The 144179-nt window shown below is 37.1% G+C and overlaps 4 protein-coding genes across 7 annotated transcripts in view; 3 read left to right on the forward strand and 1 right to left on the reverse strand.

Annotated features, from left to right (window-relative positions):
• Cubn (Cubilin) overlaps positions 1-3365 on the reverse strand; it is a 173617-nt gene extending 170252 nt beyond the window's left edge. The window contains exon 1 of the mRNA XM_071587204.1: positions 3329-3365. The gene's annotated coding sequence lies outside the window, so the exon portion shown is untranslated. The remainder of the gene's footprint in view (positions 1-3328) is intronic.
• An 11301-nt stretch (positions 3366-14666) lies between these two features.
• LOC139690509 (zinc finger protein OZF-like) lies at positions 14667-23808 on the forward strand. The gene is made up of 7 exons (XM_071587969.1): positions 14667-14896; positions 15919-16068; positions 16171-16341; positions 16448-16531; positions 19836-20003; positions 21292-21459; positions 23057-23808. Exons 1-7 carry the CDS (start codon positions 14755-14757, stop codon positions 23227-23229), a joined length of 1056 nt encoding a protein of 351 aa, XP_071444070.1. The 5' UTR covers positions 14667-14754; the 3' UTR covers positions 23230-23808.
• Positions 23809-24136: 328 nt separating this feature from the next.
• LOC139690185 (uncharacterized) lies at positions 24137-85811 on the forward strand. 4 transcript variants are annotated; one of them, XM_071587470.1, is made up of 14 exons: positions 24137-24222; positions 54129-54191; positions 55049-55204; positions 55452-55643; positions 57043-57162; positions 58278-58328; positions 61851-61962; positions 64509-64632; positions 64756-64891; positions 73589-73714; positions 77263-77389; positions 78319-78442; positions 79301-79491; positions 81179-85811. In XM_071587470.1, exons 2-14 carry the CDS (start codon positions 54173-54175, stop codon positions 81477-81479), a joined length of 1779 nt encoding a protein of 592 aa, XP_071443571.1. In that variant the 5' UTR covers positions 24137-24222; positions 54129-54172; the 3' UTR covers positions 81480-85811. The 4 variants fall into 4 exon arrangements, with proteins under 4 accessions (XP_071443571.1, XP_071443570.1, XP_071443569.1 ...); XM_071587469.1 differs by lacking the exon at positions 24137-24222 and adding an exon at positions 24851-25073; XM_071587468.1 differs by lacking the exon at positions 24137-24222 and adding an exon at positions 50282-50391.
• Positions 85812-131187: 45376 nt separating this feature from the next.
• LOC139690978 (uncharacterized) lies at positions 131188-140214 on the forward strand. The gene is made up of 5 exons (XM_071588669.1): positions 131188-131576; positions 131688-131849; positions 131955-132162; positions 132414-132609; positions 132690-140214. The coding sequence occupies exons 1-5, from the start codon at positions 131403-131405 to the stop codon at positions 132874-132876; spliced, it is 927 nt and encodes a 308-aa protein (XP_071444770.1). The 5' UTR covers positions 131188-131402; the 3' UTR covers positions 132877-140214.
• The last annotated feature ends 3965 nt before the right edge of the window (positions 140215-144179 follow it).

Here is a 144179-nt window from a genome sequence, read left to right on the forward strand (position 1 = left end):
TTTCCTTTCAGTCCCGCTAATCTTCTCCATCCTTCTCCACACCCACATTTCAAAAGCCTCCAATCTACGTCTATCCTCCAGCTTCAGTGGCCACGTTTCCGCGCCGTACATAGCTACGCTCCATATAAAAGTTTTAACGAGTATTTTCTGAACATCCTCACTCAATGTCACTGTCAACTCCCTCCTTTTGTGAAAGCCTCTTTGCCTGGCGTAATTCTTTTCCTTACGTACCAACTACTTTGACCATGTTGGTCCAAAACACTGCCCAGGTGCCTAAACTGTTCCACCTGCATTATTTTTTGCCCTCCAATCTTAACGTGTACCTTAGTCTTTCTCTTTCAGGAAAAATACATAGCCTTTGTTCAATTAATATCGAATATCATCCCATTTCTATGACAGTGAATTTCCAATTCACTCCGCAATGCTTGTAAACCCTTGGTTGACTGACACACTAGCTTTATCATCAGCAAACCTGACTTAACAGATTACCCGCCGACTTTCATTCCTATCTCAAGCTCTTCCTATGCCTCTTTAATCATTTCCTCCACATATACATTGAAGAGCACCGGTGATAATGGACAACCCTGCCTTACTCCTCTTCCTTACACTGACCATCCGTACTCTCAATCCCTCAATCCCTTCTCACCTGAGCATTCTGTGACATGTATATATATATATATATATATATATATATATATATATATACATATATATATATACATATATATATATACATATATATATATATATATATATATATATATATATATATATATATATATATGCGCGCGCAAATATGCCCAAATATGTAAAGGTAGCATACATGCACAACGTATGTAAAGCAAACCTAGCAGCAGCAGCGCAGAAGACGCTGAAGAAGACCAAATCAGTTAGAATAGGAACTTGGAATGATAGTACAACGTTGAGGGCAGGAACGTTAGAGAATATAAAGCGAGAGATGAAAAGAGGAAATGTAGACATTTTAGGTCTATGCGAGGTGCAATGGAAGCATTGCGGAGATTACTGGAGTGATGGTTATAGAGTATTATTCAGTGGAAGGGACGAGAGCCAGCAAGGGTTGCCATAATACTGCATATAAAAGAAGGAAGAAGCGCAGTCAACATAGAGCAAGCAACGGATAGAATATTACTGGTTGAGGTAAAAGCAAAACCGACGAACTCGGTCATTATTCAGGCTCACAAGCAATCACAAGGAGGAAGAAGTCTATAGGGTATAAGACCAGTTATACCAGTTAACAAATGAGGAAGTGGTGTGGTGAGGGAGGAGAGAGGATTGTTGGGAGAAATCCTAAGGAGGCAGGAAAAATGGATGCAAAGGATATTGATTGGCAATAGCATATTGAATACAATGATAGAAGCGAGAATGTTAGGAAAAAGAGGAGGGGGCAGAAATACAAGGATAGGGATGTTGGACGGGGTGAAGAGGGGAAGGAAGGGTACGGAGATGAAGAAGGACTTCGTTGTAGAGTAGGATGTTGGGTCGTGTTCTGTTAGAAGTGACAAGAATATTTATTTGCTAGTTTTGTCCATCCAAAACCTACCTTAACTGGTAGATTACCTAATAATAATTCGATCGAGCTGAAATTATTGGGATTACTGTTACGCCTAATCTTTTTGATGGTGTAAAAAAATCGGAGGTCGATAGATGAAGACCAGCCTAACAGCAATTATCGTTCCTAATCATGTTTCCTAAGAAATGGTGTTGCCATTTTTCACCGTCCAGGCAATTCAACAGATAAATATATTCCAAACACAAAATCAATGTACTTGAAAGAGACGATAGGGCGTTAAACATTGCCTTTATCCAGTTTCAACTGGAAAATATTCCTCTAAGGAATAGGGATGACCTGCTCCCATTGTTAAATAACACTCCCAACCTCGGCTCCTCTAGTTTAATACTAATTGTATTAACCCAATTGCTATACTATTAAACCCTCAAAGCTAAATATTAATGGTATTGTAGAAAATAGTGAAAGGCAGGATTTATTTTTTATGATTAGCTGAAATTAAAAAAATTGCAGGATAGTGGCATATTGTTCAGAATAAATTATTAGAAGCGAATACAGGAGATATTAAAAATGAAGCAATTCAAATCATACAACGATGCGAAGTAAATTGACGAGGGGAAGTTGTGGAAAGGGATGAAAATTATTGTTCACAGAGTCGACGAATACACGGACTTGGACGTACAAATAGCGCCCATTGTATTTGATGCTTCAAACACGCAAAAAACAATATTTGTAGAATATTTCTTTACCTCCACTCAATGAGTGAGACTGGAGTGGTAAGAGATTAGCCGGAAATATAATCAACGCATGGTGGAGAGATCATTCTAAACAAAATAATCCACCATACTTAACACCATCTCGCGTCACGGAGGTTCGGTAATTCCCACCTCTGAAAGTATGCCGACGACCCAAATTGACCTCATGCGTATTCTGTAACTATCCATTTAATAGGCTGCATATGCTACGCAATATCGAATCTAAGGACTGACAAAACGGTAGCCCTGTCAGATTTATCACTAACGTTCGGACTTTCACGCAATACCATTTGATGTAAAGGACCGTAAAGGTAGCCGCTACCTAATAATGGGAAAGGTATAACGCTGGTAAAAACTAAATAAATTGGTACTAGATGAGATATTATTTTAGATATATTTTCTGTTTAAAAAAAATAAGAGTTCGGATGAGGTGGAGACTTCTAGCCAGACCCTTTCTGCATTAAATATTTGATTATAACATTATTTATCAAGCATATCTGCTACAAATCATTCTGAAAAGAAGAATATCTATGATTCCCAAACGGTCGCAAGCCAAATAATAGAAAGAGTGCATTACAATTTCCAGAGGCCATATTCAGGTTTGTTAGCATAAGAACTGTTTTTTTTTAAGGAGCACATGCTATCCGTCGGCGGAGAAAGGGAAAGCAGACGTTTTTGGCAGGCTTCGTATTGAATAAACAAGGTAAAGCACAACATTCTCCGTCCACCATGGAAAACGTATTTTTTCAGAAGCTATTACGTAAGTATTTGTTAGGAGAGAAGTGGGTGTGCTCCTCACAAGGTGGATCTGCTGTCTTCACAGGCACAAGTCAATACTTAAAAGGATTTTCAAGTCGCGATCAAGAGAATATCCGGTGCATTCGTCAGTTTCAACGAGTGGTTCGTATTCAAGTATCAGCTTACTATTTCCTCACACCCATTCACGGCACCTGCAGACAGTCGTGTCGTGTGATTCGCCCTTCGCTTGGACGTAAGAAGATTTTACATGCACGTCGTTAAACTTAAACGAAGAATTGTTACTCACTGATAGTCGTACGATGATGTGGCTGCAGCACAGGAGAAAAAAGAGAGCGCGATCCAAGCAAGCAGCCGGAAGGAAGAACACACAGTATTCCCCTCCATACTGCTAACAGACGAAAATGCCTCCTGCAAGGGCTCGCTATGCTGAAAGTTTTTCGTTTGAACTAATGCAAAATCTCAACTACTCCTCTCCTCTCGGGTGTGCCTTTGCCGTCTGGAGTAGGAGGAGGTTTAGGGAGGCAAGCTTCTGGCTTATCACCCCATGAAAAGGGGTGTATACGTCCAGCGCATGGCACCGGTAATACTATATGCTCTTGGTCGTTTCAAATGGGGCCATGTGGCTCAGGAAGATGGATACAAAGCCTCCCTATCTCAAATGATGATAGACAAATCGCACTGTATCGGTACTAGTACGAATGCATGCTTGGGGAAAAGTGATGCCCATAGAGCTGAAAATTTAAAGATAGCAAAAAAACGTGATCCGCTCCATCTTCCTTATTCGCAAAAATGGCTCGATGAAGAACGAGATTCTCTTCTCTAACGCTCGTAATACTCAAAAGGCACTTATTATCTAAAATACTAATTAAGAACTATATCTAAAATTCTTTCAGAATAATCAACGTAGGCCGGTCGTTATGATATGGTGGATAAATAACCAAGAGGATAAATATCTGAATCACGTAAGCTAGCGAACGTTGGTATCATCAACTGATTCCGCAAACGTGGATATTTTAAACGTAGTATGAAGAAAAATGTGTACCACTGATAGAGGTGACAATCTGAATACATCTGCAGGAGGCACAATACTTCAGTCCATTCCTTAGATCGGCCTTTAAAATCGGCCTACTACCTAGGCCAACTATCTCGAAGCTCAAAAATAAACCTCTACCCGCAATCTACGCAATAACTGTGGCACATAAAAAGCTTCTGTAAGAAAATTATATTCGTAAATATTTCCAATACGCCCTCACGAGTCCAATATAAAAAAGTACGAGGAAAGTGCTCTCAAGATAGTCCCAGTAATTGTTCCAAACCGTCTTGCAAGGGAACCTCGCGATACAACAAACTATGGGTCTAAAAGTAACACAATATCGAAACCGACTGCCGTACCTTTTTACGCGCGTGAAATATTTCAAGCGTCAAAAAATATTTGGGGAGTGAAAAGCACCCTCAAACAGATAGATGCTGTTAACCAGAGCATTGCTAAAAAAACCGGAAATGTAGGAGGAGATACTAATTTGTGCTTTTTGGATTTTAAACTGCTAGCGAAAAGTATTCAAAATTCTAATAAAATAGCACATCGCACACGAGAAACCCTCTTTTCTACGGTGCATACCCACATTAAAAAACTAAAAATTCTGCTTTAATTTAGTAGCATCGATCCGGATATCGCTATCGTACACTCGGCAAAATTTCCATTTCTTTTATTTCAAAGTCAAAGCGATGTTTCACCAAATCAGTGGAAGGCCAAAAATCATATTAATAGGAGTAATCTCAGAGGCAAATTTACATAAAAATTGGTTACTTTTGAAAAGGAAGTCCCTGGACGGTAGGAATGATCTCAGGAAGAAATCTTAGAGAAACAAACATCGTGTTTCTTTGTGTGAATGTGTGACTGTGCACGACTGTTGCGTATCAAATACAAGTACGTTACTTTGTCCTATGTGTTTTTATTACAATTAGTAATTTGTTGACATTTTTACCTTAGCATTTGAAAACAAACAGGATGCTAGGTGGTAATTTACAGGACGAAAAAAGACAATACTGATTTCATAAAATAAGATGACACCTTCGTATTTTCGAAAATCTTTCAGCAAATTGTTTGGCAAATGTACTGGATATCTCGTTTGTCCCACTGGATCCACTAATGATGACAGCATTAAGGTTTCTCCACAACGCCAACGTAAAGGTTTGTCGTCTACATAAGAGTGTTCGATAAATGACGTCAATATAGAGGGGGAGTGAGTAAAGGGAGTTTTGCAGGGAAGCTGCGGTCACTTAACGGTGGCATATCGCTCGCCTTAAACACGAATGAAGGAGATAAATTGGACAGCCGCAAGGAAACTGCGGAAATTTTGTATGGCCGTTCCCTTTTCCTCTCCGAAAAACGTATCTCAGACGCCGCATATGCAAGAAATGGAGCAGAATTTACAACTTAGTGCGTTTGTTCCTGTTTACATATGAAAAGAAACTGGAATAAAAACTATGGGATCGGGTTAGTGTGAAGCTCGTGCAGTGGTTTTCCACCCCGGGGACCCTATTTTGAATTCCAGCGGCAGCAGAATTTTTCAGAGGTCTCCCGAGCGTTACTTGCATCGGAGTCAGATGGGACGTTAAGCGGTTGACCGTTTGGAGCCTTTTTAGGCTGACTGCTGTCGATGCCATTTTTCTCACCATTAATTCTACTCCATGAAAACCCCAACCTCGACCAAATTATGCCCACCTATCCTTCGTGGCGCTAATGACGATCACTTCCCCTTATAAATTCTACTATAAAAAATAGACGAGAAAGATGCGGGGAATGTCCTAAATATAAGTAGAATTAAACCGGGGAATTTTTTTTTAAAACAACTTATTACAATTTTTCAAAATAGCACCCTTGTGCATCGACACACCGATGCAAGCGCCTATGCTAGTCGCGGTACGTTTCCTGGAAGGCGTCGACGGGCACCTCGTTCAAACCCCTCGTTACGCTTCTTTGACGCTATCCAGCGTCCCAAAAAGGCTGCCTTTCATGCTTCTTTTTATTTTTAGGAAAAAATACCGGCGGTGCCACATCGGGGCTGTAGGTCAATTTCACAGCGGTCCAAGAGATCACGCAAGATTGCCAAAAGAGCAGACATACTCCGATAGCACCTTGGGGACCATCTTGGTACACACCATCTTTCTTATGATTAAATCTTTTATAATAATGCGATGCTCCATGGTTTTCGGAATATTGCAATCTTCTGCTAACATTTTGACACTGACGTCGATCGGAATCGAGCAGGTCTCTCACTTTTTGCCCATTTTCATCGCACTGAGTCGTCCACGGACATCCAGTGCGTTCCTCGTCGTCAACCTCCTCTCTACCCTTCCGGAACATCTCGTGCCAGCGGAAAACCATTCCTTGGGACATTGCTTAATCTTCGTAAGCATTTATACCCATAGTCATGGTCTCCGAATCCGATTTTCCGAGCTCAACATAACATTTCATCGCGTATCGTTGCTCCATGGAACGAGATATCGTGAATTTGTGACACGACTTTCGTACATGGGTCCAGTCTAGGATCAGTCCACTGTAACGGCCCGCAGACAACTGAAGCGAGTCGTGTTACTTTCCTAAGACCTACCACCACCTTTCCGGTCAGAAATCGCCCCACACCAGCCATCCTCGTCGGCTGGAAAAATTCATTTTCTTATTTTTTGGGAAAATCCTGCATGATGATATAATTAAATCATTCACAATTTCAAGTGCTAATTTTCAATTTTTCATATTATTTAATTTTCCGTGACTAAACTTACTTCTGAGGAGCTATATTAAATCCTGAAAATCATTTCAATCATCCGATATATTTTTCAATTCTATGAACGCTAACTCATACATAAATTCCTCCCTGCTTTTAAAAGATAAGACGAATGATATACCAAGTCCAGGATGAATGGATGGACGGCATTTCTCTAAGCTTTGTATTCACCCAGGAATTACACAGAAAGGCTTTCCAGTCCTTTAACGAGAAAAATGGAACTATTTTAGAAATGCTTCACTTATTTGGATGGAACTAGAATAGTGGTGGTGTCCTAAACCCCAATTGAAACATTTTTGGCAAGAAATAATATCCGTCCGGATGTTTTGTAAGCCTTATCTGCCCAGTGAGCGGCTTCTGTTTCTTCTCTACAAGATTTGTACATAAAGTATCGGGAAAATTTTATATATTGCTACACTGTCTCAAAATTCTTCAAAGCACATCCCTTGGGCGTCGACACACTCTTGTCAGCGGCTTTTCCACGAATCGAAGGCTCCCTGGTAGGCGGATTCCGAAAGGTCGTCAGGGGAACGCGTGCAAGCTTATTTGACGGCACTTAGGGTCCCATGGTGGTGTCCTTTGGGGGAGGATTTCAATTTTGAGAATAGGAGGTCTGCTGGTACCTAGTCGGGACTTTCCAAAACTTCGGGGTCTTCTTCAAGGCGTTGCAGAAGGTCTTCGCGAGAAGACACTCGACCCTGCTTTTAGTCATCCGTCAACATCTTCGGGACGAGTTTAGCGCAGATATCTCGCATCGCTAAATTTTTAGTGATAATGGTGTGCACTGTCATCTTATCAATACCAATCGGATCTCCGATCATGTGCACACTTAACCGTCCGTCTAAATTCAGCAATTCACGCACACGTTGTCGTCGGTTCTTAACGTCGACGGCCGTCCAGCGCAGGGCTCGTCCACCAAACTCTCTTAGCCATCTTTGAAGAGCTTGCGCCACTTGAAAACTGCAGTTTGTGAGATTCTTTCATCCTCGAACACTTGGCGAATCATGTCCAACGGCTTAGTACCCGATTTCCCCAGTGCAACACAAAATTTGATGACGAGCAGCTGTTCAACCGTTCGCTGCATTTGCGTGTGCTCCAAATCCCTCGACAGAGACCCACTAAAAACACGATCTAGCCTGAACGAACGCTCGCAGGCGATTGGCGCGTGTTGACAGCCAGATCCCCCACCCCGAGCCTGCACGGTGCGAGCGCGCTGCGACGTACATTCACCTCACGAAAAAATTGTTCCCGATACTTTTTATCCCATGCAGGCGGCCGAGTTCTCGGCGCTCGAGAGTCCTGTCCGAAACAATTCAATTTTCCACCATGCGCCTTTATCCTAATGGTGTGTCCTTTATTTGGCTATCGAAAAAGTATATTTGTAATGTAAAATTTGTTGATTTCTAACGCAATGGGTGGTATCAATTGCGTTGGATTAACATTTATGTTAAAATTACGAAAAACAATTTATTTGACGATTTCCAATTTTAACCAGTCAATATCCATAATGAAATCTTGTTCAGTGAAAAGATATCACATGAAGAATACAACATGAATAATTAGCTTCAACCTTCGTAATCATATTTAAGAGTTTGGATAGAACATCGCCAGGTATTGTCAGCTGTACGTGCTTTGCTAGTGAAACGGCAGCAATGTGAATATTATCATATTTCAAACCACTATAATTTCGATAACTGAATGAAGGGATTTTGTTGATTCATGGAGACGTGAGAATAACATCCCAGACGGTGGAAGGCTTTTAAAGTGGTAGGTAGAATGTATTAGATCACCAAAATGGATAATAAGGCTGAGAAAATTACTCAAATAATTCGCCGTATAAACTGAGTAATTAATTGCAAATTAGCAAAACACAAGTTTTATATTATTAATATTAAGTAATCTACCCGGTAAGGTAGGTTTTGGATGGTCAAAACTACCAAATAAATACTATTTTGATACTCCTCACAAAACACAATCCAGCAACCTACTCTACATCAAGTCCTTCTTCATCTCTATATACGTCCTTCCTCCCTTTATCCCTTCCAGCATCCCTATCCTGTTCTTGCCCTTTCCTCGTTTGCCAAACTTCTCCCGTCTATTAAATTCTCCAACATCCCACTGCCGATCAATATGCCCGCCATCCATTTTCCCGCCTCCTTAGGATTTCTCCCAAGAATCCTATCTCCTACCCCACCATACCTAGTACTTCCTCATTTGATTTCCTTTCGGTCCACCTAATCTTCTCCATCTTTCTACACACCCACATTTCAAAAGCCTCCAATATACGTCTATCCTCCTGCTTCAGTGACCACATTTCCGCGCCGTACATAGCTACGCTCCATATCAAAGTTTTACCGAGTATTTTCTGAACATCCTTACTCAACGTCCCTACCAACTCCCTCCTCTTGAGAAAGCCTCTTTGCCTGGCGTAATTCTTCTCCTTATGTCCCTACAACTTTGACCATGTTGGTCCAAAACACTTCCGAGATACGTAAACTGTTCTACCTGCTCTATTTTTTGCCCTCCTATTTAAATGTTTAGCTTAGCCTTTTTCTCTCTGGAAAATCGTATAACCTTTGTTTTATTAATATTGATTCATATTCTATATCTATCGCTTTGAATTTCCAAATCACTCATGCTTGCAACCCCTTCGCTGACTGGCAAACTAGAGCTTGGTAATCAGCAAACCTAACTGATTTTACGAATTTCACTCCAACTTTCATTCCTATCTCCAGTTCTTCCCATGTCTCTTTGATCATTTCCTCCACATATACATGAACATCACGGGTGTTTATGGATAACCCAACCTTACCCATTCCAAACACTTCCTTTTCTAACACTGGAAATTCGGACTCGCCTTCCCCCACTCGCACATTAGCAGTCTGATACATGCACAGGTTGCAGATTAGTCTCCAATTTCTTCCTTTAATTCCCTTTCTTCTGCAAAACATCTCTCATGCATCCAAATATGAAAATAATGCGCATTATTTTATTGAGACGCGACTATCCATGGCAGCGCGGTAAAACCGGTCGGGAAATGTGGTTAGGGGTCTGCCCTTCCAACGCAGCCGGACGTTAGTTTGCCCCGAGCAGTAGGAACGGAAAGACGTGCCTCCGCGTGAAGTGTTTTTCAACTTTGTAACTAGGTGCGATGGAGCGTTCGCTTGAACAGTGATACACCATCATGTTTTGCGCACAGCTTGGAAGGAATGGAATCGAAACATTCCAGATGCTTCAAGGGACCTTCAATGACGACTGCATATCAAGGCCACAGTTCGGTAGGTGGCACAAGGCATTCAAGGATGGCCGGGAGGAGGTCACTGACGATCCCTGTTCTGGACGCCCAACAACGGCCAGAACCGACGAAAACGTGAATCGTGGGGGCGAAGTTCTGCGTTCCGACCGTCTACCTCCCAAATTTTCCTAAACCTTAGTAGTTCCGCAGGAATATTGTCTGCCCCTGCGACCTTATTTGATTTCATAACTGTTATTGCCCTTTCTATCTCACCGTCGTGTAAACCTGGACCTAAGCTATCTTCATCTACGTCATATTCTCTTTCTATATCCAGCCTTGCTGGCCTAAATTTTCTAACATACGGTTCTTCTATATATTTCTTCCCTCTCTCTTGCATCTTTTCTGATTCAACTAGCATTTTCTCCGACTCATCTATAACTGTTTACATACGTTTTCCCATATTACATCCCAATAGTGTTTTAAATTCCTGGCATAGCTCTCCAATGTCACCCTTCCTCCATAAATGTTCTATACCCTAGCACTACGTCTTCCACCAATTTTGTTTTGCTCTATTTGCTACCACTCTCAATTTATTATTTAACCCTTTGTACTTCCATAATGTGTACCTGAACAATGACCAAGTTCGTCGGTTCTGCTTTTTCTACTAATAGCGATATTCTATCCGAGCGATATATTGCTTGCGCTTTGTTAAATACTCTTCTTCGTACATTTTTATTCAATATTATGGCGATCCCTCGTTGGTTCTCGTTCCCTCCGCTGTACATTACTCTACAATTACAAGGGCTCTCCCAAAAGTAGTCGGACTTGTTTCTTCCCGGATAGACGGACGGATGAGTGGTGGGGTCTCGGGCTGGGTTCTAGGGAGGTGAGTCTCAGGAAAGCCTGGAGGACGATGGCAGTTGCCTTCCAGCCTCTGCGGAGTGCGTATCGTTCGTTTTCGAAACCTCTTTAACGTGACCTCGTTACGCTCCCTCATGAATCGGTTATTGGAAAAGCGCTACGCCATCAAATTTTGCATAAAACTGGGACAAACGGGAAAGAGACTCGTGGAATGCACAAGGTAGCTTGGATATTGCGCCATGGGTTGTTTCGGTAGGGTAGAGAAGTGATGACACCGAACGTTCAAATTACCCTTCGCCTTCAAAAAGTGATGAAAATCTTGCAAAAGTGAAGGTTTTGTTGGATAGGGATCGTAGATGAAGTTTTGTGTGTTCTTCTGCGTCCTCTGTGCTGCTGCTGTCAGTTTTGCTTCGCATGGGTTTCGTGAGATAACGACCCCGGAAGCCTTGCCTCTACCGCAGCCGGGTACGACACACGGCCGATTGGGCCGAGTCCCGCAGTTGCTAGGGATCATATTCTCCATCGTGCCCATTTTATTCTTGAGAATGATGGTTAAGGTTATTTCCCGCTGCCTTCCTCAATAAGTGTTTTTAACATGATATCATCACTCAATGGCCGCCCCACTGGGGATAGACGCCTTTGCAGCCGCCTCACTGAGGAAAAGGCACTACGCGGACTACATTTCGTCTGGCTCTTAACTTTCGACCTATCTCGCATGGGTGACCCTACCAGGAGCAATTATCATTGCTCCCACCAGCAGAGCTCTAGGGGTCATCTGAACGTCAGCGCCATCCCTTCCACCGCATCAAGGTTGTAGTCCATGGGAGGGCATATGCCAATAATCATTACTAATTTAATGCCTTGTATGTATTGCTTTTGTAGATGTTGAACAAATCTTTAACAGTGTTAAATTGAAACATTTATTTGATCTACTGAAGAAAGTAGGGTAAAATATAACGATGGAAAGATCATATGGACCCTCTATGCTAATGAAAAAGTGATTATATGTTTAGGGAAAAAGTTGGAGGAAGAATATGTTGGCCCTAAAAGTTATGAGAAATGATTGCACCCAGTCACTCATTCTTTTCTACTTGTATTTTCAAGATGCGATTTAAAAGGTACAAGGAAGGATAAGTTTAGGAGAAAATATTGAGGGGACTTAAGTCAACATATTAATATTTGTAGATGATAAAGTTGGAACAGAGTTATTATTGATATGAGATCAGTTTTAGTTCCCATCCTACAAAAGTGAAAAGTGATTGTAAGAACCATATAAAAATAAGTTTGGTTTCACATGCAGCTAATGTGGTATTTAAAATCATCAATAAAAAGGATGTAGAGGGAGGACATTGAGTACTTGGGGATGTTCAGTTTGGCTTGAAGAAGGGGAGTATACAGGATGGAATAGCTGTAATGATGCCACTAATAGAAAGGAGCGTAAAATACAACCAAGAAGTAATCGTTTATTCCATAGATTTTGAGAAAGGGCTAGATAGAGTACATTGGTTAGAAATAATGAATGTATTACAGAAGATAGGAGTGGACAGGAGGGATAAGCAACTCATCCAAAATCTGTATATGTCACAGCCTGCTCAGATGCATATGGAAGATGTTATTTTGAATTTGAATTTAATGCAGGAAAAATTCAGGACAATGAGTCAAGGATGCTGACTAAAAACTGCTCTTTTTCAATATACATGCAGAGATAAAGGTAAGAGAGGCATGAGAAGTGCTAGAAGCAGGAGTGAAAGTATGTGGAGAATCCACACTTCATTTAGGTTTACAGATGATTAAGCTTTAATTGGCTAGTCATTCAAGGTGATACAGCCATTAATGGGCACATTAGAAAATATTGTATAGGATTGGATATTGGTATTAGATAGAATGGTATAGGATGAGAAATGATGGAAACAAAGCAAAGGTATTAAGGTTTTTGAGAAAGAAGAAGGCTAAGTTAAACATTAAAATTAGAGGGCAAATACAGAGCAAAAGTAGAACAGTTTACCTCTCTTGGAAGCGCTTTGGTCCTAGATGGTCAAAGAGTACGGACACCAGAAAAAGAATTGTTATAAGCAAAGAAACTTTCATGAGGAGAGAGTTGATGACAGGGACACTGAAATAGGTTATTATAAAACGATTGGTGAAAAACTTGATATAGAGTGTAGTTGAAATGAAATGAAATAATTTACTTTGTAATTTCACACTTTATTTAATAAACATGACCCAGGTTTCGACTTTAAATGTCATCATCAGGTGGTCCTCATTGAAGCAAACTTGCTATATATACCTTCTGATCAAAGGAGGGGGGTTGGTCAGAGAGGGAGGTTGGAGGGGTAAAAAGGTTACAATATAGCCGGGAAGAAAAGAGAATTACATATTTTGACTTAGAAGAGTGGTTGGTCTAGAAGTGGGGAGTGGGAGGGATACAAAAAATACCCTACTTTGATCAGAAGGTATATGTAGCGAGTTTGCTTCAATGAGGACCACCTGATGACGACATTCAACGCCGAAACCTGGGTTGTGTTTTTTTTTAATAAAGTGAGTGGAATTATAAAGTAAATTATTTCATTTCATTTCAATATGTTATGCAAATTCCATAAAGTTACGCCTGAGACAACAATTTTTTTTTATAGAGTGTAGTTTTTGCAATTGTAAGGCATGGAAATTTGGTCTTTGAAACAATATGATAGGTGTAGATTAGAGGTTTTTGAGATATGGGAGTGGAGAAAGCTGGAATTAGTATGATGGATCAAAAGGAAAACAAAAGAGGAAGTGATAAGCATTTGGGGATGAGAGGTGATTGTTAGAAGAAGCTCTGGTGAAGCTGAGGGTACCCACTTGTGAAAACGGTCTAAAAAGTAATAAAATTCTCTCAAGTATGAATAACATTTTGATAAAGGCAAATAACAAATGCTGCAACATTTATTGCCTGCAGTGGAATCGACGTGTAAATTTAAGAATGATAATGTCTTCCATGCAGGATGCTCAAAGCCTCCAAATAGGACTTGTATGCATCATCAATGAAGCCCCATAAAGTCTTCAGAAGAGTTTTCAAAGTAAATTAAGAAAAAGATACATATGAAAAATAATAAAAAAGAAAAAATATAAGAAATTCTTACAAAAGAAAAATACATTTGCAATTTAGGTGAAATATCTTCCTGAAATGTTATTTTTCTATAAGTCACCCGAAGACTGCAAAAAAATCAGAATAAGGTACATCGACAATTTGACATAAGGTACCTCCGCAGTTAGCAGGCCTAAGTTTTAAGGAAAATCCAGTTTGAGGAAATTCTCTTAATTTATTTTAAAATTGTGTTTTTATAATATGGCTGTTGTATATAAACAAAGATATATACAACATATACGATATAAAACAATGAGTTTTTGGCGTAAAACCAGGTGAGAATAACCGTTAAAAAATTTTGAAAATTTATGAAGATAATGAAATATCTGAAATAATAATAAAAGCATGCATTCGTACTTATCCGCCACACTCAAGTGGATGTAATCCTGATTCCGCCATGAGAGTTAACTTCATCCAATATTCAGATAATAAAATTGTCCTCGACCTCCTGTGACAGTATTTTAGAAACCTTACTAAAAATCTTTGTATCTCCTAGAGCCTTAACAAAGACTTTTACCTTGTTCACAAACAAGCAATATTCCCGGAAAAAATACATCACTGTACAGTTGGCTAAATGTATATTCGTGGTTGGCTGCCTCTATTAGTGAACTTTAGGACTTAGAGCAGCTGTGTTAAGTTTGTTTGGTACATTTCCGATGTAAACATCAGAATCCTTTGTTTTGAATTGTTGTTTTATTAATTTAATGGATGTGTGTTGTCAATGCAATGGAGAGGCGAATGAGGCCTCGAGCCGTATTGTGCAGGATGCCTGTGGTCACCGTAAATGCCGAAAATGCCTTTTAGAAGAAGAAAATGGTTGTAAACAGTGTGACAGGGGTCAAAGTGGTAAAAATCATTGTTTATTCGTTTAACTGTACGTTTTTCACTGTGACATTCCTAAAATAATTTGCAACTGTCCATGTTATTCTGTACGCATTTTAATGTTTAGTTCAAAGGAACCCATCGATATTGTTCATTTTTTTACCTCTGCTGTAGAAAAGACAATTTATCAGATCTAGGGCATGCACCCGAAGAGCTTGACCTTTAATTAATAGCAATTATGATAACCAATTCAGGCAATACATACATTTTGTTTCGCGAGTAACAGTTTTGGTAGAATTGAATATCTATTTTGGTGCTATGAATTATCAATGACATAAAGGCCTCGGCCGTTCTAAAATTTTCGCCAATAACCTGATAGATAGATAATCTTAATTATTAGCGGCTTATTACCCGTTTTAGTAAAAGCAAATTGTGATGCGATGATGGCGATATGCATAGTTTCTTTGACAAATTTCCATATATTCTTTTGAATTCTGATTAAGAACTGCACTTTCTGATTAATAAAAATTACATGTGGCTTAAATTTCAGTTTACGCATAACATAAACTCATTAATGCAGCAGCAATGATACAGACCACACCACTGCTGTTGTCTTGTTTGGGTGTACCACTTTAGTAAATAATGTCCCCATTGTTTTTTTCAGAATTTTGCTTTCCTTCCCAGGGAACAGTGATTCCCTAAGAGAGGTTGCACTGTCAATAATTGTGATTCCAATAGAATTAATGATCAGGATGATATACTTACTTGATATTCTTCATGTGTTTGAGTACTTCTGGCATACAGCTGGGAATTATTTTGCACACGTGATATCACAATAAGACAACTCCTTGTCGGGTGTTTTGGTAGTGAGTCCTGTTCCAAGGGTCATGGGTTTCATTCGTGCAAGGTTCTTTTTTTATTACATCTAATATAGTATTTGACACTTATTTAACTTTGAACCCATACTCCGTTTTTAAACTGGGATGTAAAAAATACATTTTTGTACTCAAGAAAATTTTTAAATGTATAAATGCATTTCATTTCAGACAAAACCAATGTATCATCTAATGCACTGCATGCAGATTCATCAGGAGACACGAAAATAGAATCACCAAAAGCCTCAGAGTCATGCATTACCGAGAAAAAAGTGAAGAAGGAGCCAGTTGTGCTAAAGAATCATATCAAAGTAATAGCAGGTATGTATAAAAATATTTTATTTCTTCCATATGTCCATTCAGAGTAGAATTCTGCTTTAGTAATTTTATCGTAAGTGGTAATATTTCTAATATTTCCCTTAGGAAATCCTCCAATTTATAAATGTGATATTTGCAAGAAATCTTTCAAAACGAAGGCACATGTTCGTTACCATGATTTTTGCTCAGGGAAAGATCGCCCACTGCAGTGTGATGTATGCGGATCAAGCTTTATATCTAAATCTCACCTTAAATATCACCTATCAACACACTCAGGTGAGGTGGCACCAATATTCAAGTTGTCAGGCTCTATCAATTGGGCATATGTTATTTGTTTATAATGAAATCCTTCCAAAGTAATGTGCACTGACATAAAATTCAGGAGATCGTCCATTTGTATGCAGTGAATGTGGTAAAGGATTCAGCCAGAAAGGAAAGATGACTAGGCATATGACCTGTCATTCAGGTTAGTAAACCTTTATTTTTTACTTCTATGCCTAAGAGGAAAGGATTAACACGATTCCATAGTCTATAAGAGATAATAAAAATATCAGATGCATGAGAATACTAAAACATTAGAGAATATACTCTTACAATATATGGAATTGTTCCCATTAATTCATGACTTGCAAATTGTGAGTTATATCTGTTTTAGTTTCACGTTATTTATGTTAGGTACATAGTTTTAGATGAAGTTATTCAGCAATTTTATTTTGCGCCTGTTTGTGATTTCACCCTGTTAAATGACTCAATTCTGTTAAATCTCCAGTAGGTAAGACCATAGGTTACAGAAAAAGGAAAGTAAGCCTACTTATGCTGTAATAAATGGATATGGATTTAAGTCCAAAGTGGTTGGAGACAGTTGACTGGTGGTTTCAGGCATAACTTTATGGAATTGATTAATATTTTGATGAAAAATTATAACTTTGTGATTCCACAGTATTTTATTGAGATACCACCTGGGTTTTAAACATTCAACCTGATGATGATGTTAAACATTTAAACTCAGGTCATAGCCAAATAAAGTTTGTGGAATCACAAAATTCTTATTATTTTTCATTATAATAGGAACGTACATTGTCTGTCCCAAATGAAGCGGGATTAATCTGGGAAAAAATGTATTTCAGATTGCCAAGTATAAATTACTGAAGTGTTTTAAAATAGAACCCTTGTACAACGATACCAGCAACTCAGCCAGTCATGGTACACTTCCTGGAAAGCATTTATTGGAACCTCATTCAGGCAACTCATCATGACTTTTTGATGCTATCCATCATTTCAAATTAGTTGCCTTTCAAGCACTTTTATATTTTTGGGAAGCAAAAATATAGTCTGGCAGTGCCACCTCAGGCTCTTTTGTGGCTGGGGTCGTGTTGCCACCTTGTGCTCGACCAGGTACTTGGTCATGAGGAAGGCAGTGTGGGATGAAGTGTTGTCGTGTTCCAGCCTTCAATTGGCAAAGAAAGAATGAATTCACTTTGATTCCAACCATTAGTGTTGTTGTGAAGGTAGTCTAATAAACTATGGCACCCTACTGGCAGGAGGTAAATTTGTACACGTTTATTATTTAACCCATATTTCTTTTATTTAATCTATTATTGACATTTATCAGGTATACATTTAATGGTTTACATTTCATACATTTGAGGGATTTTGGATTCTGGGGATCAGTATTATAATTATTGCAGTGGTCAAAGTTTTCCATCCATCATAGAATATCCCTCTTGTAAAGACTTATTTCTAACTCTTAATAATTACTCTCCACAGCCATATTTGTTTTGAAATCAGGGTATTCATTTCATCTGGACATGATTGTACATTCTTTACTTTTGGGCCCTCTGAATCATTACCCGAAGTCACCCAAGTGTTCTTCCTTAGATCCAGGTAAAATATTTAATTCTGTCTCTTCTTCTTTGGTATTTGCTACTTCTATGCTTTTCTCAAAATTTGAATACACACAGTACAATAAATATGTAGGTATTTCGGATGTAAGTAATTTGCCAAACGTTGATAAATATATGTATATTCCTTTTGTTTCTCATGTGTTTCTAGTTCACCTTATTGCCAAGTCCAATCAATAACTTCATTGACTCCATATTGTTTGTTAGTATCCTTTATATTATCATTAGCATGCCTCAATTTATTTACTTAAAGACTTTCCATATCTTGGAAAAGATGATATACTAAATGATGAATGTATAGATAATGTCATAATAAAATTGGCATAGCCATATTGAAGCAAAGGACTCAATGCAACACCAGGTAATTATTTTATTTCTCTAATTTGTCCTAAGATAGAGGAACCTGAATGGAAGAACTTAGACATAACCAGTATGAGAACTGTGGATTGAGCCTATAGAGAGGTATTTTTTGAGGCAGAAGAGATGAAGCAGCCTAAGTTTTGCTAGTTCAACAAATAAAAATTTTAATAAATGACTCCCTCTGCCTATATTTGACATCTTGAGTACTGAGGACCCCCTCAAATTGTTCATTTTTATAACAGTGCTAAACACACTAATTATAATTGGCATGAAAGTTCAAAAGCATCTAACAGAGATAAATAAGTAAATATAGGCTGGATTTTACATTCCTTCAACAGTATTTTGACTTTATTCAAAATCAGTAGTCATGTGATGGATAAAGCTGTATGAGGGAGTATGGCATCAAGAGGGGAATATTTGATGAACATTTTTCATGATTTGGCCATCAGCTACATGATGTCAACTGCTGCAATATTGTGTTTGAAGGAATTACCTTTGGATTCTTAAGATATTATGATCTTTAAAAAATTGCCAGATCCAAACAAAATGGAAATAAATCACTGTAGGTAAATACAAGGAATGCAGAAACCAAAATATTCCTAAGAAAATTATAATATATTTATTTAAGAGTTGTGTTTAGGTTCTCAGATGTTATTGTAGATATATTATTGTGAAGATAAAATTTAAGTTCTACTCTATTATGTTGCCATTAATAAAGATTTTTCTTTGCCTTTGTGATAGTTTACTAACATTTTAGGCATTTAAACTCATGGTATTTGTGCAAGGTACTGAAGGAGCAGTACTTAGTTGGTAAATGTATTGCAGGAAATAATCATCCAAACAAAATTCATATAAAACATTAAAAAAAACTTTGACATCTCTCGATAAACCAAGGTATACCAAAATGGTGGATACAGACAGTGGAATGATTCCATTAGGCTGGGTATCCTCTTGTCAATGATCAACTTATTCACAATCAAGTCCTTTCCCTTAGTGCAGTGACTAGCCTTGAAGCACCACAATTTTTGGACAGATGAGTTGTCATATGTAATGTCTTTTGTGTATTTACCTGTAACATTAGGCCATTCCTGTCTGTGTTCTTTGACTTTCTCTTATTAAATCAACAATGAAGGTCTTGGTTTGTTCACAACACCATTTTCTCAAAATCCAAATAAAATACTGAGTTAATGACATAATGAAAGTTTCAATTCGACATAATGTATATACTTTGTTCTTGTCTAATATTTTAGTAATGTGATAATATTTCTTTACTTATCCAAAATTTTATTAATTTAAGATGACACTATTGATTATGTTTGAAAAGATAATGATTGTTTCCCAATTCCATTTACAGTGAGCTATAAAAATTCCGGTTAATAGTTCGTTCTAAATCATTTACAGGATTTTGGTTTCTTGGGTTCAAATATGGTCATAAATGTAGTTCTTCTAGTTAAAACGTTTCAATATTTGAGCATAACATATTGTCTTCTTTCATATAATTTCTTACAGACAAAAAACCTTTCAAATGTCCTGAGTGTAACAAACAGTTTGCTAGCCGTCAAGGTCTTGTTTCTCACTGCATTACGCATTCAGGAGAGCGTCCACATGTATGCACACAGTGTGGACACAGCTTTAATCAACTCACCAATCTTAAAAAGCACTTAATTGTTCATTCTGGTAAGTTTACTATAAACATGGATGACTTTTCACAATGAATGTTATGCATTGAGTATAAACGCATTTGATTATCATTTTAAAATTATTAGTTCTCTGCCAGTAGAGCCTATTTGGACCTGTAAAAGGCAAATTTTAATTTTTTTAGTGGTAACAACTTAATATGGGAAGTGCGTTGAAAGATTGGCTTGCAATGTGTTGGATTTCTTGCACTGTATTTGCAATCTATATTTGGATGGTTTGCTCCATCAAGGCCTATTTTCCGTGAATTAAATTTGCTACCACTCCCATGCATCTACATATGTTTTTAATTCTATATATAAAAAATAACATCGGCAACTATTCTCTTAACTCTGCCTATCATCATCATTACACCAGAGGCAGGAATGACTTCCATTATGGGAATATAAGAACTAAAGCATTGAAATTAGGACCCAATGAAATGGGCATCAGATTATATAACAAACTACCCAAAAGTATCAAGGATACAAAGGGAACTGCTGCATTCAGGCATAAATCAAAAAGATATCTACAGCGCAATATGTTTTACTCGGTTGATGAATATCTCAACAATATTCCCAACCAGTAAGTTCATACTTTTAGTTTCTAGCAATGGTCATGATCTGATTCATGTTGGTGATCAATGATTTTTCTGAATTTGATATTGTATGTGCATGTAACAGCCAATGCTCATGGGTTTGTACCAAACATTTATGTAACTATGAGCATCATTTCTTTTCTGTATTTTAACTGAGCCTGTGTCTTTGCTCCTCATTGACGTGCCTTATATCATGTACATACACCACCCACCTGGTATTTTTGTATTGTGATCTCTGGGCAAATAAAAAGTAATAATAATAATAATACCTAATTTTCCTAGCTTACTAAATTTGGCATGAATGATGCCTTAGATCTGATAGCCATGAAACAACATGTACCAGGTCTGCCCAGAAATAAGGAAATCTTATTATAAAGTAAGATGATGAACCAGCACAGCCCAATTACAGCTGTGGCCAAATAATTGGAAAAAGTAGGGTTGGTGCCACAGCCTGGTGGGATTTTGCTCCTGAACCAGTTTTTCTGGGATTATTAATTATTAAACTATAAGTGAACATTATCATGTGCCCTAAATATTTTTGAAAGATAACATTCTCATCAATGTAAAACAGCTAAAACTTCCTATGTTGAACTCAAACTTGTATATTTACTCTTATATATGATCAGTAATAAGTAGCATTTCATCATATTGACTTAGTTTATATATTATATATGATCATTTTGTTTCTTTCAGGGATCAGATCATTTGTTTGTGAAGGATGTGGCAAAAAATTTTCATCAAAGTGGTCGCTTGATAACCATAGACGGATACATTCATCTGCTCGACTGTTCAGCTGTCCCACCTGTAAGCTTGCTTTTAGGAACCTGAAGGATATGAAGAGACATTGCCATGTACATTCTGGTGAGCTAAGATTAATGTGTCATTTTCTTGACAATTAATTAACATAACATAGATGAATTACAGTCAGTAGGTAATGACATAATTCATTTACTTTTAAAAGTCAAAGACATTATTATGAATGATTTTTTTCACCAAAAGAATCACTACTTTTCTTTATCTCTTTTTCACTACTTTCAGAAAAAGTCAGTTCAAACCTTTTATAAAAATGAAACCAAATCAAAAAAGAAATTATATTGATTTTTCAGTGGTAAGGTGGTTTAATGAGGGCAGTTAACACTAGAAGTTTGGCAGGCTTACAGTTGGTAATTTTTTTATAACCCTTTGGTATTTCTTCAGCTAATTATCTGGTTGTCTTTACTTTCTTGACTGTTAATTTTGTCATAGAGGCAGCTTGTAGTATATTTTTAGGAATAATAAATTTAATACAACATTTATTATCTCTCATTAGTAACAGAAGTATGAATAAGTAACAATTTAAACTGTATTATTTAATGACTTAATCCCCATTCAAAAAGGCACTTCACTGTTATTTAATTCTTTAGATAAAAAAATTACTTTTACTTAAATACAGACAAGGAAATTTCTTATTCCTACGTGTGGAAAACTGCCACGAGAAGGTAAAATGTGTAGTCGCTTGCACCCAGTCTATGTACTGAAATTAAAAAGAACCCAATCAATAAATTAATTTCTTAGTTCAAGCTAGTAGTTAGTAATTGATTAAGCCTTATTATTAAGAATTTAAAACTCAAACTGTTTCTCCAATCCCGATCTCTCTTTCTAACAGAACAGCATTTAGCATTAAGGTTTGTAGCAAATCACCAAGAGTTGTCAAATAAAATGGTTTGCAGTGGCAATCAACTAGTGAATGGCGATTATCTTTTTTGGACACCATAGGACGTCACTGTGTAAAGTACAATGAAAAGAATTGTCAGAAATACATTCTGACTTAGAAAGCCCTGAACTTTTCTTGTGAAAATTTGGAGGATACTAGAGTAAACCACTTTAAAAATCTCCATCAAATAAGGATTTCACAGATGAATTTTTTAAGAGACAGCAATACAAGGTCTGTCCAAAAAGTATAGCGAATTTTGAATTTCCACAGTTTACGTTTATTTGATTTTTGATATTTTGTGGTGTTATGTATGGTACTTGTCTCTCCTTGGAAGTGGATGCAAACATGCAGCTTCTCTTGCTCTGTACCAAAGCAAGAGATACCCTCAGACTAAGTTAGAGAGGCAACATTAGCATCAGAAAAGGAAAGCAAAGCGTGTTGTCAGGTGGATTGCAGTCTCAACACAGCCCATATCAATGAATTTTCTGTCTGATCCCTTGTGATCCCCTCTGAGCCCTTGTGATCTTACTTTTCGTGTCTCTATTTCCCAACTGCCTCACTTATTAATTACTCAGCTATATAAGTGAATGCAAAAAAAGAAATGTTTATAATTTGCAAATGGTGGTAATGCCTGACAGCTTTTTAGTATTACATTGAGTTGTAAATATGTTGATGGTAATAGGAGATTGAATCAAACCATTACCATAGCTTTAAGAATGCAATAAGTAGATATGAACTTAATGAATAATTTGTGCATTTTTTCAGATGTTAAACCATTTACCTGTTCTCTCTGCAATACCAAATTCCGAAGAAAAGACAACTTTGAAAGGCACATGAAGAATACTCATCTTGAAACAGATGAAGGTTTAGAAATGAGTAGTGTCAATCAGTCTTCTGCAAACCCAAGTTCTGCAAGTAGTAATATTAAAGCTAATTAATAAAGAGCAGTGTGTAAGTTTTGGTTAATCCTTTGGCTGATATGATTATTATTCAAAAGACATGAGTATCAAAATAAGAATAAACTTTCAGAGTTTAAAACTGTATATATTGCTCTTATATTTTAAACTTTTTAAAAAAAGTGTAATGTTTTAATGGCAGAAAAGGGTTTACTGAACGAAGTTTTATAAACCCTTGGTTATAAACACAAATATGATGGCATTTCTTGGTTCGTATTCAGGAAAATTAATATTTTCAGTGGATTTTTGGGTAACTTAGTAATTGAACTGAACAAAAATTTAAAATGTATTGAAATGATATTCCTTGCTGAAAGGAAAGAATCGAAGTGTATAAAAATATAAAGGTGGCCTGCTATGTAGTGAGTATCCTTCGTTCCAATATAAGTAAATTGGATTGGCTCATCAATATGCAAGGTGTTTCTTTCTGTGTACATTAGGTGCATAATATATGCCTTACTTGGTGTGAGCTAACTGGGTGGATACTATTCAGAATTTTGAATCATTGTGCTATTGTAACATATAATCATCTACTAATAAAATAATCCGATTATTTTGCTTTCATTAATAGTTACCACTAATGTGTGAAACTTAACAAATTAGCAAACAAAAATCACTTATCACTCATTATTTGAGATTAGTAATCAAATTATAAATTATATTGTGATAACCTCCTTGATATGGAACAGCAATTGACCATATTGTGCACAGATTTGCTGAGTTACATGGAATTTGAGCTACTGTCTGTTTCAAAATGATAGAACTGTGAAATTTGAAAATGTGTTACCCTGGTCACTTCTGTCTTCATCATCATCATAGATGATGTAAGTCAATCTGATGATTAGCTTGCAGCATTACTCCAAACTCTCTTTTCCTGCCAAACTCTTCATTACTTCATTCTCTTAGGTACTTAGCGAATGACTCCATTTTAAGTTACTGTTGAGGCATCTCCTGCAGTTTCTTGGAATTTGTCAAAACGTAAGTGGTTAATGTAGCCCAGAGCTGGTCCCTGGTGAGGGAAGAACTTCCCCAAAAACCACTTTAGGCTAACCATTGTGACTGAGTGTGTATTTATTAGTTCCCGACTATCGTCCCTTGTAATAGGATTTTAATTTCCTTGCAAACCTTTTTGGGAAATAAACCCCCCTGTGTAAATGTGAATTCCTTATTGTTTTGAATGTGTCTGAATACTAGTAAGGGATTAACTTTCCCTGTAAATTACCACACCAATCACATTATTTCCCTCCTTTTTTACTTTTACAGTGGTGTATAAAATCCTTCACGGCTTAAGGAAGTATATTTAATATAGACAGTCTAAGTATACATATCCTGAAAAGCTTCATGTGTATCCTAAACACATGGAACAAATTCATTGCCATGCATTAGAATTTAATGGCTTTTAACTGGAAAAAAACACGCATGAGGCCGAAAAAATTGGGTGCAACGTATGCTTGGTCAATTTTTTATTACTATCCATGATAACCCGTTTTGTTTGGGCCAAGGAAATTTTAACAACTTTATATGAGAGGTCGATCTGCCCTTAAAATCTTTATCGGAGCATTAATAATTTTTGTCATGGAACTTCACATTCAGGTAAAAACATAAATTCATTGTAATTAAGTTTTCGAGGAAGCGTAGGAAATTTGAAACACGCGGTTTTAGGACTTCCGATTTCGATACAATCGTGCTTGGATACGAGCGCGGCTTGGCGCATCAGTAGTCATTTGTGTCGCCGGAAGATCTCCATCGAAAAAGTAGTAAACAGTAGTTCACCGGGTCTTATTTTTCTCTTATTTATATTTTTGGCATCAATTAGACAGCGGTGTAAGGTAAGCTGCCTGTTTATACACACCCTTTTTTTGCGGTTGGTGTTAAATCGTTATAAAATATGGGGTCATAATTACGAACTGTTGTTTTTTGCACAAATAATTTATATATGCTGATTTTTGCATTTTTTCTGGAATCTTATGACAGAGATGGTGCTTTTTCGCATAATAAATATTGACTGCATCACGTTGCAGTGCTTGTAAGAGAAATCTTTTCATTTTGTGAAAATGGGCGTTACCTTCAGTTCTATTTTTGTTACCCTATTTTTATGGCGGTTTTTTGGTATAGTGTTAAAGTCCTTTTTTGTTGTTAAAGAGTGATAGCCTTATTTAGGAAAAGCGTTGCTAATAGGTCTTATGTTTCCTAGAAGTTTAGAATATCAATTGGCGTTGAACCGTAAAATTATAATAAAATTTATGTATAAGGGCGAGCATCGTTGGACTCGAGAGACTGATAAAATTTGATGTTAAATCTATTAATTTTCTGGCGAAGTGACTTCATTAAGTTGTTTCCTCCACAGTTTATTAAAGGTGTTCACTCTGTCTAATCTGAACGTGACCCATAATGTATGGAAGGATGCGAGGGAAATTGAGTGATCGAAGTAGTCGACAACCGTGATTTTTTTGGACGATATTACTCTGAGATATAGTTGGGAGTATAAATTGATGTCTGAAGCGGAGCTTTAGCTGTATTCCGTTCAACATTGTCGTAAAAAGTGTTGTCAACAAACATATGGGTCTGCTCTAGCAGGTAGCTGTGGACAAATAGGTGACGTAACTTGGTTTCAGGACAAGTTTACCCAACCTGCCGAATTTAATATATTATTTTCCGTAAATACGAATTGAATTCGCTTGTTCGATCCTTGTGTATTGCAGAAAGTTCATTATTTGTGTAACTTTCCCGCTATAAGAAAATGGTTGGATGATTAATTATTATTGCTCAAATTTATCAACGAACCTGGGTCCTAAATTTATCGTAGATTAGGATTTAGCTAAAGGTATTAATACCATAATTATCTGCATTTTTTCCACTTAGACTCTTTGGCATTGTTTATAATCTTAGCACCTTATAAATTCTTCTCAATTGGAATTAGTTGGATGCCGAATTTATTATGTTCCATTTCATTTTCACTGCAGACTTGAAGTATTGTAGTAAGTTTGCCTCATTCCTGTTATTTATTTTCCTGTAGTTTTCAGTTAACATTTCATTAGGTTGCTGTTAACTTTTTAAATGCCTTGATTGCCAATTAGAACGAATGCGATATTATTTAAATTGGTTAAATATTTTTGTCCATACTGATGTGCTATTTAAACTTTGCTACATATTCATCCGATTCAATTTTGTGGTGGTTAGATACCCTCTCCATCTGCCTTTTCGATCTCGGTTATTAAACAACTCCTAAGGTATCGGCTCCTTTCGTTTTGAATTGGTTATGTTTTCTATAATTATTATAATTATTTACTTTATAATCTAGCTTATGTAAGTAATTCAAAATATGCCTTCATTGGAAAATGCCTTGGTTCTTTATTTTATTACAAAAGTCACAAGATCTTTTTTATACGAATACTTATTTTTCCTGCAAAGTTCTCTATTTCATCGCATTTAATGATCTTTTATGAGTGTTTTCAATGTCGCAAATTGTCAATATTTGTTTCCTTACAATCTGAAGCAGTTCCATTACGTTCCGTGGGTAATTGGAAGAAATTCCACAATGCAGGGGAAGTTGTGAATATCCATCTTAAATTTTTATTAAAACTTTCGTTGGTGTATAATGTTGACTTTAATTTGACTTAGAAATTGCTATTACATCATCGTTACTAATGTACTTATAGGTCTGCATGTCAAGCTTGAATCAATTGATAGGGTACCAAAGTGCTGTAAATGTGAGGAAATTGTTAAAATATGGAATACACGAGGATTGGGAACGAAAGTAGATATGCAAGGGCACACCAGTTCAGTTAAAATGATCGCTGGCCAAGAACCCTCAAGATCAAGCTTTTATGGGTAAATGAGAAAATGAAATCGATGATAAATCTAAATGAATGCAGTATATACTTTACACTTTCAGGCTTCACTTTGTGGAATTGTTTGATGTTCATATTTAATGAGTTTGTAATTTCCCACAGACTTAAAGTTACAAACTCATTTGTTATGGAATGTAGTAATGGTTAATAAGGAGAGTGAGAAGAATGATTGCACAGTGGGGGTGAACAAAATTTTTATTAATGCACAATTTTGAATGTCTTGTAGAAGAATACTTTTAAAAAAGGTGGAATAGATAAAGAGATCAAAATTTACATTTGTAAACTCTGGGAGAAAGGTTGTGAGTATTGTGTGAATTTGTACTCTTTGTTGTAGCGAAGGTGAAGGGTGTCCAATGTGGTATTTGCCAATGAAATGCACATCTACTGCTTGAGTTAAATGTATGCTGTGAACTGCGTTATGTTATGTTGGCACCAACAGTATTGTAATATTGCAGAAAAGTGGTCTTCAAAACTTCACTTCATAACTCCAAAACTGATTGCGGCAGATGTTACTACATGTAGGTCAGTTGGGCAATAATGAGCATGCCAATTGTTAAAGATTGTGAAAAAAACATGGGCTTCCTTGAACCACTATCCTTGATATTCCAAGAAAAAATTGTTTGTAAGCAAAGTGTCATAGAAACCAGACCACTCTGACTTGCAGAGGACTCTCACCATGGTGTTGTATTTTATCCTGGAAACTTTGTTGATTATTTTTGTTGATCTATGAATACAAGTTTACCTAAAAGATTTCCACACTATTGTGGCAGTCTTGAAGTCATTGCTGAGTCTAATGAAATGTATTGTCACCACTTCAATATCCTTGTCAGCAAAACATACTCCCACCATTAAATCCTTTAAATATCCAGAAGTAAAATCCTGTTTTTCCTTGAAGAAAGAAAATACTCCCTTTTTCGATGGCATAGTGCTCAATGGATCCCTGCTGAAAGTTTGCAGGCATTTGTGAAAGCATCATTGGCAATAACAGTCAAAGGCACACAGTTTATCTTAAATATGTGTCTGGACTTATCGTTAATGACCTCTGTCAATTGTTTGCTCTAAATATGAGTTTGGAACCTTAGGTAGTTATTGAGGAATATGTATTTTGTGTAGATTATTTGCACCATTTGGAACCAGTAGAAGAGAATTAGGAAGAATTTCAATGAGGGAAAAATGTACAATTGAGTAAACCCAAGTAATGGCACTGCATGCTTCTTCCGGCAAAGGAGTAAAGAGAAAATGTATGAAACCCAAGAATGTAGAGGTTCAGGTCATTTCATTTTTTAAATTTGTTTCTTGGATGTTTTAATTGAACAATTTGGGTATTAAAAAGTAAAGTATAAAATGTGTAATTTCCATCAATATTATTTTAATAAATTCCATCTGCATGGAAATCAATGAATAATATATTAATTATAAATGTGTCTGGCATTAGGATTTTTAAACTGAATTAATGCAATTTTATGACAGCAGCTGCTGCAGCAAACTTTGATGTAGATCATGATTTTGTGCAAAGCTGAAACATTGTCATTGAAGCAAGATTGGGCATAGATTGGAAGCTTCTAAGATGTGGGTATGGTGAAGGGTGGGAAGGAAAATAAACGAAGAATTAATAGGCATGATGTGGGAGGAGAAAGGATTTTCGGGAGAAATGTGGAGGCAGGAAATGTGTATGCAGAGCATCATAATTTAGGGTATGCTGTTGAAGACTTTTAGAGGGGAGAATGTAGAAAAGTGTATTGGGGGAGGAAAAGGATGTGCATGTTGGATGGAATGAAGGGAGGTAGTATGTGGTGTTGAAGGATAGTTTAATGAAGTTTGGGTTGTCATGTTGTGTCTTGTTTGATGAAGCTATGAAATGTTGCCATGTTCAGTCTGTATCCATATAAAACCTATCTGAAACAGTAGACTACCATTGATAATATGAACTGCTTTTATCAATATTGGTAATTTTAACTACTTACTGAACCAAGCAGGATATGCCATTATTGAAAGTCCACATGGAAGCAACTATATCAGTAGAATATTTTGTTGTTATTGTTTCAAAGGGAAAAAAATCATGTTTTGAGTTTGCAAAATTAAATGAATTTTTAGTTAAGTTTCAGTTCTTTTGTTGTATCTCACAGTAAATTTTATCAAATTTACATAAGCAGAGACTGTTGCACGGTCTTGGTTTGGAAAGGTGCTGAACTAGCTACGCGTATGTGACCCCCGACTGGAACTTGATGAAAGCTACATTGGCTTTGTTACCTTCTCCTGTGGTGCAGAGGTGCATTATGCACACACACACATATAACTCATGTATTTCCTCCCTGGGCCGGATAATAGTATTGGGAAAGCAGGGACAGGGAAGAATTAAAAGAATGGGGACTGGGGAAATTAAAAAAGCGGTACAATTCCCAGAAAAGGAATCAAGACACATGATTCGTTTGGAGACTCAACAAAAGTATGGTGTTTAGAGCCTTTGTACAGCTTGAACAACTCATAAAGTTGTAAACAACTGCAGGAAACATTCGTTGTGACATAATTCTCCTTGTTATTTCGTATTATTGATAGCATATTCCTTAGGAAAACCAATTGGAGAATCAATTTTTTACTTTCTTTAGGAGACGATAAATTTCAAGATTTTTATTGCGTTTTGATTTGGACGCGAAAGTTGTAGGCTCGCGACATTACCGGGGCAAGTAGCTACGTGCGAACGCGTCTACAACGTCTCTCTAATTAGTTGCTAGCGACTTTACAAAAACTTGCCCAGATTAATGGAAAACGTTCTTTATTCACCATAAAATGACTTCTCCTTTGACTCACGGACTTGCGTTGCTCATTATCTCTCTTAGCCTTTCTCCGATTTCTCTATCTTCTGATTGCTCTGCCAAGTAATCTTTTGCCGGGTGGATGTGACATCAGCCTTTGAAATGGCTGCTAATATTTATCAATCGGCAATGACAGCTTAAGTCATTGTTTTGCCTTATCGAAGCGGTTTTATTTGAAATTTTCGCAATGATGTCATTTGCCTGCGAAGTTTATGTCACACTTTATTTTAAAGTAAATATTCGTCCTATCTATTCGGTATTGATTCTAAGGTCGGCGGTTAAATACGGGCACAGCCTCTTGTGGATAATGAAGAAAGCACGTTAATGGTAAATCTACGGAAAGGATTTTGTGAATTTACTAAATCGCTTGTGCAGTCTCGGGCATTATCATATTTCTCTGCCCATTTCTAGGTTTGTCCTTCTATGTTATGAAATAAGAAAACGGAAAATTTGCGATTGCATTTTGTGAAGATTTTTTTTAGTATGTTTGCAAAATAGTATTCTAGGGCCCTCGTTTGGTTGGGCCAGTTCACCTGCTGCACCCTCAGTTATGATTCGTGTTGACAATTTTGCTTACATTGTTTAATTTAATTGCATTTAAAGTTTATTTATTAAAGGTAGGTTTTATTTGTTAAAGCGATCGAATTTGGTGCATTTTGAGAATTTGTTTGGCATGATTTGCGAATCATCCGTTTATTCTGCTTTTATAAGATTTCTTAATTTTTACCTGACGTTAGCGCTTAAAAAATACTCTAATTTTTCTTCATATATTTTATTTCACCAATTTAGTGAACGTTTTTTCATAATTAACTTCCATTGTTCATGTTTTGCGATTACTAAAGTAAAAGGTACCTTTGGATCCGAGAACAGGCCAAAATATGAGGCGGCTCGAAAATACGTCGCTTGGTAGGGAGGAATGTGAGGATAGCGGGGAGAAAGGATTTCCCTTTTCTCCTCTCCTCCGCTGCCTGGGAATATTATTCGGCTGCAGTTTTCGGGAAGGTATCGTTTTTTCTCGTCCCATATTCACTTTTAAATGAGCGTGAAAGAATATATAAGTATAGATTGCAGAAAGTACAGGTACATAACAACGTCTCATGCTGTGTGCCAGTTCCGCGTAAATACTGAAGGCGGAAATGTGAGGTAGCGGTTTATAAATTTGAAAAATCCCCTCCATCATTAGGATTGAATTATTCTCATGCATTCGATGGTTTGAGCCTCTACTTCGTGAAAATTCATCATCACTGAATAAATCAACAAAGTATACCTGATGATGTCGCCTATGCATCGAAACGCGTATTAGTATAATAAGGTTTTTTTGTGTGAAAAAAATACTAAGTTTATTTAGTCAATTCTCATGCAAATCAAGAGCAGGCAGTACGTCGTATAATCGAGAAAGGCTCTTCCAGCAAAATTCACCGTCGCTCCAAACGCTTTACAAATCTTCGCTGATACTTCCGAGCCCCCTCAGTCGGCTTTATTTCCGTTAACCAGAAATGGTTTTAATAAAGAGACCTGGACTAATTGCTTTACTCGGTGTTCATTTTTCTTTTCCAAGGGAACATTGAAATGAGACAAGCATGTGCAAACAACAAAACATTGGTTTCGAGGTCCACCAGTCCGCGATTTTGGAGAGTCATTTAGGCAGCCTGCCAAATACCCTTTTCTTAATGATTTCCTCACACTGTGTACGTACAACTAACTGGACGTCGGGTGCTCAGATGGATTAATAGTTTTTCTCTTATGCAGCGTGTAAGTTTTCCTATTGAAATTAGGCCGTTTGCTGTCTTCCACGTTCCCATATCTACTGATGATTGACGGCTACTAAATTATTAGTTCTCGAAAAGATAATTTTAAAAGTCAAAGCTAACAGAAATGCATATATGTATAACCAACTCCGAAAATCTGATCTAATTAGAAATGTGGGTCTCAATGTAAAAGTTGGCTTTGCATTGAACGTCACGAATGGCCATTTTAGTCATTGTATCTCTGCCTCGTCTCTCAAGTGATAAATTGAGGGATAATTTTCGTAAATGTTGTGCACTCGAGATTTGTTTAAAAAAAACTACGGTTTACGTTCTTCGTAAGTTTTCCGAATTAAAATAGTGACACAATGGCGTCATATAAAATAATATAGCGCATAGTAGAGAAATTATGCGAAGAAATTACGATTAAATAATTTTTACCAGAAGAACGCCCGGACTTCATAGACCTAAAGATGATGCAGTTTATCGAAACCGGTGGTGTAATAAATCAATATCTAGCAGGAAAGTGTTATCATTTGGTCATTATTGTGTTCTAAATCCACCATATCACGCCTGAAATAGCGCAATTCGTCACTACCAGTAATTAGTGCTAATGAATTCCATGTACCGTCGCGCGATTAAGTGGAAACAGTGAGTAAAGATAAAGGAGTCAATGATATTATCCTCACCCCTGTTATACCGCTACTGTGCCACGTTGACAATAGCCATGAAGTTTCTGAAATCTGAGTGAAGCATATAAAAGGACGCTGATTCTATTGGAACTGAAAGCAGTTAAACCTTTTCTTTTAATTGAACCAGTAACTTATTTACATCCAAAATAATATTCGTGACCTTGAAAAGCCTGCATATTTATCTGAGAGCCTCGAGTGCCCTTGCCATTAACTAGAGTGGCTGAACCTTACCTCAGTTCTACACGCGAGAGCATTTGTGACACGGCTACGATTCCTTCGGAAAGGTAACTAGTAATACTCCTTTGATTTTCGATTAAGAAGAGGAACTATGGTCTAAGCTTACTTTATACTTACTAGCCTTTTGATATTTTCCACTCTGTAATCTGACAAATGAATCGCTATTTTAACTGGACGAAATCGTGGAGAGGGCAATAATATTTTTTGTGATTTCCCTAGAGTAATTGCGGAGGAAATATAAATATGCCATTTCGTTTCCTAATTCGAAATTGCTTTACAATCCCTCTCGCTCATTATTATTCCCCCCGTTCGTCACCAACGAGTTTATTATGTATGCATTTCTGTACACCTTTGTTCATACAGTTCACACCCACTTCAGCCTTCCGCCGCTTCTTTTACCGCTCGACTTAACCCAAAGTCGTCGCTACCGCCTCAAGTTGAGTGGGCGAGGTCATTATTTCGACTTCCAATGATTATATATTTCCGTTTTGCTGCTTGGGGAGTTGTCATCCATTCCATATTATCAATATGCAATGGTTTCATTCACAATTATCATCACCCCATACCCATGAGAAAAAATATCCGACTTGCATTCCCCGCCTTTATCTCCCTTGATATTGTCGATATCCTGTGCGATAGGGGCGATATTGCCGATTCGCAAGTTTCGCAATATCGCTTTCTTGATCCAATGTGGATACTGGGTGGAATAACACGAAAACCCCCACATTGGACCTCCCCTTGGGGTGAAAGAATTTGGCGATGAGGTGCGAAAAAATAGGATTAAAAACATCTGCGTTGTCAAAAAAATGAAGGCCAATTATGCAGTACCGGCATGAATGAGAATAAGCTTCCAAAAGCCGTCACCACGTCTGCTTCACGGGTGTAACTGTGTAATTGCAAAAGGCGTATTCTATTTACTCCTCTCTTATCAGCTCGAGGTGCCCTGAAGACCACTTCTGATCGCGGAAGATGTCCAAGAAATGAAATGGTGAGAGTACTTGTTAATAGCAATTGTGTCTTAAGTACATGATTTCACTGTTTACTGGGTGGGTTTCTGTATCCATTTGGGTTAAAAAAATATAGGATCTGAATTCGAACGTGCATGTGTTCTTTCCCCAGCCTAAAGGGAAGGGCAACCGAGTATTTGGCGTGCGTTCAATTTACCAGCCATGGGAGACGGTGGGAAAATACAGCACCTGTTTGCTTAATCGTTTCTTTGTCGAGATTACGAAGTTTACGGACTTGGACAGAGATGCTTATTGTGTACTGCGGATACGAGACAGGCAATTGGAGACTTTTAGGTTAACTGTTATGCTATTGCACATTGGGTCAGCATGACTCATTGCTGCGTTTTAGCGATTATTCGACTATAAGAAGAGCATTCGCTAGGGTATTGGGCGTGTCTTGGGAGCGGCTCTCGAAATTCAGGTGTATTTGGTAGCGCTTTAGGGCAGTTATCGAATATTGATTCCTTTTAACGTTGATTTTCGTATTTTAACCTGCTAGAATGAGGACATGAGGCCCTGAAAATCTAAATTGTCCTTAAGCACGGCCCCAAATATTATTCACCATTATTAAATATATTTTCGTGACAAAAACTGATCCCTAAATAATGTTGGAAGTAATGTGTCGTTGTATAAAGTTAGAAAAACCGATGATAGGAAAAGGATTACTCATTCTAGTTATCCTTCCGTAAATTTCTGTTTGGACTACTGCCACTGTTTTGATAATAATGAGCTCGCAAATAGCATTGCAAGAAATTCCAAAGAAACTGCTGGAGATGCCGCAACAATGACTTTTAACGAATTCATCCGCTAATATGCATTTCAATGCAACAATTTTCAGAGTGTAAAAATGATTTTTACAGTCTGAAATTGTAGCATTGCAAGAATTATATTTATTTTACTGCTCTTGGACAAATCTAGGATACGATAGTTTGGTTATTTTCCAAATTGTTAGCGGGTGGTAATTGTTACTTGGAAAATGAGGAGCTATCCCTAACCAAACATAATCTGTGTTGACAATTAAGTACCATGGTGCAGTTTTTGATAAAAATGAGCAATCATCGTTGATTTTTTTCAACTCTCCTGAAAACGTAAGCTCAAGGTCTATATTGCTCTATCTTCAAACCTTCAAGGCAAGAAAAATAGAGAATGACTAAAGACGATAAATGGGTTCAAGAGTTCAAACGGATGTCTTCATTCGTATGTGACCACTTCCGATGCACTGTTTAGTAGGCGCTCCGGGTATTCAATGCTGTGAGGTGAAGTGACTGAAAGAGTAGTTCTGATTTACTTTATTTTTGCATAGTTTGAAGTCTACCCAGGGCAGTCAAGTGCGGAGGTGTCTGTCTTGGGTCACAACTGTTTTGCACTTTCTGACATCCACCCCTTAATTTCGAAATTTGTAAGGGAAAATTCCAACCCGTTGCTGTATTTGATGAAATGTGTCTAGCAACCGGGAATATATTGAGACCTGCAGGATTGTGAAGAACGTGGAAAAATCGAGAAATGACTGCGAGAAAACCAATTTCTGATGCAAGTACGTACATGTAGTATATCGTTGAAGCTATGTTTGAAATCCCCTTTCATCCTCGCAATTATCAATATTGATTCAAGGGCTGCATTTTCTTGTAATGTTCGCCATCTATCGTACCGCGAGAAAAAGTTGTGAAGTCTTTCATATGCGGATTTTTAGTGTTCTTTCGACCTTTTTTATTATGGTCACATGGAATAACTCATCGTGTCCGCAGCCTGATTTAGCGTAATCAGGCGAATGCCGACTGCATTTTTCCCAAAAAGAGTTAAAAAACTACGATTACACTGCGAGAGGAGATGATATCGTTACTGTTCCTATATTTCTTATTGTAGAAGCACAAGGAAAAATTTGAATAGAACTGATGCTTGAAATATGTTGTACGTTCTTTTTTTGTACTGGCCGTATCTTTGGCAATGGAAAAGAAATCCGCGCGAAAATATCAATATGCCGGGACTGCATTAGGTGTTTTCTTCTGATTATTGTTTCGTAAATAGTGCATCAAGTCCCTTATGGTTACACAGAATTAGCCCCTTCTGTATATGCTAATTTTTACAGTTACCGACTTAATTTTTCGAACCAGACTTCTAATCAGAGCGATTAAAATCACTCGTGATTTTCCTTTGTGACCATGAGGTTAGGGTAAGAGTGTAAACCTAAATTCTTGTCCAGCTGTTAACATGGAGTAGCTTTTCCTTTTCTCTTCTCAAAATATCTTATAATTCGAGCTATTTAGGACTTTTTTAGATCAGTGTAGTTGGGCAAATTAGTGGGTCCCTAGCCCTCATTGCCAAAAAATGATTTAAATTAAGTGAGAGTCGGTGCTAGTGTTGTATACAATAGGTCATGAAACGTAAAGCACATTGCGCCGAACGGAAAGTTTCATAATAATAAGAAAAATACCCCCGTTAAATATTCATGCGCCGGAATGTCAAGGAATTATTATTTGCATTAGTAGTATCTGTGGAAGTAAAAAAATAAAGTCGCTGAATATCATCACATTAATCAAAGCATAAGCTCAGTTTTAATTATTGAACTGAAAGCTGGTTATCTACTGAAATCCCTGACAGCGAAAATTTGCCGAAATCATTTTCTGTTTGCAGGAATGGCTGAGTAAATAGAATTGGGCGGTGTCTTTTTTGCTGTTAATGCACGTAACTCTTGCGTAGGCAGGGCTGAGATAATCCAGATAACGTTTTGGAAAGTGTTTCGTTTTCAATAAAAGTCCGCAATACAAAAGAATCTATATATGCGCATTTTACATGCCGCCGGATTATAGAGATAATTTAATACTAGAACTAGAAAAGCAAATAAAAAGTTTCTCATCCCAAAACAATGATCGAGATAAAGTAATCGGTGGATATTTCAATGTCCCAGCTATTGATTGTAGCGCATATAGTTTTAAAACAGAGGGTAAAGACAAATATACCTGCAAATCTCTATTAGATTCTTTACGTGGAGTTCCATACATCAACTTGTTACTTCGCCAAACAGGGACGATAATATTTTCGATTTCTTAGCAACGAACGTGCCCGAAAAGTCATTAATATAGACATTTTTTAAGGAATTAGCGATCACAGAGCAGTGAATGCTAATTTTTCCTTTTATGGGGCTCGAAAAAGGAAGCTCAAAAGAAAAATAAACTTTTAAAAAGGGGACTACTATATAATGGCTTAATTCGCGTGTTACAGAGTTAATTTGCAAATTTAAAAGAAATATAATAATCGTAGTAACCGAAATACTGAGAAAACGTGAAATCCTGCACTCAGTAAGCAACAGGTCCATTCCAAGTAAATTAATGAAAGATAACATGGAAAATAGATGACACATCGCAGTGCACATTTTGGGTAAAATACCTATTTTAAGAAACGGTTTTGAATAAAGGTACGCAATGTCAAGACATTAAATAATATTTATATACTTGATTTAGCGAAAAATGCTACACATACTTTTCATTTTAATCAATCTATGACCATTTTGAGGAGGGGAGGGCAGTTCTAAAACTCGCGGCTTAAAGGGAGGCTTTCGTAGAAAACTATTCCCTTTAATCCGGTCTTTTTGCACGTTTTATTTACTATAATTTGCTGAAAAATAGTAGTTTTTTAGACATCTCACCTGGAGTTTTAACGAGATTATATACTCAAAAAATTCGACGTCTTCAAATGCTGAAGTTAATCCTTGCACCGTACATCTCCTAGCAAAAAACATGTTGCCCTTTGTCGATGCAACCAACCCCGCGGCGCAGATAAGTGGATGTTCGGAACAGCTGTATCCAACTCGCAGCAGGGCCAGACCTGCTGGTGAAACCTCCCTCTACAGGCGAGACGGAGAATAAACTCTCTGTGTATTGACGACATACCTCAGGGATCTCATTCCCGGCAGCACAATTCCTTCCCTCTTGCCTAATGAAATACCATATATACGTGGCGACCTTTTAATAGTCATCTCTTCGTCACTGATGAAAAGAACTGAAGAACGGTCGACTTGAGCGCGCTAGTCTTTCAATACGTATACCGCATTTACAACGCAGGAGGATACGCCGAGTGGCAGAAATTCTGATGCAAACTACGTCGATTCGAGATATTGTGTAGATTAATCGAAAGAATTCTATGTAGCCCACATAAACTAGGGAATGTAGAACAATGAAGTAGTATGTAACGTATATTGTTGGGAAACTTTTGCAAACCACAGTAAATTACTAAGTTACACGACCCGGGTTTCAATGCATTAGCATCATCCTCAGTTGAGGCAAATGAAATAACTCCGTCGTACTCTGTGAAATATTTATGGGTCATCTTGAAACTATAGTTTTCAATTTGAGAAACAATTTGTTAAACCATCATTTATTGATTTAGATATGTAGACGATAATTTACTTTAATGGGAAGGTAGTGATCGACAGTTGGCCAATTTTACGAACACTTTTGAATAATATTCACCCTGAAATGTAATTTACTTGTGACCGAGATCGTGGTCATTGTTAAAATTTATCTAAATATGCATAATATACCTAAATGTCTATTTCTAATTATATCAAATATGTCTAAAGAGGAATTTAAATGAGAATTTTATGTATATACATATTCCTACTTATGGTAATCCCATCGAAACCGGGGTCATGTAGCTTTCCAAACTGTGGTCCTGTGATTTTCCTAACAAAAAAATTTGACGGATTGCCGCAAAGTTTCGCAGGATCATATTTTATTTATGGTATATGCTGTCTTTACCGGTTTCTTTTGCTTAGTTTATTTCTTTTAGTGTAGCTACGGGTACTGAGCTATTACGGAACATAACTCATAAAAACTATTTATAAATGTCAGTATGTGTTTCCTTTTCTTCCCGTCGTAGTTGTCATTCGTTTTATTATTGGTCATTATATTAGAAATGTTTTGGGGATAATAAGTACGATTATTTCTATATCTCGTATATTTCTTTGTTAGCATGATCTCTACAATGGTCTCATCTCCACGAATTCGTCGCTCATATTTTTTCTTTGTCACATGCGACTGAAGTTTTTTTAACTGCCTTTTTATGCACAGTACACGACGTGATGGTTTTTATTTAATGCAGGGTTTACAAGCATAAATAAACATTTGATTTTCAAAGAATTGGCAATTTGGGCATGAGAAGGGCCCGAGATTGTGAGGGAAGTCATTGGGGAAAAGTAAAGGATAAAGGCTTCTATTTGGTCGTGTCATGGGTCTATCTCAGATATGGATGCAAGGACAAGGATAAATTGTCCGAACAGCAGGCGGAATGGGACAGAGATATCGGAAACGGAAGTATGAGTAATGCCTCTGAAATTTTGAAAGGAATGACGTGTTGCATGTGATGAAGATGGATGTGGAAAAGGATTAGTCGGGATAATGAAAGGTTATGCGCGGTGGAATGGAGAAGAGAAAAATTCCGTGAATGAAATTAAAAGGAGAATTGTCGAATAAGTGGAGGGGAACATGTGAGTCAGCTTCCAGTAGCTAGGTACTGAACCTTCTATCTAACAAATTGAGTAGCGCCAGGCGTGATGTAGTGGAAGTCAAACATAATGAATAACGGATCGTAGCACTTTTTCCACCTGATAAAATTTATTTACGACCAGATTTCGATGTATTACATCATCATCAGGTAACAAAATGAAGTTTTGAAAGTTTTCAACTTCATTTTGTGACCTGATGATGATGTAATACATCGAAACCCGGTGGTAAATAAATGTTATCCAGTGGAAAAAGTGCTACGATCAGTTATTCATTCTTCTATCTAATTGTGGAAAACACTTTTTAAGTGCAGTGTCTTCAGCAGGTTCCTTTGTTATTCTGCACGTATTATTATGTACCGCGCGAATCCAATTGACTCGGATAAGTCGTTTAAATTAGATAATATTTCTGAAGTTTTATGCCGGATAATGTAGCAGGTGTGGAGGTAATGTGCGACTATTTGGGAAAATAATTATTGTATCCACCATGATAAATATTTTTTTTTAAGTAGAATTTCGTGAATGTTCGTTTAATATTGAATAATTAGGTTGATAACCTTAGCCATACTTAACATTTTGAAAGGACGTTAACGTCGCGTGTTTCTAATTTTCCAATCTATCAACGTTAGTCTCTGTTTCTGCTTATTGATTGAAGCTATCGGGATGCAGTCGTTGTTTTTAAATGTTTATCCGACATGCTTTAACAGACAATCACGTCTTCTTCAAAATATATGTAGAAACGTCTTGCTGACAAGAATAACTCCTCGGTACAGAAAATTTCTGGCAATAATCCGTAGTATGTTAACCTCTTCACACACATGATCAGTGTGTACGTGTACACCATTTTTGTTGCATTAGCCTATTACAAGAAGCCAATTTTTACTTTTGCTACGGCAATAAATGCCAAGAGAATTTCACTCACCAGTGGTTCACTCGCGTGACCCTGCCTCTGCCTTTGATCCCTTCATTTTTGAAAATTTTCATATACCCGAGTGAAAATATATTTTTAAAAATTAGGATCTTATCAATCTGGTGGGAATATTCGTTATATCCGGCGTCTATTCTGTTGAAATTCATTTATGGCAGGATTTATTAAACATTCAGTGGCCGCTATTGCTTCCGTTTGGTAAAAAACATAGCTTCTGTTTAAAATCGCCAAGTTGGTGTTTTAAACAGCTGTTTTTTTAAATCAAAAGATTTGTGCTGTAATTATATTTTAATCGTCAGTCGATACATTAAAAAGGAAAGCTTTATTAAATGCGAATGAAAAATGTATTTCAAATGCATGTATCACGGATTGCGATGGCTTTTGCCCTTCCTAGTAGTAGTATTTAGGGGAGGCGACCGACAGCTGAGGTCATTTGCGCCATAGGGGATGGACAGGAAAGGATGAAGGGTGGGGAGAAACCCGGCGTCGGCATTAGCCTACTCATTACGAAAGGCGCCAAGGGGTCCGCAGCTTAACGTCCCATCCGACGGACGGCGTACTCACTCAAAATGCCCTCCACAAAGCACCTCAAGTAGGGATCGAGATACCACTGAAAAATATTCAACACCGCCGGGATTTGAACCCGAACCCTCTGGGTGGGAAGCCAATATGATAGCCACCGCACCAATCCCAATCCCCTTTTGCCTTCTTTCTTTGATTTTTCAAACCCTTGTCTCCCAATTGAGGGTGGCGTAAAGTATAAATAGTCGACAAAAATTAAAGAGATTATGCATATAAATAAGTATCAGAGGGCCGATATTCGTGCGTGATGCTAAATGACGGTCACAGGAGAGTGACTAAGAATTTTCACTTAGTCGGAAGTGTCTTCTCCAGATCTGTTTTTTGGTCAGTTCGGATTATGTGGTAAACTCAGCTTCGATAAATGTCGCACAAAAATTATTTAAATGCCCTACAAAACTTATTTAAATGTGCACCTGTATTTGGGAACAGTCTGTTAAGTTCATGTATTCCGGTTGGCGCCTCGTATTATTTTCCGATCCGAGAAATTGCTCCCGACAAATATTTGACCTTAGATGGCAAAGGCGAGGTATTTAGATATTTCCATATGATAAAAAGGTCACGGGTTCATCTTTCGGACTATTTGGTGCTCTTTTTCAACTAAGACTATTTGTCGTACATAATATGACACGGTTTGTTCTTTAGTGAGGGAAAACATTGTTGCTGTCACCCGTGAATCAGAAATGTCCCGATAATCCCTAAATTGCAATTTAGAAGTTCAGTTATTGCTAAATGTCATTTCTCTTATTGCCTTAAAAACTCCCAACGTCGATCCCATGATTTTGTGAATCAGCAAACTTTGAATTACACTTAAGCACTCGCCTCGCACTACTCGTAACGCCATACCTACGCCGCGTAAAAAACAAGGAAACATTTTTCTCCCCCTCAAGCTTCCCGGTTCCCAGGGCGTGTTGGGTGGTACCATGCGCGGCGCCAGCGGATTTGAACTGGGAACGAAATTGATGAGATGGGTAGTACCATAACTCTCTGCTCCAAGGGCTAGATGTCAATTTCCGGGAGTGGCCTGATATTTCAGTAGTATTACGTTACCAGAGAGAGGGCCGCGTGGAGAGCATTTTCAGCACAGTGTACCTTTTCACGTAAAGGTCCCATTAAGGCATCTCATGAATGGGACATTGAACTTCGAATCCGTGAAACCCTTCGCTGGGGGAATATACGCGTATCCTTTATTTGTAGTTTCCCCGGACTCGTGGCACAGTCGAATTAGAGCCTGCTCGGGACTGGGCGTATCACTTATGAAAATGACCCTAAGACCTTCAATTGGATCATAATATGGCCTTGAGTTATTTTGTCTAATTATTAGTTGAAACGAAATAATTTTTATTTCGTCCACGAACATGTGGAGCAGTCGGCCGGCTAACTGACGTTGTTTCAAAAATTTGTCCTCGTGTCATGTTTGCATCGTGCCTATATTACGAAATGGTGATCCGTCGTTTAATAAAATCATAGGATTTCTCTATTCTTTGTGGGGAGACATCATTGAATCGTTTATTAGATATTATTGGCTGGTTCGTAATGAAATCGATGACTAAGAATTTGAGCTTTATTGCCGTATGAAAGTCCCATAAAAATTTACTCAAAGGAAGACTTCGGGTACTAAATATATGAAAAGGTAAAATGCGTTCATTCTACCTTGCGATAAATGAGCCATATCCCGTCATATTTGCTTAATATTTAGGTGTGTCTCTCAGAAGCGTCCTGGTGCGTCAGTAGACTGCTCTTATAGTTAAGGATGGGGGGTGGGCAACGGTAACCTATCAAAATAGTCCCTTTGGAATCGGAACTATTTTGTTTATATTAGTGAAAGTGGCCTTTGGGTATTACCATTAGTGAGTGGTATGACTGCTGAACGGTTTTGGTTTTAGCATGCTGGAAAAAATGTTCCAACATTGACTGAGTGCCGTCTTGATCTTGAATATTCAGTAGTTTTCCCTACGGGCAACGGTGAAGAGAAGTTTTTTATGGGTATTTTTATAATATTTTTTGTACCCTGCAATCTACTGCTAGTGTGTGGTTGGGGGTGAGTACACACCAGACTAGTTTTGATCGGATTATTTTTACCCCTACCGCGGTCGAAAACATAAAGGTTATTAGATCATGGTAATACGAGACCAAGATTCGCTAGGAAGAGGACGCCATGCAAGGACTTTCAGATTGTCGTCAAGAGAAACCTTAGCGACCAGGAAATTAGATAAGGGATTTGGAGCTTGCACATAATTCTTTAAGGGTGCATATTGGAAGATCTTAAGAGCTAACGTACTGGCTTCCCACCCTGAGGGCCCGGGTTCAAATCCCGGCGGTGTTGAATATTTTTCAGAGGTATCTCGATCCCTGCTTGAGGTGCTTTGCGGAGGGCACTTTGAGTGAGTACGCCGTCCGTCGGATGGGGCGTTAAGCTGCGGACCCCTTGGCGCCTTTCGTAATGAGTAGGCTAATGCCGACGCCGGGTTTCTCCCCACCCTTCATCCTTTCCTGTCCATCCCCTATGGCGCAAATGACCTCAGCTGTCGGTCGCCTCCCCTAAATACTACTACTACTAAGATCTTAAGAGAGAGATGGAAACAAAGAGAAGAGATGCAGTTTTTTGTGTAATGTGAGATATGAGGGATCCGGTAAACTTGGTAGCGATATACTTGATATTATCTACTTAAGAAAGAAGGAAGGTAGAAATGATGTTTCCATATCCCTCAGTGAATAGGTAAAGAAAGCTGCGGTAGCCAATGACCTTTTAAGTGATACATGTAGACCTGTTATGGTATTGTTCAAAGCAGAACCTAATGATATTGTATTAATACATGTTAACATGCCACGAGTAGACACGTATGGTGAGAAGTTAAAGAAACATATCTGCTGAAAGGAGAAATAATTTAGAGGGAACGAAAAAATATTTGCTTCGTAATTATGGGAGATATGAATGGATTTGTTGCAGAGGGGGAGGACTAGCTTGAAGGTAAATTCAGCTAGAGAAAAAGTAATAAGATAATATAAATGTTAGCCAACGTCTGCTGGCAAACTAATAATATCCAACTTATGGTTCAAAAACATAGGGAGGATAAACGTGGAAAGATCCAGTGGACGGAGAGAGAGGCAATGGATTACATTATACCTGTAATTGAGAAACAGTTTAGAGACCATCTGAGAGAGAGTGCTTAATCAATTAATTTAAATGACGAATTCGAATATGGATAAATACTGATATAAAAAAGAACCATCTTCAAAAATTCATGATTCTTGAGAAGAAACAGGTTGGGCAGGTCATTACATAATTCAGTAGATAGCATTACTGTAGCTAGGGAAAGCAAGATTAAAATCTTCAATGAGAATCCGTTAGAATGGGTGAATGAAATGTTGCGAGGCGTATTTAAGTCCTGTGTGCATTTCACACCAAGCTCTTGGAGCGTGCTGTTGAAATTGGTGGAAATGGTTTAGCGTTTCGGTCGGGGGCTTTACGATAGGATACGCGACTGTCAGGGTTTGGACTTCGGTATGACTGGGAGAGAGAAAATGTGGGTAAGAAAATGAAAGCTAGTGTCTTAGTGATTGTCCTGGGTTCGTATAAAAGTTTAGTTTTGAAGGGGTATGATTGATTATAGCATGTTGTACACCATAGATGGCGAGGGTGAAGGTTTTAAATGTAAGTTCTAGGTTAAATTGTGAGAAGTTTGGAATGGATGTGACTAGAATTCTTGGTTTAAGTATAATCTTAGCCACATTTTATGCATGGAAAATGGGTATTAAAGCGCCCTTAAGTGTTTAAATTTTTGTTGAAAATGATGAGATAATGGCATCGTTATCGGAACACAAAGACAATGAATTGTCGAATGTGGAACTGACTCTGGTATAGTAATACTCCATGTCAAACTAATATTTTTCTAAATGAAACCGCGTGAATCAAAATTCCAGGAAATTCGCTCTGAGCATTTTCCATATTGAGGTCGGAAACTATAAATTTGTAGCTTTCTATTTGGGTTAATATCTGAAATGCGTGTGTTTTGAGTTTTAGGTCAAGGCCTCTGGTCACCGCAAAGTGCAGTTATTATTTCTATCTTAACTCAACATAACTGAACGTAAAATTCAGAAATACATCAAATTCAATGGACAGCATGTGCTAAAAAAGGTAGTGGCGGTTTAAAATTTAAGTTTATACTTATTGAGCCCTTTATATTATTACAATAAGTCCTTTTATGTCATGGTAGTAGTTTTATGGGAGGCGACCGACAGCTTATGTCATCTGCTCATTAGGGATGGATGAGAAGGGAAGGGTGGAGAGAAAACCGGCGTCGGTATTAGCATACTCTTGTCAAAAGGCGCCAAGGGGTCCGCAGTTTAACGTCCATCCGACGGACGTCGTACTCACTCAAATTTCTCTCCTCATAGTACCTCAAGTAGGGATCGGGATACCACTGAAAATTATTTGTTGTCTCCAGGATTTGAACCCGGGCCCTCTCGGTGGGAAGCCTGTACGTTAGCCACCGTACCATCCCGATCCCCCGTACATTTATGTTATTTGCCTTTCGTGGAATATGGTGAATCCTTGAATTCAAAATAGAAATTTCATCTGCTCTTCTAAATTAAACTCTTAGGTAAAAGTCTTCATCTCGGCAGTGAAACCATTTCCTAACACTAGATGGATGCTGCACTTAAAACATGCCAATAGTAACACAGTTAGATAGCGAAATTCATAAGCCATGTCGGCGTACATGTTGAAGGAGAGAAAACACTGATTAATTTCCTCAGTAGGTTATTATTCCGTAACGACTATAATTTCTACAGAAATAACATTATCATGGCCTGAAATTTCCTTACGTTTGATGGCGTGCAATTTTTTTAATTTGGTGTTTTTTAAATTAATGTTTAAGATATTCAACGGTTATTTTCGAGTCCAAAGCTCTCTTACGTGCATCACTCGTACCTATGCAAGTCCTACATCTGCTAGTACTCGCGATTTTCGTGTGCATAAAGCTTTGTCGTTCCCCCTTGTAATAAATGTTCAATTAAGTTCCTCAAGCATTTGCTAGTGAATAGCTCGTTGGTAAAAACTTGGACTATGGTCCCCAGATTTTTATATCCAGATAAGGACGACTATTGAATTACGTAATATGTACGTATTCTTTTGCATTGATAAAGTGAATGGTGTCTGCAGAAATGATAATTGCGTCGAGTCCAACCATTTGTTAAATTAATTTTTACAATGCGATTTAAATGACTTACCTGTCGATAATTACCATTAAATTACGAATCATCGCGCTAAATAAATATAATTACGGAAGACTCGTTAGGTACTTTAAAAAACCGTGAAAATTGCGATTTTTGGTCCAAAAATCCGTGAATGCGAAATCATTGACCGGAATAGTCTCAGTGGTGAAAAATGGCGAAATAAAGGCGATGTTTTATAAGAGGCTCATATTCCACGATAATTCCACGGGCGGGCCCGATTAAGATCCAATTGAAAGTATTTGGTCCGCGGTCCGGACTTATGGTGTCCAAGTGTCGTCGGGCCCGAATGAGGCCAAGTGTTGAATGAAAATTTCACCCCATATCTCAGAGAGCTCTGCTCTCTGGACCTCTCGCACCCGAATGTCCGACTCGTCACCTATCGCCCTAAGCAGTGATATCCCTACTACGAATCTATCTCCGCCGCGAAACGTATCCGTAAGACCTTCTACTACTACACTGTTTACAAGTGCTGTACGTATATTTTAACATTCTGTTCTGCAGTAAACATTGAATGTAATTCCTATATGTTCATGCTTTGGTCATTAACTTGCGATAATTTTTGAGTCTAATGTCCACTCGATTCGGGATGAGGTAAACAGACGTAGACGGAGTTGTACGGATATAGAAACTCATATTTCCGGGAGCAATGGGTTTCCAGGGTGCCGCGTCTGGTAAACGAAGTATCCCACTGTGATTTCAATATTGCAAACATTGTACTTTGATTGCGAACCGAGTAGTCCATCATCATGCGAGTTCATGCGGAATTACCTCGGTTGACTTACGATATAGGGATTTGCGAAGCGAGTAAAAAGTAAATAATTACTGAACGTATAATTATTAATTAATGTGAATAATAGAAAAGGTAAAAAAGGAGGGAAAAGAAAACGAACGAAATAGTTCCGAACATGGAGGTGGAGGAGAGAGGATTGTAGGAGGTAAGAGAGGTGGATGCGGAACTTTTTGGTTGGCTGTAAAATGCTGAAGACTGTGATTCAGGGGAGGACTTCAAGCGGGTAAGTTAGGTGGTGGAAAGGATAGGCAAGTAGTAGTATTTAGGGGAGGCGACCGACAGCTGAGGTCATTTGCGACCTAGGGAAAGGACAGGAAAGGATGAAGGGTGGAGAGAAGCTCGGCGTCGGCATTAGCCTACTCTTTACAAAAGGCGCCAAGGGGTCCGCAGCTTAACGTCCTATCCGACGGTGCCCTCCACAAAGCACCTCAAGGGGGGATTTTGAAAAATATTCAACACCACCGGGAATTGCACCCGGGCCTTCTGGGTGGGAAGCCAGTACGTTAGCCCCCATACCATCTCGATCCCCGGAAAGGCATGTTGAACGGAATGAATTGGAGAAGGGTTTTTTTTGTACTGTGAGATTGCGGCTCTTTCAGAGAGACTAAGAAATGTAGGGGTGTTAGGTTTGTCCATTCAAATCTTGCCTTAAACGGTTGAATGCCGAATAAATTAATGATGGCAACATCATATGACGTTTTTATACTCGTAGATGACAATCGAGCGAGATGATTCTAGCAGACCTGAACTACTGTTTTCTTTGTATGCGCTAATCGCTCTCTGGTTTCAATGCGAACAACAATAAATCGTTTTCTAACTTCATTAAAAATCAAGATTTTGTCCAAGTAATAAATTATGGAAGAAGTTTTTACGGCGTAAGACAAAGAAATACTTATTTCTGTGAACCTCTCCAATTGGTTGCGTGCCTTAGTGAGAATTAAAATTTTTTCGGCAGCTCTTCGCGGTAACGGAAATCTTTCCACGTACCGATATTTTGTCTTTTTTTGCGTTTCTTATTAAAGGTTAACTTTTTGTAGCAATGGATTCGACACAATTCCGTCGCTGTGACACACAATTCCGGCAGATGCCATTTTTATACCCATGGTATTTTTGTGGTAGTCGGTGGCAGCAGAATTGTTAATGTTTACTTCCTGTGACTGAGTCTGCCTTCATTTGAAATTGTCTTTCCTCCTAACATTTGCTGTCACTTTCAAGCTGTGCCATAGAGAAGAGAGGACTCTGCATTAGTGTCATGTAGCATTGCACAGGTTTCGGCTGACAATTTTTTGAGGCGAAAGCAAAATTTCAATATGAAGTATTGCTCGTCGCGTGTTACCTCCGTCGTTGCCATAGGCGTACTGAACACGCTTCAATTTGCAACGGCTGCCTCTTACGCAGTACTGGAGTGAAATCAATGCAACGTGTACCACACGTACATTACACATTAAGCTAACAATATAATGTAAAATTAATATTTGCCCAAAAAATTATGGGAATAAAAAATGTATGACCACTCTGTATCAAAAGAGAAAGACATAAGAGATAGTTTAGTTTCTTTGGGGGCTAAATTATCTGGTTCTGCTGAATACGAATATGAGAGGTGTATACTTGTGATACAGAAATGCTCATTATTATGTAGATTGATGAAAAATTTTCCTGGGGGCACATGAGGACCAATTATTATTGGAGTGGAGAATGTTGTAATGTGAGCCAAATATTCTAAAAATTATCATCATTTCGCCCGGCGAAGTAGTTAATCATGTTTTTATTTATTGTAGCATGACGACGTCTAAGCTATCATCATGATGTTCCGCCTACCGAGCTCATTTGTGAGACTTGACCCTATTAGTGTCAAAGGCCGTCTCACTTTGAATCCTCTAAGAGTGTAGGATACAGATTGAATACAAATTCAATGTTGCATTTCATTTGGAATATTTTGATTGGATGTAATTTATTCAGGGAAATCATTCAATCGTCGTCTTTCCAGCGAAAATGTAACTTTAATTATCAATTTGGCCACCCAATTTAATTTTTTACTTTGATATCAGTAATTCCTTTGATCGACGGTTCCGATAATCTCTGTTGATCCACTGGGTTACGTTTACTCTTGATATTTAATTATTTGCTCTCCTCGTAGGTTTATGAATCCCCTGAGTTTCATTAATATTCGGATATATCCCTTAACATGAAGAAGTGTTGATGGTAAAACTATTTTGAGGCACCTTAAAAAATGAGGAGCATTTCCAGATAGCAGTACTTTTGAGCTTGTTTTACCCTGCAGGAAGATTCTCATTGTGTAAACACGGTCGGCAATCGTAATTAGAAGTGGTACACGGAAATGTGTGCCTGAGATTTAATCCGGTATGGCGTTTGACCTATATTAAGGATTGGCCCGGGTACTCCCGTTCCGGCGGGTCGAATCACATTGCCCGGGGGCTTTAACGGTGGCAAACTTCCCCTCTCTCCCCTTACGAGACGAACATTCCATACTAGTTCCCGGAATTCGACGTTGTTTACTTCCGTATTCGGAGTATGTCAATATGAAACTTGCACGTTATGCACTCCATGTTTTTTATCGTAGGACATGGCCAAGTTTTGCTCAGGCCGAAGCTATGAATGAGGTAATGATGCGTCGTCGATGGAGAGAAATCGGCGCGTCATCATTCCCGGCTTTGACGGTGGTTCAGTCATCATTTAGGTATCTTAAATGACGCATCGACAGTGGCGCACTTTTCCCGATTTGAAAAACTTTGCGAATGGTGAGTAATGAATGATTAAATGCTGCAATGTATTGTAGGCATGCATTGCATACATTTTTCGTTTGGCAACAGCTCCATGCTTGATTTTCATAGACCATGTTGGGAAATCACGATTGAAACCTTTGACTTAAGAACCTCATGAGGTCACGATTAATTTCTTTATAAAATAATGCGTAAGCATTTTCAGCCCTTGGCGGAAGTGGTGATCGAATTCGTCCTGTTTTCACGGGCGGCCGTTCATTTTCCAAGGAATAAAGTGGTGACGGCGGCCGCCTGGTTTGTCTCTCCGAGTAAATTCGCGGTGTCGTTTTAAAATTCGCGTCGTGAATCGAGTGTGATTGTCAGCATCCTCTCCCCTGCTGTAAAAGGTGTCACCCATGTTTTTTCCGAGCGAGTGGGGACTTGCCCAGCAATATTGATCAACGTCATTTCACATCGGGATAACACCAAAAATTGAGCGTCGGTTATCGAACCAAATACCGATCTCGTTCCGAGTGTATAGTTTTAACGCCGTATGTTTCAATCGTGCCTCGTCCGCAAAAGAGAGAGGGGCTCGTCGTTCCCGCCCAAGCTCTCTCGCTACTCCCTCCTTCCCCTTTTCCCACAGATCATTCCCCCTCCACGACGGCCATCGACCGCCTCCCTTCGCTCGCAGTGGTCCGGGGATAGGCCGCGACCTCACCGAAGCCCGTTGATGATGATGATGGTACGAACCCCGACACTCCCCCGCCCCTCCGTTCCCGCTTCCCTTCGTTCCCTGCTCCCCTCTCCGGCACCTCTGGGTTCGATGCCCGCCCGTTTCCTTATTCCCTCTCCCCCCCTCTTTCCCTCGGGAGAGGGAGAGTAAGTTGTTTGTGACCTCCATACGCGCGCTCCCTCAGTCGTCACCGTGCCACGGTCGGCGGGACTGAGAGCAGATCACTTGCAGCTACGTGTTCTCTCTCATCGGCTGTCATTTGAGATGCGGTTTCAGTTCTGAAGACGTGTTGTGACGACTTTTCGAGGCTAGAGGTGGGTTTTGATTGCTGCGGATTATATTGACTGCGTTAAGAGTTTTTTGAGAGCTACTTTGCGAAAACTTGAACTTTATTTGCCAGTTTATCTATCTTTGAAAAGCTTTTTTATTAAAATAGTTTGAGTTATCTAGATTATCCGAAGCTGGAATTGGTTATGCAGTTTTGTAACCTTTAATTCGTCATTGACAATCTGGATTCTGTGACAGAGCGGTGAATTCATTTCAAAAGTATTTAGTGAAGGGAATTATTCACCGTATGGCCTTGCAACCCATTTATTACTGAGCGATTGGCATAAGTACATGGAACGCGTGTATTATCCTATTACTACTATATTTAAAGATATGGACAGTAGTAAAATATGTGAAGGTTGAGAATTAACTTTATGCAGTTGATACTAGAATGCTCGCGTTTATAAATGAAAGGAGGCAAGTGCGATTTTTATTTTTTTCCAGTATATTGCATAGGTAAATAATGGAGGATAATGAGGTTGCGTTAGGCATCTTACACTGCCAAGTGTGTCGTTTTTTAGGGTTAACCACTATTAAATATATAGTTGTTTCTAACATATTAGTCCTAAGGCAAATCATGTTGATGAACCTAACTGCTCGACCCGATTAGGTGGCCGCTGTCATAGAAGCCCGTTAGACATTTTCCTGTTACTTTCTCTGATAGCAAAACTTAGTAGTCTCTACTAACAGGGGCGAATAAAATATGAAATGAGACAATACCATACCAAACCGTACGCGCGGCACTATTTCAGTGCCGAAAGGGGCATCGTTTTATTCATGTGTATACCCATATTCATTGGTGTTAATTCTCGGAGTTGTTAAATCATAGTTTCAATTCTTTTTTTTTACTATTGGTTCACATTGCCATAGATTTGGATGAGGTGTTCCTATTTTGCATTTAAAGCAGTATTAATCTTGCCGGGCTTTTGACGCAACTAATCGCTTTTTTTTAGGCATCGGGAAAAAAACCCGAGTATAATTTTTTTGTTTCACTAAATTTCTCGGAAAGCAAGGGGATGCTGGATGTATGAAAGAGTTTATTTAAATCAGAAGCCAAATATTTTTAGTTTAATGAAAATACTACTGTATTTTAAATGATTAATTCCGTTGTGTATTCAGTTAACCGGAAGCAATACAACGCCGCTTTTTTATTAGCCAACTCACGTTACTCGTACACAACTACGTAATGATCACAGTGTGTTCGTCCTCAAATGAGTGCCTCATGTTTCTCTCGCTCCTTGAGTGTCCCTGTATATTTTTTAAACCCTCATTTTATTTGTTCATTGGCTCAAGTCCCCGCTTCGTGAGAAAAAAATGTCACACTTTTGCATGCCAGTAAATTTCCCCACATTATTAAGAGACAGTGCTGGGGTGCTGTGTTACAGAATGTGGAATGGTGGTGCGAAACTATGGTTTCCGTTTTTCTCATGAGGAATAGCTTAAAAGTACTGCTTCCCCGGGGCCTTTCAGCGTTTCAACTTTCCGGCCAGTATCTCACATGTTGCTGCCAAATTTGACTTGTCTTCTTGTCGTTGTCATAAATTATGACCGCCCTCTCAAATGTGAAATCTATGTGTTAGGTTCTGTAGGTACGTGTATTGTTAGAGGGTTTACAAGTTTCCAAAAGTGTAAGGTAGATAATATTTTTAGTAGGCAGTGACCCTTAGGCTACCCAAATAAATGTCCTGTTACTTTTGATAAAAATAACAAACAAAATAAACTTCTTTCATAGTAAGAGTACTTTGACCTTCTATTGCAGAGATTAAGGCATTGGTATTCTGGTCATTGATAACTTAAAATTTTCTGGCCATATTATCTATATCTGCTTTTTATTTTTTTTTTACTTTGAGATATTACAGGTATATAATCTTTCATTTTTATTTTACCTCGTCGTTGGTTGAACATCCAGGGATAGTGTGGCCCAAAATTGTTGTGATGAAAGTCTGGTTCATTTCATTAGCGTGGTGGATTTTAGACTCACTTAGATGAGTGCTACTAGTACTATTTTTTCTGAAAAATTACTCGGGCCTTATTTTTCATGGACTGAAAAAAATGCTAGCCAATATTTTCATTATTCATAAGTTCAGATACTTTCATTATTTTGATTATTGAATGAACAATAAATGAAAAGGATACAATCCATAGTTAAGAGTAGTCTCCTGAATCAGTATAGATTTTTGATGGGCTCTGCCTTTGCACACTAATCTCCTCATAAACCCTAACTAACATGCCACAAAATATCATTTTACCCCGTTGTATTAACAGTCAGTCATTACACTGTGGTGGTCAGCTCTACCATAAAACCATAGCTGTGCAAGAAAATTTTATCTCCCCAAATTTTTTGGAAAGGCTTAGAAATATTTAAACACCTGAACAACTGCAATACGGAATATGAATACATATTCTACCATAACTGAAGTGTGATGCTGTAACTTTCAAGTATCCTCTACAATTAAAACAGTTAGTGACAGGGTGACAGAAAATTTTTAGAAACTTCATCTAGTCCTTCATGTTAGTATTCAAAAGAACTCTGAGATAATATCACCTTAATCTCGCCGAGGTGTATTATGGAAGGGGCTGGGGGACCATCGGGGTGCTCGGAGCCAGGAAGTTGGTAACAATGAAGGACATGTGGCTGGGTGATCCATTGCACAGTGTTTCAAAACACACACTTCAGGCAGAGGCACGTCTTTCCGCTCCGACTGCTCGGAGCAAACTGGCGACTGGCTGCGTTGGAAGGGCAGACCCCCCACCACATTTCCCAACTGGTTTTACCATGCTGCCATGGGTAGTCATAATAAAATCATACGCATTACTTTCATAGTGGACCATGTATAAACAATTCAGCTGCCAAAATTGAGCAGTGTTGTCTTCTTTATGCTAGTCATCAAAAATATTTGTAACAAACATGCAACCATCCCAAATTAGCAGAGAACATTAGTTTCCTTAGTTCGAAAAGCTTTATTGTAGTATGATCATCTAGATTCATTATCAACAGTGTCACTAGGGATTTCCAGAAAGTATAAATGTAAATATATACTCATCCATTTTACGTTCTTTATATAATCATATGTTTCGTCACCTTTCGTCACCTTTGGGTTTCGTTGTCACTGAGGGAGTTGGAATTTCTGGGAGAGTTATGGTTTCAAAACCTCATAAGCTTTCCAATATTTTACAGCCATATAATTACTTAGTACATGATATTCCAGTGGTTAGAGCGCTGGGCTACGGAATGGTAGGGCCTGGGTTCGATTCTGGGTAATGCCTCTGAACACACTCACCTTTACCCAAGCTATGTGATTCTTAGGGTTCCAGATCTTCCTGGGAAACCTTTGGTGGTAGCATAGGGAAAGAAAATGGCCTCATCACCCTCATGTATGAATTTCTCATGCCTTAAGGCTTGGTGAGCTCTACTCTCACCGATCAAACCAGCCTTTCTTTTGATAACTATGGTTATATTCACTTGTCTCCTATAATATGAGAAGGATAGAACTATTAATTCAGCTAACCTTTAAGGATATGAAACTGTTTTTAGTCTGAACAAGTTCATTTGAGATAAAGTTGAATTGAAGCATTACATTCTACTTTTTCTCATCATTATTGCAAATGTAAAATATTAGATAATGACATGTATTGATTTGATTATCGGAATAAGGCATCAAATAAACATCTGTAAAAATACTCCATAGGCATTTCTAAAATAATATTTCTCTCTCTCCTACAGGACGAATCCAATCCCAAGCATAGCCCTTTTTGTAAATAGTCATCATGGAGGACAATGCCACAGGTGAGATGACATTCTCTTTCAGGCTGTCCATAAAAGTGGAGAAGGCATGGAAATTGGTGAAAATTCACCTAAAATCTGATTATTCCATGAAAGGACCCATTTGCTATCTTATTTGGAAAATTGCTTATTTGGAGGATTAGTTACAAAAGATAAAGATTTTTGTACCTAGTTGGTGCAATTTAATGGTCACTTGTCAGAATATATGTATTGAAGTTCGCAGCATTTTATATTAATGTTAACATTACCCATTGTCAAGGAATATGCCTACTCTGATGGTGATTAGCATGTCAAGGTTATAGTTTCACTCCCGAGGCCACATATATTTCAGTAAATAGTAGTATGGTACCAATTTGTTAAGGGACCAACAATGGATTGCTTGCATAATCTTTAGCCGTATATTGAAATCTAAATGTGTCACATACTTAATTATTACTCTTTGAAAGTTCTTGGGCGTAACAAGCTGGTAGACTGAACATTGTTTCATAATGTTCTGAAAAATAAAATGACTGAATTGCAAGGGTGGCATGGGCATAATAAGCACGAAAAACAGTTGATGGCACTACCCTCTTCAGTGGAAAAAAGGCCAGTGTGCAGCTCTTTGACTATTGCTCCTCCCCTTCCCTCCACGAAGAATGTATTCAGAAAATATTTCGGAACACATGCAAGCTCATGTTTGTGTTTTCTGTGTTTTATGTTAGTCACACCTGTGCCACACAATTTTCGTAAATGATTGTTTTGTAAACCCCCCCCCAACCTATGTGTATGTTATAATTTTCTTGGTGAGGATGAAATATACATGAGATATACGTATGATGTGGGTTTTAAATAATTGTTGTATAATGTTTTCATCTTCCTAGAGCATGTCGTAATGACACCAAAGAAAAAGACATCACAGAAAACAACCCTCATGATACAACGACAGAAGGTTGTAAAGCTTGCGGGAGAAGATTCCAAGGTTCATATTGCAGGAGGTGATCATCAGGGCATTGTCATAAATAAAGAGCTTGCCTCTGGTAAGTTTCATGGCCTTGAAATGTGTACCTCTTTCCTTTAAGATCCTATGAAGATATTTTTTTGCATTTATGTTTACAGGACTAGAATGCATCTAGTCCTGTAAACATAAAATCAATTAAATCAATGCTTGAATAATTAAGCAAAATCTCTTAATGTTTTCACTCAATAATGTTGTGAAAATGGTGCCACTGGTACAACTGTTTGTAATTGAATCATATCTTATAATTTTCTACGCATTAATTCCAGACTCAGACGATACTCCTTCACAAGTTTCATTGGAATTCCGTGTGTTTCTGGTGAGTGCCCACACTGGGAAACACACACAGGAGAGTCGTCAGCTTCTCTTTTGGTTTCAGCCTGATTCCAAGGAGAATGAGAATGCAGCTGTTGCCCAACAGTTCTTTCGAGAGCTAGTCAGTCCTCAAGAATTTCCTAGAGGTAAGGCTACCCAGTATCAGTAATCCAGAGATGCATTTTTTTAAATTATTAATCTATCCTATCCAGTCAATTATTTCTCTGTTTCCTTTTTGCTGTACTTTAGTTTTATTTTATTTCAAATGGAAAGTTTTTCAGTTAAACTATTATTTTAGTTGAATTGTTAATATGAAATATTTTTTTTCTGGGAAACTTTCACAAATAATGCCAATTATGAAAAGTGGCCATTTTCTAAATAAAAACTTCAACAGCCTTCCCCACCTCTCCTGTGTTCGTCCTTTATATGTGCTCCTATCCATTTTCCTTGTATCTATTTCCATGTGAAAGAATTTGTTTTTGCCATATGATGGGATTTCATGCTTGAATGTTTATTTAGCCAATGTGGCTCATATCTTTCTTCTGGCTATGTATGCCATGAAATGCACGGTTCCTATTCTCTATGATGTTGTATGATTGCTTACCCACTGCCCTTTCCTCTTGTTTGTGTTGTCTATTTCTCCTTTGGTGGGTGAAACAGCCCCCAGGCGCCATCTCTTGGCCAACGAATCGGGGCACTTGGTGACATGTAAGACCAACAGATCTCAGTGTAAATTACTTTTCCTCGATAACTTAAGTGGTTAAAGCATCCGCCCGTGAAGTGGAAAGATCTGGTGTTCAAGTCTCAGATAAGGAAATATTTTTATGCTCGTGATCTGTTCGATTCCACCTTCCCCACCTCTCCTGTGTTCATCCTTTATGTGTGTTCCTATCCCTTTTCCTTATATCCATTTCCATGTGAATATATATGTATATATATATATATATATATATATATATATATATATATATATATATATATATATATATATATATATATATATATATATATATATATATATATATATAAAATTGGCTGACACAACATAACACAAATAGAAAAGAATAGACACATATAAAAGAACACTTACACGGTAAATTGTTCGAGCTTTCGGCCCTCTCAGGGGCCTTCTTCAAGAGAGACTGAGTATATACACATATATATATATATATATATATATATATATATATATATATATATATATATATATATATATATATATATATATATATATATATATATATGTGTACAGGTATGTTCTGGTTTAGAAGTTTTACTGAATATCTGCATTTTCTGAGGGAATCATGCAGATGACTAATGTATTTCTTTAGGGAGGGGACAGAGTTACAAGCATAAATATGTATTAATATAATGAAAAGGTATTCTTATCAGCTGTATAGTTTTATATGTATTATTAGCATTTGAATATCCTTTATCCTGAACCTGTTTTTGCCTGCTGATGGCATTAACTTTTGAACTACTTGATCACTTTTAAATCCAACTATATTTTTATAATGACTGAATTGAGATGTATGTTAATTTCAGATTATGTTGGGTTCATAAAGAAAATAATGAAGCTTATGCAACTAAAATATAAGAGCATTAAGAAATTGGAAGTTGAACTGAATCAGTTGGATGAAACCATGGATCCCCCAACCAGGCCATGTGAGTAACATTTTATGAGATACCTATCAGCTTCTGTGATTTATTACATGTACTTGGTCAATGTAGTGTGGGATATTCAGGGATTTTTGAGAGAACATTTCCATTTTGTGAAGTAATTACAGACAAAAATATCCATTTCTTTAATAAGAGTTAGACTTACCAATTACTTTGCCATGCCTTTGGGCTTAGTACAGAAACAAATTACTGTGCTACCTCTGCTATAACATATTAATTAAAAATATTGTGTAATGATGATAATATGAAATATTTGTTCAATTAGTTGAACCAAGGTGATTTTTAGTATTTACACTTATCTGAAGCGGGTCATCTATTCATTTTTTCTTAAACAAAATAAATTTAAAATGATTGATGGCAATGGTAATAGTTAAAATAAAGTTTTGTGCATTAATAAGTTGTATTTTAACTTAATCTACTTGGAATCAATGAGTTAAAGTGTAGGGAAACATTACTAAAGAAAATTTTAGCTAATTGAAATCATATGGTCATGCTGTTATGAGTCCAGTGTTTAGGCTGTTTAAATTAGCAGTTTCTATGTAGTAATACAATTTCCTGAGGCATCAACTTGGATACTTTTGGATGTGAACTGTTGAAAGTGGGTATTTGATTTAAAAAACATGTTACATGCTCATTGAAAAGGTGATAATATTTTCTCAAGGTAGCCCTTAATTTTTCACAAGAGTAGTCATGCATAGAAAATTAATCATGCATTATGTATCATTATTTTATGAAATTAACTACTTTGTCGCCATTGTTTGTAATTACTTTAGCTGTTATATTTCACTGAATTGCCCATAGAATTCTCACTTTCTCATCACAACTTGCGAATTCCATGTTGAAATTTAATTTTTGCAAATATTATCTAAAATTTTTATTGAATGTTTTTTCCAAAATCAATTACATTGGAAAAATTTGAAAGAATTAGTTTACTAAATTTGAAAAAAAACTTGCATCTAAGAGAGATTCTATGGTTTTTCTGTTGTGGATATTAGAGAATCCTAGTCTTTAATGGTGTGTACTTTGGCTGGTGCATTCCTACTATTATCTTGTGTGTATTGATGTTAATGGTGTAAGTCTGTGTGTGTCATTCTTCCCAGTGCGTCCTGGGGCTGTGCTGATCACTCTGGGCGACTGTTGCCGTAATTCAGGTTTGAATGAAAGGGAGTAACTCCCATTTTCATTCGTCTTTGGGCTCATTATGCTTACCAGCTCCTTGCAACCTTTACGAACCGAATCCTATAAGATTAAAAAATATGTGATGTTCAGTATTCATTAGGTATCGACCCTTTTTATGTTCCTAATACACCCCCTACCTCTAATGTCCACCAATTAACTCTTATAGGAAGCAGCTGTAGTCCGCTGCAGAGAACCCTGCAGTTCCATTAGAAATAACATAAGGCACTAAACCAAACTTACCTAGAAGTGAAAACTAGTATTTTGTGATTTTAGAGTGAATTTGGACTGATTGGCATCCATGCAAACTTTTGGTATATTAACTTTTTGTGTGTGTCATTTATAGCATAAGATCATACATCCAGAACTTCAAATTACTAAATATAAAAAAACTGGAATATCATGAGATTTGTCATAAAAAATCTAGAACTTTTGGCTTAATTTATAAAACATATGAATTTTGAAAAACTCTTTGAAATAAACTTTTTGATGTCTTATATCTTTGGAGATATTGGTCCACTATGTTCAAGTGATACCATTATAGTCAGAGTGGCACTTATGTGATTAGCAGAGGCACTTAGGTTTCCATCTTTCAGTGATTATGTAAATATAGGAATTTAGCAACTCTTCCATGAACACAAAGTATGTTCGTTTGAAAACAGATGTGGATGGTTGGTGAGCATTAGAGTCATGTAGGTCAGAAGTGCCCCTTGTGACTAGTTGAATTGGAAATCGTTGATGACCTCCCATTCTTTCACACGATTGTATGGCTTCAAAGCCACCCATCCACATACTGTGAGCTTTGACATCCTTGAAACTCGACAACTGATTTGGGTTTCAACCCCTCTTCTTATTCCTTATGCTATGCTGTGTCATCAGAGTTCTAAATGGAGGCATAAGAATCATGATGGGATACCAGATAATTAGGCAGCCATCCCAAACCTTACTGTACACCGCTACCCCTGCTAAACTGGATACGTACCCATTGCTGTTATATGGTGTTTCAAAAACTCTCCCTTGGCTGATAGAAGTGATTTTAGGCACTTGCAAGCAGCATAAAGACATTTCATAATTGCATTTCAAGCTGCTCCAGCACACACCTAGGGGTGGGTGTATCATTTGTCTGTTTTAGTTTTGATTCATACCCCCAATATTTGTAGCTTTGCTAAAATTGTCAGTTATCATGAAATATGTGACAAGCTAGTAGAAGTGCTGGTGCAGTCTGTTATTTTTCATGCATGGCAAACTAATGCAAACGAAAATTTGCAAGTGGTAGAAATGGGCAGCTTAATGGTAGATTGCATTTTGTGTGGGTTTCTTTTAGAAAGATGGCAGATTTAATAAAAGTAAACTGAAATATTCATTGATCGGTGGCAGCCGTGAGCTCCCTGCTGCATGGCCTGTTACACTCATGGACTTGTGGATTATTTATTCTGGCCAGAGGTTGGTTTTGAGACCACTGAGAGTAATTATAAACGATTGATCATCCATAGTTGTTATGTCTGATGTGTACCTGATTCTGGCAATCATGCTGGAAGGTGTGCACTCTGCAGCAATCATTAGGCTTCCCATTGCATAAAATAAGCACTTTATAATACCAAATCAGCACTGCGTGTATATTAAAGTTATTTTTATATTAGATGAAAGCACCATAAATGTACCTTTACTTTACTTCCTAAAGTAATGAAAACATATTTTAAATCATTATGCTTTTTTGGTGCCAATACAAGTATTTCAGCACTATAAATATATTTTATTGAGAACAGTTCAAGTCATGGTCATTCAGGATGATTGCTCTTCCTCTGTATTCCAGTTTTTAATTTCTGAAAACTGTAGGTTACTGTAGTGGTTTATCATTGCTCAAGCCAAATAGGTATTATGATATATTTCTTGCATCCATTTTCTTTTTAATATTTGTGTAATTTACCAGAAAATGGTAACATTGGGATGACTTTACCTTACAAGCTAACATTCAATTTGTTGCCTACATCTTGATTACCTAAGGGGTTGCACCGCTTGGTATTCACCATTGTAATTTCTATGTATTGGTGTTAATGTGGATCATTCTAGCAATCATCATACGAAAATGGAAACCATTCATGAAAGGAGGAGAAGGGAATAATTTTTTATGTAATTAAATTCCAGCAGTGTTAAAGTCATCATTGATTAAATCAAAAATTTATTCAATGATTTATCAAGTAGGCATATCAATTTTGGCTCTTGATACAACTCATTGGCTATAAACCACCCTTTTTCAACGTGAATTCGGTCTAATGGCCACCATATCATCATAATTGGTTGAATTAACTTTGAATGGTCAAATTTTATGTCAATTCTATGATCCTACTTTGGTGTTGTTGGATAACCTACCAATTTTCATGACTATGCAAGGGATGCTAAAATAAGTGAATTATTAGTGCCTTAAATTGAGAGAAGACTGGTTCTTACTTGTGCAAGGTTTTTCTCCTCACTTGCTGGTATTACCTGTCTGCTCTTAAAGGTGAAAATGTCCCTCACAATCAAATTCCTCCTTACTGTGATTAATGTGATGTTTTCCGATGTTCTACATGCTTTGTTCATAGTCTTTTTGTGTGGTTTATTTAAATAACCATTAAGGTTTCAAAAACTCATACTCATGAGTGTTCTCAAAAACATTTTAAATTAGTTTGAGAAAGACCTTTGGTGCCACTTTAAGAAGAGGAAATTCTGGCTTGTGACTGCATGCTGTGGGAGTGTGTTTTTGTCAGGGACGGCCAAAAACAGCATGTTGTACAATTTGAATCACCCACAATGCACAGATTAAATGAAGTGTAATTTACCTTTGCAGCTTTGCTATCATTTACTTACCACACTCTAATTGAAATGTGTTAAATGTTTAATTACTACTGGATTCCAAAATATAATTTGCATTTATTCATGCAGATAAGTAATTGCGTGAATTGCTACCTTACTTCAGGTGACTAATAGAATTTAAATAAACTCAAACTTATAGCATTTCATTAGGAAGATGCTTGTTGTTGATTTTATTAATGAAATAGACACTTAGTAAGCTGATGCATGTTTTATTGCAAGTGCTGAAGTTTTCATTTTTACAGTAAAACCTCTACTTCATGAGCCTTGTTATCAAATCCCTCCATTTTATGCAGTAACATTATTAACTCAGCTGAATATCATATTTTAATTCCTATTTAGTTATTTAAATGTTAGTACTGATATTTTTTTGGAATGATACAAAAATGTAGTTCTAAATAATCAAAATCTGAATTCTGAGAAAGGATTCATCTTTTATAACTGTATTTTCATACTCCAGGATATAAGGTTCTATTTCTATAGCCTCATAGAGGTTTTTCTGCATTGTTTGTATGATATACTAATTGAAATAGTAGTTTTGTCTGGATCATAAATATATTTTCTTATGGATAGTGTTACAAGCATGGAGAATTATATTTTTTCAGGTATTTATGGGCAAAATATTAATGGTATATTTTCTGTTTCAGTATCTACTGATGAAACTGCCTTGGGAAAAATTGTACCACTAACTGAGGATAAGGTCCTGGAAATGATTGAGTCATCTTACCCCAATCCTATTACTAGTGGTGATATTGCCCGGTAATTGCCAATTTCATTTGTTGCTATATGAACTGCATCATTGAATGTACATATTTATGTTATTGACAAACGTATGTTAATTTAAAAATTTCAACTGTACCTGTACAAATTCTTAATCCTGCTCGTAAAAGCTATATTTATTTCTGAGAAAGCATTTATTTTCATGAAAATTTTACCACAGTAATTGCATAGCTAAGACATTTCCCAAGGGCATTAATCTTTACTTCTACTCTTATGAGCTGGATACAATCTCTCTGTAATATATGTCCCAACCAAGTTCAATTTCTCTTCCTTATCATCTTCTTCTCCTCTCATATTCTCATCGACACTCCTCTTCCACTTCTTTAATCAATGTCACTTTCTCTGTTTTTTTCGATAGCCACTTTTCAAAGTATTCCCAATGGTTACTTTTATTTTTTATTATCTATTTCACATAAACAGTGGTAAAGAATTTTTGTTTTGTCAGTGCAAAAGTGGCACCAGTCACTTAGTTGGAAAAATGTACCATCCCTGGGTAGTGAGGTCTAACATTTGTCAAGCCCAAACAGCATTTGGGTTGATTGCGTTGAACTATGCTAGTGAGCAAATTCAAGGGCAAATTAATAACTAGGTCACAGTTGTTGAAAAAGTACTCATTTAGATACTTAAATGAGGCTTATTTTTGTTATTCAATCATATTCTTCATCGACACTTGCTTTACCTGCACCCTTAAACCCCCTAAAAAGTCTTTGAGTTGCTGTCTTAATGACTGTCGTATCTCACTTTACCTTATCACCCACACAATGCTTGCTGCCAAGATGAGTTATTAGTGGGCCACTCAATGGATGAGTGGACTTAATGGTGGCGGTTGATGTTACCGTAATTCATAATTGCTTTCCTTGATTGATTGGGCTACACAAGATCTGACATAATTGCAATAGAGCTATTCTTCTGTAGTCAGTAGACCTGGAGGTTTCCTTGACTTGGAGTCTGAAGCATCAATTGGAGTTCTGAATTTTTAAATATCATCAAGATGGATGGTGCTTCCATGTAATGAAACTTTGAGAAACTGCTTGTTACCATTTTCAACTACCCTGAAACAATTTGTCACATGTTTACTGACTTCCTTACATACCTGTGCAGATTTAATTCTAGTATTTAGTGTATTTTCTTTAGTATCCTAAATTTCATCGCTGTCATTCTTGAAGCTGAAATGTATACTACCTTGATCAAAAAGTTCCCGGAATAACCACCGTGTGGCGCTCCCATCGTTCCGATTTGAGTTCTGTTTTTTTTGTTAAATTGGTACATCTGTTGTTGATATTCCCTTTAAATCTTAGTGTCATAACTTGACATTTGCAAAAGTTACGGTCGGTTTTCGGTATGTCCATCAGTGCTTCCTGCGATTTTTCCATTACTTCCTCTCGGCTGCTAAAACGCGTTCCCCGTAATGGTTTTTTAACTCGATTGAACAGAAAGAAGTCACAGGGAGCCAAATCAGGTGAATTCGGTGGCTGTTGGATGGTATTTGTTGCATTTTTCGTCAAAAAGTTACGAATAATGATAGCACTGTGCGACGGTGCGTTATCATGGTGCAAAATTCACGAGTTTTCTGCCCACATTTCTGGTCTCTTTCGGCGAATTGCTTCACGCAAACGTCTCATAACGCCCAAATAATACTCTTTGTTTACTGTCTGGCCTTCTGGCAAAAATTCATGATGCACTACACCGTTGTAATCCATGAAAACCGTCAGCATTGCCTTCTTTTTTGACTGAAAACGACGTGGTTTTTTGGTCTCGGCTCATTTGGTGAACGCCATTCACTTGCCTGATGTCTGGATTGCGTGTCGTACTCATAAACCCACGTCTCGTCTCCAGTAATGATCCTTTTGATGAATGTGGGATCGGATTCAGCCTCGCAAATCATGTCTTTTGCGACGTCAACACGGTCTCTTTTTTGCATGAAATTGAGGTACTTTGCTGCTACACGACGGAAACCCAAATCATTAACCACAATGTCTTGGGCGGATCCATAGGCAATGTTCAAGTCCTCCGCTATTTCTCTGATGGTTAATTTGCGGTTATTGACCAACATTTCTTTTACTTTATCAATTTTTTCACCGACTTTCGATGTCGATGGTCTGCCACTGCGTTCATCATCTTCGATTGACTCACGACCACTTCTGAACCGCTCGTGCCACTGGTAAACGACCGTTTTTTTTAGAGAATCGTTGCCGAAACACTTTTCCAACATTTCCAACGTCCGTGCGCCACTAAATCCGTTTTTTACGCAAAATTTAATACAAGTTCGTTGTTGCAAATTTAAATCCATTTCTGCAATTGTAAAAAATCGCCAACACACACAGAGATAGATGTACTCTTGGCTACGTAACTTTTGCAAATGTCAAGTTATGACACTAAGATTTAAAGGGAATATCAACAACAGATGTACCAATTTAACAAAAAAAACAGAACTCAAATCGGAACGATGGGAGCGCCACACGGTGGTTATTCCGGGAACTTTTTGATCAAGGTAGTATATTATTTATATATTATTTTTTATGTAGGGAAAACTGCTGGGCAGAATCTGATGTGGAGCCAATTCTTACAGAACTCCTCACCAAAGGTTTAATCAAGTCATTAGATCATGGAGCATATACCCGTGTAGTAAGAGATGACAGTGATGTCCAGGTATGTTATATAGATTCCTGTTATTTTTCATTATGTATTTGACCATTTTATGCATTAAAAATATGTACACTTCCATGTTGTTACAGTTATCAATACCTAACTATTCTCGAATAAACTTTTTAGGTAGTAAAACAAATGCCCACTATTGCTAGTTCAAAACAACCAACAATTGCAATAGTAACTGCCCAGTATTGTGAAAAACTTGCTGTTGATGCCATGATTGAAAACAAGGAAACATTTGTCAGATACACCACAGTTGGTAAGTACTATTTTTAATTTGTGAAGCAGCATTGAGGTTGAGGTTGGCTCTTTTGCATTAAAATAGATAATATCAAAGATTTTTTTGGTAAAACATGTAGTAATACATGGCCCTGTGTTAATCAAAGTCCAGAATGTTTCTCATTAATATGTTCTGCTACACCAAATGCAGTAAATTGGAATTAGGTACAATCATAGAAATTCTGACTTAATTAGGTGTCATATTTTAAAATTTCATTTAGTTGGTGCTAGTTCCTATTTTTTTCTTTCTTACATGGGTAGTTCAATTAGTCCTAAGAAAAAAAAAGAAAAACAAATTTAGGTTAGATTTTTTTATTTTTCAAAATAAGCTACTTTTAGCTTGATAAACTTTTCCCAGTATTTCTCCAACATTTTTAAACCATCCAAAAAGTAGGATTTCAGGAGGTCCTCAAAATGGAAACTGTGACCTAATTCGATTTGAATCGTTTTCTTCTGAGCAATTTTTTTAAATTATGAAATAAAATACTGTTGCTGGAGGCTAAATCTGGTGAATACCAATTTGAAGGTTCCTCAATTGCGAAATTGTTTGGGTTGGCATTTGGATTTGAACTTAAATTTGACAATTTTCACCTTAGAAACTGCATAGGTGTTCTCCTGTGCATTGTCTTGTTGGGAGAGAATTGTTTTCCTTTGCTTTAACTTTAACTTTTTTCTTGATTTCTTCACTCAACTGGTTTAATATGGATGCATAATACTCTCCATTCATTATTTGTTCTTTTTGCAAGTACATAATTGATACAGATGATTCCATGTGCATCCCAAAAACCATGGCCATTACCTTGTCGACCAATTCACCATCTTTGCTTTCTTCGAAGCTGGATCGCCTTAGAAACCATCTTCTCTGACTGTTCCTTTGTCCCTGGAGTGTATCCGTGTTCCATCCATAGTTATGTATCCACACAGAAACTTGTCAGGATTGCAACAGAAAAGTGGCAAACCAGCCTCTGAATGGACCACTTGATTTCTTTTATTCTCCAATGAGAGCTACCGTGGCATCAATTTTGCTGAGATTTTTTCACACCCAATTTTTTGTGCAAAATGAAAAACACTACCTTGTGCCTGCCTGTGACCTCAACTAGTTTGCAAATTTTGATTTTTCAATCATTCAAAATCATATGATTGATTTTGTCGATCATTTTGGAGGATGTCAATTCCATTGGATGTTCCGAACAATGTTCATTATTTATGGATGTGGATTTAAATGTGGATGGCCACTTTTAAACTCTTTTAACCAATCGTAAACTGTTGCAAATACAAGAGTAGGTGTCCAATGAACTTCATCCAACTTCCTTTGATCTCTTTTTTTGTGAAGCCTTTTAAATATAAGTGTTTCGTCATTGCACAAAACTCATTTCTTTCATTTCTCTAAGTAATCAAAAGTTTGTTACTTCAAATGACTATGAAAATGAAACCATCTGATGGATATAGCTGAAACTTGAACAACAGTCTAGTGAGAGATGAAGTTTATTAAAATCAAACCTTTTCCAATACTACTAGCACCATCTCTTCATTTTTCTTAGGAATTATTGAATGACTCTACCCTCATTCCCCTGGTGCTCCTGTTCTATATACTGGCTGATTAATAGATTTATTCTGTCTGCATTTAGTACACATTTTATTGATACAAATTATGTAAATTGTACTCTTGTAAATAGTCATGTCATGTACCATAATTGTCATGAGTGATATCTAATGAAGCTTCATTTCCTTATTCCATTGAAGTTCAGAATTATCATATTTTCTTATTTAGTGTGCCATTTGGTTACTAATCCAGATGAAAATATTTAGGGTATTGACTAGATACTGATATTTGTATATAATATTTACAGTTCTTAAATAGATAATAGTTATAGTACATAGCTAATAATATTAAATTAGATAATAGCTATCTGGTGCTTAGAAAAATATAATGGTATAGTGTTTTCATCTGTCATGGACAAGAAGAGGAAGAGCTCAGTGTGTCAAAAGTAAATTTTTTCACTCTACTGATTTCTTATCTTGAGAAATCAGCACATGTTCATGGGTTATGATCTATTTTTCATTTTTAAGCAGTCAACTCATTTTTTGTTTGCATTTCCAAAAAATTTGATTGATCGTCAGTTTGAAGTGCCCCACCTCTTGACTTCCATGAACGAATAATGGGTAGAAATTGGTGCGCTTGAAAGTGAAAGCATTCACTATTCAATTGTTCGCGGCTCAACTTTGTGGAAGGTCATGTTCAATAAATGAAGAATACAATGTATCTTTCCACTGCTCTTTATTTACGTACAACTAGTTTCATCACTTAAGTGTCATCATCAGGTACAAATTAATCAAATCGCAGTCCACTTTTAGTTTCACTTGTGAGAAAGAACAAAATAATCAACTAAATTTTCTAGATATCACAGTGTCGAGAAAGGGACAGGACTTTGAATTTGCAATTTTCAAGAAAAGTACCACCACAGACCATATCATTCCCTTCAACTTCCACTATCACATATCGTACAAGCTTTCCACTTTTCATTTCCGACTAAACATATTGTTGGCTATTCCTCTTTCTAAAAGTAATTTTGTTCAAGAACTCAAAGCAATTAAAGATTTAGCAATGAAAACTGGCTACAAAGAAAATTTAATTGAAAAAATACTGCAAAGAAAACGTTCCTTTAAAGCATACAATCTTTTGTTCAAACCAATTAATGTGGAGGAAATAGGTTACAAATGGTGCAAACTCTGTTATTATGGATTGATTTCACAAAAGTTAGCCAACCTCTTTCCTAGGAAGAAATTTCGAATAGCTTTTTACAACGCGATAAACTTCAAATCATTCTTGAATACTACAAAAGACAAAATAGGTACACAAAATAAAAGTGGCATTTATAAGTTAACCTGTAAGGACTGTAGTGCTATATATGTAGGCCAAATAGGGAGATCATTTAAAACACGGGTGGAGGAACACAAGTGCTGTTTTAGAAACTGTGACCACAACCAATCTCACCAAGCATCTATGGGGAGAAAATCATGGGAGTGTTTTCAAGCCGGAACTCCTACACCAGATTGAAAAAGGAATGAGGATGGACTGGTGGGAAGAGCTGGAAATCAGGAAGAATTTTAAAATGGGTCTATTGGCTAACAATTTATTGTTTGAATACCTCTCCCCAATCCTTGAAGTACCCCTTTCCTTTACAGAAAGTCCCAACTACCCCCCCCCCCCCCAACCTTGAACCCACCAATAACCTTTCCTGAGGCTTAACACCCCTCTCCCCCTTCCCATGAATGCCGATCGCAACCCCACTTTTGCCCCTTCTTCTCCCCCCTCTCTCACCCACCCTCTTCTCCCTCATGAATGGTATATAAATGGACTGCTACTTGATTAATTTGTGCCTGATGATGACGCTTAAGCGTTGAAACTAGTTACACGTAAATAAAGAACATTGGAAAGATACTATGTGTTCATTTAATAAAAAGCATTCACTGTTTAGCTCAATGTCAGCAATGAGTGCTTTTTGTGGTATCATTTAAAAGTATCAAATTAGTTATCAACTCAAATGGTTATGAAGAATAAAACAGAAATGACAATCAAGTGAAAATTGGAATAAATATGTATTTTTCATTTTATGTAATTAGTTTGAAGTATTTATATGATTGTGTAAAAATATTTTATCAGGTTTTTAAACCACTATATTACAACTATCATCTGTAAAGATTGATGTTCTCTTGTTTGATAAGAATGGTGATGAAAAATGTAGTAAAAAATATATTCAATTAGGTACTGTAATAAAAATGCCAACCATGTAGAATGGCTTCAATTTAGTGTTCTTGTCATGAGAGAATATGTGACCTGCTACTAATATAAACCCATTGGTTGGTACTAGTTACTGGAACGGAAGGTAGAGGCAGCTATAATTTATGGGTCCTCTAATGCTTTAAGAACACTCTAATTCTTTAGTAATTCACTGCACAAGTAGCTGATAGCCTGAAAAATGAATAGGTAGGCAATTATCAAAAAGAAATTTCCTTAATTTTCCTAACCAGCCTGCTGAAGCAGTCGTCTTACCTGATGTATTTTTTGTTCTTTCAAATCTCTACCACATCCACATCTTTACTATTGCATCCCTTTCACATCAACATTTTATTCCCTACATATGGTTGCCCTGTTGTTTCTTAGTGCCCAAGTGATTGTGATGACTTCATAAACTTCCTATGATCTAGATTTAGATATACATTTACTTTGCTGTAATTATTGGTAGTTTTTTGGTTACCATTGTTATTTGCATAAAGTAAATCTCTGTAAATTGTGTTCACGGCATTCTATTCCATGAGATATGTAATTTTCTTGTATATTTCTTTGTGACTAGTTTGGTAATGAAATAACATTTATCAGTTACAAAATCCTTAGAGTAATTGATTAATATTTTAAAACTCATGTGTCATCTATTGAAATTTCTCTGCTGCTTTCTCTAGATTAATGCTTCTACTACATTTTTATTGGTAAGCAGGTATGCATTTTAAGGTATGTATTCTTTCACCCATTATAAATCATCTGAAAGAGTTAACATGCATTCTAACGAGTTTCTTGTGTACATTTGGATGTAAACTATTTACTCATTTTCATTTAGTCTACATTTGTATTAGTCATAGGAAAGATATGTAGTAATTCCCTACCATTTTATCTATTTTGAACATCACAACCACACTATTTTTGTTTTAGAGCTATTGAAGTGCATTAATAATACTATAATTACATTTTTATCCTCCACAATGAAATGTGAATTTCAAACATGGTTCTGTAGCTCACTTGTAGTTAAATTTGGAAATCTCACACGTTTTTAAGTCACATTATGCATAGTAACTTATTTAATAACACAAATTATTGAAAGTAAAATACATTTTTCTTATTTTTGACAAGTATCTAAGTTCAGTATGTGTTGATACAATTGCATATTCTAAATGGCTGCTGTATTTAGAAGAGGTTTTGGTGTTTTTATAATATTTAATCATAAATACTTAGGTAACCCTTGCCTTTCTTTCATTAATTCTTTATATTTATATGGGATTAAGTTGATGGTCTTCTGTGGTGGTATCAAAGAGTGTCTATGCTCCTCAACCTCTAACCCATTATCTCTATAACAAAGTCTCTCAATTCACTCCACATAAACATGTTCTCAATATAGTAATGTTAAAATAACTGAACCATTTTTATGAGTTTTATTTTCTATTTATCGCCATAATTCAATCCGAGTAAAAATAACTTGTTTACTATGAAAGGTCAGTTAGCCCTTCATCTATCTTAATAACCACCTTTAGCCCCGAGAGCTATCAATGATTTTGATTATTTATTTTTCCTAAAAATGCTAAGACCACTTATGGTGACATGGCTTCTTTGGAAAAGTACCTTGATCCATCTTATGTTATGGATATATAGACAACTTCCTTGAAGTGTAGCCTTACAGTATAAAGTTTAAGACAATTTAGATCAAATTTAGTATTTTTGCTATAAAAGAAATATGTATGTTTGAAATATTCTACCAAAAATACTCCTTTATGTCTTTTGAAGCTATCTTTCAGCATATTTAAAAAGAGGAGGCATGCTCATTGAAGAAAATAATTTTCATGGAGATATTTACTTATATTCTTATTTTAATATTCTTAATAGAACTGATAATTAAGCTTATGTGATAGGCAAGGGACACCTACCTTATGTTTTTAAATATTTGCATGACCTGATAAATATTATATTTTCAAGTAACCTAAGTTTTGTTGTTGTAATTTCAGTAATAGTATTTATAAGTGTTATAAAAATAGGCTAATACCATTCAGTATGAAATGCATGAGCCATATTTATGATTGTTTATGCTAATGGTTGTGCATTGCTGTTTAGCATGTTTGAATTTTGGTCATATGAATTTCCTCTGGAAAATTTTAATGCTTGTTGATTTAAATAAAACCAAAAATACCTGAAGTGGAAAATAATTATTCAAGTTACAAACTTTTAAGATATTTGTCTTGAAAATCTTTAACCCACCAGGTCCATCTGTGAATACAAGGACTTCAGGAATTCTTTATAGGCCAAGAAGATTTGGTAAGGTACTTGCTTGCTTTGCAAATGTGGCAGTGGGTTTTGTCTTTTCGTCCATGTCCTGTTTTGTTTTTTGCTTCATTAGGTGCATATAAGATTTTCTTTCCAAGCTGTAATGCATTGTATGTTTTTCATATAATTTTCTCTCTTTCATTCTTTGGATATCAGTGAGCTTCCTAGTTGCATGTTGTGTAGTAGACATGGTGTAGAATTTAGCTTGTGAACTTATCAATGTTGGATCTATTGATTTAAGTGAGAACATGGTATTTTCGAGAGCACTTCTTTTGGATCTCCATCTGTAAGCCTAATTTTATGTACACAAGTTTAAATTTAAGCATATGCATTTTAGAAATGTTGCAGAGGCTACATATAGGGCCACATGGTTTTGGGCTGATCAGTATTGTTCAATTATCAACATGTTTATGCTTTTCTCTTCAGGAATGTAGTGATGGTTAAAGCTTTTCAGGTGCATTCATTTATGTCAGCCTACTTCATAGAGAAATTAGCTCTTGATGCATTTCTACTGGGCCAAAACTGGGCTCCAGACAGCATATTAATCTCATACTTAGTGATTACATGGAAATTTGATAAATCTTTGTATCTGAAAACTCTTAGAGGCATAGGAAAAAGAATCTTCCTCATTATATACGGGTATAATTTAAGTTACCATAGGGTCTCCGAGTTTTCGTGTTGCCTTATGACACGAATCATTTGGTTTGATTTTGGTTGAATTGAAGAATGTGGCACAATTGCACAGGCATAAAAATTTTGATAAAATTTGGTATAAAGTGTGTGTAGTGATATGATTATTGACCCAATCAAAATATTGAAATTGAATGAAATTTCCATTTCAAAGGGGTTCTAAAATAAGTTATTTGCCCATTGCTCAGCCGGCATAGTCCAGGTAACTGACTGGAACATACATGTTTTTTTACCAAATCAATAATTTTTAATATTCAAATTCTTATGCCTCTCAAATTTTGGAAAAATTAGCATTGTCCAAATGTACAGCCTGTAGCCATATGGTACATCTCACTTCTGTTTGAGATATATTTCTATTTAAAGCTTTAAATTTAAATCATAGGCACATGGTACAGATCTTTGTTAATGTTTAAATGGCATTTCATTGGTAATATGTGATGTTGCTATTTGCTTAAACAACTGCATTATTTGCTAAGTAAAATGTCAGAACATGCTCATATAGTATTCATACTGTTTTCTTGATTCACCTATGCTTCAAAAGACATTTTGTTCCCTTATTATTTAGAATCTATCACTGTTTTCAGGCACTTAGGCACTGGTGCAGGTGATCAGATGAGCACCCAATTGCACTCTTCTGTGTGTCCACATAATGCTTACTTACATGACATTTCTTTCTGAACCAAAATAATAATATTTTTACTTTCAAAGTACGTTTTTTCATGAAATAACCATGGTTTCATCTCATTGGAATATGTTAATGTTTAAGCAGCTATTTTCATAATTAGAATTGATGCAAGATTGGTGTCCAATTAAGTAGGCACTTCCATTTTCAACATATTCCAATTAATATTCAACATAATCCAATTAAAAGGTTTGTTTACCATTTTTTACAAATCATTGGCATATAGTCTCCATAGATCCTTTGGGAAACTGCAAAATATAGGGGTGAAATGGTAGGGAGGGTAAATCATTGCACATGTCATATTTTCTGTGAACCGCCATCCCTTCTACATCGCAATCTGAAGTGACTTCAAGCAATGAATCAATGCATAAAAAATGTGCTTCTAAATCAAATTGATTCAGGTTCATGTGATGAGAAAAAATGACATTTGCAAGTCACCTCTCCCTCAGTTGTAATCATAACATTTATTGTGCTTTTTAGATGAGAAAAATTACAATATTACTCAAACGCCATGGTTATTTAAATTTTTCATGAATTTATTAAAATGTTTACCTTGTGTTTCCTTCATGCTTTGCAAGTAATATGTTATTGTGAAGTTTGCCTCTAATGTGGAATTTTGAGGTCTGCTTCTCAATTGTCCTTGTATATTTAAATTCATCTAATGAATAAGTTCAGAAATTTTTCATATATGTATGGTCATATAATTTTTGTTAGCTCAGTATCCAATAACTAAATCATTCGTTTCATCTAGCTTTTCATATTTTTCAATTGACATGCCATTATCCCTATGCAGAATATGTGTATGGGTCTTTTGATTCATTATAAAAATGATTTGATTTTTTTTTCTGCAAGTATTTTAGAGGGATATATAGTTAACTGTTGTCTAGCAGTTTACATTAATATATAACGTTCATGTATCAATTTGATGTCTTCATTGTAAGTAACTTAATTTGAGGTTTTTGGACAGTTCAGTACATACTTGCAGTAAACTCCTCTTTGCTGAAATAAATATATTGGCTTAGCACATGTATTTAATAAATGTGCTGGATAATAAAGATAAATTCAAGGACATCACCAGCTTTTCTATGTTCATAGCAATTAGGGTTTATGCGTAGAGCTTTTATGAGGGAAATAGCAGGGATTAAAAGCATTGTATGTGTCTTAAGTTATAATTGTTATTATTGATTTAACACTGACGAAGGTTTTTTTTCCACTAGGTGAGTCAAATGTGTACACATTGGGAAATATTGGTGCTCATAGAATAGTATGCACAAAACTGCCAACAGTTGGGCATACCAGAGAAGCAATGACTGCAGCTGGTAACACAACGACAAGGTTGTTGGGTAAGTTGTGTGTCTGTTAAGAATATAAAACCAACTTAATTATGAAAAAGGGTGATAAATATAACTGTAGCCATTAGAGCTTGCCAGTTATCCCATTAAACATTTATTGTCCATAGCAGTAAAGGACTTAATACTCCCCCACCTTTTATTTTCCACTTATAATACGGGTGTAAATAATGAGGAGTGAGCAAAGAGCATTTTGGGGTGGGTCTGTAAGTATGAAAACAGATGACCAAAGCAATGGGTATGGAGAAATAGAGGGCTAGCAAGAGAAAGAAAACTAGACATTGGGCCAAAAAAGTTATGTCCCAATGGGAGTAAATGTTTGTGGAATTAGGTGCTGATTTCACAATACATTAAAGGGGACTGATCCCTAATCTTAAAAGTATAGAAGGAGTCATGTTGACTTGGTGAAATGTAAAATGCAGATGGGTGGCAGGTGAGACCCATTTACATAGCCATACCCTTGATTGAGACCCATGCCCGTTGGCGTGGCCTAGTCAGTCATTCACCTCTGCCAACCCCACCTGAATACCTCATTTTTAAAACCCTAATTCTAAATGCCCCTCCTACCCCCTTCTGTTCATCCTTATAAAACTTGCCCCAATCCAATCCCCCCACATAGTAGGATGTTGGCCTTCAATAGTTGCAGTGGATGCCTTAAATGTGAAATATCCTATGATGTAATAAGTAAAACTGGAAAAGTATCATGTCCGTTACTTCAATGGGTGGCCTATTTTCGGTGCACATTAAGTGGGGCAACTGAACTGAAAATGTCATTACTCAATCCTTTTGTTGGGAAAATGGAGAAGTATTATAAGTATTGAAGGATACGTCGCAGAAGCAGGAGTGGGGCATCAATCTTTTGAAGAAATTCTTTTGCCTTTGTGTTAAGAGTGACTGACTAATTGTTTAAGGTTATTTTTTAGGAATAAAACCTATGGGTTTAAACTATATAAGCAATTTGACTTCTTAAATCTCAAAAACATTAATGTTATTCCCAGTTTTTTTGGGATGAACTTGGCTGTGCCAATGAATATTAAATTACATTTGCTACAAAAAAGAGCATATGAAGTAACTAGTCACAGAAATTTGGCATGTTATTTACAGCTGATCATTGAAGTATGCAGAATGACTTGATTATGTGATAGGATGTACACTGAATCAAATGAGGATTTTAAATGACCAACATCACAGACCTAAAATAAATATCAGCAAACTGGAATTCAGCAAACAAGTGTTATATCTATATTTTATCATTCCCATCAAAATTGAATGATTTTCCACGCCTTAAATTAAAATGACCACTAAAAATGCTTGTCTCAAATGAAAAGTCCTAATTGTAACTTGTTTAAAGAATAATACATTTATTTTTCCCCAAGTGAAATGTATTAAGGTTAATTAATTATTATACACTGACCAATTTTTTCTCATACACATTTAAAAAAAACCATGAACACAGTAATCAACCCGAGGGTTGTTTGGTTGGTGATGGTAGAGTTCATCCAGTACTAAGCCTGACGGCATGTGAAATTAATACATCAGGGTAGGGTGGCCAGTTACTTTCCCTGTGCCGGTTATGGTTTCCCAGGAAGATCTGCCATGTCGTATGATTTCATTGTTAGCATAGTTTAAGAATTATTCAACCATTTATGTACTAGATATCTCAACATAGCCTTCATTATTGTAGCCACCTAAAATTGTATGATAGAAAATGAATAAAATTGCAATTATGACAGACGTTGATAACAAACAACTGACGAAATATACTGATGTTTAATAAAATTGTAGCTGCTAACCTGAAATTTGTAGTTTGCAAATATATGTAATGTCATTTGGAGGGAAAAGAGGAAGTATTTTCCTGAAGATTGCCACCACTACTCGATACGGCAGGCCTACCACCATGGTCGACCAAAAAACAAGTTTCATTCAATAATTTTCATGTGTCAACCAATACAAACAATTACATGGAATTAACAATAAATCATCAAAAGAATATGAAATCTTTAATTGATGCACTTCTAGGATATTTAAAGCTTCTTGCTAGGTCACCAATCTATTTAATAACTTTTCCAATTAACTTCTAATATTACTGCTCTTCAAGATGTATGCAGAAAAAAATGACACCAGGCAGTCAATGTGTCACTTTTTAGGATGGGCCTCTTTCAAATTGGTTTTTCATGGATGTTGTTGAATGGCAAAAAATAAAGTTGAGAAGAAAATGAAAAAAAAGTAAGGAGGCCATTTTCTACTTCCTCTATTTTCTGTTCACATGTTATCAATTTGAAGCTATCTCCTGCTGCTATACTATAAGTGTATAATGCTATATTTTCTTCCTTTTAGGATATGCCTTTGTAATTTTCAAACTACATTCAAATTATCAAGCTCAGCCACCAAAATGCTTGGCTCTTCTTTCTTTGTCTTGTTGATTTACCCAGGGTATAATAAGAGGGTCATCCGGAAAGTAGTACCCGTTCGTGCCGCATGAAGTGCTGACGACGCGAGTAGCCGCTGGACGAGGTCAGATAGCTTCAGTGGCTTGTCTGCCTTCTCTGAGCCGAGTTGCGTGACGCTAGCATTGCCTGTGTTGTTTCTGTGATTGTTTACAATGTTTAAAAAAATTGAGAACGCCGCCAGTTGTGAAGTGAGGGCAGTGATTAAATTCCTCAATGCAAGAAACGTTCGCCCATGTGATATTCATCGCCAATTAAAGGAGGTGTATGGAGACAATGTAATGGACGAGTCGTCTGTTCGGCGGTGGTGTCGCAACTTCAACATGGGGAGGGGGAACACACACGACGATGAGCGTTCGGGGAGACCGTCTGTCATTACAGACCAACTGGTGAGCTCAGTTGACGAATTCGTGAGGAACGATCGGCGCGTCACAATTGATGACATCTGTGAGCATTTTCCCAATGTTTCTCGAACAATTGTTCATGAAATTGTTAAACACCATCTGCATTATGCAAAAATTTGTGCAAGATGGGTCCCTCGCGTATCTCAATGAGCTGGCGGCGAAGGACTATGCAGCAGGAATACAGAAACTTGTCACACGTTATGACAAATGCCTTAATTTGCTTGGAGATTATGTTGAGAAGTAGTTTAAAGTATCCTCTTTCAAATAAAATTTTTTATGTTTGTTAATATTTACTTTTGTGTCTTTATTTCACGAACGGGTACTACTTTCCGGATGACCCTCGTATATCATTTTGTTAGGAGATGCCATGGTGCTAAAAAATCACCCTCAGGATTTATGTGGATTGCAATCCTAAGTTAGCATCATTGAAGGGATCAGTTCCTCCTTTAGATTTCTTGACTGGTTTATTTTAAAGTATGAGATTAAGAATGAGTGAAATGTAATGACTAGATGCTTTGTTGTACATCACTTGCAGGATTGAAAAGGAAATCATCTGAACGTATATCATGCATGTTCTGTGTATAGTAGGAAATATTTGTGGCAACTATTTTCCTAGCTCTGATAAGACTGTTGCACTGTACCTTACACATTTTTTCAAAGGTGACAAAAATAATTCTCTTTATATTTTCAGGGACATTCCAGAAAGTTGACTATGTATTTTTGGTTGGTGTTGGTGGAGGAGTTCCTCATTTTACTGATTACAACCGGCATGTAAGATTGGGAGATGTTGTAGTTTCCCATGGTTTGGATGATAGAGGGTGAGTACAAATATGTGTTTGCCTGGGAGAGGAAGTGGGAAAGGTTGTTGAGGGAAGATTTGATGCGTAGTATTCTTGGTTGACTCATTTTATATTATATTCCTATTCATTATATTTTATCATCTTATATATATTGACATTCTTATTTCCTGGGTTGGCAGTAGAACCCATTAGTTAGATGTTGTTCAGTTCTGCTGTGAAATCCATATTGAGATCCAGCCAAAGGATTCTGCTCCAAAGTGAGGGAGAGGGAGGGAGAGGTTTAGGTAGAGCCACTCCAGAATGGGTTCAGTCAAACCTCCAAACCAAAACCAAAAAAGCCACCAGGGAAACTTCTTCAACCCTTAAATACTTCAATATTTTAATCTTGTTCTCATATTACGTAGTTTCAGGTTGCTTTGCCTGTTGAAGAGATTAAAAAAGCAATTGTCCTTACATTAGACATCTAAAGTAAAATTCATTGATAGAAAGCTCAGCTATCATAACAATGGGAATCTGGATTGACAAAAACCATAATTCAAATACAACCATGTAAACAATTATTATGGCAAATTAATTTGTTAATGATATATTCTGTTACATCTTATTTTGAGCCATCTATGAGGTTAAATCAATGTATTGTGCCATGTTCAGTAACACTGAAGGGTTTACCCAAGATGTTTGGATGGTTTTTCCTCAGACACAAATTATGCTGAAAGTCAGGAAGCCAATCTTACTGGCAGGCCTTTGCTAGGTCCAGTACAGAGGCCGGTGTAATATTGCATTCTTCACAGAAATACATTGACTAAAGCAGTGAAAAGCGATGACAATTCATGGCTGATTGATTAGATACTGGCTCCAGAAGAAGGAGTCTTCTTTGGATCTTATGAGTGAGGAGTCTTCTGTGGAACTTATACCTCCATTTTTTTATAAATGCCTTCTTTTCGCAGGTATATTTACATTTACTGTGAAGGAGCAAAAGACAAGGAAGGAGGTTCTTATGATTTTGAAACAAAAAAGTGGGGCCCTACTAATCCCGTTCTGCAAGAGATAGCATCAAAATTAAAAACCCAGGTCAGATATAATACCCTTTATTTTCATGTTAACTCATTGTAGAGCCTCAACGCTTGTGATACCTTTATTCTCTAATGCTAATTGATAGAAATGGGATGTGCAATATCTTGATACTTCAGTGCCCTTAATACTTCAGATATTGAGTGTAAAACAAGTTCTGTAAGTTTTTTATAATTATTGAAGGGATAGTCACAGTATCTTTTGCAGCTCATTGAAAAATTTCACCAATTTTACTATGAAGAACAAGTAATTATCAAAATCAGAAATGCTGTCATATTAAGGTGTTACAAAAGTATTTTTATACATTAATTTATTTAAATACAATTACTTGGAAGCTTTCTTCTCTTCTACCGCTTGCCTTTATATTTAATTGAATGCAGTTTTGATTCGATTTAGTGTCTTAAATGTTGCTTTCAATTCAATTTCTCTAAATTAATTTACAACTCATTTGTGATTAAATTATTTTTGCAATAAATAATTTTGTGAATGAAAGTAAATGAAAGTTTGTGGAACAAAGGTAACTGATAATGGTGAGAGCTTTTTGCCGTTGTAGTTGCTACATTTTTTAAATTTTTAGCTAAAAGCTTGGCTGCTACATTGATTTGACCAAATAGCTGAAAAGTAGCCAGCTACAAGTTATTTTGTTGCTTACCCGACTGTGGGTTTCACCCTGGCTTTCCTAAAGCTACTTCTTAAGCTTTCTTAGCCCTGGATACTTGAAGGTATTCAATTGTATGTCATCCTTCTTCACAGGACTAAATAATTCCCTGAAGATTGAGTAAAGGGCATGATGTTTCTTATCTATAATGTACATGTAATGTAAATTTCTTAACAGTTGCAATAAATATTTTGTTTTAGTCTGAAATGGCCGATCCCAGTCCAGCATGGATGCCATACCTGAAAGATGGGCTTTCATTACTCCAGTCTTCTGAAACTGAGCATGATTTCCAAATGCCTCCAGCTGAATCAGATAAACTCTACATGCCAATAGGAGCTAGGGAAGTGATAGAAGTGGCACATCCTGCACCTGGTAGTGGAGATTTAGTAAGGTATGCTTGCTTTCATTCTTTATTTGCTTCTCCAAAAAGAAAGCATGCCAAATTTGGCATAATAAATTAAATGTATTTTATTCTCTTTTTCTCATTTTTGTATTATTACTTAATTAGCTATTGTATGATGATTAAGTATTTTTTTATGCTCGTAGCTGTAGATTACAAATGGTTGTTGCACTAATATCAGGTTACCTTCATTTAAAAAATGCTAATTGAGTGTTAAAATCTTCATTCCTCTAATTATTACTGTTAAATAGTTTTTTATTTCTTTAAATAAATTTTTTATTTTCATATTAAGAAATTGGCATGAAGGCCATTAGAAAAATAAATTTAGCCCATGAATGATCTTTGTTTGCGGGTAATGAATATTTAGGTATTAACTGAAAATATCATATGCCCTTAGGGATACCTTAATATTTTGGTTTTTGCGGTAGTAAATGTATTGTGATTTTTTCTCAATTGCATTAATACCTTTTCTGAAACTTATCCGTATACATAGTTCAATTGAAATATTATTAATGAACTTGTGTTGATCAGTAATACTTAATGCAATAACATATGTGCACAAATTTATTTTTATTCATCATGAAAAATCATTTGCCTTAACCAGATCTCCCAATTTCTGGATGTGTGTGAACATAAATTCTACAGATACCAAAAATAAGAATTATCATTGGTTCATACTTCATTAGTTATTCAAGGATGTACAATTATGTGAAAAAGTTTTGCCTTAGAAACATTCTATCATGGCCTTACACTTTCAGGAGAGTGAACATCATTTCCAACTACAAAAAGTATCTCAATGTTTCCTTGCATTTCATATGGCATCTTGAATGTTCACTTACTTCTCAAATGGAATTCAAAGCATTGAAGTGTCTTTAAGTAGTGAAGTGAAGAAGTCCGCTGAAATGTGAGAGAAATATTTTAGCTACTAAACACTCCACATGCAGTCACGCATGAAAGCCATCTTAGTGAGATGGTATTTTCCTTTAAAATGTTTCTCAGCTGTTACCTTTTCTACACTTCACAGCTAAGAGTATTTGAGAGCAGGCATGACTCCGGCTATGATGAGGGAAGTCTTTTCCCTGAATAGGGGTCCAACTCTGCTTGAAAAATTAAGGGAAACAAAAATTTAAGATAAACATTCTCTCTAGTTGGTTTACTCTTCTAGATGAATTTTCCACTGCACAAAAATATGCCTTCCTCTTCTTAAGTGGTTGGCTGTAAAGAGTGCATGAGTACCTTTGCATCAGTTTTCATTATAGGCATGGCCAATATAGTATATATATAGTAATTTATGGAAATCCACCATGAAAATACTCCTTTGACTTGACCATATAGTGAACCAGCTGGTCTGATGGTTTAGCCAGTTCAGCACACATACAATCTTCCTTCAAGGTTACTAAGTTCGAATCCCAGGGAAGCATAAGGGTTTTTCAAGGCTAAGTTTCCACAATTGTGTATTTGCTTAAAGCACTGCATGTTCTTTGCGATATATCCTTGGAGTTATTTGCTGGCATGCATTAATGTATATTTGGAAATAAACTGTAAGCCAGAATCATTGGAAGTGAAGCATATTATGTACATAATTAAGCAATGCCATTGTAATTTTAGTTTTAATCTATCTCTATTTGGTTGGTTCCCCAATAAGAGCTAATATCAGTATCTTTAATTTGTATGGCAGGCAACATGGAAGTCCACGAGTTCATATTGGCCCCATAGCAGCTGGAAGATGTATTTCTCGAGATGAGCAAATGCGTCAAGCGTTTGCGGCTGAAACTGGAGCATTAGCATTTGACTCTGAGTTTGATGCTGTGGTAGAAAGTATCCTTGGCAACTGCAGAGAAAGTTTTGTTGTGGTCAGAGGAGTTGCTGACTATCGAGACGGTTCTCGTCGTGGGGAGTGGCAGCCATTTGCTGCATTAGCGGCTGCAAGTGTGGCAAAAGCTATTATTTGTGGAATGGATGCACCTTCAGATACTTAAGCATATGATAATCTAGGATTTTGGTTTTTTTATATGGAATGGATGGAGGGATTGCTTGGTTTCTAAGGAAGAAATCCATTTGAACTGCTCAAATATGACAGTGATGAGAACTTGGGATTGCTCTTAAGGCTTAGGCTTTCAGAAAATTAATGTTGATCTAGTTTCAGTGCTGACAAGTTATGATTTATATTAAATGTATTTTAAATAGGGATGCAAATTTTTGCATTTTGTGTAAGTACTGTGCTATCATTTGCTTGTCATTTTTGAGTGATGAAAAGATAATTTAATGTCAAAAAACTTATAGTTTTATGACGTTTTTGGATAATAACAAACATGGTCAGAAGACCTGTATGACACATAATACTTTAATGTATGGCAAGAAATACCAAGGTTGATATAGATGCATGGTTCATAATCAGTTTTGCATAGGCTTATAAATTTAATCTTGTCGATAGGCTTTAGGTTAAAGTGCAAGAAAGAAGGTAAATTTTGAACCTAAATGAATGCTGTCAAGTTGAGGATTGAAGGTATGAACATTTATAACCTTAATGGAATTTAGTGGAGGGGGTAGTGCCTTGTCACAATTTTCCATCATGTATCCAGAAGTTTCGTTAGCAAGAGGTGTGTGAGCCATTTTTTTGGAAGTTATGAAAAGTTGTAGGTATTATTTTTAGATATTCAAGATTTAAGATTTCATTGAATTTTCTTGGAGAAAAATATTTTTACCTGCCTAAAAACTGTTGCTCTGTGATACCCCTCTAGTTTTTTACTAATTATACTTAGTGTACTATTAGGCAGCATTTAAAACTAAATGAGGAATATCAATCATTTTTTGCAGCAATGTGCTTGCAATAGTTACAATTTTTTAAAAATTAATCAACCCATTTGAAATAATTTTTGTGCTCAATATTGTCATGTGATGATGTCATTGCACTTTTTATTTATATTTTGATTGAATTTTGGCTTAAAATCAAATTTATTACATTCTGCAGTGAACAGAATTCTTAAAGAAGTATATAGAAAAATTCTTCAATTGCATAGATTTAATGGGCAATCTTAATTGAAGGAAGAGTCGAACTTTTGTTTTGCGGGCATCATTTATTTTTCATTTATTGAGTATATTTTAAAGATTTTGTTTGGGTGCCATCTTCACTCCATTGTCGATCATTGAGGGAAATGTAAGTTTGAAAATAAATGCCCTGAGTTGGATGGATTTCATTTGAGGTGAAAACTTTTTTTCATTTAAGTGGAACTCAGGAGATGTAAAAATATTTTCTCAGTTTCCTCAAAAATTCATAGGGTAAGAACCAGAGCTGGATCTGATAGAAATATAATGAAGTTCACTCATAGCAGCTACTATCGTTTTGCAGCCTTTATAAGTCAAATAGATGAAAAAGCTTACATCTGTCATGCTTGTTACATGGACTTTTTTGGATTTGGGTTTTTATTTATATACTGTGAAATGCATAAATTATGTCAAAGATATGGCATCCACGAATGGATAACAGTTGCAAACCCTGCCTCTGGTTTTAGACTAGTGTGATAGTGACCACACATAGTTTTACTAGTATAATAATTAGCACCCTCTATTATGATGAATGCATGATCTGTTTAGATGACAAATGGAAAAATGTTCAAAAATTTAGTGTTAAACAATATGTATTGATGTTGACTTTATCAAAAGAATTATTTATGCAGTTGATTCCTATTAAATACAGACTGAAAACTTGACCAATTGATGATAGGGATTTCAAATTTAAACTATGTAATTGACTTGAATTCAGATGGAGCATATTTTTTTGGATTTTATATTTAATTTTTTCATTGGTGCCTTCTCATACACCATGTACAGTCTGAGTGAATTTTATTGTTTCTTTTCAATTGAGGCACCTTACTGGTACTTACACCAAGTTATATCAGTCTTAAACTCTTGGGCTACTTATTAAGGTGTTTTGGTTGAATAAGTAGTGGTTAATGAAGGAGATCGATTGAGGAATGAACTAGTTAGTCGATACACCAAGTGTCAATGACTGCTTATACAATTTCAAGACATTTTGTGTTCTCTTAACAAGTACCTGGACTGTGGCAGCATGTAATATTTTAAACATAGGAATTTATTCAAAACTGCCTAGACAGCTGTGGGTGAAATCATGTCTTTTTATGCATTAACATGCTGGAGCAGTTTATCTGTGTCAAAAAATGGTGATGGTGGTGACACAGAATGGTGACAACTTCCTTAAATGTCTATTGTCAAATTTAGAGTTGCTGTGGACAACTATGTTGAATATGTATTTGCATAAGGTTACCTAAAAAGTGCCAATTTATGTGATGAGAAAATGAATATTGAAAGTGGTCATCTACATGGGATGTTAGGGTGATATACCCTAGTCAAAATGCTTCAATGAGCATACTAGGAACATGTAAATCTACTGCCAATTTTAATTTCTTTGGGATAATTGGGGCCTGAACTACACAATCAGTCATGCATTAAAATATTATAGTTTTGATAATATGTAGCCTCCTAAGGTTGATGATTTCTTCATTTTTCCTTAGATAAAGTAACCTACATGCATTTTGCCATTTTTTGTTAGTCAGACTTCAATTTTATGCCTGTTGAATATATATTTTATAATTGGCCTAAGATATGTTGTTCTTCTGATAGTCTTTATTATTTCTGTAACTGTTTTACTCGGTGACTGATTCTTAGTTATAATACATGGGCCTCTAAGTGTTGTTAATGCTGTCTCAGGGAAGAAATCAATATTTCTGACCACTTAAGTTCAAAGTGAATGGTGAGAAAACTTTGTCAACATATTTCATTGCTTTGCTCGGAGTTGTGTTATCATTTTTAAATCAAAATGTGTCATCTCTTCTCTCAGAAAAGTCAATTTAGTAATAGTTTTATCTCTGAGTATTGTAGCGCTAAAATTTTCCACAAGGATTCATTGTTGTGCAGAATCTGTTAGCAGGGAGAAAGAGAGTGAACTGAAGTGACTAATTACAACTCATGAATATTCCTGGCTAGCAGTAATCTAAAAATCATGTTGACTATGCAATCTTATAAAATTTTTTACTTTTATGTAGAAAAAATTTTGAAAGAAGCAATAATGTACAAAATAACGGTAGACCTATTACAGAAACCATTCAATTAGAACAATATTTGACCATTCTTTGAGGTAATGCTTCCATTAAATTGTTCATAGATAGTGGGACAATTATTTGCATGCGTTACCCAAAGGTTTCATTTTGCTTTATGGCTTTGGTTTCCTGTTGTTTAGATAACAGTAACTATTTACTAAATTATCATAAGACTTTACTAAGAAGTAAAATCCTGCATTTTTAGCGTTTGAGTGAGTATCATTACTTGTCATATTTAGGTATATGTATTTCCTATTTATGATTCATTCTATGCTTTACATGGTAGGCCTGTCAGAATTACCTGTATAAATGAGTAACTTATTGTTCTAATGGCTTGATTACATTTTTAATTACTTTGCCCTCATGCCAGGGGTTCATATAATTTTAGTAATATTTATTAATTATTCATTGGGATATTGAATTGTATGCCAGCATTAGGAGATTGACTATAAGTCAACTGTGTGCTATTTAATTTGGTACCATTGAAATGTAGTAAACTGCCTGGTCCAAAAAAAAAACCCTCTTTGGTGGAAATTAAACGTGATTGATTATCAGTTAATTGGAGACATTCTGTAAACTGATATACCAAGAAATTCCACAAAGCAAAGCCAGTGGATATCTAGGCTTTGATTGGTAAACTAACATACTGCATTCTACCGTAGCAGAGTGGTTGATCTGGCTGTCAAAGTAGAATGAATATGTTATGAAATACTTTCAAATTCATTAGGATATTGAAACTAATGGTTAAGGTGGAAGAATTGCCAGTTGATCTTAGTTGCAGATTTGAAATTTATTAATAAATATTGTATATTTTTATTTTTAATGTGATTTTAAAGCCATATTTAATACTTGAAATAGTCTTTCTTTTGTGAAATAGTTACCAATTGGTGCATTCAGACGAGTCAAGTATGAATGAAAAGTGAACCAACCTTCCAGGAGTGGTTAAATGGAAGAAAGCTCATCAGTAAGCAATGCCAGCCTCTTGTTCTCTGAGCATCCATTTTAGCTGAATAAGCCCAATCAAATTTATTAATTATTTTTTACCCAAAGTATTTATGGTTTAAAATATTTGTGGCATGACTAAACTTTTTCTAGTCTTTATGAAGTGTTATTGATGTGTAATGTAAGTTAGGGATACACTGTGCACCTATTATTTATGCAATAATTAATTTATGCTGTTACTGTGTAAATAGTGTCTTTATTACTTGACCAGTAATGGAAATAAAATTTTAAATTACTTTGGTGTAAACTCTTAATTTATTATTCCAAAGTCTACATGAATAATCCTGTGATCTCTTGCCTTGTCTTGAATGGACGGAAGAGTCTGTTCAGACATCCCCTGTTGAAATTTGTGATGATATTGATAATTTACTATATTTGGGTTCCTCTCCATTGACAGAATATTTAATAATAAAAATTTCAGATTTGAAGTGACTCTTGTGAGCTTTGGTTGAGAGTGTTTTCCTAAGCAGTGTATCCAAATTAACTGATGGCAGATTGTTTTGCCCATGACTACAAATATATCGCTGCTATGTTTGGTTCGAGTATATAAAGTCTGGCACCGAGTTTGAATAGAACATCTTGGGGTTAGTAAAATGAATATATTAATAAGCTTCTGTGATTATAATCCTTCATGATATGCAAAGCATTTAATATCATTATTATTGCATTTAAAATGGTTGCTAGAAGAACTGGAGATAGGAATGAAAGTCAGTGGGGAATTTATGAAATCAGTTAGGTTTGCAGATGACCCAGCTCTGGTTAGTCAGTCAGCCAAGGGGGCATTGCTGAGTGAATCGGAAATTCAGTGTGATGGATATGGAATGAAAATCAACATAAATAAAACAAAGGTAATGTGGTTTTCCAGAAAGATAAAGGCTAAGCTGAACATAAAAATAACAGGGTAACAAGTAGAGCAGGTGGAACAGTTTATGTATCTTGGAAGTGTTTTTGACAAAAATGGTCAAAGTCGCCGGGACGCAAAGAGAGGAATCGCACTAGGCAAAGAGGCTTTTACGAGGAAGGAATTTTTGACAGGGACGTTGAGTAAGGATATTAAGAAAAGGCTCATCAAACTGATATGGAGTGTAGTTATGTACAGTGCGGAAACATGGTCACTGAAGCATGATTGTAGACGTAGATTGGAGGCTTTTGAAATGTGGGTGTGAAGGAGGTGCTGTGGACAGAAAAGAAAACAAATGAAGAAGTGCTAGGTGAGGTAGGAGGTAGGATTGTTGGGAGAAATCATAAGGAGGCAGAAAAATGAATGCGAAGGATATTGATCGGTAGTGGAATGTTGAAGACTGTGATTGAAGGGAGCATGTTAGGCATAAAAGGAAAGGGCAAGAATAGGATAGGGATGATAGATGGGAGGAAGGAAGTATACAGAGATTAAGAGGGGCCTATTGTAGAGTAAAAAGTTGTGTTTTGTTAGGAGAAATAAAATCTTTATTTGGTAGTTTTGTGCATTCAAAACCTACCTCAACCAGTAGGTTACCTAATAATAATAATGGTAGATACTGAGTTGTGAGTTGGCTGCAGTGAACACTCCTCCACCAAGCCTATTAGGGCTCTCATTTTTAAATATGTCAAAACCTTTCTGAAAAACCTCTGCTTAATAAAATATGTCTGTTAAACCTTCAGTCAGCTTTCAATTTGTATGGTGATGTCTGTCACTCTGCTTTCAAATTTTTACTACATCCAATATTTAACTTTTTATACTTTAACAGTTTAAAGTGATGATTTTTATTCTATCTAACATTACATTGTTGCAGACATTGTAAATGCAATTGCACTTAGTAAAGAAGCTATTATCTACTTTATGAAATCTAAATGTACCTACCTATTCTCATTACCCTTAAGATATTTTTATCAATGTTTATTGTCCCAGAAAAATACCTCTCACAGGACTTTAAACTACTTTTATCTTTCATTGTATGTTTGTGTATTCTACATGCTACCTTCTGTGATGCTTCAATTGTATAGTGGACTCCGTAGCAATTTCAAGGCACCCAAAACAAATCTAGAACTGGTCTAATAATGACATTCCTTCAGGCTCAATGACTTCACGAAGCCTCTGATTTATACCTTTCGCTCAGCTTTAAACCTAGATTCATTCTAGTTAACAATGTGATCAGCCTCATGTTGACGCTGAGAATTCATTTACATCTTACCATACAAGCCATCAGGGCATGTGACAAGGGGTATTAGGTCACCAGCCATTAGAGTAATTATGGACTGGTATATCAGAACTCTGGAGCATAGGCCCCTGCCGGAACTTGTTCATAGAATAAGTACAATCCACTGACCTTCCTCATCATCACCTTTGGGGCCTGACACACTGTGCCACCTGGTTTACATCAAGAGAGTCAAGAAGGGGGTGCATTGTGTGGAAGGAATAGGGAAGAGGAATGGAGGGGAAAGTAAGCTCATGAATTACAGAGTTGGCTCAATCATTATGATGCCTCCCTTGTGTCACAAGGGTTTTGGACTGAATGTCCTTGTATGATGATTCATCAGTGGACTCCAAAAAATCTAGTACTTTCTCTTCAAAATTCATTAAAAACAAACATATCATGCTCCTTTTGCTATTTATATTTTTATTTGATTCCAAACTCTGAAATTCTATTGATTTAGAGCAACATAGCTTGATTTACGAGGTATCCCAGGGTGTCAATTTATGTTGGACCCTGGGCATACCTATGGTTACACTTTCTGTTCATTCATAATTATCCTTCTCTAAAAGGGCTTCTCTTTCCTATGTACCCTGCCTTTGCTGTCGGTCATCTCCCTTAATAACTACTTAGGAATAATTGAGAATTATTATAATTCTTTCCATTTAAATTTATGCTTAGTATTCAATTTATTTTTTACATATAAATGTAAACAGATACTAAAATGATTTTTGTTCTCACAGTTGACGGAGCCACATATTTTGGTGACCAATCATATTAGAGGATAAATTTTCTGTATGGAAGAATATATAACATTGAGGTATTGTACAGTATATAATTCTCTTGAAGATTGGCATGTGTATTCTTCTCACTGGGCACTAAATGAAACTAAAACTATAAAATCAATGACATTGCATTCTGAATTGAGTAATTTCAGGAGTGATGCGGTTGAAGTCGAACATAATGAATAACTGATTGTAGCACTTTCCAACTTGATAAAATTTTTAATTTATGACCGGGTTTCAAAGCATCACCTGATGATGATGTAATACATCAAAACCCAGTCGTAAAATAAAAAATTTATCAAATGGAAAAGCGATACGATTAGTTATTCATGGCATTGCATCCTGTTTGAGATCCAATTAAACAGCAAATCATGAGGAGCCTTAATACATGAAATTTTTCATTTATGTAAAAGAAAAATACATTATTATGTTTACAAGACCATGTTATGAGTCACTGTATGAGCATCTACCACCCACAAACCCCTGGAAGACATGGATGGGAAGGGATCACTCTTTTTGACCTCTGTGCTGCTCCAGGGTATACATGGGGGCTGAATAGGGCGCATTCATAGGTTGATAAAGAAGACACATTTGGGATCATTGTAGCAGTGATAAAGAGCCATTACTCTTCCTTCAGCAGCAAACCGTGGTTAGAAAATACATCCTACCAGTCCATATATACTTCATTGCGGAGTGCCCTATACATACAAGTTCTGCCCCAAAAGTAGTGGGACTTATTTTTCCCCAGATAAACGGATGGGTAGCAGTTTCTCTGTCTGGGTTCAAGGGAGGGGAGCTTCAGGAAAGGCTAGTGGCAGCTGGCTCCCAGCCTTTGCAGAGTGAGGATCAATCATTTGCAAAACCTTGTTATGCACCCTCAGTGAATATTGGGTGGCCATAGTACTGAATGAGCAACTGGGGACAAGAGTAGTGAACATGGAACATCGAATTACAGTATTATTAGTAGAAATAACAGCTACTAACTAATACCCAGTCAATCTAATGCCAATTGAGGTGTACATTTTGACAAGTAGCCATAAAGAGGAAGAAGTAGATGGTGTGTACGGTCTACATAGACTAGTAAAGAGACATACAATAAACTTGGGTGAGAAACTGATAGGGCAAACGGAACATGGTGTTAAGGGAATCGCGAGGATATAGACAGTTTAGAGCGATTGAGTAGAGGAAGGTGAAGGAACCGTCAGTAAGAAAATTTAGAAAAGAAAATTCATATACACTGCTGGAGATCCAATGGTTTAAATATTAATTGAAGAAGAGGTTTTGAAAAGATGGATAAGTACGAGGTCTGTTCAATAAGGGTCGCGAATTTTGAATTTTCGCGGGTTACGAATATTTGATTTTCGATTTATTTGGGGCGTTATGTTGGTACTTTGTCTCTCACTTATGCCGAAAAGTTCGGCCATTTTGAATGTTCAGTTAATTGTTCACAGCTGTTTTGCTTGGACGTGTTTTGGCTTGTCTTCAATTTTTGCTTGTTCCAAAAAATGGACCAAAGACTGTATCAAGTTTTGTGTGAAAACCCAAATTAAGTGCGCGGACGCATTCCGAATGTTGGCTGTGGCATATGGAGCTTGGGCCGAAGCAATGTTAGACAAAGGTACAAAATGTTCTCAGAGGGCCGAAAAGATGTGAACGACGAAGAGTGCCGGACGCCCGAGCACGTCAACAACAGACAGCATTCATGAAATGAAGAAAATAGTATTGGCCAATCGTCGAATCACCGTTAGAGTGAATGAGTGCTGAGGACCTAAACATATCGATTGGCTCGTGCCATTCGATGTTTACCAATGATTTGGGCATGACAAGAATCGCCGCGAAATTCGTACCAAAATTGCTCAATTTCAACCAAAAACAGCAACGCATTAACGTTTCTAATGACTCTGTCCGCGACGACCCAAATTTGCTCCAGAGGGTCATAACTGGTGACGAATCATGGGTTTATGGTTATGACGTGGAAACGAAGCTCAATCATCCCATTGAATGCAGTAGCACGAGCCAAGACCGAAAAAAGTGCGCCAAGTTCGGTCGAATGTGAAAGATTTGCTTAGAGTTTTCTTCGACTGCAGGGCGTGGTGCATCATGAGTTCTTGCCGCAGGGTAGAACGGTAAATTAGGAATATTACCTGCAAGTTATGCGCAACTTGCGGGAAGCAATCCGCCACAAACGCCAGATTTGTGGAAGAGCAAATATTGGCTTTTGCGCCATGACAACGCCCTTGCTCACAAATCGTTAATTGTGTGCGAAATTTTGGCCAAAAACAACACACCAATGATGCCGCAGCCACCGTATTCCCTAAACCTGGCCCCAAATTACTTTTTCTTGTTCCCGAAACTGAAGAGGCCCATGAAAGGATGACGCTACGCTACGATAGACAAGATAAAAACTGCATCGAAGGAGCTGAACGAGTTCACAAAAATGACTTATTGAAGTGCTTCGAGGATTGGAAAAAACGTTGGCACAAGTGTATAATATCTGACGGGGATTACTTTGACGGGAAAAAATAGATACATCTACATAATACCCCGCAAGCCGCCGCAAGGGCGTGTGGCGGGGGGTGTTAGGTCACCAACCGTAAAAAAGAAAAATACCACATGCAAAAAAAACAACACGGAAAATTACACCCACAGCAGCGCACACACTCATGCAAAAATCCCTTCATCCAATACTCATGCAAACACATATACCGCAAAACAACTAAAAAACTGCACCCCATGATGCAGCACGAAAGACATTCTACAACACGGAAGCCAGGACACAACAAGCAAGAAATTGAAACATCACTACCACATGAAAATGCACCACGAAACACTCTACCCCCAAAGAGTCTCTAATTGGCAGGGAATGCGACCCAACGTTGCAGGTAGCAGGAATTTGCCCCCGCGGAGAGGGACGAGGGATTGAAAGGGAAACTTAAAAACAGATGAACAGAACATGAATGAGGTCATTCGGAAAGAATGGGTTATTATAGCAAAACACATAAGGTTAGTGGAAGAGCATGCATTTAAATAGAACTAATTATTTTTTAGACGCTGAGGGTGGCAAGTGGAATTTTTGCTATCTATAACCCTGCAGTTGCTATCCCGTATTGTCCGTGGGAAGAAGGAGTCCTTGAGTCGGCTAGTTCTGGCATCTATTTCCCGAATTTTATATGCATGATCCGAACGACTAATGTATGTAGGAGTACGAATAATTTGCGAGACCTCGGTGCTGAAACATGCGGATCTAAATTTATTTAATAATTTCAATCTTGCATTGAATCGTCTCTCAGCCAATGATTCCCACCCCAAATCCATGAGCATTTCGGTGACGCTTTGCGTTTTATCGTAGGAATTTTTTACAAAACGGGCTGCCCGGCGTTGAACCTTCTCAATTTCCCGAATGAGACCTTTTTCACTCGGATCCCACACGCTGCATGCGTATTCTAAATGAGGCCTTACAAGAGCGTGGTAACAACGTTCCTTGACCTTCGAGTCACTTTTGCCGACAATGCGTCTAATGAATCCCAATTTTTTATATGCTTGACCGCAGACTTTACGTATGTGAGTCCCCCAAGTTAAGTCTTTTGTGAATGTGACACCTAGGTATTTCACCGTATCAACTACTGCTAGGTCACCTCCAGCTAATTTGTAAGCAAATCCCGTTGATCTTTTAAAGAAATTTACCACTGAACATTTATTATAATTTAGAGTCAATCCCCAGTTAGAACACCATTTAGTAATGCAATCTAAATCCTGCTCTAGAATAAAACGATCCTCATCCTCAGATATCTCCCGATAGATCACCGTGTCATCCGCGAACATCCTAATTTTACTTTTCACTTCGCGGTTCAAATCGTTAACAAAAATCAAGAAAAGCAACGGCCCGATCACACTTCCCTGAGGTACCCCCGACGTGACTCGAACGCTGTCGGAACTAGCGCCATCAAGGACTACCCTCTGTTCCCGCTCCGAAAGAAAATCTTTAACCCAACTTATGGCGCCCTTATTTATACCCGCGACCTTTAATTGATGAATGAGTTTACCATGTGGGACCTTATCAAATGCCTTTTGAAAATCTAAGAAGATGGCATCCACTTGCCTCCCTCTCTCACCCGATAAAAGTAAATCATGTGTAAATAATCCTAATTGGGTTTCGCAGGAGCGAGTTTTCCTGAATCCGTGTTGATTGTCACTTAAAAAGTTAATATTGTCAAGGTGTCTCATTATTGAACTGACAATTATGTGCTCTAAGATTTTGCAACAGATAGAAGTGAGAGATATAGGTCTGTAATTACTGGGATCCTCCCTGTCACCACCTTTAAAAATAGGCGTTATTTGCGCGGTTTTCCAAATCTTAGGTACTTTGCACTCTGTGAGGGATTTGTTAAATATAAATTCAAGGTACGGGGCAATGTTTGGAGCTAAATGTTTTATCACCCTAGCTGGTATATTTTCGGGACCCGGGGATTTGTTGGGTTTAATCTCGTTAAGCAATTTTAGAATTCCTTGTTGGTCCACTGTTATTTTTTCCATGGGTGGAGTATGTATTGTTTCTTGGAGATATGCGGTGGCAACATCATTCGAGAAAACGCTTTGGAAGAATGAATTTAAGATGTTAGCTTTACCCTCACTGTCTGTATGAATTATATTGCTACAATCCCTTAAGCAAGCCACGGTTTGTTTACTCCCATTTACTTCCCTAACATATGACCAGAAAGCTTTGGGGTCAGTGTCCAAGTGCTCGCAAAGTACTTTGCGTTTAAAGTCCAGTAAAGCGCTACGTAATTGTGTTTTGGTTTCAATTTTTCAGATATTCATGGATAAATAAATAATTTTTGAAAAAACACAAAAGGCGTGATACTTTTTGAACAGGCCTCGTAAGTAACAACATAACGCCACAAAAAAATCGAAAATTGAATATATGTAATCCGCGAAAATTCAAAATTCGCGATACTTTTTTAACCAACCTCGTATAGGGCTTAGCATTAGGTGAGCTCTGACCTCACCTATCAAACTCACCTTTGAGTTGATAACCGTGGTTTTGTGTACTGAATAAATTGACCTTTTATAAATTAGGCATCTGAGGTTGCTAGTTCATGCGTGAGAACTAAGGTCGCTAATGCAGGTCAACAAGAATAAGGGCACTATTTTGGCATTCCTGAAGTTGCACCTGTACCTTCAATGAATCCTTCAATGTATCCCTTCGACGACTATTTTTCTTTACGGTTAGATGACAAGTACCTAGTTCATTGCGCACACTCTCATTAATACAATAATTTATTATTTTTTCGAGTCGTTAAATTTTATAACCCCTAAGAATACTTCTTACACTTTGATAATCTTATACGAAGCCCCAATGATAGCTATACGAAGCCTCCTAATGAGTTTTTAGCTGGGAAAAATTGAGCGATTTCGCGTATTGCTCAGAAGCCTGAACGATTTATATCAACATCGAATGGTGACATGTAAAGACCTGAGAAAGGTAATTACCGTCGTTATAAGAGGATTAAGTCCAGATAAATAGCACCTTTATGTCCTATCGTGCGTATCGGTATGCATGTTTGTTTTCGGACTAAATGCTCAACATCTGCCGCCATATCACAATATTCAAGGTTGATTCAGATATTATCCTTCGTTTATCAAGCCGGCAAAGACTGCATTCTGCCTTTGAATTTTATAATGTATTTTAGGTTTCAAAACTGTCAAATTTAAAATTACTATTGGAAGATGACCCCATCGATATTGCACGTCAAAAGTTGATTTAAGGATTAGTTAAGATAGCGTGATAAAATTAAGTACTCGAACGTTTTGACAGCGCCTTTTTAAGTGGATCGTCTCCCAGTTTCTTCTCACTTCGTAAAAGATATCGCCTAAACGCATTCTTTGGAATCGGGAAAGCTCCACCTAAGAAGATGAAGACAGAACGTGAGTTTGGATTTCGATCTTTTTTGTTTTCTTAAGAATTAAGCTATTTTTTTATTTGATCTATTCTACGTAATCCCCTGAAAACCGACCCAGGAGCGTGTTTCATGGAAATTTAGGACACTTAAGTAGGTAAACATAAAGGAAGAATTTTAAAAAGGTGCGATATGTGTTGATTTGTTCGTTTTTTGTTCCTTTGGTGATATGCCCATGGATTCTGTGAGGGAAAAAACTAGCACTGTAAACACCAGTGACAAATATGGAACCAATACCAGCCCTTTTGACGTATGCTGGTCACAGTTACCCCTTTCTTTTACAATTTTTGAACGTTCTGAGTATACAAATTGTTTTATCTCTAACATAAATCAAGCTATAATCTCGAAATAAGTAGTTTTACACACTAAATTACCCTTTGAGTAGTTTTAGTTTTACACGACCATCAATACATTGGGTTATTGCGCAATATGCTATCAAAATTAAGAATGTATTATTACTTTCAAGGAAATCAATTTGAAATTAAGAATTTTTTTCTTAACTAAAATGGCTTAATTTATGGTTAAATATTGTACAATAATATCCTTGATATTATTAAATATTACTACGCAGAATGTGGGTAGGGCTTTCAAAGCACGCATGCCGATAAGATAAATTCGTTTGGGCCGACTTTATTCTTATTATTTATGACATAATGGGTTTCTTCAGCACAAGAAATAATTTTATATATAAAACGTCGATTGAAGTTATAAGAATTTTTGTAAAGACGAAGATTTATTTGTATAGCAAATGTTTTATATTGATTCACATCTAATAAATATAATAAAATTAATATTGTCCTGAAAACGAGATAGCCGAGACCGTAAACTTGATTGGCACTAGGCTTGTTTCAACGGGGGATGTAAAACAAAGTTAGGAGTAAGGGGAAAGATAAGGAACATGCACTAGGTCACTTGGGTGTGTTTGGGAAACAGTGGCCCACGTATCACACACAAAAAAGCAAAATTAATAAAAAATAAAATAAACTCTCAACCACTCGATCACTAGTGTGTGTTAAGGAATAACAGTTACACTCGTGAATCGCATTCACACCCACACTCAGGGTTTGCAATCCCTCCTACGCCAGGATCCCGTTGTACTCACACAGGAATGAAAATTTTAAAAATTAAAAATAAAAGCGTTTTCATTGCTTCACGGCCGTATGTATTTATATGTAAAATATTTCCCTGAAAAAGCAGCGCTGGACTCGGTTTGTTTACATTGGCAGCTTCTAGAACGAGGAATCCGTGTTCTAAAAGTAAATTTATCTATGTAAAAATTTTATTATTAAACAAACAAACCGAAACTCTTTCGCGGCCGGGCCTGCGGTTAAAGTTTTATCACGTGTTTCATATCGCTATTTCTCTCAACTGATAACTCTCCAAGCGAACTCGTTCCCTTCAATTTCAGTGTCTCCAAGCTTCTTAATCATAAAGAAATAGTCATGTTCCTTAATTTAGGATGCAAAGGACGAGATGGTCATAGTCATCACAAAAGGTGACCGATAGCTGAGGTCATTTGCTCCATTTGGGATAGGTGTGTTATTTAAGGTAGGGTGTTCAGGAAATAAGGAAAGGGCGGAGAGAAGCTCGGCGTCATAAGCAAATTTATCGACATAAGGGTAATAGGCATATTTAATTATTTTATCACCAATCACTTTTTTATCCAAGATCTTTTTCCTATATTGCTACCACAAAGTAAATGTAATGCTTCTTTTTATGAGAGAAAATATTTATAGGTGAATTATGTCATAGGGTTACTTCATATGCCCATCCAAAATGTGATATCTCTACCATTTTCAATGGAAAATCGTTTCTAAATGAAATTGATAGTTGCAAAAACTTGATCCTCTGTAAAAATTTAGAATTTTTACGTAATTCAACTACAAATGAATCGGTTAAACATTCCCTTTAACATTCTTAACTCAATAACCAACACGATAGGTGATGTTTAATTGGTCAACAAATAAATGTCTTCTTTAGATGTTTATTTCCAACAATTCCTTTCGGAATTACAAGGTTAGATATCCAAATCAATTTCAGGGAAACCCTCAGGGTTGGGTATATGTATAAGTAATTAGCCACTGTACAAACCCGATGTACAAATAGCTTCGCAATATTTTTGTCCTCATACTATGATGCATAATTTTTTATTGGATAAAAATAATTTTTTAGCATGTACTTGGTATTTACATCATCAGCGGACATAAGGTTAATTTATTTGTATTGTCTCTTACTTCCATCGTCGAAGGAACATGCTCATCCCACACCATCATCAGACGAGTAATCTTTGCACACATATTTTAGGAATCTTCTCCTTCGGATTCTAATATCCCATTCAAGTGTCTCAATATTTCGTTATCAGATATACAGCAACTCCCATCCATATCGGAGAGTTTCAAAAAAGTCTAAAAGCGAACGAGCTGTTAAGACTCGGTAAACAATTATTAATCGAATAGCGTAACAATTTTGAAGATAAGAGCTCTGCTACTGAAGATAAGATGAAAACAAGTGTGGTCCTGCAGGATATACCTAATAAAAGAAATTTGGCAACCCAATTCTTTTCGCCACGTTGATATGGCTGAGAGGAAAGACATTCTTCAGGTCCAAAAGTATCGGAGAACGTGTAACGATCCACCTGATTAATGTAAGGCATGTTTGGTGGTTGTGATGATATGCATCTTATTTTCAAATGGCATTTTATTTGGAAGCACAATGTAAAACGGTGAGCAAGAATAAGCATGTTAAAGGTCGTCAAATAAAGGCGACAGGGTAGATTTGTTCCACGAAGCTATGTAAATTGGGCCCTAAAATGCAGAAAATACTGTTGTCTTTTAGATGAATGGCGGGAAAAGGTCCTCCGACCACTAATTACCATCGATTTGGTTAAAAGGTTTTATAAATTTAAAATTTACCATTCCAATCGCAAACGATATTTAATTTATTTGAATCTTCAAATACGGCAATATTTAACAACACTTTATAATAATAATTCGGCTATATTCGGGCGAGATTGAGATTTTGGCAGTCCCATGTTCCATCTAACCCATCGTCAAATACATACATACAAGAAATAGATAATGAAAATCGATTTACAATGAATGTGAATGATTAAAAAGAGTGTAGAAAGATGTGCAAAATTGCGGGACAAACGTAAGGAATAAGGGTTTTATCCTTGACGAAAAAAACCACTGCAGGAAAACGCCCACACATGAAGGGGAGTGTGAAAAACGTGCGAAAACCTACTGAGAGATAATTCTAATGTTATAATTTACTAAATAAAAATAAAGTAGTGCATGATAAATAAGAAGAAACAAAATAAGAACTGATGTACTCATAATGAAATAAGGACAGTTTGCACTTTTCCACAGTTTATTTAACGTACGACGCGTTTCAACTCACAGAGTCATCATCAGGTACAAGACAAAGTAAATGGCAAGGAGTCCTTATTTATATGTACAACAGATGTGGATTTCATCACGAGAGTGAAAGAACATAAGAGATGCTGGACATCGGGTGATGAAACGTCTCTCCTAGCCAAACATCTAATAAGGACATCGCATGATTGCAAGTTCGTTCCGGAAATCCTCCACCTGGAGAATAAGGGGATGAAACTTGACATACTGGAACAATTAGAAATACTGCAGGAGGACCACAATGTTCTCCTAAATGAACAAATTTTTGTGAACCATTCACACCTCCTCAAGATCCCTTTCCCGATGAATAAAATCAAGAATCAAAATCCTACTGCCCCTCCTCTTTCATGACTTCACCCTCCTACCTTCTCCTCTCTTCCCCCCCCCCTGTCAGGGTCTCCCACTGCCGACTACCACCGGTCATCATATTTTCCAAGAATTAACTAGTGCACTTCCTCCCCCCCCTTCCCCCCCTCGCAGCACGTGGCTCATCCCTTCCACTAAAACCAGCAGTGGGCTCTGCTTCCTAGAAAGTTACCTGTTTAACCCATCTTCCCCTCCCCCCCCCCACTATCTCCTACTGATAATTCCTTCCCTATGTCCTTAAGCCTTTAACCCCCTGCTATACAACAACCCGCTCCCGATACTCCAGCCCCTCGTCCCCCACTTAGCGGTTTTTACTGTCATTAACCCCCCATTCTTCGCTCTTAATACCTCTCCGCCTCTCCTCCCCCCCTCCTCCTCTCCCCTACTCGACTCTCCCCTCCCATCCACATCTGTTGTGCATCTAAATAAGGACTCCTTGCCATTTACTTTGTCTTGTACCTGATGATGACTCTGTGAGTTGAAACGCGTCGTATGTTAAATAAACTGTGGAAAAGTGCAAACTGTCCTTATTTCATTATGATGAACTTCCACGACCTGAAGCCTGAATCTGTTGAACTGATGTACTCATAAATAAGGAGACAAATAAGTAAAAATGAAATTACTGATACATAAAATTGGTTACATAAGTAAGAAACCTTAAAGAAAAAAAATGAAAGAAAAAATATTACTAAAAAACGATCAAATAAATAATTGAAAAGAAGTATAACCCATCACCAGAAGTGAGATTTTAACAGTAAGATTAATATGTGAAGTTGATATTTCTGACTAATAGTTGTGTAAATATGATATGACCGTTAGCTCCTGAAGTGTTTTACTTGCAATTCTGCTGAGATTTTAGGAGTGTCTGATGTAGGGTTCTTTTAAATGATGCAATTGAAGGAGCTTCTCTCAAGGCTGGACTGATTTTTTCCACTCTCGGCAAGCAGTGACAGTAAATGATTTGTTGTAGATGACCGTTCGAAACGAGGTGATATTGAAATAAATGTGGAACTTCCCATTGAATATGCATAATTCGTTCGTGAAAATGATGGCTTCGGTCCCTGTGGTGATCCTCAATGAATCTCTCCGTTTGGAGGTAATCTGCGTCACATGTTGTCACTATTTACCGGCCTGAGATGTGCGTAGTATCGGGTTAGTTTTACTTTCCCGAAACCGCGAGTAAAAAGGCATGGTTTACATGGTAATTATTGGTATGTGAAACGACATTAACGAGCCATTTTGAATGTAAACTACCAGGAATGGGTATTATAAATAGTTACATGTTTCGAACAATATCGATTAAGGTGAAAGTTAAAGAGGTAATGGTGCATAATGAAAATTGGGACGTACTATTGAAATGAACTAACTTATAATCTAATAAAAAAAGAATTTTCTGGCTGGACCATCTCAAAATGAAACTTCCTAATGGCAATGCGTTTGATTTTATAATGGTTATTTTAAGCTTACCATGAACGTAAATGAATCTTATTTTAGAAGGCAGGTAGTGCTTTCCCCAGTTTCTTTTTCTAATCAAGAACACAAGTTTCACTATTTAGTCAGATTATCTAAATTATCTCTATAACTAGTTATCGAAATATTAATAACTAATTTATCAATTTGGACAATATTAATCCGTGTCGCCATAATCAGATCACAACGCCAACTTGTTTGTTGGTAAACCAATGAGATAGGTATTTTATTGAAACAAATATTTTCTGCAATTAAATACCCCTAAATACCTCTAGAAAGTTTTCAGTGAAAGGATGTTTATTGGTTCTTTAAGCTCATTTATTGCCTACTAAACTGATGACGACTGTTGAGCATTCGTATAAAAATAATCAGATTACGGATTCACTCTTTACGTACTTTCTCTTTACAGGTATCCATACTGAAACCAGCCTAACCTACCATTTCATTCCGATTCTTACTGGATCCCTCAAGTTCCGAGTGAAAGCGAGCAATGATGGACACATTGCCTTAACATCTGGCCCGACAGAAGATTTCCCAATGTATGAGATCATAATTGGAGGGTGGAAAAACACAAAGTAATTACATTTCTCAATTTTGCAATACTATATCAGCTGAAAGTCTATGAATTCCATTGAGGCTAATTTTTTCTTCTAGCTTCGCAAGTATACGGAAGTGTATAATAATAATTCAAGACTAGGTAGTGAAATGATTTCCTTCTGAACTACAACCTTGTCCTTGGCGGGTGGAAGGACCTGCATGTTCCAATGATCAATAGAGCTGTGCTAGCGAGAAAGGTAGTCCGTGTAGCAACCTCCGTTCCTTAATGAGGCCGATGGAAAGGCGTCAGGTCCCATAGGGTACTATTTGAGTAATGATGTTTGATGAAAAGACTATTGAGGAAATCAATGGGACCTCAATTGTGTATTCGACGGTTTTATGATGGGCACTATTATGAGAATGGGTTTTTGAACTCGGCCCACAGAACTGGATGTCCTACGCGGCAGTCATAGGATAAGGGATAGGGGATACATTTTCAAATGAGGCGAGCGTATTAGCAGGAGTTCCACAAGGTAGTGTTCTAGGGCCATTACTCTTCCTAATTTACGTAAACTATCTACTAAACAATTTACATTCCCAAATAAGACTCTTTGCTGATGACTGCATTATATACAGACGGATAGAGCATGTAAATGACCAAGTAATATTACAAAATGACATCGATCGCCTTGGTGACTGGGTTACAAATAATAATATGGGCATTAATATAAGTACATCTACATCTACATAATACCCCGCAAACCGCCGCAAGGGCGTGTGGCGGGGGGTGTTAGGTCACCAACCGTAAAAAGGAAAAATACCACATGCAAAAAAACAACACGGAAAATTACACACACAGCAGCGCACACACTCATGCAAAAATCCCTTCATCCAATACTCATGCAAACACATATACCGCAAAACAACTAAAAACTGCACCCCATGATGCAGCACGAAAGCCATCCTACAACACGGAAGCCAGGACACAACAAGCAAGAAATTGAAACATCACTACCACATGAAAATGCACCGCAAAACACTCTACCCCCTAAAGAGTCTGTAAAAGGCAGGGAATGCGACCCAACGTTGCAGGTAGCAGGAATTTCCCCCCGCGGAGAGGGACTGAAAGGGAAACTTAAAAATAGATGAACAGAACACGAATGAGGTCATTCGGAAAGAATGGGTTATTATAACAAAACACATAAAAGACTCGTACTTTTCCACAGATTTTATTATACGGTACAACGCGTTTCACCAACTTGCGGTATCATCAGGTACAAATTTGCAAAACAGACAGAGCAAGCATATATACCCTCAGGACAGAGTGGGGGCGGGGAGGGTTGGAAGGATTTGAGAGGGGTGGGGGCTCGCAGGTGCGTTGATGGATTGTTTTGACCATTTCCAGGCTAATTTCTCGGAGAGGAGTGGGGAGGGGTATGGGAATAATTGCTCATTACAAAGTGTCGTGTTGGGGTTCACCAAGTGCCTTCTAATCTCTAATTGCTCGAGAGCGTCCATTTTTAATCCTTTTGGGAGTGTGTGTAATATCTCTGGGACAAAGTCACTGCTGTGGTTGAATTCTAGTAAATGCTTGGCGAAGAGAGAGTTGTTATTCTGATTTTTGTGACACCTAGCGTGTTCCTTGACTCGTAACTTGATATTCCTGCCGGTCTGACCGACATAAACGCTGTTGCAATCCTCGCATTTCAGTTTATAAATGACTGATTTGAGAAGGCTATCCTGGGTGTCTTTTCCATTGGCTAGAAGTTTGGAGAGGGTTATGGGTGGGTAGAAGGCTGCTTTGAGTGAGGTGGGTAGGCAGTTGGAAATCCTATATGAAAGATCTCCCAGAAACGGGGTCGAGCACCACTTAAAATCTTTAGATACTGCGGGCTGTGATACGAAAATGCTTTTTATGGCCATTGCTTTTTGTTTTTTCCGTAGTAATGTGTCAACTAGTTTGGGGTTGAAACCATTGTTGGTAGCTATATTAGTGATATTCACGAGTTCAATTTTGAAGTTTTTGGGGGAAAGGGGGATGTGTAGGAGGCGGTGGATCATGGAGTGGAGGGCTGCGTGTTTGTGAGAAAAGTGGTGTGCGGAATCATTAGAAATTATATCGTATGTATATGTGGGTTTCCTATAAATTGCAAATTCGTGTCTATTATCCCTGATTGTGATTGTCAAGTCGAGGAAGTTGATGGTGCCGTTGACGTCTTTTTCCATGGAGAAGGAGATATTCCGATGAAGAGTGTTTAGGAAATTAAGGAAGGAGTCTAACTGTCGGTTGGTTCCGGTCCATAGGCATAGTATATCGTCAACGTAACGAAACCAATAGCCCACGTTTTTGTTATGCTGATTGTCAGCATTAAAAAGATGTTCTTCTACAGAATTGAGGAAGACTTCGGCTAGGAAGGGGGACAGTGGGGAACCCATAGCTAACCCATCCGTTTGGCTGTAAAGGGTGTGGTTGAAACTAAAATTATTCTGGTTAACTGTCATTTTGATGAGGGGGACCAATTCGTCTGAGATATTTTGGGCAATGGTGGAATCCTTGAGTAGTTCTTCCACCCTAAGCAAAGTTTCCGATATTGGTACGCAAGTAAATACATCACTACCACATGAAAATGCACCACGAAACACTCTACCCCCGGAGAGTCTGTAAAAGGCAGGGAATGCGACCCAACGTTGCAGGTAGCAGGAATTTGCCCCCGCGGAGAGGGACGAGGGATTGAAAGGGAGACTTAAAAACAGATGAACAGAACACTATTGAGGTCATTCGGAAAGAATGGGTTATTAAAGCAAAACACATAAGGTTAGTGGAAGAGCATGCATTTAAATAGAACTAATTATTTTTTAGACGCTAAGGGTGGCAAGTGGAATTTTTGCTATCTATAACCCTGCAGTTGCTATCCCGTATTGTCCGTAGGAAGAAGGAGTCGTTGAGTCGGCTAGTTCTGGCATCTATTTCCCGAATTTTATAGGCATGATCCAAGCGACCAATGTATGTAAGTAAGCAGCATAGAGCATTTAGTAGCTTACATAGAGCAGTAGCTTACATAGAGCATGACCACGTAATACTACAAAATGACATCGATCGCCTTGGTGCCTGGGTTACAAATAATAATATGGGCATTAATATAAGTAAAAGTAAGCATATAAATTTTTCAAATAAAAAGAATGCAGAAAAGGAAATTTACACCCTCTTTGGAGAAAGAATCCCATGTACTAGTCAATGCAAATATTTAGGCATTTATTTAACTAGGGATCTTGGGTGGGGAGTCCAAGTAGATAATTTGACACGGAAGGCATTTAAAGTATTGTATTGGGTGATGAGAAATTTAAAAGGAAGTAGCGTAGCCACAAAAGAAAAAGCATATAAGGCACTGGTTATCCCTATCCTAGAATACTCCTCCATAGTATGGGATCCATATGAGGTGGGACATATTAAAAAGATAGAAAAAGTTCAAAGAAAGGCAGCAAGATATGTACTCAGAAGGTACAAAAGAACAGATAGTGTCACAGAAATGTTAGATATACTGAAATGGGAGATTTTGAAAAATAGAAGAAAAAGGAGTAGGTTAGGCGCGATGTATAGAATTGTTAAAAAGGACGAAGCGTGGGAAGATTTTTGGCAAGGGATAGAAAAGCCTAACTTTAAGGGAAAAAACGACCATAGCCTCAAAATAAAAATAAGGACTCAAAAATCAAATAAGAAAAAATACTCTTTTTTAAATAGAACTATTATTGATTGGAACCAGCTGCCTGGAGGTTGGTTTGAGCCCTGTCCATCCAATTTTAGAAGTTTTAAGTTGAAATGCAAAGCAGCCACTGGGTAATAAATTTCATTGTAGTTATGAATTTATTGTTTGTATGTGATGTGGACGGCATTTTGTATGTGATGTGGAAGTTTGTTTGTATGTGATGTGGAAGTGTCATTATGTAAAAATATTTTGTCTCTTATCTGTTTTTATGTGTTCGTATGTAATTTTCGTTGTTAGTAGTTATCTTTGACCTAACCTGACCGTTGCCACCAGGAAATTTGCCTAATTGCAACGTAACTGTGTAAATAAATAAATATCAGCAATCATTCCAATTATTTCAGGCGTAAATTTCAGACTCGTAAGTGGAATCCAGTTTCATGAGTGTTATCGGATCGAATAGGTGGCCGCTCCATTTTTCCACGAACCGTTTCACTACCCATGATCATGCACACATCCCCTTCCATACATATTTTTAAAACAATCAACCTTAGAGCGTAAAACCATCTTGGGTATAAGATATACTAGTTCCAGCAGTCGAATAAAGAAAAATCAAGGAAATATGTTTTCATTTACGTATTTTGATAACTCGCTAGCAAGAGACAGGGGCCAATAGATAAAGCTGATAGTAGAGGAGTTTGAAAAACACACCACATTAATTAGCCATGCACTCTTAATTTTTGTCAGGTCTGTTATCCGTCGCAATCGACAATCACCAGATGTAGCCTCGGCTTCAACTCCATCCATTTTGAGTGGGAACGATACCCGAGAATTCTGGATAAAATGGTCAGAAGGTAACATAATGATGGGATGTGTTGGCAGTTCGAATCCCATCTTAATGTACTGGGATCCAAATCCATTCCCAGTGAGTTATTACGGAGTGGGCACAGGATGTGGAGCAACTGGAGAGTGGCTCATTGAAGGTAGTATGGCTTACCTGTATTATTTTGCAATACTATTTATTATGGTTTACTTATTTTTATTTATCTTGCGTTTCAAGAGCTTCTTATATATTTTTTATTTTTTTAATATTTGGGAGGCTTTGGTGAGATATAAATATTCGAGTTCCACATTTCTGAGAAAGGCTCACATTGGCCTATGTTACATTAAACTCGCCAATGCCGGACATCCTCGTTATGGAGAGTTCACCACATAATCTCATAACTGGAACCGCGTAAATGTCAACGTAATGTTTGATCATGACTTACTTAGCACCAAAAAGCAATACTGGAAAACTTTCAAAAGATTACATTTACGTGATTTGTATACTGAACAGTGGTATGAAACAACTTGCGTGTATTCGGAAGCAGACCGAGTCGGCTTAAATGCCATAACGATTTGCGAGTACAACTCCTTCACATCGTTGCCGAATGGCGGGTCTATTGAAGGTCATTCTACCTGCTAAGAATATTTGGGACCTATGATGAAGTCAAGCGACTAAAAGGGATGTTTTCCAAAAAATATTGTGCATTAAAGGTATGATCGCATGGAAAATCTTTGACCTATCAACTTAGTAGGTAGTTTCAAAACTGCCCAGGCTGTAGACAATTTATAAACCACAGCGATATATCATGGAATGAAAAACTCATCTTTTTTGTATGTTATCAATTTAAATAATACATTTTAACTAGAATAAATCTATTTTACGCGGCAATAATTGTTTTTAGAAATTGTTGGTGTTATTCTGGGGTAAAAACGGTTAAATTTTTCATTTTTATTTCCTCATTGTTTAGTATTAAGTCCTTCATTTATTCACTTATAATTGAAATTTATCATTGAGCTACGAAAATTTCTGACTTTCATTCAAGGCAATTTAAATTATGATTTCCAGTGATCCCATTGTGATATTTAATAGTGCAATAGTCAATAGTTATTTTAGTACTAATTGCCACATGAGTTTAATACGTGATTAGGGACTGCAAGGAACGAAATTAGCTTAGATTGAACACCGTAACTGACTCACTTCCACAATTCTGCTTTCGAGTCCACGTAAAATTGCAGTGACACCACCATTGGTATAACTGATGAATATTTATCCTGTATTAAAATTCTTACCGCATATTTTGAAGTTCCTGATTTTATATCAGATCATTAAAAGTGTTAGGTTTAAGCGTAGGAAGGTGAAAGCTAAATTTTAAATGAAATTCTTCGCTTTTTTCCTTCCCAGGAGGTCGTTCGATTGCCACGGATAAAAACCTCAAGTACCAGTTTTACCCAGTTCCGTCTGGGTCTGTGGAGTTTGATGTTAAATGCCCATCAAACGCCCATGTCGCCTTAGTTTCTGCTCGTGATACTGCCCAATACGAGAAATTTCCCCGGATCGAGGTGATAGTTGGTGGCTGGGATAACACCCAATCGGCAATTCGACGCAATGGAGCTGAAAGATGTACAGTGACGGCCGCAACGCCAGGGATAGTCACAAAAGAGAAGCAAAACTCTTTCAAGCTTCGCTGGAGGAACGGGTCCGTGTACTTGGATAATAAATGCAACGGCTCAGATGTAATCCTCGAGTACCATGACCCGGAACATGTGGCTGTCACTTACGTCGGTGTCCGTACATCTTATGGTGCATCGGGAGACTGGAGTGTGACAGGTCAGGCATCGATTACAAATCATTGCTCAATTATTTTGTTTTATTTAATTCATTAAATGTTGCTTCGGTATATCTCCTAAGAACTCCATGTCTCCACGTGCCTGAGAAAGTTGCACTCTCAGTCTCCTAAGCTGAAATCACAAGTCCGTTCTGATTGCCTGTTATTTATATATATCAAATTTTATTAAACTAATTTTAAATAATATTTTGTTGCGTGGAGTGAAATATCTTCCCCAATCCCATTGGTGGTCCATCTTATCGTTCGTGGACTCGGGGTGTACGTATGTTACACAGGGAAACCCACCTCGCACAGTGGGGCAAAGATCGTTTTTGATGACCCAAATACGAAATTTATAAATGATCATATATAATTTAAATTTATTTTATTGCTATTTATTAATCAGGAGTGTTTAAATCTTAAGATTATTTTGTTCTTACCTTACATTCTGCGACTGCAAAACTTCAAACACGTCAACATGAGTTGCGACTGCGCGTGGATTGAATATGCATGGCTTAGCAAGTAGCATCAAATGATTTTCACAGCGAGTAATGCTTCCTGTACAGGTGAAAGTAATGTGAAAGAGTAATGAATGAAATGAAATGAATGAGTAATGAAATGAATGAAAGTAAGTGGAAGAGTAATGCTTCCTGTACAGTCTGATGGCTGTCATGGAATACTAGAAGCTGGTGTAGTGGTGGCACTATTGTTTTTTGTGAACAGAGGTGTGTTTTTTTCGATCAGTGAGGGATATATTTATGCCGAGGAATGCGATCATCTGCCCCAAAGTAATGACCCGCACACCCTCTACTTCTGCATAACCTACCTACCTGATATTCAGTTCCTGAAATATATCACCGAAGACCTTTTCGCCATTATGACCAACCACAAAGCAAGGGAAAAGCTATCATCTAAATGTCCCTCAGTCGCCATTTCACGACCACCGATCATGATCACGACATTTAGTGGTAAAACCACTAAAATCTATCTAAATCCTCTGCTGCCCGCAAATTCATCCCGAAACCTAGTAATATCGTAGACCCATACTAAAGCTGTCCCGTCCTCATAATTCCCTCTTCCCTACACGACTCATCGATTATCTCCCTCCCCATTTTATCCCCCCATGCACTTACCGCGAGGAGTTTTATTTACCAACTGAGCAGAGAACTTTCCCTTTCCTCCTACATTGGATGATGTGCAACTCCCCTCAATATCCGGATTAAAAATCAACAGCGCCTCCTGCAACCCTTATTCCTCAAAAACCTTTCGACCACTCCCAATACACACCTTCCTCTACAGTGGCTCTTTCATTGGCTTTTAACGTTTCCATTATCGCCTCCCTCCGCACTCCATATACTAGTATACTAACGCCACGCTCCACGTATTCCTAGCACTGAATTTCTTCTGAATTTCTCCTACTTAATCCTAACTCACAATCCTCTCCTTCCATGCTAAATAATACCTCCAGATCAAATGCTCTACGACGGGAAATAGATTCGGCTCCTCATACGCATATTCATTCTCTGGTCGCAGAGTATTGATTCCTTAAACACATTTATTTCCTCTCTCAACGTTTACTTTTCCGCATCCTTCATCGCCACAACTTCTTTCTCCGTAATCTTTTTCATCCACGTAATATATCTCTCACTGATCTGAAATTCCACCCCTATGTTCACAAAAACCAAAAAATATAGTTCTTTACCTTCACTATATCAGCTTCCGCCATCTCACACTAAACACTCCATTCCTTTCAAGAAGTTCTCTCGGGTTTCCCACCGGGTCAGGAGCGCATGAGCGCATTAACTATACACGGTGGGGCAGCATACCTCACTGATTTGAAGGTGGATTTGAATTCAAATCAGGAAACGATGCTACCGAAACCTGTAATATCTCCTTTGTAACTAAATGCTTACTGCTCTATATGAGGTTTACATCATGAATTGGGTCAATTGTTTTCGATGCGTTGATATGCGAAAAAAACTTAGCCTTCATGACATGAAAATAAGAAAGTATTGACATCCGTGTCATATAAATTCTTTTAAATGATCACTTACAGAACCTAATGAAATGTCAGAAGGAATTATAGTTTTTCGCTGATATTATTTTAGATCCATCTGTTATAATTTTCAATAATTAATATCAACTTATGACGAAAAGATGGTAATAGTAGTTAAGAGGAGAAAGCGACCGACAGATGAGGCGTTTTGAAGCATTGGGGATAAATGTGGGTAATGTGGTAGAGAGATATTTTGAGGGAATGGGGCAAGGGCTGAGAGAAATCGGGTGTCGGAATTAGTCTACTATTAACGAAAGGCTAATAGGCGTCACCTCCAATCTGACGGATGACTCACTACACTCGGAGTACGCCCCAAATGGCACCCAAGTTATAGCCGCGATACCTCTGAAAAATCTACCACCCCCGGAATATGAACCAAGTCTTATTAGGTTTGTAATATATTGCTAATAATAAAAAATAGGAAAACAAATTAATGAAATGAGCGCAAATTAGGTGCCAAACGTAGATGATATTATAATATTTATTTTAATTTCAACATATTCAGATCTGCATGTACATTGCTCTTATATGTAAATATTTGCATTATTGGGAACTGGAATGGAACATCCCAAGTAAGGAATTATCTATCATCATCATATAATATGCCAACGTCGTCGAAAGGTGAATAAAATACATTCATTTTATTATCCTTCTGGCCTGTTTAACAGTGGCTTAACTAACATTCGTGCCTGATAACCCAGTGGTCGCGGGTTTGATTTCCAATTTAGTTTTACTGTCATGCTGTAATTGTGAATTTATGATTGTCCTCTTTGCATTATTTTATCTTTACAACCAGATTGAAAAGGTAAACCCGGGGAATGTCCAGATTAGTGTTGAATATATAATATAAAGGGAAAATATGAATATTCTAAGCATATGGTCCCACACGGTGGAATGTATGTCAACGTTGCCTAGAATCATCATCAATTTGCGTTGGCTCATCGATTTGAATTTTACTCCGTTTTTAGGAAATCGATTGGCACTCAGAATTGTTTTATTTTTTACCTCCTTTTGGTGACATCTTTTTGCACATGCCCTCAGAGGGAGACGAATCGGATCCGGGAGGTCATGATTATGATGTAGCCGATCTGGAATGGAAGGCTGCTGTTAATGGAGACATACCAGAAGGGGGATTTATCGGCGGCCACGACTTGGAAAATGTCCTTTACATAGGCCGAACCTCTTTTGGTGCTTCATTGCTCCCTGGGAAAGTGGTGCCTATTTCTAAAAAGTGCTTCGTCACATTTGAAGGGGCATTGGAGGAATCAAACACATTCCAGGTAGGTTTTTCATTTAAGAAAAAGGTACGTATACGAACTTTTTTGAAGCAAGGATATCTTAATTGAAGAAATAATATGGTGTTTATTTATTAAAGATAATAAATGTCAGTTGATGTTCTGTGGACTTTTCCGATGTTTCCACTTTTGAATTGGAGATACAGACAGTTATAATGGAAGTTATAATGAATTTAAATGCTAACATTGTTACCGCTGGCATTAGTCCCCCCTGGCAACCAGCGAAGCCACTGAACTGTATTTCTTCATCTACATCTACATAATACCCCGCAAGCAGCCGCAAGGGCGTGTGGCGGGGGGTGTTAGGTCACCAACCGTAAAAAGGAAAAATACCACATGCAAAAAAACAACACGGAAAATTACACCCACAGCAGCGCACACACTCATGCAAAAATCCCTTCATCCAATACTCATGCAAACACATATACCGCAAAACAACTAAAAAACTGCACCCCATGATGCAGCACGAAAGCCATCCTACAACACGGAAGCCAGGACACAACAAGCAAGAAATTGAAACATCACTACCACATGAAAATGCACCACAAAACACTCTACCCCCTAAAGAGTCTGTAAAAGGCAGGGAATGCGACCCAACGTTGCAGGTAGCAGGAATTTCCCCCCGCGGAGAGGGACGAGGGATTGAAAGGGAGACTTAAAAACAGATGAACAGAACACGAATGAGGTCATTCGGAAAGAATGGGTTATTAAAGCAAAACACATAAGGTTAGTGGAAGAGCATGCATTTAAATAGAACTAATTATTTTTTAGACGCTGAGGGTGGCAAGTGGAATTTTTGCTATCTATAACCCTGCAGTTGCTATCCCGTATTGTCCGTGGGAAGAAGGAGTCCTTGATTCGGCTAGTTCTGGCATCTATTTCCCGAATTTTATATGCATGATCCAAGCGACCAATGTATGTAGGAGTACGAATAATTTGCGAGACCTCGGTGCTGAAACATGCGGATCTAAATTTATTTAATAATCATAATCATCATCAAAATTTATTTAACTTCAAGTTCGACATGTAATAAGAAATTTTTAAGAGTTCCCTTTTTCAATATAATGTAAAACTTCTGTTGTGAGTAAAATTAACAATTGTTCAAAATTAAGTTCGGCGATAACATGTATACACGTTTAAGAGGTGTGTTCAAAAAGTAAGACGACTTTTCAAATTTCGCGGGAAAAATACATTAGATTTTTCGCGGGAAAATACACTATTATAGAAGTTGTGAGGATGCTGGCATATTGGTTGGCTCATGTCATGCATTTTTTTCAGATTTATGGGCTTGAGACGTGTGTCAGCGAAGTTCGTTCCGAAACTGCTTAATTTTGAACAAAGGAACCGTCGCATGAGTATCGCTCAGGAGCTGTTGAATGACGTCAATTATGATCCTGATTTACTCAAAAGTATCAAAACTGTTGAAGAATCTTAGGTATATGGTTATGACGTCAAAGCCAAAGCCCAATCGTCACAATGGAAGAATCCAGGAAAACCATGACCGAAAAAAGCCCGCCAAGTTCGATCAAATGTCAAGGTTTTGCTCACTGTTTTCTTCGATTACTGTGGCGTAGTGCATCAGGAGTTCTTACCACAAGGTCGTACGGTTAATAAGAAGTGAAAACTTGAAGTTATGTGCCGTTTGCGAGAAGAAATACGAAAAAAAACGTCCGGAATTGTGGAAAAATAATACATGGTTTTTGCATCATGATAATGCACCTGCTCACTCATCGTTGCTTGTGAGAGATTTTTTGGCGAAAAACATTACCACAATCATACCTCAGCCAACATATTCATCGGATTTGGCCCCCTGCGACTTTTTCCTGTTCCCAAAACTGAAGACACTTGTGAAAGGACGGAGATTTGCAACGATTGAGGAGATAAAGAATGCATCGCTGGAAGAGCTCAAAGCTTTAACCAAAAAGTGCTCATAAGAATTGCTTCGAGGATTGGAAAAAGCGTTGGCACGTGTATTATATCTAGCGGGATTACTTTGAAGGGGACAACTTGACTATTGAAGAATAAATAAATATTTTCTCATAAAAATATAAAGTCATCTTCCTTTTGGAAGACACCTCGTATGTGTGCACATTGGACTCTCTTTCTCTCTCTCTGATAAACATCTTGCACGTGCTTTTCAAGGATTTGAACTGGATTTTTTCCTCTTCCTGTACCCCCTTAAACATCACACTTCTCCCTCATCCCTTACCCTTTCCACATTGTGCTTGTACCCCCTGCCACACCTTTATGTTGGATCACGAGGTATTTACGTAGATACAGATGTTAGAGGGAAATTTTAAAATGCAGGTGCCCAGTTGCTGTTGTCCGAATCGCTTATGGGTTCTTTATGGCATAATGAGTATCGTACAGAATCACATGAGTTAGGTATAGAAGTAATACGTGTCGAACAAATAATATTATCACCTCATCGATGTGCGTTTTTCCGAAACTTTTTGCGATTAACTGTAGATAGTGCGCATGCATAACATAACGACATTTCCCCGCGCTAAATCTTTTTCTCGCTCCAAATGCTTTTTAATTCCCTTCGTGCAGCTGAAAACGCTTATTATTATTATGCATTTCGCGGTCTCGCTATCAATACGCACTCTTTATGGGTATTAAGTGTTAAAGATGAATAAATTAAACGAAAAAAATTTTTTTATCAGTTGACACGAGGAGAGATTGCATTGCCCAAACGCACTCTCCAACTCGGTTTTGGATTCGACTTGGTACCGCAGCAGTAATAAAGCACGTACCTACGTGGATGCATAAAGTATGTAGAAAGTACGTACGTATTAGTGCGTATGTACTTAGTATTCTCATAGTGATACGCGGGTCACTACTGCTGGAGTAAACTCCCCTTAAACAATGACTTCGTTTTTAAGTACGAATAACAAGGGTCACTGGGGATCACAAACTCGGGGGAGTTTGCTTGTGTTCGCTAAACTTTCCTCATTTTAATTTCGATTAAAAAATATTTTCGTTAACTTTCCCTGTCCTCGCCATTTTGTGCTCACTAAAAGTACTGCTTTAAGTAATTCCTTGTTTAACGACCATGGTGACGTACTTTATTAATCTATTCTCTTGCTATACTGTATATCCTCTCCTCTACACATCACCTCACAAAATCCTCCAATCTTCGCTCGTGTTCTCTTTTCAATGCCCAAATTTCCGGACCATTTAATATAATGCTCCCCAATAAAAGTTTTCACTGGAAAATTTTACATTTTCATGATTTCCTGTCGTTTAAGTTCTCTTGTTTGCAACGCTGACGCGAATATATGAGTTGTTAATCTTATGTTCTTCCCTAACCACCCATTTTTATCTTGGACGCCACCTGAATGTGTGAAACATTTCCCATGCCTTTGGTCTTGTATTTATCCCCTTCTTCTTGAATTTCGATGTTTAGTTTAGCCTCCCCATTTCTTGAAAATCACATTATTTTCGATTTGTATGATATATTCCCGTATGTCGATTTGTATGATATATCCGTTTCAGAATTTTCAAAATGATTCAATTGAAAACTCTCGACGACATTCTGTTGGCTGAGTGGTTAATCCCAATTTATTATTATTCAGCTCGCGGCCACTCATTTCTAGATTAAAACTTTCCCACGTTTTCAAATTACAGGCAGAAGAACAGGATTTTTTAGTACAGGAGTCGTTGTGAACCTGCCGCATCACTCCAAAAACTAAAAATACATGTATCTAAGGTGATTAACCACATTCGTTAGATAGATATTATATAGTAGTCCATTTCACCCTTTCTTATATTTAGTTCTCTTGCCGTACTGGTAGGGTTTGCCCTTCCCATTTATCCTGGTCTATTAGTTATTCTTACCATCGTTTCCTTGCTTTGTCAGTTGTTTATATCTTCGCGCCGAAGAGGATCCATGCAACGTTAACCGCATGATTCGCAATAACTTAGTGTGACTTAAAAGCCACCCCAACTCACCGCAAACGCTTACGATTCTAATTCTAAATCACGTATGCATGTATAAATTATTCATTAATCAGCCCTCTACCGCAATAACGATTATGACGTATTGCGTTTATTTAAAAGGTGTCATTATTACTTTACAATAATCATATTTTAACTGGTACTGTATGTATATACGAGTGCATATCTGATGTTACTTAAAACTAACTGTTTCTAAAGATAAAGAACTTGAAATATCATTCTCCCTTCTGGAATATTTGTAAGCAAATCTTGTGTAACGGTCGTTGCTGCTAGTATTGTATTGGTTAAATATAAAAAATACAACAAGCATTACTTCATCGCATTGCATAGAGGTTTGATAGCGATACTTTTACACCTAATTGACTCTTGGCGACGATAAAATAGCTCAACCCCCCAAAATACTGATATACTTACAAAAACTTAAATTGATGTAATTAGGATATTATTAATACTTCTTTATTCTAATGCGAACATTGGAGAGCACTTTGAGTGAGTACGCCGTCCGTCAGATGGGACGTTAAGCCGCGGACCCCTTGGCGCCTTTCGTAAAGAGTAGGCTAATGCCAACGCCGGGTTTCCCTCCTCCCTTCATCCTTTCCTATCCATTCGCTATGGCGCAAATGACCTCAGCTATTGGTCACCTCCCCTAATTACTACTACTACGAACATTGAACGCATTTGTGGCCCTAAAAATATATTATCCAGTATAAGTCCCTCTGATGGAAAATAGTGACGAGTTAATTTTTTTCATGAAATTTCGTTCTAAAAAGAAGGCGACATGAGGCAATTAATGAAATTCATTTTTACATCAATGAACTTAATTAATGCGGTGGTATTTTATTTTACTAATAAATTAGTCCATTAATGATTTGAACTGTCTTCCCATCAGGTCCTCTGCGGTACCAATTGTAAGTGGGTTCCGGTTTCAGGAGACAATATTCCATCCAATGCTGTCCATGGTGGGTACACAGAGCACGGCGAAGTTCTTTATATCGGACGAGCCAGATATGGGGCAACTGCAATAGTTGGAAAGGTAACCACATTAAAAAAATTAATATATGCATTAAATAAAACCACTTAAATAAGTAGCTCGCTATTTCTATAATTACAGCATATGTGAGGAGCTAGATTCCTAAAGATAACAGTACAAAATAAAGTGAGTTTTCACGAAATCAAAGGTGAACAATACATATTTTGCAGTGTATTTGGGAATACGGAGGCCTTTGAGAAGAAATCGTGGCTAAACCAGAAAAATATTACCATGCCAAAAAAGATAGCTTTTGACGAATTCTTCACCTGTTGTCTAAAAAACGCGTTTTTAGGCAATTTTGGATGGGTGTATTTTTTAAATCAAGCCACACAAAAGGTCAGGGCTAAACTGTAAGCTCCCGAACCTCGCCTCTATGGTGGTGGCCTGGAAATCAACACCATCTAATTTGAGTTGGCTGCGTCCCATTAATATTTGGGAAGGGAAAATCATCGAAGCCGAATTGGCGCGAGCGGCTAGCATACGTCTTTCACCTGTGAGTTTGGGGTGTTACCAAAAAGCTAAGTGTAAGAATATATGCATTTGTACACAAAATGATGCCCAGAGGGTTGCCAGGTGTAAGGGTAAGTCGCAATCATCTTTTCAACTATTGCCTTACCTATGTTTTCTTCAATATTTTTTTGTCCAGTACGGCAACTCACACGTCAGCCACGCTGAGGAACCCGAAGCTGGTAATTTTCGCGTACAGAATCTTCCACATTACATATATATTCCATTACCCCCTGCACTACCGCGACCCACACAAACACACACACACACACACACACACACACATATATATATATATATATATATATATATATATATATATATATATATATATATATATATATAATATATCAAATCAAACGTTACACTTCATCAGTACTAAATTATAATCTGAACCCCAATCTACTCTCGGGGAACTGCGAATGAATCACACTATAATTAAATCTGTGCCTAATCATAAGATAGCTGAACTGATACGAAAAAAATTCTTATTGCAGGTACAACGATCATCAGGCCTCTGTTACATACGTCAATGCAATCAAGAAATGACTTTTAAAAACTTCGAGGTGCTCGTTACAATAAAGCCTGTCGCCAGTGAATGAGATATTCTCGTGTTCGTTGTTATCGGACGTCGAAATTAGTCTCTTCTGATTTAGAAATTGTGGTTTGAAACCAAATGTAAGTAGGAACAGTGAAATAAAATGGAAACTTATATTCTGAGCCCATTGTTATTATTGCTTTTCTAGAATATATATTTTGCTTGGTCTCGTATTTCTTTGAACGATGGATTATTAACCGTTCGACGGCGTCATGTGCGGATGCGAACATTTTATTCCGCAGTGCGCACTAATTTTAAGGCTTTCTCTCCGTCTACTAGTAGACGGTGTAGTAGAGAAGTAGACGTCTACTAGTAGATTTGGATGACCCTCCTCAAGTCGTGGTATTACCCTCTATCCTAATCAATTGCAGATATGAAGTAAAAACCGATTTAGTGGAGGAATGATGGTCTACATTATGTTTTAGAGTGCCCGAATATTCTTTTTGTACTCTTCGTGTAGACATTTGATCTTTTTGACATTTGATCTGATTTTTCTTCGCAGTCGCCATTTGAATGTTAATATTTTTTGGTCACGCAGAGATGACTCACTCACCTCTATGGATGAAAACCCTAACGAGTGACTGACTCCACAGCTTACTCGGCATACCTCCAACCTTGGGGATAATACAATCCTGAGCGGGATTTGAAAACATCCTTTCAAAACATCTGCCTTAGCTGCTGATGGTATATCTGGATATTCCTCTGCTGACTCTTTTGACAATAACGTCAATATTACAAGTATCGACTGTTGCCTCTTCAGGATGACTTTTGCCGGAAGCACCAAATCTGATGATGGAGACAATTTAATAAAATTGTTATTCTTCCTTTAAGATTCATCACTGATCTCGAGCGAATTGTACAGGGTGGGTCTGCAGCCTGCTGCTGCTCGTGCTTTTCTGTGTAAATAATAAAACCGCTTCAGAGCACAGGGCAGAGTTGAGTTCTCTGATTTACGAAAACGAAAGAGTTTTAACGTATTCTATATCCAATAGTCATCGTTCTGCGTTACAAGCATGCCACCTCAGGTTGCGATGATAATTCATGTTTTTAAGACTGGGTAAAGAGGTAACCTACCAAAATAAGCTCCCGGGTGCGCTACATGCACGATTATGGTATGCTTTTTCTTTGTGCCCTGCTGAAATTGCAAGTTGACGTGACTATGCATTTTTTATAGCCGCTTTATATCTTCGGCTATTTATCTGAATGAAAAACTAGTGTATCATAATAAATTAATGAAGTGCGTAAGTAAACACTCTTCTAACTCACCACTTCTGACTCACTCACCTATCTATACCAAGGGTATAACCATATCAACATAGGTGTTGGCATTGACGGCAATACCCTTAATTAATTATCGGGTTTCTCATGTCCTGTACCTATCCGCATGGTGCTGTGAACATGTTTGTACGCCAAACGTTTTTCCACGATGGAAAACAATTATTCATAAATAAATAAACTTATTATTTGCCACTGTTGACATCTTTCTGCGCATATTCACAGATGGAGAAGAGTTTTATCCAGGAGGTCCTGATGATAATGTGCCCGGCATCGAATGGAAGAATGCCGTTGATGGCGAAATCCCAGAGGGAGCATTTGTTGGGGGCAACGAAAGTAAAAATACCCTTTTTATTGGAAGACTCTCTTCTGGCGGTGCATTACTGCCTGGGAAAGTGGTGCCTATTAAAAAGATTTGCTATTGTGCATTCCATGGGGCACTGGTGAGCTCAACCACATTTCAGGTGGGTTGTTGAGTAGATTAAAACATTTATGACGATATTTGAGATAAATTTCATGTGAAGATTACAAGTCAATCAGCGACTTCACCCGACTAATTCACTTCGAGATGGAAATTTTGCCGGAGAAAATAACAAATGACACCTAATAATGTTGTGAATAAAGCGTTTTTGGCCAAGTAAATTAAGTAATACTGCGGCAGAGCACAAAGCCAAATGACTCCATTGGAAAACAAAGCATTATATTTTTAGTTATTATTTTTGTTATTCTACACGTTAATGGTTACACCTATACAATGTCACAATGATGCAATCCTCACTTCTCTTAACAAAACAAAACCTGACATCCGGCACTATAAAAAAACTTTCAATTCCGCATACTTCCTGCCTCCCTTCATAAGGCCCAACTTACCTATTCTTTAATTAAACAAAGAATACAATGTATTTTTCCACTGTCCTTTGTCCATTGAATTTCCACAAAGTTGAGCCGGGAACAATTGAATACCTATTCTTTGTCCCTTACTCTCCCTTTGTCTTAATATCTTGCCTGCCTTGTATTTCTCCCAACAGCGACCTCTCCTACGCCACCATGCCTTGCACTTCCTGGTTTGTTTCCCTTCCTGTCTATTTAAACACTTCTGTCATTCTCAACACCCACGTTTCAAAAGCCTCCAAACCACGCCTATCGTCTTTCTTGAACGTTTGTTTCCGCATCGTACAAAACTACGCTCCATATCAAAGTTTTTGGTGAGACTTTTCTAAGACCTTACTCAACGTCCCTATCACCAATTTCTTCCTCCTTGTGAAAGCTTCTTCGTCTAACACAATTCTTCTTATGATGTCCCTTCTCCTTCAATCATTTTGGTTCAAAACACTGTCGAGGTAGATAAACTGTTCCACCTGTTATATACCGTGAACTCCTATTTTTCTATTTAGTTTATCTTTGCTCTATCTCAAAAATCATATTACCTTTGTTTTTTATATATTGATTCTCATCCCATACCTTGCGCACTGACTTCCCAATGTGCTCAGCAATGCTTGCAACCCCTTGGCTGACTGGCTTACCAAAGCTTGATCATCCGCAAACCTAACTGATTTAATGGATTCTCCTCCGACTGTTATTCCTATCTCCAGTACTTTTTCCTCCACATGTACGTTGAATAGAGCAGGTGATAATGGACCCCCCCTGTCTTATTCCTCTTCCAAACACTTCCCAACACGACTCTCGATCCGCCGCTCGCACCTGAGTAGTCAATGGCAAATGTAGATTGCGGATAAGGGTCCTATCACTCCAGTCTACTCCTATTTTCTGTAATGCATTCATAAATTCTAGCCTATTCACTCTATGAAACGCCTTCTCGAAATCTACGAAACAGTCAAATACGTCCTGATTATGCATATTCTACGTTCCTCTCTATTAGTGACCTCATTACTGCCATGACATCACGCTTGCATCTCCCCTTTCAGAAACCAAACATTATTTCATAAGTAATCATTTAATCTCCTCTCCTTCCTTTTATTGATGATCTTGAGTACCAATTTGGTCCAGCTTCATTCAAACTTATTGTTCTATTGTCTTTACTTTTTACAGCTTTTCCCCTTTTTTGGAATGGCAGCTAGCAGTGATCTTATGATGTCTTCCGGCCAATTTCTTTCCTTATAAATGCAATGAATTAGTCTATTAAAACTCTTCCTCCCATCTTTTCCTAAACCTTGAAGTATTTGCGCCGGAATGTTGTCTGCCCCCGTGACCTTAACTGATTACATTTCCCTTAATGCCCATAATATCTCGCCGTCAAGTATACCTGAACCTAGGCTATGCACGTCTACGTCATATTCTCTTTCTATGTCTAAACTTGCTGGCCTAATGTCTTTACCATATGATCTTCCATGTATTCCTTCTGTCTCTCTTGAATCTAATCTGGTTCCATTATTAATTTCCCAACCTTATCGTTGATTGTTTGGACGGATTTTCCCTTCTTACTCCCTGACTGTAGCATTTGTCATAACGTGTGACAAGTTTCTGTATTCCTGCTGCATAGTCCTTCGCCGCCAGCTCATTGAGATACGCGAGGGACCCATCTTGCACAAATTTTTGCATAATGCAGATGGTGTTTAACAATTTCATGAACAATTGTTCGAGAAACATTGGGAAAATGCTCACAGATGTCATCAATTGTGACGCGCCGATCGTTCCTCACGAATTCGTCAACTGAGCTCACCAGTTGGTCTGTAATGACAGACGGTCTCTCCGAACGCTCATCGTCGTGTGTGTTCCCCCTCCCCATGTTGAAGTTGCGACACCACCGCCGAACAGACGACTCGTCCATTACATTGTCTCCATACACCTCCTTTAATTGGCGATGAATATCACATGGGCGAACGTTTCTTGCATTGAGGAATTTAATCACTGCCCTCACTTCACAACTGGCGGCGTTCTCAATTTTTTTAAACATTGTAAACAATCACAGAAACAACACAGGCAATGCTAGCGTCACGCAACTTGGCTCAGAGAAGGCAGACAAGCCACTGAAGCTATCTGACCTCGTCCAGCGGCTACTCGCGTCGTCAGAACTTCATGCGGCACGAACGGGTACTACTTTCCGGATGACCCTCGTAGCATGGGTGACCTTAGCAGGAGTAATTATCATCCCGCCAGCGCAGGTCCAAGGGCCATCAAAACGCACAAGCCCTTCCACCACGTTAAGGTTTAAGTCCATTGGGTGGGTATTTTCATTTATACGAACGTAATTTCCCGCGCTTTTACCGACGTCTCTGAAAACTTGAATGATATAAAACTTTTCATTAAGACTTCAAGAAATAATGGAGTACAAGCGAACTGTAATTCATTATATACTTGTTCGCATTATCGAACCGTTATACGGAAGGACCGAATGACCCGACTCCGTGGAGCCAGGAGGTTCTGTCTTTCTTCCACATCGTTTCCTTAAAAGTTTCAGGATTTGCAAGCATTTTCGACTTTCACTGTAAAAACGGTGTCGACAGTTTCAAATAAATCCTACATTAGAAATCATGCACAAAAATGAATCCATTTAGAAACTTGTGAGAATTAAAATAAATATTAATGCAAATGAATTTTCTTAATGGTGCATAAAATAATTGATCCTTCCCTCTCCTCATAGATAGAAAAGTAAATTAATTTGAACCGCCCTGCATTAAAGTTATTTGAAGCACGCTGTGCGGTTACTCATAAATTGGGTCGCCTAGGAAACCCATAACGCAGTCAAAGGGAAACGTGCTTCATATTTTAACAATTTTAAATTTAATAGCATACATGTATTCCGCATTGAAGATTTATTTCATGTTGCATTGAATTAGAGAGTACAGATTGCCATTCTTAAATCAGGTATGTAATCATTTTTGCTATTACTCAATCAGGTCCTCTGCGGGAACAAGTGTAAGTGGGTTCCGGCTTCAGGAGACAACATTCCATCCAATGCTATCCATGGTGGTTTTACAGAGCACGGCGAAGCTCTCTACATTGGACGAGCTACCCAAGGGGCAGATGCAGTAGTTGGGAAAGTATGCATCAAATTTGCTATAAATTACGTCTTTATTGTTCACGCAAGGCGCTTATAATTTTTCGTGCTGTATAAAAATGTAATTTGAATCACAAAAAGGTCTAACCCAATGGCGGCACTTCAGAGAATTGTAGAATGCCACGAAAATCATAAGCAAACCATGTACAAGGTAGAGTTATAAATCTATCTAAAGTTATAACGGGTCAACCAATCTAAGGCCTAATAATCGATCAATAGGTTTGGGTCTATTATTTTTTTCTCTGAAGTCTTAGTTAGAGAGAATGAGCTGAGCTAAAATGGACGAAGCTCGGGAGGTTCGTGGCGTTTATCGGATGTGCACTGGAAATACGTCCATTCAATCTTTCAGCCGGTTGGGTTAGGGACAGGTCTTGAAACCAATGATCATCTTGATATTATCGTTAAGGGAGAGCATCACAGCATGACCCAGCACGTATGAAATACAACACTTACTTGGACATCAGTTTCATGCGAAGTTGCGACGCATGTCGTTGTTATTTCTGGTTGACACATTACGGATGGAAAACCAAAAGCCGAGTTTTGTGTTTATAATTATACAGATTTAAAACCTAGCAATAGAATAAGCCGATATTTAAATGCTGCATGAATATTTTCTTGAGTAGAGGTTAATTTGTTTAACTGGCTTCCCCTAGAATATTAAAATATTTTTTATCAGTATTGCTTATGTTAAATATATCATTGATACAGGAATTTTGAGCAAACATTTTTTGCACGTAATTTCATTTATGATTATGAATCACTTATACATGCTATAAATTTTCATTATTTAAGAAATCCCCTTATCCTAGTAAATATGTTGTGTTTCGCCCGTGGATATTCTGATGAGGATTAATTTTTACAAGTTTTTTTGTTGCTAGTTCATTAGTAACTGAAGTTGAATTAAATGAAACAATTGGCTCATTTTTTCCATTTCATTCATTATGCTATCATCTAGATAATATTCTGTCATAATCCTTCGATATCCGAATTAATGGAAGCTAAGGCTAACACACTAAAGATTATCTCACAGTTCAAAACCCATAGATCTGCTCGTTTCTCTCCTCATCTCTTTAAAAATTGAATTAGAAGTAAGATTCTTCAAGTACTATTTGGTTACCATTAATATGGATCGAACAGAGATTTCCAGAAGTCACGTCAGTACGCCCTGTAAACACAAAAGCGTTCTTACCAATCTTAAAGTTAATATTGATGATGATTAATATTGCAGGTCCAACGATCCACAGGCTTGTGTTACATCCGCCACTCCAGACAAGAAATGACATTTAAAAACTACGAGGTACTTGTCCCAAAAGAAAACAAATGCCAATGAATGAGCGACGCTTTTGCTATTCATCATCATCATCGGATATAAGGTTAAATGGTGGAATGCAACAAGCTGTAAACATGGATTGAAAAAATAAAAATGAAACATAATGAAAAAGGTTTTTATTTGAAAACGATTTGACGTGGATTTTGGAGTAGCGGAGAGAGGAGCCCAAGGTCCGAGCAGGACACTTCCTTTCTCCTTTTCAGCACCTACTGTATGCGGTGAAGTCGTCTGTTGTCGTAGTAGCTACATACTATATTAGGGGAGGTGATCGACAGCTGAGACCATTCAAGCCATCGGGAGATAGGCCGAAAAATTCTATTTACGTATTCGATGATTTCTAGCTCAACTTTGTGGAATTTCATGTTATTTAAATGAAGAACACAGTGTATTTTTCCACTGTTCTTAAATTTAGTACCACAGGTATCTGATGATGACGCCTAAGCGTAGAAACTATTAGTACCAAAATAAAGAACAGAGGAAAAATACATTATGTTCTTCATTTAATGAAAAAATCTATTATTTCGGAACGGAATCACCCTGTGCGCAAAGATTGCCCATCAACGAAGTCTTTATATTTCCGAAATCTGTTAACATTTAACCTTGGCACAATGCCCCTGGAGTTTGAATTTTTTGGAATATTTAGTCAACATTTACGATCAACTTACCTATACAGGACGGAATATTTCAAGCACCGTTATATTCTCGATCCAAATAAGTTCCTCAGGTCCTCTCTACTAAATTACCATTATCTCTGGTCGATTTCTGGACGCGTTTCCGTCTTTCCGACTTCAGATAGGTAGTACGTAGCAAATTTTGAGGATACGCCAACCGCATATACAGGATTGACCTGTAAACTGAGATTTTTTCCGTTTAATGAAAAAAGATTACAAAACTAGTTATAACGTGTTGTAGAAGGTAACAGGGACTTGAACCCGGGTCTCCAGGGTGGGAGGTCAATACATTAACCACCACGTCCGATCCACGTCGCCCATTGTCTGAAAACTAATTAATGTCTCATATAAATTAATTCATTAATTTCAAAATTTGCATTTATGAAATGCTTCAGGCTCAACCTCCTTTCTCCCTCAGTCCGAAAATTCGTGCCTCTGGTTCCACTTACGAACTCAACCAGTGTAATTTATAACGCAACAATTTCAGAGTGTAAAAATCATTCGCCTTGACCGGGATTCGAACCCGGATCCCTCGGATGTCCGGCCGAGTGCTTCAACCCGTTAAGCTATCTAGGCGTCCCTCCTCTTACACTACGAAATTTTGGGGGCTTTGAAGGAACAAAATCATAATAACATTGCTCGACCGCGGTAAGGTCATGTTCGGGTAAAATTATTATGGTATGTATTCACCTCCTGCCACACAACCTGGCGGTGGCTTGCAGGGTATATATAAATAAATAAAAAATATGTGAACAAGATTTTGTGACGAAATACCGTACACAATCCCGCAGGCATTCGTAGTCGCGCGCGATAAGCTAGTCCACGGGATTAAAGCCAGCATTAATAACGACAAAATTTCAGTATGTTAGAGGACGCCTCGATAGCCTAACTGGCTAAAGCACCGGGTTCAAATCCCAGCCAAGGCGAATGCTTTTTACGCTCTATAAGTGTTGAATTGCAATGCACATATAGCGGATGACTCCATTAAAAGTTACTTTTGCGGCCTCTCCCGCAGTTTATTGAAATCAGTGTAATTTAACTGTAGCTATTGAGAGTGAAATGAATTGCCCTTCATTAATATTCTCCTTTAACCAGAATAAATATTCTTCTAGGATCATCAAAGTTCCAAGATTCCTCTCCCCTCCTAAACTTTACCGCTCGCTCATTCACTTCTTCTATGGGCTCCTCCTCTGTTAATATATTCTACGTCTGAATCCTCCATCGCCTTTATAGACATTAAGAGATATTCACCTACCAAACCTTTAATTGAAGATTTCTGTCCAAATGAAACCCATCAACAATACCTCCAATTAATCAGCTGCCACCCTTCACACACAAAACGATCCATCCCGTTTTCCCTCTCCATCCGCAACAATTCCTCCTCTACCCTAAACACTCCAAAATACGTGGATACCCGGAAACAATTCTTGAAAAATGTATCCATCTGACCTACCACTACACTCCAAGACTCAAATCCATCTGCGATGAAAGCCTCAAAGTAACCAACACCTAATTTCCAGGCGTGCTCAAAATCCGGTTTATCATAAAAGAATGACACCTCTTGATTGATACCTCCTTCTCAGACTCCACACCTTCCTGTCATACTACTGTCCCTCACCAACCCCTTCAATCGCTCGCCCCCCCACCCTATGACCTCACTCACCTCACACTCCCCCTGTCCTTCGCATCGTATCCCTTCGCCTGTCTCTCGCACCCACCCCTCCATCCTTTCAACCCTTTCCTTTCTGCTCCTCCCCTATCCCTCTACCTCCCTCGAACAGTCCCTTGCGGGCGTCATTTCTCTCCGCCTGATGAAAGGGACGCGATCGCCGAAACGTTAAGAGGATAATGCTAGCTAGTATCCTTTTTATGCTATTTTTACGTTTTCTTTGTTTCAATGTTTTTCTACCGCCGTATATTGTGTCGTCGCTCGTCAGCATACGAATAAATGTAACATCAACGAATCCTGCATTGCCTAGGCGTTGTTATAAAATGTTTCAGAGATTTTATTATTGAAAGAAATCGAGTGGCAAAAATCAATAAAAGTAAATTACGAAAAATCAAGAAAAATATAGACATCCCACTGGTAAGCGTGTAGGCTAGACTTTTATTTATAATATAATAAAAAGATTTTGGTTTGAAATCTGCTGTGAAGATGCTTTTATCAATATTTTTGGAGATTAAGCATCGTGGTATGCGTATCCGGTTACGAGTATTTCACCACTTGTAACACACTAAATGAAGACCTAAAGGTGCAGGCCAAATGGTTCCAAAGTAATAAATGAAAAAGTATGCTTTGGTATAAAACAGTAAAAGTCTCACACATGAAACTAAAAGCAAAAGCGAGCTCCTTCAAATGCCGAATGGCCGAATGCTTCCTATCTAAATAAATAATTATTATCAATTTGAGATAAATTCACAATGCATTAGACTGTGGCATCATCACATCGTGTAAAATCAAGAGACCAGTCGGGTTTTTTTAATTAACTTTTTTCATTGTTTCGCACATTGAATTACTAAGTTATCTACGTAATTATGATTGCGATGCTTCCATGTGCATAAACAAATGATCTGTGAAAGGATATAATGCTTCCTTACACGTATCTATCTCTACCACCGCATGCACAGCATGCTAAAACCATTGAGATACGCGTAGATATGCCTTAATATCACGTGACCAACACGATTCTTGCTTCCACCCCCTTTGTTTGCCTCAAAACGATGATGTCATGCTTTTTCTACAGACAGTAATGGTCCATGGTCCTCCCCATTTTCTAAACGTTCACTATCTTCGCGTAGGTAGTTGCGCGATATCACCTATTGCTGACGATGCTCCGGACTAGCTCCGCTGCATGTGAAATTAAACTTGTACTTAAGTTACCAAATGATGCCGCTTTACTCTTTTTAGGGATGGGAGTTCAAATTCATCCAATGAAGTCTTCCCACCAAATTTTTCCTTCGTAAGTACTTCGTGTAAGTTCAAGAACCTCTTCCTTCCATTTCCCTCTACACTTGAGTAATTCTGCAGGAATATTACCAATCCCCACTACCTTGTTCGGCTTTATTTCCCCTAGTGCTTTTTCCGTATACCTAGTCCCAAGTTATCTTCGTATAGGTGAGGCACATTCCCTTTCTTTTTCTAAGCTAGCTGGGTTAATCTCTTTACCACGCTCTTCTACGTATTCTCTCTAACTTTCCTGAACCTCTTCGGCTCATTTAATAACTTTCCTGTTTTATCTCGTATGGTCGATATAGTTTTCCTTGATATATTTTCCTTTCTCTTGCCTCCTTGTTTGCTTCATTCACTTCTTCTTTTCTCTGAAATTTCTCCATATCCCCGCACTTCTTTATCCACCATGTTCCCTTGGCCCTATTGGTTTATCGTCTAAGTACATGGGTGAGTCAAATGAAACGCTTAAATATTTTTTAACTCGTAATTTCTTGAATAGAAAAGGTTCTCACTCATATAACTTTCATAAGTAGTTCTCTTGGTGTACGATAGAAGTATTCCAGCACTTGGTAAGTTCACGGATACCTCTGGAATAAAGCCTCTGCCGTCACAACACGGTGTGTGCCTGATCTAGTAGTGAGGACCTGATATGGCAATGACATTGTTTGATACTTCTTGTCTAGAATTCATAACTAAGGTGGAATATGTGCATCACCATACTGAATTTTCATTCGCCGATGAATATAAATAAGTTCCCCATGCTCCTGAATAAACGAATGAAAGCTCGATGTTTCTCTGTGGAGCATGTTGAAAGTGGAGCGGCCATTTTTATACTATTGTTGCGTTCTGGTAACATACTACCAGTTGTAGAATTCTGATGAAACCATGGCTATCACTAAGGGAAACGAAAATTGGCATTGGCACGATGCTTCGAAATTGATGCGCAATTTTAATGATCTTACTTGACTCGTCCTCGCGTACAATTTAGTTCTCTGCACGTTCTACACCGCGCCTCCGTGCTTGACGTACTTCCATATTCTTCGCTCATCCATCCTCTTTACACCTTTCCTGTTATTAATAGCTTAGTTATTTTCTAAGTGTTAAACGATCCTATTCTTTCTTCTGCTATTTTTTCCATTCCGTGTTTAACGGCTATACACTTTTCCTCTACTTTCCTCCCAGTTTCCCAACCTAAGTTAAATGTTTAATCAATTGTCTGGATCTTCCTACTTTTTTGCCATTTTCGAGCCTAAATAATTCACTTTGGTACTATCCTAATCATTTTGTCCTTTAAGTTGTATTTCATAGCAACTAAATTACAAGTATGTTCCAAATCCATAATCCCGCGGGGAAACTGTACGAGTTAATGACGCCTGACTCTATGCCTAAGCGTGATGTCCAACTGCCAGCTACTTGTTTCTCCTGGCATTTTCCAAGTGTATCAGCGATTTTGATGGTGTTTGAAACAGGTGTTATTATCTATCTGTTTCCCCCTCTTCGATCGTTCCTAATTCCTAAACCGTACTCTCCTACCACCTTCCCATCTCTCCCTAAGCCAAAAACTGTGTTCCAAATCCCCATCACTATTAGGGAATCCTTTCAGGCACACTCCCAAATATTTCTTCCAATTGATTGTACATACGTGTACAATCTGTTTCTTCCTACTAAGATACTACTATACTTGTCGGCATTTGCTCCTAAAATACCACTAGATTAGTTTTCACGTCATATTTCAGACAAATGAAGGCTGTCGATTCCCTTAATTAAAATACTTAATAAGACACCTATACATTAAATTAAAATTTATCCTAGGATAAAGGAAAGGAAAAGAGTTTTTGAGATTCCGGTACAAAGTATTAGCACAATATAACCTAGTTTAAAATTTATCATTTTCTCAATCAATTTTAATTTGCCGTGGAGCATTTATAAAAAAATGCCTTTCTCTTCAAATTTTACATCTAATATTTTTTTTAATCACATGGGAAAGAGTTCCATGCGCCTCCATCTGTACCCGCACCTCAATGAAGCACCTACGTTAATCAATTGCTGACGTGTCAGTGGTCTTTTAGGACACCAAGAAACCGAAACATATTTTGCGTTACCTTAACTTTACCTTTAACTTACCTTAAACGAAATACAACTCTATAATTATAATCAAAATATAATGATACTTTACGCAAACTTAATGGACGAATTGTACCTCCGAAACATTTACTGTTAAAACAGAGTGAAGTTTACCGACTAAAGCAGAGCTTTTTAAGTTTCTGTAACAAGCGGATAGTCGAAAAGTGGCTATCGATAGTGGCTGTCCGTCAAATAACGTTAGGCTTTTGGGGAGGAGTTGTAATTAATTACATTACTTTCATATTTGTTATTTTTATTACTTTTCCTCTCAAAGAGGGTGGGGTTCAGGAGGAATGTTAAACGTGGTTCATTAGAGCGTCATTTCAGTCATTGTTTGTGAAGAAAAATTATCATGTGTCGACTTAAGAAGACATTTTACGAGGGCACACTAATAAATCTATCCTTTCAGACTTACGAGTATTTAAGCAGTTATGAATCTATTTAAAGAATTTCAAAATGTTTTTTCCATTCTACGGCATACCATTCCAATACCACCAAATTGAAGAGAACATCATATTTCAAGGTGCTCTACTTTTTCACTACAAACGTTTGATTAAAATCATCAGGATTTGCAGTGAAATATGCTTTCAATAAATATTTATTCCAATAAATATTTCCTCATTTTGTAAAAAGGTGCCTGTATGATACGAGTTTGATGCGTATTAACAATAGCGACAATAAATGCGTAAGAGGAGGAAAGATATATCATAAGATTGCTTACAAAGGGGTGGAGGAGATACAATAAAGCCAGAAATAGCTTCATGTTATTTAAGGACCATAAGAGAACTATAGAAGGACGAGAGGCTCTACCTGAAAAGTATTCCAGACGTTGGAGGATAAGATCAAGGTGGAATGGGTGTGCGTGGGTTCTACAATTCCTCCTAGGCTAGATAGTAACAATGGCCAAAGTAGCTCGCTATCGTAGCAGCTACTGTTATTAGCGTGGCTGTAGCTCGCTAAATTTTTACAGGCTAACTGCTAAGAATATTTCTATACATTATAGCTGTTTTGAACAGCTACTTTTCCTAATCCTTCTTAAGTAACCACAGTTATTCGCTAAAATATCACTTTTAGGGAGTGGAAGAGTATATTACTTTCATCCACAATGGAAGGCATCCTCCCTATACCTTGCTTTGAAACCAATTTTTGAACAGTTTCCCATGAAATCTCTTCGTCATTGAAGCAGTCTGTACGTCCTCCAAAGAGTTTTGCATCGGTCGAAAAGTCTTTAGCCATTCCTTCACGCACCTCAACTCGCATTCTCCTCACTCTCATAGTTCAACTATGAGAGTTCTCTTCTCACTCATCATTTGCTTACAATTATAATCGTATTTGTTTGTTCTTTAAGACGATCAAGATCTGTCCTTGTGGGAACTCTCATAGGACACCCAAAATCTCAAATGTCAAAAAAAATTTCACAATTCTTTAACCTACTCGAGGTACCATGTGAAATGGAATTTATTTATATACTCTATAAGAGCATATGTGCACAAACACGGTTAAAGAGCTAAAAACTCTTTAGATTCACCATAATGTAGACTAAGTATAACTTACAAAGCTGAGAGTTTGTCAGTGAAATTCTTTAATATTTTGTCTAGTTCTGCCCAAAGAGCCTCCTGCAAGTTCAGCAAGGTCCTTCGTAGATGGTTTATCTCCAAATCCATATATTCTCTTTAGGACCATTTCGAGCTTGACTTCACCAGCAGACATTTTTAATGTCTCCATTTAGCTTTAGGTCATACTTCCTTTTCTAATTTATACCATTTGACACCATGGTGCATACTAAGCATATGGCACAGAGATTTTTATTACGTGAATTCTAGTCATCGTAGAATTAAAATTTTGATTTCGTATTGAGGCGCAATTTATACACACCGTCGACGAATTATAAATACACACGTCACTCTATTACCGGACCTAATAACATTGTGAAAATTTTATTATAAAACCTTTGAATCAATTTTCGGCACGTGTGGCGCATTTGCTAGGTACAACTTAAGCCCGGTTTTGAGCAAAAGATATAGTTTTTGTGATCCTACTTAACTTTTTCCGGTGCTACTCTTTATGATAAAAATCGAGTCATATGTATATTCTAACCATTTCAACTAATAATCTGTGGCATGACATGTCCAATGCTCATTTTCAGGGAGTGTAGTCTTCAATTTAGATCCCATATGGAGCAAAATTATGATCAAATCATCCCATGCATTATAATTTTATTAGTCATTAACCAATTTACAACGGAATAGGTTTCTCCGCAATTTAAGACGACACACTTTTATGCTCAAAGAAAAATACAAAACTAACTTAAATCATATAGGCTTAATGAATTAAATTCAATATAATTCTCAATCGAATGAAAATTTATGGTTCTTAGCCACTTATATTGATATATATATATATATATATATATGTAGAAATATCTTTTGTCTTATTTAACCTATGTGAAGAAGTATTTATACAACAGTAGGACGTAATAGGCATGCTTCCAAAAATCTGATATCTTACGAACGGCTAAGAGTTAGAGCAATTGTGATATTATAGCAATGAGAATAAGCATTCATTCAACAAAGAATTAATTAATTTAAGAATTCACAATTAAGAATTATTCCGTGCGGTGAAGCATTGGTTTTCATCCAAACCGCCGAGCGGATCTCCATGAGAGACATGTGAGTGCAGCGTAGCGCAAGGATGGTGGGCTGGTCATGTTTCCGTGATTCAACGTATGTTATCGTTCATGTGCTACTTTTGTGATTGTGCGACTGTGATTTGGCGTAAAAGCTTGGATATGATAAAAGTTGTAACTTAAAGGGAGATATTGTTGGGAGTGCCATTCATTGAACAATTTCTTCTCATTCATCCACAAACTTGCGAGGATTTCTTTTTATCTTAGCTCGTTGTCTCGGCTTGAAACTACCATGGTCGTAGAAATTTTGGATCAGCATCACTTAGCTATTAGTGCAATAGTTACAGTGTCAATGCAATTAATTTTTTTCACAATCGCTGCGACATTTCAATTTGATAAGGTAACTGACTTCGCCGGAGGGACAAATTTCATTATCCTCGCACTTCTAACCTTCTTTCTAGCGCAGGTAACCATTAAACCTAATTGGAATCCAATTTTCACAATTGGATTGGTGAATTCTCCCACTTTGACTTGAAATTCTAAATATTTTATTTTCTGTTACGAATCGTTTTTTCAGACCTACGATAGTCGTCAGTTAATGGTCACAGTTTTCATTTGTATGTGGGGAGTTCGTCTATCAGGCTATCTCTTATACCGAATTCTGAAAATCGGCCGGGATGCACGTTTTGATGATAAACGAAGTAATGTAATAAGATTTGCTATCTTTTGGACGTTTCAGGTACGTGTATTTCTTGATTTGGTATTTTAAGAAAAATATTTGGAAAATCTAATTTAAATTGTAGCCTTCCGATGTGGTTCATTCATTGCGTATTAACAATTCTAGGCTGTCTGGGTATTTGTTGTGAGTCTTCCAGTCATATTCATCAATTCTCCTAGCAATGCAATACCCCCGGCACCGAAAACTATGACTACTTTGGATTCAGCCGGTACGGGTCTTTTTATTATTGGACTCCTAGCAGAAACCTATGCAGACCTTCAGAAATTTTCATTTCGGCAAGATCCGGCTAACAAAGGGAAATGGTGTAACGATGGTAAGCTATGCACGATGATTAAAATTAAATTAATTACTTCAAATAAATTGTTCCGAGTTTTGTTACGTCCCTGTGTATGAAGATTCTCGGATATTTAGTACAACAGAAATTGATTTCAATTTTCTTTGTGTGGAAAGTAAGAAATGGAGCTCTTATTAATATAATCAAATTCTAAAATAATATTTCTGTTTTGTATTCTTATACCCTGTAACCATGGTTCCCTATTTAATGTATGTGCATTTACTTTTTAGGTCTCTGGAGACTTTCACGGCATCCTAATTATTTTGGCGAAGTACTTCTTTGGTGGGGTATTTTTATAATATCTGCTAATGTTCTCAAGGGTCTTCAGTGGCTTGCTGTGTTATCCCCAATATTTACTACTCTTATCATACTCTTTCTTTCTGGAATACCTTTACTTGAGAAGACTGCTGATGAAAAGTACCGAGAGTAAGTTTTATTTTTTAACTAGATGCCAAAAATGTCCATCCACACAACTTAAATATTATTTTTATTTACTTATATTTCAGTAATCCGGAGTATCGCTACTACAAAGCATCAACGTCACCCCTTCTTCCAATTCCTCCCGCAATATATGTGGAGGTTCCAAGGTTCCTGAAGTTTATTCTATGTTGTGAGTTTCCTCTGTACAATTATTTGGATCAGACAGTTGTCACAACTGAGCAAGGCCCAATATGCACTCAGCCATCATCATAGTTTTATTTCTTCTCTCGCAATATTGGTGTGACATGACTGTGTGAAGAATAAGCTTCCATTGGAGGGTAAATTTAGAATTTTGAGTAATTAATTTTTGCCCAGCACCATCTATTGGCTGATATGCGAGTACTCAAAAAGGTCTTTCATGTTAAATATAAATATGCTGTATTAGGCATAACATCTTAAAGAAGTTTTAGGGAAATAATGCACCTCACTTATACCTCACCACGTAGATTGTGTGTTCAAACTATAGAAAATTTTAGAGGCATATTGCTAAAGGGGCTGGAACCCCCAAGAAAGCTGTCAGTAATCAGCCAGGAATTATATGTATTTCCATCTATTTCGATTAGTTTCATGTTATCTAATGGGAGTGGTATGTTTAAAACCTTATGTGATGATGTTAATATATTCTGATTGCTAATTTAATACTGTCGTTAACACTTCAAGAAACTGTGTTCTTGCAACTTCCAACATTGTAAGTTTGAGCTTTAATGTAAAGTGATTTTCAGCTGATATGATTGCATGAATTAGTCTGAAGTGTTGAGTAGGGCTACTTAATAAATCAACAACATCATGCCCAAAAAATTAGATGATCATCATTCTTTCAATTTATATTCAGGTGTCACCATAACTTGAAACTCATTTATTTAGCCCAGCCCAGAATTTTCTGTTTATTATATAAATTGCATAAATGTTTCATTAGCCATCAGACCAATAATTTTTATTGGAATTATCAATGGGGAAATAATGTCTTAATTCTTAATAAATCATAACGGAACTCTTGTGGGGCATGGTGTTATACCTTTTTGTGTTTAGTCCATTCAGTTTGAGATTAAACCATGGCAATCACCTTGGTACTCGAAGTAGCCACAGTGTCTGTTCTTACAACTGTATCTGCTAGACTTTTCTCCATGCCCTCCAGAGCTTTCAAAGCTTCTATACAGCTAGTGTGATACAAGTCATCTCTTTCATAATTTGCTTGAAATGAAGAGTTCATTAGATTTTTTAAATGTTCCCTTGAGTTAGAGGCTGATTGTATCGCTTTCTCTGCGGAAGACCGTTGCTTTAAAGATTTGTGTTATATGTGTCAAAACTAATTTCAATTATGTGTATCTATCCCTACCCAACTGCAGGTGTGCCATACAATTACCCTGTGCCACTACTATGTGGTGAACCAAGTGTTTCCTTCCTTGTCTACCAGTCTTCCTTAGTAAATTCATTGATAAGATGCTCCTAATACTTCTGTAATCAGACCTACCAAGCAATTTTTCTTATAATGCCTCAGGTCACTTCTTTAGTGGTATTAAAATCACCCTTCAAATTGGCGAATTCAAGCAAATTACACATAATGTAGCTTTGTTTCTGTATTTCATCTTTATGTGTAATAAGTTTTGATGGTGGAGTAAAAAGTAATTTTCACTTCATTTGTATTCACTATGAATCTAATTGATTTATACCATTCTCTAAGGTCAAGAGAAGGAATCACTCCCATTTTATGCTTAGAGTGTGTGAAATTTTGCCTTTTTTAGAAGGTGTTGAAAGTTAAAATATACCTTTGGTGTTGACTCAAGTCTTGGTATTATATAGTTACACAAGAAGGTTTAAGGGAGAGGGGAGGTGATTTTCTTCTGAAGAAATCTCAGTTAGAATCAGTAGATTTTAAGGGTTTCCAGTGGCCTTAGCCACATTGCACTTTTTGCTCAAATTTAAAATACTGTCACATTACGACATAAAACTTATATTGGAGGTAGGATTTGCACATAAAACCTTCATGTTATGTGGTATTTAGCATGCTAAACAACCATATTAAAAGGATAGTTCACATTTTATTGGTAAATGTACTTTTCCTCAGAACCCCTGTTCTGATGTGTACATTCAACACTAGAGCATTGGGCTTGGTACAATATGAGCTCTACCCTCGCATATCAAACCAACCTTCAGATTGTTGATGGTAAAATTTTAGATGAATCATTGCTGCCATGAATTATGCTATATGATAAACTATTCTCTGGAAAAGTACAATACATGGATACAGAAGTTCAAATGTTGATATTCCTAACTTCCACAAATTGAGTGGAAGTAACTAAAAGAAAAATCATGGAAAAACAAAAAATACTGATTTTTTTCTTCCACAGACAAAATACTAAACAGAAGGTAACTGTGACTTGAGTTCATCATTAAGTCGCCACTAAAACAATACATTCCTCCTCATTGTACATCACTGTTGGTTTCTGTTGGTAATTCATTGCTGGCAGTATTATTTTGGAATATTGTGAATTTCATTGAAAATTTTATGTAGCACAGTCTACTGGTTTATTGTTTTTTTTTGCTAGAGGGAGGATGGTTGCAAACTCGCAGTTCTGGTTAGGTTAAATATCCTGTTTTTGGTCACAGTGAAAGTATGTACAAAATTGCATTCTTTGGATGGGAAATAGTTTGGAATTATACATTCTTCTATCATTGAAAAAGCTTTATCAATGTTTTGCTCTACATTGAGTATCAGAAGCTTTTGATTGGTACATTCATGCTACTGTAGCATTGACCTGTAATTTTCATTGAAATGTAAAATAATCATTGTGAAATTTTAAATAGTTAAATTTTTTTTAAATCCTGGCTGACAATGGAAAACTAGAGCTCTTTGAAGCTAAGCATGTTGGTACCAAATGGTTACTATTCATTAAGCTTAACACATTATTAATAATGTGCATTATTTCATAAATTTATCTGAGAATGTTGCTGCCTGCCTTTCCCTCTGTTTTCTTGGACTTAAATAGTGGTATGCTTTCTTTCTTTACGTATACTTCTTAGTGGATTTTTTAAATGATAAAATGCCATTAGAATTCTTTCTCTTCAAATTAATCTTTTCCTTTATTCATCCTCAGCAAAGAAATAATACTACAACATGTGTCCAAAATTTCCTTTCTTCTCATGAATACCAGATATACAGGGTGCAGTGCTTAATTCCGGACAAGCACGCGTTTCCTCGAATGAGATTACCTTGCCGGGTTAGCAAAACCGTCCCCAGACTGCTCCGAAGCATTATATTATGCCACAATATCGCAAACAGTTGATCTGGGGTAGCAGATAAATTGAATTATTTTTTAATATAATGCCCAGCGCAAATACTTTCGATAATAGCAACTCTTGAATTGTAATCCGCAGTTTTACATAACATCTCGGGCATTTTGAGGTTATGACTGTTTTCTAGATGCCTATATATTTCGAGACTTCCAATGGAACTACGATATGGTGGGAAATTCAAATTGAAATTTGTCGGGTTTTAAGCGCTGCACCCTGTACAATATGTGTCCAGAACATAAGCTCCATTTTGGCTCTTTGAAAAGTAGGCAACCAAATAAACACTTATTTTATGGCCTTTAGAAATCTTCACCTACTATGCAATGTACATAATTGTCATACTAATGAAAAGAAACCCTGTTTGTGGAACTCCACTGCATGTGACTTGAATCATGTCTGACCTCTTGGTTGTCTCATAATCACTGCCAAATTACTGTCACCCAAGAAATTCGCTTGGGCTGTGTAAACAGGTGGAAATAAATTTGTGTTATCAGAACTATGAGGGAATTACTAATTTTTTCCTAACAAAATGAGTGCAACAGCTCCTATGCCATTCATGCTGTATCTGTGCATGTATTGTCATGCAGCAATAACATGCTATAATATAGTAGGGCTCACCTTTTGTTGTGAATAATGATCATGATGAATTTTAATGGTTTTAGGCTCTTTATTTGTAAAAATTCATGATCACTGATTAAAAAACCATATTTTTTCACAAAAACTTAAATGCACTACTATTGGTTTCTGCACATAGGTGACATCATCAGGTATCAAGTTTTTGTGAAAAAATAGTTTACTTATTCTGTGAGTAATTATTTGATTGATTGTTATGAACATGATAGCTGACACACAGTGATCCTCAATGTGTATCTTAAAAAAAATGACTGCTACGTAATTGTTTAGTGGGTAGAAGTGCACGTAATTACACCTGCATGGCCTTGATTTCACCAAGTGCATAGGAAATCTGAGGTGGTGTCACTTATTTTCTATACACTCATAATTTTACAAGTAACCTTTTTCAAATCAAATAATGATAAGTGTTTATCTACTAATGCATTAAGGTATTGTGTGAGTTTATGCTTTAAATTATGGCAATTGATGTGCTTCATTTATCATCATTTGTGTGAATGTATGGAATGAAGTTGCATACTTAAAAATATCAAGGTGCTGAAATAGGTGCAAAAGGCAGCTATTTGATTAAAATGGGAATGTAACTGAATGTATCATTATATTTATGGAAACTCATACATATTATTAATTTAAAATTTGATGTCAGCATGTTAAGGGAACCATTACATTAAGGGAAATAAAAGGAATAATTACAGTAGGGCAAATTTACATGCTAGTCTCGTTTGTCGTAGTTGTAAAGGACTTTAATTCTTATTCCTGAAAGTAGAAAACACGGGGTTGAAATTTCTATTTGATGATTTTATTTCTCTCACAAGCTAAACACCCATTGGTAATATGTGAAACTGTGATTTGAGGGTAACAAACACTGAAATTTTCCTTGTAAATATAGCAAAGAAATATGAGGATATTTACATTTTCTATTGACGGAAAATATGCTTATATTTCCTAAAATGCATACTGTTAACTTGTGTTACTCAGAAGATATGTAAATGTTCCCTCCATTAATGGTAAGTGGGTATGCTGTCATTTCTATGAGATATCCAACAGGACCAAGTTGAGGGAATAAGAAAGAGACTTGAAGCGAAGCATAACACATTCATTCACTCGAGTAAATAGTGTAAAGAGTTTTAGCTGAACTTGATTTGTTGAGATTTATAAAACATAAGTTTTCTCGATAAAAATAAATTAAGATTGAAATTTTAAAAAAAATCCCATCCATTTAGGTGGAACTCTTGCCATCCACATGACGAAATAGTATATTATAATTAGTATGGAATATCAATCCAATCCCTCCATCAATTAGCTCAAGCATTTAGGTAAAATGTTCAAATTAGCCAGTACGTGTTATTTTTTATTTCTATTAATGGCGAATCTTTTTGAATTATAATTAATGTGTGCCATTGTATTATTTATATGATTTTTGTTCCCAAACTTAGATATCCCATATATATCTACTTACTCAAAGTGTTGTGAGCAAAGTTGCAGTTTTTAGTGAAAAGATTTTTGATTTTGGAAAATGTAAGGGGAATATAAGGTACTGAGATAAAATTACCCCTTGAACTCTGAATTTATGTTTAGGTTTTACTCCCTTATATTGTATTATTCACATAGTGCTTGCCATTGTCTAGCTAAATACAGCGTTTTGAATATGGCCTTCTAATTAATCCAAGTAGAAATTTCTGTAGTTTGTTAATGATTGTAAATTATTACCATAATCTGATACTTGGTGGCTATTGGGTTTAGGTGTTCCACTGACTAAAGTCATATCATAACATTTAAGCAATCAGTAGACTTGATTAAATCAAGGGACAATCTGTTCCAGGATTTGAACCTAGTTAGGCTTAAATTGTAGCTTTATACAGCAATAAAGGACACGAAGATAAGTCATGCAGGGCATATGTCCTGATACATGGTAGTAGATATACATAAACATTTTTTGAACATATATGTATGTATCTGCTCTTGATTGAACTAAGTTTCAAAGTCATTTGTGTGTACCATAATTTTGTCAATTTCATTGGAGAGTATTTTTGATTGATGTATTTTTGCTGTTGAAAATGATTTTCAGGACTTCAATAGCTGTGTAAATAAAGGGAGAGATTTGGAAGTTTCTCGAGTTAGGATGAATTGTTCATGTGTCACGATATTTTTCAAAAAAGGGTGTGAACTACCCGGATAAATTGTTATTTACAAATTACACCTTTTTGTGGAATATATTTTTTATGCTTTATGGCTTGAATATAATTTGCACAAATGAAAATTGAGTATGCAATTTGTAAGAAATAATCTTACTTGTGTTTTATTTATAATTGATGGCTTACAAAGTACAATTTTCAGCTTTACAATGTGCAAAAATCTATGCATGAAAAATGCTGATTCTTTTTCATATTTACTCCATAAACATGTAATACTTTTGATTAGGTTATAACCTTCTATTGAGCTTGTCAATTCCACTATTAAATGATTTTCAGAAAGCCTTGTAGTGTAGAGTACTTATTTAATGCTATGGTCATAAGTAACATGGTTTGATATCTATTTGAATAGTGCCAATAACTAATCTTTTCGTACTTCTTTTTCAATAAAATGTGTGTTGCTCGGTATAAAATGTATTACTGAAAGTGTATTGTTGTTTGTATAGAAAATGGATAGTTTATTTTTTGTAGTATGAAGTCTTTTAGATGGGAATTTGCTGAAAACAAGCTAGGATTAATTAAACTGTTTTACAGCCTTTATAGCAATGTTGTAGGAATGAGCAGTTGCCACACAAGCAGAAAATGTATTTCCCAGTATTAGTTGTCAGGTCATTTTTGGCAATTTGAACTAACTGAATACAGTGTGATACTTATAGTCAGCCAATTAGATCAGTATTCAAAGAATTTATTGATCTCATAGCTTGTAGATTGATAAAAAAACTATTTTTTTCTAACAATATGTCACCATTTTTCTTATGGTTCAGAATTTGTGAATATTCACTTTTGCAGTGAGGTACATACATTTGTAGTTAAACAGTAGATCTGTGATTATGAATCATGTTTTGGAAAACAATTGTTTGTTTAATTTCCTTAATGAAAGTCTTGCTTAATGTGTCCCTTTCTTCTAATTATTATGGGTGAGTTTTGAAAAAATGTACTACTTAAAAAATCATAAGAGAAAATAGATAAATGTAATTTATACTCCTGTCACAATTGCTACCAAATATGATAGTTTCTGTAGTAAGAGATAGGGTACATGCATGTTGTTCCATGTTGTCATGCATTACCATCTTGAAGCATTATTTATTAAGGAAATTGTTATTGGTCATACTCTATGCAGTATATAATTAAGTATTACATTTTGAACTACAGTAAATATTTATGCTAATTATGGCCTCTTTGTCAATTGACTAACTTTCAATGTTCCTATTTCCATCGACCTTTCAAAAACTGTTTGTTCAACTGTTATGTGCTGTTTAAGTTACTTTTGGTGTCCGGGTTAAATTCTTTGATAGTTATAATGGAGAGACATTTTATTAGTATTGACTCTTGTGTTACCTTTTTCCATTTCATGAATTTTGTTTAGTGTGATAAAATGCTTTCATGTATTACTAAATTAATAAATGTTTGCATAATAAAGAAAATGTTGTCATTTGAATATGTTAAGACTACCTTAATTAATTTTTCTTATAAAAAATAATAATTAGCATCCTGGTGTCTCAGAATACTAAATATACTTCCTAGGGGTGGGATTTGGGTAATAGTATCAAGATAGTGCCTTCAGAAGGGATATTAGCTTGTTTAGATGAGTGAAAATAGCCTCAAGTATTATTAGGCTCCAGATTTCCTAATGACTTGATGATGAAAATGGACCAAAATTGACTAGACGTGCGCCATGACTGCCAAATGCTCATTGAAAACCAACCACTACCAGCAAACCCAAAATATTCACTGCAAGCAGTTGTCACCACCAACTGTCATCAGGTGGTACAGATGTTGAAAATGCTGGTAACTTTGCAGTTCATGTTTTTCATTTGCCATTAGGTTAAATCATCTTGGATAACAAAAACCATCATGGGCCGTGTAAGTCATTTTAGATAGCCTAATCAAGAGATAAATATATTAACCTTGCATGTACTATTGCTTCTTGGAATGTGAGAGATGTAAATTGAAACCTACAAGATTGTTGAATAAGCTGATTCTGAGGTGGATGAGTATCGTATATGTATGTAACTAAGCCAAAGGGATGTGATGTTGTTGAAACTAGTTGATATGGTTTGACATACGAGGGTCATCCGGAAAGTAGTACCCGTTCGTGCCGCATGAAGTGCTGACGACGCGAGTAGCCGCTGGACGAGGTCAGATAGCTTCAGTGGCTTGTCTGCCTTCTCTGAGCCGAGTTGCGTGACGCTAGCATTGCCTGTGTTGTTTCTGTGATTGTTTACAATGTTTAAAAAAATTGAGAACGCCGCCAGTTGTGAAGTGAGGGCAGTGATTAAATTCCTCAATGCAAGAAACGTTCGCCCATGTGATATTCATCGCCAATTAAAGGAGGTGTATGGAGACAATGTAATGGACGAGTCGTCTGTTCGGCGGTGGTGTCGCAACTTCAACATGGGGAGGGGGAACACACACGACGATGAGCGTTCGGAGAGACCGTCTGTCATTACAGACCAACTGGTGAGCTCAGTTGACGAATTCGTGAGGAACGATCGGCGCGTCACAATTGATGACATCTGTGAGCATTTTCCCAATGTTTCTCGAACAATTGTTCATGAAATTGTTAAACACCATCTGCATTATGCAAAAATTTGTGCAAGATGGGTCCCTCGCGTATCTCAATGAGCTGGCGGCGAAGGACTATGCAGCAGGAATACAGAAACTTGTCACACGTTATGACAAATGCCTTAATTTGCTTGGAGATTATGTTGAGAAGTAGTTTAAAGTATCCTCTTTCAAATAAAATTTTTTATGTTTGTTAATATTTACTTTTGTCTTTTTATTTCACGAACGGGTACTACTTTCCGGATGACCCTCGTAGTTGCCAAGGATTACAATAAGATAAAAAAAAGTGACTAAAGTATTAGCCATTTTATTTTTTGTAGTAGTCTTTGGGATATTAGTCAAAATCTGTTAGGAATATGATGAAAATAACCCAGGATTAATTTGGTAACTGTTTTACAAATTTTATAGTAATATTGTAGGATCATACCAGGTACTACTACTACCATAAATCTTGCAATCATTTGTGTAGAGAAGGGTATGGACCTGGGAGGAAATAAGTCGGGAAGGAAGATCATTAACGAATAAATTGAAAAGATATGGACCAAGGACACTGCCCTGGGGAACCCCAGACGTGACAAGAGAAAGAAGCATCTGAGAGTATCACACGCTAGGTTCTGTGAGTGAGAAATCTAGAGAGAAGACTAAGGAACATACCATGTATGCCGAACTGTTGGCTGAGTTTATGAAGGAGAAGTTGATGATTCAGGGCATCAAAAGCCTTGGAGAAGTCAAGGTAGATGTATCAAGTTGACTTGATTTGTCTATTGCCATGACGGCATGGTGCTGAAAGACAGCGAGATTTGTCAGGCATGGTCTGCCTGGGAGGAAACCATGCTGCTGGGAAGATAAAAAGGGAGAGGTGAAATAATGAATCCTGTTGAGAATAATACGTTCACAAATGGAAGACAGGATTGGAAGCAATGAGATAGGGCGATAGTTTGATACATCATTCTTGGGACCTGTTTTATGTATCGGAATGATATTGGCACATTTGCATTGAGGAGGGAAGGTTCCTTGGAAAAACAGCGATTTAACTAGATAGCTAAAGGTTGTGAGAGGGCTGATGTGCAATTGCAAATAAATTTAGGGCCGAGAGCATCTGGGCCAGGTGAGAGGTGGTGGTCTGGGGAGTCTGTCTGTTAGTGGGATAGGGAATGGACAGAGGTAATACTGAGGTTAGAAGCAGGCTGCAGGCAATCGGAAAAGAATTTTAGGAAGGGGTTGGGTCTCTCTGATTCTGCGGCATTTTTGGTACCATAGGAGCTTTGGGAATTTGAGGACGATTATGGTGCTGATTGATGAAGGACCAGAATTTTTTGGGGCTAGAGGAAATATCGGAGGAGACAGTCTGTGCGTAGTTTTCCTAGTCACGGCAAATGAGGAATTTGGAATATCAGCGGAGATCAACGAATGATCGGCACGTTTCCACATTTGGGATGGCCTTATGGAGGTACCAAGCGCAATTTTTGTTACCCAGGACATGTATGGTATCCTGTTTAAACCATGAGGGGAATTTTTATGTCTTAGGCTTAACTAGAGGAAGTCTTTTATGACGGCCTCAAGGACAGTGTGAAAGAATTCCACTCCTTCTTTAGGGGATAATGAGGAAAGGATGCTCCAGGGAATAAGGTCGAGGAAGCGGTTGACATCCTCTCAGTGAACCTTCGCCCAGGCAAGAAAGGGCTTAGATGGAGTGGGAGGAGCCCCGCGGGATTTCCAGGAGCCAAGGAAGAAGAAATGGGCATCAATAGACTGGTGGTCGGAGTCAAAAATGTTTCTGGCAGGGGTGATTGCCTTGGGCACAGCAGTCGAGAGCAGGTAGTCCAGGGTGCTCTTGAGATAGTGTTGTGGGAGTTGGAGTGCATTCACAAAATGTTCAATAAAAAATTTGTCATAGGCATTGAGTGGGTGGCCGTTCGTGGGAAATTCCCAGCGTAAGTAAATTAAAATCACCCACAAGAATTACAGGTCCCAGATTTATGGCCCGAAACACTGAGTTGAGGCAACTTTCAAGTACACTCAAGTCACTTGCAGGAGTAAGTAGGAATATGTGGACAAGCTAACGAAAAATTATGATTAATTGGAAGAGTTCTGGGTAAGTGTGATGAATAGGTCAAAGAGAAATGTTATCTTTCACTGGTTAGGCCTCATTTGGAAAATGTTGCTAGTATATGGGTATTACGCGTGCAGCGTAGAGGAGCTAGTTACTCCAATAAACTTATTGGTGTGTTCAAAATATTATTGGAGCTAGGCTGGGAATCACTCACAGAGAGAAGGTTAAACTACAGGTTAAGTCACTTGCATAAATTGTAATCGTGTCTCTTTAGTAATGGTGTTGAAATTGTATTATTACCGCCATCATACCATGGTAGGAGAGATCATGCCATTAAAATTAGAGAGATTAATTTGTAGAATAGATAGATTTAAGATGCCATTTTTTCCAAGATGATAAGAACTCAGAATAACATTGGTCGAGCGCGGTAGGGTCATATTCGGGTCGAAATTAGTCTGGTTTGTATTCACCCCCTGCCACACACCCTAGCAGTGGCTTGCAGCAAACTAAAATAGCTATCTAAAAATATCTTATAATGGAATTTAATAAGATACCCTTAATCAAACGGCTGATTGCTCTTCCGCCTTTATCGTTTTTTATATAATGTTATTCGGTTGAAATTTCAATGTCTCTTCTATGGTTGGGGCACATATTTACTGCCATGTGGTAACTTATTCCTTTTATTATTCATTCTTCTTAATTCTCTTCTCTTCTAATTTTCATTCAAACTTAAATTCATAGTTTCTATAGTCAACACTTTTTCGGGTATGCTCGTTACTAACAAA

The sequence above is a fragment of the Hetaerina americana genome, unplaced genomic scaffold (genome assembly GCF_022747635.1).
Source record: "Hetaerina americana unplaced genomic scaffold, ioHetAmer1.1.p SCAF_3, whole genome shotgun sequence".
Lineage (NCBI taxonomy): Eukaryota > Metazoa > Arthropoda > Insecta > Odonata > Calopterygidae > Hetaerina > Hetaerina americana.

Coding starts and splice junctions, on each gene's coding strand:
- LOC139690509 (XM_071587969.1), top strand. CDS start 14,755: ATGGATGTGTGTTGTCAATGCAATGGAGAGGCGAATGAGGCCTCGAGC. Junction 14,897..15,918: donor GTGTGACAGGGGTCAAAGTG/GTAAAAATCATT, acceptor ATTTCATTTCAG/ACAAAACCAATGTATCATCT. Junction 16,342..16,447: donor TCACCTATCAACACACTCAG/GTGAGGTGGCAC, acceptor CATAAAATTCAG/GAGATCGTCCATTTGTATGC.
- LOC139690978 (XM_071588669.1), top strand. CDS start 131,403: ATGGTCGTAGAAATTTTGGATCAGCATCACTTAGCTATTAGTGCAATA. Junction 131,850..131,954: donor CTATCTTTTGGACGTTTCAG/GTACGTGTATTT, acceptor TAACAATTCTAG/GCTGTCTGGGTATTTGTTGT. Junction 132,610..132,689: donor GCTGATGAAAAGTACCGAGA/GTAAGTTTTATT, acceptor CTTATATTTCAG/TAATCCGGAGTATCGCTACT.
- LOC139690185 (XM_071587470.1), top strand. Junction 61,963..64,508: donor ACTAGTGGTGATATTGCCCG/GTAATTGCCAAT, acceptor TTTTTTATGTAG/GGAAAACTGCTGGGCAGAAT. Junction 73,715..77,262: donor CACAACGACAAGGTTGTTGG/GTAAGTTGTGTG, acceptor TTATATTTTCAG/GGACATTCCAGAAAGTTGAC.